Below are 113,415 nucleotides of genomic sequence, written 5' to 3'. Positions count from 1 at the left end.
TGTGTTTATTTGCCATTAGAAAAATTGGTCAACGAAAAACACTTTTCAGTCAACGAAAAATTTGGTTTGGTTTCTAGAAAAGTGTTTTTCTTTTATTTTGGACGAAAAACACTTTTTGAAAGTTGTGAAAAATTTAGAATGTCATATTAGTTGATGATTATATCAAATTTGGTCCTCAAACTTTTGATTGTTATATATATTTTGTTTTGAATATTTGTTTTTTAAATTTCATCCCTTACAATTTAATTTTTATATTAATTTTGGTCATCATTTTTATAATTGTTATTTGCTTTTCCCTTATCATTTTTTAATTGAAAAATTTTATCTATCAAATTTGGTCCTCATTCTTTTGATTGTTACTTATTGTATTTGAAATAATTTATGAAATGTTAATTATTATTATTTTAATTTCTTCATCTTTCAATTTTTTTATTTTTTAGATTTGATATATGTTATTTTGATTACTATTTATTTTATTTGAGATAATTTATGAAATTATATTGTTTTTTTCAATTTCATTTTCATTCAACTTTTTAATTTGTAAGATTTGTTCTTTATTATTTTAATAAACTTGAAAAAAATAAAACATTAATAAGTTATTTTCCAGGTCATTTTTCATGACATAACCAAACACTAGAAAATATTTTCTAACTTATTTTTCATTATACTACCAAGCATCGGAAAATAATTCACTTTTTCGAAATTCACTTTTCAAAAGGAAACTTAAGTTATTTTGTGTCTTTGGGATTTTAGGTTTTTATTTTTTTAAAAAAAATCAATTTAGCTCCTCTCTTTAATTTTTTATTCAATTTGATTCTTAATTTTTTTTTAGATTAATCTGATCTCTCTATATAATCAAAATCATTGATTTCTTGAAATAAACATAATTAAAAGTCCTCATATACTATTAGTGACAGATCCGAATGGAATGGTAGCGTTTAATATTGTCGTAACTATTGTTGTTAAAAGTACTTTTTACTTAAAAATATATTAGAATAATATTTTTTATTTTTTAAAATTTATTTCTAACACAAACACATCAAAAAAGATCTAAAAATATAAAAAAAAATCTGAAAAAAAAATCAAATATTTTGATAAACATGGCAATGCCGCAAAAACAACCAGCCCGAATGAAAAAATCAAAGCCTTTAGTGACCAAAATTGAAGTGAAGGGGCTAAAATGACTAATTTCAAAACTTAAAAGACCTTGAATTTATTTTACCTATTTTATTTTTCCTTTATAATGTTGTAATTTCCTCCGTTTCTCAGCAGTCAGAAAATAATCCCACTTCCCCGTATAAATAGCAAAGTGTAACCCATCACCCACACACACCAACAAACCGCCACAAGAGCACAAGTCCAAGCCCCTGTTCTAAATTTTTGACTGTCACATACTTGCGGGCCTTACCCTTTCTCTCTATCCGTACTTGCCACCGAGGGTTTGCCTTCCTTTCAATCTCCATGGAGACCTCTTCTTCTCATCCATCCGATTCCAGTCCAAAGGCTGCCGGTGCTTCCAAGTTCCTCGCCAATCTTCCCTCCCGCGGCTTCTTGTCCTCCACTGTCTCCTCTTCCTCCTCCAATCCGGTCATTCTCTTCCCTTGATATATTTCTTTTTTACTTTTTTATTCACAGAGTTGTTTAATTATTTATTTTAGTTAAGACAGTGTGTCTTTGTCTAAATTTTAAGTGAGGAATTTACTGACTACTGGTCCGTATTTATAGCATTATTCATATTTCTACAATGGGTAATTAACATTAGTGAGGTTTTAAAGATTGTGATTAGTGACAATGAGGAAAAAGGATGTTGATGTTTTCGACTGCTGTTATAAGATTTTAATGGAGAGAATGTTGTTTATGTAATTTAAAGTTATTAGGGCTGGCTTGTTTTCTTCTACTTTCTTATGTTTTGTCTTCGTTTGCGGTGTCTTGGTTTGATGCTTTATGTTAATGTTTGTCTTCTTTCCTAGTTTGCTGAGAACTTGCTCGAATGGTGGAAATTTTATGCAGGGTGGGATGCGGGTTTATATTTGCGAGCATGACACTTCACCCCCAGGTATATTTATGTTTTTAGCTTTCTAGGTTTTCTGAACTTTAGTGTTTGATGCAATTTCATTGCCCTGAATTTATGCTATATCCAATGTTTTACTTGGAAACAGCCAAGTTTTCGTTTAGGTTTTGTCTTCAGTAAATGTAGCATGACTGGGTTTTCGTTCTTCTGATTCTAGTTCTGAGATATCGGTGTCATAGTCTCACATAACTGGTTAAATTTCTTGTTTTAGAGAAGCTGCTCCCGTGGTCTCCTAGGAAAGAGCAAGAGTACATTTTACTGTAGAATTGGATACTCATGTTGTCCTCAGGCTTCCATGTGGATAATTTTTCTAACTTGGCAGTCTAATCCTGGAGAGTCATGGTATCTGCTAGTTTAGTTTTCATACATGGTAGATTTGTAGCATTGTGAGTTGGCCTTCCTAGCTGAAATTCTAGGCATCATGAAACTCTTTACGAAGACCAGCTTGTTACTCTGATGGTATATGTCAATGAAGAAAGAATAAGAAAACTTTTTTTTATAGCTTTTAAAGCATTGGATTGCAGTTCCAAAAATTTGAAAGCACTTGCTATAGAAATTTGTAACTGCATTCTCCTATGTTTGACTTCTCTCATTTTTTCTTTTATTTTCTGTTCATTTTTTGTTTTTGTCTTTTTGGGGAAAAGAGGGGGGCAGGATTTTGCCACATTTTACCTTTTGCATTGGCTTATGTTCTTGATAAGAGCTGTTTCTGGCCTGGGGTAGGTATTTGAATTTGGAAACAGTGTCTTGAAATAGAAAAGTTAATCATAAAGTGAAATGAACTAATATCTCGCTGCTTTGGATTGAAAGATTTCAAAACCTTTGATACTTTAATAAGTTTCTTCTTTTGGGCCCTATGTTGGGCTACACACACTGAGGATTATTGATCTTTATCCCAAAAACCCCATATTCCTGGTGGAGCTGGACTCATTCTCAAGTCCCTGGACTGAACTTTATTCGACTTTACAAGCTAAGTTAGCTAGCAATCTCAAGGTTTATTAGATCTCACCAGTTCTTTTTATTAAATTAAACTTCAAATACTGGATTTTTTAAATGTACTCTGAGTTGATTATGATTTGCCCTTTTGTGAAGTATAAATGCATAAACAATATTCAAGACGCTGATCCTCTCTATTTACTGTTGCTATGAACAGTGTAGGAATCATGTCCATATTATTTTGTTTCAGTGTGGCTTTTTCTATCATCTATATCATTTGATAAATTGAAGAAATGTGGGGGTTAATCTCATGCAATCAAACTCCTGGAATTTCTAAACAATGCAAGTGCATAATTGGATACTGGAAAAACTGACTTCCTCTCCCTTTATACTCAGAGGGCCAACAAATAAAGACCAACCAGACGAACATTCTGATAAGATCACTCCAGCTTAATAAACAGAAGGGTGATTCCAGTTCAAAGGATGTGAAGGGGGTAGCTGCAAATGAGGGTTCTAGAAAAAGGTATTGCTCCCATCATTACTGGAAAAGGATGCTTCACATTCCTTGAAAAGATCTGCCTGTTTGTGTTTCCTATAAGCATTATATTATTGTGTCGCAGCCATATTTTTTTGTTTCAATTTAGAGAGGCTTTCATGCTTCAGTTCCGTCTCTGCTGTTTAAAGTAATCAGCATGAGCATTTATTTTTATGCCTCTTCTTTGCTTGTTTTACGGCTATTTTTCATTCTGCTGTGACAATTCTATATTGGCAAACTTTTATGCATATTTAATTCAGTCTCCTTGATTCTTGCTGCCACCAATTTTCAGGGCCCCAGAAAAAGCTTTGAATTCCAGGGCTTCAGCAAAGAGAGGCAATAATCAGATTGGTTCCCGACAAGGTGAGGCTGTTGGTCTTTGTTTAGCAGTAGCATGTCTTAGATGTCAGCTATCTGTTATATTTATAGGACATGTTCGGTTCATATGCAAACTAATATTTAAGTGATGGTCTCTTCACTTGTATTGACTGAGCCTTGAAATGGTTTTTGAGCATGCAGATGAATCTGATAGCCGCACATCAGATAAGGACTATTACAGTTTGACAGTGGAGAGGCTCCGGGCTCTCCTGAAAGAGCGAGGTCTTTCACCCAAAGGAAGGAAGGCAAGTATATAGCTTATGTTTATCTGGTCTGGACGTCTTTGCTATCTAGTCATATGGGTGTTGGTGATTAATATACAGAAAAGAATGGATAATTAATAATTACAGTATATGTTTCCTCTCATTGGTAGTTCAAATGGATTGATGCTAATTTGTATTGCACCTTTAGTCCAAGCAGTACATCTCCTCCCCCTTCACAGGGTGGAGGCCTTTGGTACGAATCAAAGAAAAGTGAACCCTCTTCCTCTATATGGTGGGAGGGATTAAGGGAGGAGAAGGGTCGCCTTCTACAAAACCAGTCAATGAACTTTAAAGGAAGAACTACATGTATTTTATCAGTTAGCATGCTGATGTGGCCCTCAGACTGGCATTTTCATGGTGACTAGAAATGTTAGAATCATCCTTCTCATTTTGCATGTTCCTTCACTCATTCGTGGCATTGCTTGTGCAGGATGAGCTGGTTGCAAGGTTGAGAGGTGTGTAAAAAAGTAAATGGCTGATTGTTCGGGTGCAGAGATGAGGCTAATCTCTGGATGTGCGCCATCCAAGATCAGGATAGTAGATTATTTTCTTGTCTTTTATGTAACTTAGGAAATATCTAAAATATGCAAGTTGTAACATAGGAGAGAAATAATAACTTGAGCACAAGAATGAGCAATTTGTATGGTTTTGTCTTTTTAAGCGGGTTTGGTCTTTTGGTTCCAAGATACTTTCTATTGCGTGCTGCGACATGTGGTCGTATCATTAGAAAACTTAAAGAGCATCCGCACAATTTTGGGCTGTCTCATTTTCTCTAGTTTGAATCAAAACTTTCTTTCAGATCCTGCTTTCTAGTTTCAACACTGAGCACTAATCTCATAGCGAATCATTTGGATTTTCGATGTTAGCTTATTCATGTAAAGTTACATTTAAAACTCGAGCTTGTGATAAATATAGTGTAGAATACGGTTTTCCTAATGTCACCTTCAAGCTTGCATCCTATTATTATATGCAAATCTCAAGTTTGCAACTGATTCTTCATGTCCAAGGAACTGATACTAGCTTTGTAGTTTCTTAAGATTGGAAATGTTCTTATTTTTGTTTTCGGGTACCGCTTGAATGATCCTAGTTAGATTCATAAGATCAAAGCTGCGCACCATTTGACACTAGCATGCCGAAGTCTAACACTAGCTTTTTCTATACAATGCAAACTCTTGGGATTTGGCCTGGATGCAGGAAGTCTTGCGAACCTGAACCAATGCCTGACAGAACTCACGATATTTCTCAGCTGAAGATTTGGGTCTGCAATGCAACTTGTCTCCCTCTTAACACGTCCAATGCAATTCTCTTAAACGAAGAGGTGAGTCCTTGTTATGAGCTGAATAATGGCAACTCTCTACAAGCAATGGAGCTGAGCAAGAAACAAATAGTTGACGTGAATGAAGGTGGTGCTTATTTATTTATTTTTATTGCATTTTTTCCCCACTTGATTTATATAATAAACTAGTTGTCTTTCACAACTAGTATTCATTCCCCCTTCTTCCATTTCTCAAATTTAAAAAACAGAATACAGTAAACAATTTTGTCTCTCTAAACTCCCTGGATCATTTGCAAGGCATTCGATTGGCTACGGAAGGATTTGGAGTATTGAAGACAAACAGGCAATCAATTCGATGGTCCAAAGCCCATTTATTATTGCTTTTGGGATAGTGCAAATGGGGCCCTTCAAGGAAAGTTGCAATTAATTTCTACCTTGTCATATATGAGAGCGTGAACTCCTTTTTCAGTCGTTTGACATGACATATTATTGACGGAATTTTTCATCAAAACATGACATTTTAAAAATGTGGGGATTATGGAAGTTGGATCAGTTCCATCTCCGGGGGGCATGTTTTGCACGGTAAAAACATTGTTTTTTTTTTAAAAAAATTAAAATTATTTTTAATATTTTTTATAGTTTTGATATATTGATGTCAAAAATAAATTTAAAAAATAAAAATTTTAATTTTAATATATTTATAAACAAAAAATATTTTAAAACATAATTTTTATCACATTCTCAAATAAACATTAAAAATTCAAAGTTATTGTTTTATCTTCAGTTATTATCCGAGGTTTTTTACATATTGAATAACTTGTTGGTGACACTAATATTAAACCTAGTTTAACCTGGCAGATAAACCTAAAATCAAGTTGATATGCTTTATATCCTAGGCCGGGTGTAAAAAAAAAGTTAATCCAAAGTTAATTTAGTTGACCCATTAAGTCCAATCACAATCTAATCAATTCAATTAAAAATTATTAACTATTTTAAACAAATTTCAAAACCACATAAATTTGATTTTTTTTAAGAAAAAACCTTGGATGGATTGACCTGTAAAATATATTACACTAGCCTTTTCACTAAATTCATTCCCAGCTCAAAGTTTAAAATCTATTACCTGTGTATAAAACCATGATCAATTTTCGGGTTGGATTTTAAAGTTATAATAATTATTATTTTTATCATTTCATGTATTGATTGGATGATTTTAGAATTGAAAATTTTTTACAATGATATTTTAGAAATAAAATATAAAAAAATATTATATTTAAAAATATGTTCTTTCTATACCTCATATTTTAAAAATATAGAGATTAATTCTAAAATTATTCTATATATAAATTTATTTTTATATATTTATTTTTATCTCTTTAACAAAAACATATTTATGCTATTACTATCTTCATACTTTTTCTTTCATAACGATAATCAAACCCTACTAGACTACTTTATGCCTAAGTAGCGAATGAGATGGATGGAAATCGATGTTTCACTGAGTTTGGAATTAGAAATGGGGAATTACTCCAATCCATTCGAAGCCGCAATTGTATGGCTATAAAAAAATATCTCTTTCCCGAGTGTATGAATTGATTGACTGCGCTTTCTTTAGAGCGCATGATTATTATATATGCTACGAAAAGAAGTGATATTATTCATTAATTTCTAACATTAAAAGGAAAATATAACCATCTCATAGATAATTTAATGATAAAAATTTAAAATTAAAAGATTTATTTTTTTTATGATTTAACCCTGTAATTGTTAATACGATGACTACTAAAAATTTATATAATTATTAATTTCAAGATTCATAGATTTAGTCGAGATAAATAGTTATATTAAAAAAAGAAAAGGAACGAGCAGTGTCGGAAGAGGTCGGAAGAGGCAGAGCATCGGCATCATTTTCTTTCCTTTTTATATATCATCACAAGAGACGGAAAGAGAGAGAGGAAGATGGATTCGATGGAAGATCGCTCCATATTTTTCCAGCTTTAGGGTCGGTGCTGCTTTGTCGTGCCACCATCTGCTTGGCTCGTAGGAGGGCTTTGTCAAGCGATCATTTCTTCCACGTGAAAAAAACTAGCCTTTGACGGCGCCGTTTTCATGATTGACCGCCCGATGATAATAAACTGCTGCCATGCGCTGACAAGGACAGGTGGATAATTATGAATTGACTATTGAGATTATGTATATATTGGAAATGATAGAACCAGAATAATTTAATAATTTTTTCGTGTATTAATTTTTAATTTAGAGATTTAATGAAAAGAATAAACATCCTTAACCACCTAATCAATTCATTAGAATTCAGACAGTGTGCTAAATTTATGACACGCTATATTACTCTTGACGTAGATTAGAATATTTGCTTTAATGTCGTGGAGTAAGCAAAACGACACGGGGGCTGTACCCTTTCCAAGGTCAGATAGTGCTTGGACCACCCCAAGAAGAAAGAAGAAAGAAGAAAGAAGAATGCGTGTTAACTCAACCTTCGTCCATGGATCCCATTTTAAGTGATTATAATTTATGAAATGAAAATAGACTTTACTTGTCAAATATTTATGAAAAATAATAATAAAATATTTATAAAATGAAAACCCTCATTTAACTTAAACCGACCCTGTTATCTTTTAAGTTGAATTCAACTTAACTGAAAAGAACAGAGGAAGCCCGCCAAGGATCAAATGGGGCAACTACTAGCTAGCTACAAGCAATCTGCCTCTTAAATATCGGCGGAGGTGATAAGTTTTGCTAGCACCTAATAATTGAGGGTGTAGGATTGAATTGTGCCAGATTATAGGCCGCAAAAGGGCTGTGCTTGAAGCAATTGCATGGTGTCGAATTGAAGCAGTACTATCTCTTCTGGAAACAAAAACGTGCTTCAGAACCTTCACATGCCTATTAAATATCGGCGCAGGAGCACAAGGCCAGTTGGGTTAAGAGGGAGACAACCCACTGAAGTTTTCTCAACGTGAAATAATTTAATTACTCCTGACAACGACGATTGAAAAGTAAACTTTGCAATTTCTAGTTGTCTTCTCTCTCTCTCTCTCTCTCTCTATATATATATATATATATATATATATATATATATAAATGCTTGATGTATATGTGTGTGCCTACGACATAGATATATAAAACTAATGGAATATCTTTCCTTCAACTGTGAAACATGATTTAATAAATTGGAAGATGTATATGTTATATGTGTTCCATTTATTTATTCAAATAAGGAAACAATATGAATAATAACCTTAGCATATATAAATCAGAGGAAAAGAAATTAAACATTTTCAATATTATGTGTTATTTTTTGTAACTTTTTAATTAAATTAAATGTGTGTTTTATTTTAAAAAAGAAGTGGATACATATATACCAAACAGTGGATTAGGATGCAGTTTTTGGCTTGATTCTTCATCGTCCAACTTGTTAGACAAGGTTAGCGAGCTTGATTTTTCATATACAGGAACTGATCTCATTTGCAGTGCTGAAGGCATTTATTTCTAGATAAATACAAGCAGGAAACACGCAAGAAATACCAATGAAATACCAATTTTCTTTGTTATATATGTGTTTAAAGCACAGGAACACAAGTTCAAAACCCTACTATTTTTCTTAAAAAAAATGAAATACCAATGATTTTGAGATAATTCCTCCTAAAATCTTAATTGACAGATTCTCTTATTTTTAAAAATGAACATGCATGATGTTAAAAAATTATTTCAATTTAAAAATTTAAATTATTAAATAAAAACTCAAGATATAATTTATATTATTTTTTAATACATGATGCTTCTAACCATTGATTATTTTGAATTAGTTCAGTATTTCAGTGATCTAGTAACAATTATGTTAGAGGAAATATCTATTTATATATATGAGAAAATTTTCATTTTATTGAAGAATTTAGATTTAAAAATTGTCAAAGACGAGAAATAAATCTAGTTAGTTTCAATGTATATGCAAAGTGATCCTAGAAATGAAAACTTAGTAATTTAGCTATAGAATATGGTTTAGGCAATGAATTAAAACTTAGATTAAATCTCAATTTTTTTTGGTTGAAATCGGGGCTTCACGATCCAGAAAACCAAATTAAACAAGGAAAGTCTACCAATAAAATCGTCATACATAAACGAGTACGAACACATGGGAGGATCCCTGAAGATACAGTGATCTCTATGAAGATATGACTTTTAGTTAATTGAAAATTAGCTAACGAATACATTAAATTGGACTTTTCTTATGCTCATGATCAAATTGGATTTGAATGCATGATTTCTTTCCTTTTCTACCTTTTCTCTCTAAAGATATCAACGGCTCTCTCTCTCTCTCTCTCTGTCTTCGGTATCAAACACATGCCAATAAATTGTATCAACTCACAACACTGTGTTTGTGTGTATATATAGCCCTTCTTCCCCATGTCCTTGGATCAATCCTACTTTAAGCTACTCTAGTACAAAAACAAGCAAAACTCTCTCGATAATCCTCACCAAAAATCAAGGAGAAAAACTCTGTCCAAAAGAGCTAGCCATGTTCATCTTTCTCATTATCTTTTGCAATCTAGGGTTTTACCTTCTCTCTTTCTTCTTCTCAGTCCTTCAAGAATTCTACGCCTCTCAAACAAAACCACCCACCACTCATGGCCCTCCTTCTTATCCCATTATAGGCTGCCTAATCTCTTTCTACAAGAATCGCCGCTGCCTTTTAGACTGGTACACCAATCTTTTGTCGGTTTCACCAACACAAACCATTGTGGTGCAGCGGTTAGGTGCCCGCCGCATTATTGTCACGGCCAATCCGGAAAATGTTGAGTACGTCCTCAAGACCAACTTCATGAACTTCCCTAAAGGAAAACCCTTTACTGAAATCCTTGGGGACCTTCTAGGGTGCGGCATATTCAATGCTGATGGTGAATTATGGAGCACTCAACGTAAGTTGGCTAGCCATGAGTTCAGCACCAAGTCTTTGAGAGAATTCGTTGTTATGACACTACAAGAAGAGGTGGAAAATCGTCTAATACCGTTGTTAGAAGAGGCCGTGGAAGCTAAGAGTGTATTGGATTTGCAAGATTTGTTGAGGAGATTTTCATTTGATATTGTTTGTCGAGTTTCTCTGGGGACTGATCCTTCTTGCTTGGATCTTTCACGGCCCATCCCGCCGCTTGTTAAAGCATTTGATGCTGCTTCAGAAATAAGCGCTATGCGTGGAATGGCGCCAGTTTATGCTGTGTGGAAGGCCAAGAAACTCTTCAATTTAGGGGCTGAGAAAAAACTGAAAGAAGCAATCAAGCTTGTTCATGATTCAGTCTCAGAAATTGTTAAGACCAAGAAGAGGGTTCTTGAAAATGATAGAGAAGGAAAATTGGAAAGTGATCTTCTTTCAAGATTATTACTAGCAAGGCACGGCGAGGAAGTTGTTAGAGATATGGTGATAAGCTTCATCATGGCAGGGAGAGATACAACGTCAGCAGCAATGACTTGGCTATTTTGGTTGCTTTCAAAGCATCGAAACTCTGAGGAAATGATCGTGAAAGAAGTAAAATCATTGCTTGACGATGGTGAAAAGGCAATTGATTATGAAGTTTTAAAAGGCATGAATTTCTTGAAGGCAAGTTTATGTGAGTCCATGAGGCTGTACCCTCCAGTTCCATGGGACTCAAAGCATGCTATTATTGATGATGTCTTGCCGGACGGAACTTCTGTCAGAAAGGGAGATAGAGTGACCTATTTTCCCTACGGAATGGGCAGAATGGAAAAATTGTGGGGTAAGGACCGGTTTGAATTTAGACCAGACCGGTGGTTTCAAGAAATCGGTAATGATCAGACATTGAAATCGGTGAGTCCATATACGTTTCCTGTCTTTCAAGCCGGTCCAAGGGTGTGCCTGGGCAAGGAGATGGCTATGATACAGATGAAATATGTGATGGCTTCCGTATTGAGGCGGTTCGAGATCAAACCGGTTTTTGATAACGAACCGGTTTTTGCTCCTCTATTGACAGCTCATATGGTTGGTGGGTTGAAGGTTATGGTCAAGAGAAGGAATGGAAATGGTGATATATGAAATAAATTATAGGATATCATGTTGCATTTGTAATTAATATATGTGTGGCCATGTAATTTGCTTTTATATGTGGTAAGTCGCATTCTCGTTGAAACGATTTTATTATATGTGATATGCTTTTTATAAAGATACAAGCTAAGTTTTTTTTTTTTAGAAATCTTTTCTTTTTGTGGGAAATTCTAGAGTGCCTTGGTTTAAAACTTTAATGTGTATTTGGCTTTGAGGTGTGGTGGTTTTTTTTTAAATATACAACTTTTTAAAACACAAATAACATCTCCAAAAGCTAAAAATACATGTTTTTGTGTGGGCTCCGCCAAAAAAAATCAAAGCCGCCTCCAAACCAAACGTTCTCTATAATCTTAATTTGTTTTTGTTTTTTCACCTCTTCTCTATTGTGTATATTAGAGATACATAAATCATACTATATATCTTATTCAAAATTTCATCAAATTAATATTGAAGAATTTATCATAAGAACGCATAATGAATTATATATATATATAAAAAAAACAAGGTTTAAAAACTTGTGTAAAGTGTCCTAGCCCCTTCTCCCCAGATTATTGGTTTTTCTCCAATTTTTCTCCAGTTTATTGTCAATTCTGCGACAAGAAGGGATACTTGGCTAAACGCTGTTGGACATTTTTTAATCTTAAGAAAAAGCAGTTTGCCAACCTTGTTGAGGCTTTCGCTGCTTGTTCGACCCCGAACTCCAACGACTCTGCCTGGTATCTGAACTCTAGTGCCACCTCTCACATGACAAATGATCCTAAGGATGTAAATGTTCATGTTGTCTACTCTAGTAATGAAAGGGTGATGGTTGGTAATGGTCAGTCTCTTTTTATTTCTCACACTGGCTCCGTTTCCACTCTTGTACCCAATAACTCATTACTTTTATCTAATGTTTTAGTTGTTCCTGGTATTACAAAAAAGCTTATTTCCATTAGTCAACTTACAAAGGATAATAATTGTTGAGTCATCTTTCTTTATTCTAGTTTTACCATACAGGACCGGGTCATAGGAGTTGTGATGGGGGTCAACAGATGGGAGAATGACCTATACGTGCTCGAGCAACATCATCATGCTCTTGCTTCCATAGTTTCTTCCAATAGACTGTGTACCTCTACTCATTTGTGGCATGCTCGCCTAGGTCATCCTAGTTTTTGTACTGTTGACTCTCTCTCCAAGTCAGGTTTTATTTCCCGTAATGATAAATTGATGGGTTTGGATTCCGGTTTATGTGTTGGATGTAACCTTGGCAAAAGCCATCGTTTGTCTTTTTTCATTTAATAATACTCATTGTGATTTGCCTTTTAATCGCTTACATTGTGATTTATAGGGTCCTTCAACTGTCTGTTCCACAATTTGTTTTTGATATTATGCAGTGTTAATTGATGATTGTACCAGATTCAGTTGGTTCTTTCCATTAAAACACAAATTTGATTTTTTTATACCTTTGTCAACTTTTAACATTATATTAAGACTCAATTTTCTTCCAAAATTAAGTCCTTCCAATGTGATGGTGGAACTGAATTTATAAATAATAAATTTCGCTCTCACTTCACATCTTGTAGTATTGTGTTGCACATTGCTTGCCCTTATACACCGAGTCAAAATAAGATTGTTGAATGTAAACACCAACATCTCACTAAAACAGATTCACTATTATATTTCATGCATTTGTTCCGCTCTCTTTAGGTTGAGGCCTTCTCGACAACAGTTTATCTCATCAACTGACTCTCTTCACAAACTTTTGATGGCAAAACTCCTTACCAGCTCCTGTTTGGTAAATACCCAAACTACACTATGCTTTGCACTTTTGGATTTTTATGCTTTTTTTATTTGAGAGATTATGCTCTGATACCATAACAAGGTTTAAAAACATGTGTAAAGTATGGCTAAAATCCTTATTGGTAATGAGGTTATTGATTCTCATTTTATATATAATGTATATACAGTTGGAAGATCCTACATAATAGAAAACAAACAAACATAACAATTATTTATCCTATAAACTATGAAAGGCAGGAACAAATAATCTAAGATAAAGAGAAAGAATCGGATTCTTTATATATATATATATATATATATATATATATATATATATAATTTCATGTGAAATTTACTAAATAAGCTGTAATATATTATTTAAAAAAGTTATTATTGTCCTCTCAAAATGTTAAATGTTTTTTTACTTGGAATAATTTTGATGATTGTAAATTGGTTTCCTAGATAATAATAAGATAAATATATAAAATCCATTCACTTTACATAATGGTAAAGTATTTAAGTAATAAAAATATAATTTATTTACTCTCTAAAATAGTTTTTAACCAGTATCCTTAATTATTTTTTTTGCAATATTGCTTCCTTTTCTACGAGGTTGCATCTTTTTCACAACTAGTATAAATATTATATCATTTTTATTAAATTAAATATTTACATAAATATAGTAATTAGGAATAAATAAAATGATTAAAAGAAGGAAATTACCCCCCCCCCCTCTCTCTCCTAAAAAAAATTATTCTTTCTATATAAAAAAATCCCAAATAAAAATTAATTTTAACCAACAAGTGATTGATAGAGATGATAATGGTCTATTTCTCAGAAATGATGATAACACAAGTTCAATTCTCTAGAGAGCTTTACCTTCATGCTTCGACTCGAAAGGGAAATAGTCTTAGGTACAATAGGCTTGGAGATGCCCTCAGTTAAACCAATTTTTTTTTAATTTTAATGTGAAATGATAAATAAAAAAAGCTTATAATAAAGTATATTATAAATGTGTTGAAAGAGCTTGTGTTAAAAAGACTATAGGTGAGGGGGGAAAATGCAAATTAGACAATAAAAACAACTCAAATTTCTTTTCAAATAAATTATATTAGTCATTTTCATTCTTTATTAATTATATTATAAATTGAGATGTCTTAATTTTATAAATAAATAAATCAGATATTAATAAATTTTAATTCCCTGAGTAGACCTTATCCATATGATTTGCAATTTTATAAAAAAATAAGTATATTATAATATTATATGTTTTCCATGGCAATTAAGAATTATCTATAAAATTACCAAAAGAATAATTTTTTAATCATAGCTTACCCAATTAAACTTTATATCAAAAAAGAATTATCTTAATTCTAATATAAAAAATACTATAAATAAAAAATGTAAAATAAAATACTATAAATTATTACAAACTACATAAAAATATTATTACAATTTTGTGCTTTTGTTGTTCTGGCTAAACTATGAAAAACAAATATTATTTATATTGTTTTAATTATAATGACGAACATATTTCACATTTCTATTTCTTATTTAAATTTTACATTGTTTTATTGTAATGACTAGCTACCATAATTCATATGGATTGTTCACTATCAAAAACTTCTCCAATACAAATGGAATTACTGATGGAATAAAACTCGTTGGTAATTTACAATGACATTTACTGAAGAAATATTTTATCGCCATGTCCCTCTTGATATACACCAACAAAAAATTTTCATCGGTATATATTGAGAAAATTACAGTTGAAATGAAAAGAAAAGAAAAAATAAAAAAGATGTGTCATCATTATAAACGGTTTTACCGACAAAATAAACTCGTTGCTAATATCTGTTGGTGAACCCATCTATAATATTTAAGTTATAACCTGATAGATGACCTTCTCTCGCCCTCCCTCATTTCTTCTTCTTCTTCTTCCTTTTTATTATGCAGAAAATTAACAGCACGCATCACCTTCATATTTTGTCACAAATCAAACTTTCATCAGCATAAATCCAGTCACTCAAGCTCTCAATCTGTCAGTATCCTTGTTTTTTTTTTAAGATTGGTCACGTCAAATAAGAAAAACTACTCATTTATTGTTGTAATTCATTTTTAAAATGTTAATTTTTTAGTATTCTGATGTAGTATATGTAGTTTGTTTGTGTATTTATTTGTTTTATAGTTTTTTTCATAAAAATTTATTGTATGAATGTATGATTTGTACATGTTAGGATTTGTTTGAGATTTTATTATTAAGTTAAAAATTGTAGTAAATGTGAAAGAATTTGATTTTTTGTAGAAAATCTGCAATTGTATACAAATTGATAATTTTTAAATTTATAATAAATATTTGGTTTTTTATTTTTATTTTATTCTGTTTTATTTTATTTAAAAAAAATATTAAACAAATTACTGACAAAATTATCGATGGAATAAGTCTATCGGAAAGTTTCAAACAAAAAAATTACTTGAAATGTCATTGACTATTACAGATAAAATCACCCTCGGAATTAAATCCTCAAAGAGTTGGAAAAAATCACAAGAAATACCACTGACAATATATAAGCCACTGACGAGTCATGATTTCTTTAGTGATATTAATTAAATCATTGATGGAAGTACTAACCAAATAATGCTAGTAAATTATTTTTATTTGACGTGTTTTTTTTCTGTAACTCTATTATGATTGTATTACCAATAAACTAATCGATATAATAAAAATTATCAACAATAAATTCTCGACAAACAAGTATTGTTAATGATTTTATCGATAAATGTTTTCTCAACAAGTAGTGTAGTGTCTAAATATTGACAAAATAATATGTCAGTAGTATGCAAAATTTCCTAAGTGGTTTGATAGATACTCCAGGCGTGTTTTTTTAATCTTATTATATTGGATTTACTTTCATAAATGTTTTATAATTTTTTTACTATTTATTATATTTAATTTCAGTGGTCATTGAGTATATGAATTTTTATTTGATTTTCTTAAAATAAAATGATAGAGAAAATAAGGACCACGAGTGGTGTATTGTTTAAGAAAACAAGGAAAACATAAAAGACAAAGAAAACATGATTTAGAGATATTATGATTTTTTTTTAAGAATGTTTAATTCTAAGAAAATTAAAAATGTATTTTTCAACAAAAAAATGTATTCATAACAAAAAATAAGGACCACGTGTGGTGTATTGTCTTCTTCTTTTCAGCTCGCCGGAATTGGATAGTTTTGTTGGATTCCGACGAAATACCGCCACCAATCTCTCTCTCTCTCTCTCTCTCTCTCTCTCTCTCATTATTTATAAAATAAATAAATTATATATATAGTAAAATATTTATTTTTTAACCAAATAAATGACATCATGAGATTGCAAAATAAATGGATTTATTTTAAGCCATGTAATTGTTCTTTTTAACCAACCATAGAGATCTATTTTAGTTTAAATTTATTAATCCAAATATTAACTATTAATCATGTCGGGAAAAAAAAATTATTAAACAGGAGAAAAGAAAAGCCGTCTTCAGCCTCGTACGTGGTTGTGGCACGATAAAGCGTTGTGACCAAACAAGGCAAATAATTTGCCTTGAGAAACACATTAAAAAGAGGCAAAAGGAGAGGCTGGTCCTCCTGTAATAAAACTGAAGCTCGAAAACCCTAGCTAGCATGGAAGCTCCTTTCGAGCGAGCATGAAGCAATTGAAAAGAAAGCTCGCACGCCCATGTGGGATCTATGGATGAACAGGCAGGGCTCCAACATGCACGATGGGCAGCCATGGCTACATGAACTGTACCTTCACAGGGGCAATCTATAGAGCATGTGCATGTTAAATGATGATCCTGTAGTTTCAAGCTGCCTTGTCATCATGTAACATGGCAGTTCCCACGTACGAGAGAGATCCCCACGTGAGAATTTCATGGATCGCCGGCGGTCACAGACAGAGACAAGAGATATTCATGACCGGATGGACAAACAGAACGGGTCAATTAGTGTTTAGAATCCTACTATTTAAGATAAATGACAATGCATAATACAAATTAAGAGATAAAAGTTATGGTTGTCGACGGTTGTATATATAATTTCAGTTTTCATTTCAGGCTTTATATTATCTTTGTTTTAAAAAATTTAGGGATATTTTGTTTTACTTATTAAGTATGAAGTAATATTTTTATTTTTATTTATATATAATTTTTTTATATTTAGATTAAATTTATTATTTTAAATTATTATGATTATAATTTTGCAGTATTAATGAAACTCTAATTTTTTTTAATATATATTTCTCTCTATTTTTTTGAATTGTCAAACATCTTCCACCTAATAGAAAGTCAGCCACACAGGGATTGGTGCTGTGAAAGAGATGTTGAATTAAGGGCTAATATATAGGGATCATTTTCTTCATAAGCAATTGGAAGTGGCTAGACACGTGGCAAGACAAAGGGAGGCCTGAAAGGGAGATAATGGCTGGTGATAAGGGTACGTTTACTTTTAAGGTAGCTTTTTTATTATAATTTCAAAAAAATCAGTTTAGAAAAAAATATTTTTAATTATATTTAGTTAGATTTAAATAGTAAAAATTATAATTCAAGTTTATATACAGTAAAACAATATATATATATATAATATTTGGATTAAATATTTATCTTATTTGTTTTTGTGTTTAAAAAACTCTTTTGAAAAAAATTTAAATTTTTTATTTTTTTCTTTACTTCAGATTAATATTTTTTTGGTATTTTTATATCATTTTAATACGCTGATATCAAAAATAATTTTTAAAAAATAAAAAATATATTATTTTGATGCATTTCTGAGTAAAAATTACTTTGAAAAATAACCATACTTCTAACTAGAGAAATGTTGATGAAACTCAGTTAAAAAAAAAATATAAAAACTATTATATAAAACTTGTATTTCCAACTCAATTTTTTAATAAGTTTCATATAATAAAACGTAATTTTTTTTATTACCGAATATATTACCACGTTTGTTTTACCATTAATATAAAAACTAGCAGAAAATAAACGCACTGGTAGTCTAATCTCAAATCGAGTCCCAGGTTCATTGGAGCTGTGTCCTATAAATGGAAACTGCCGATTAGAAGATTGTCAGCAGCTGTTTTGGAGGGAATTTCAGTGTAAACAATAAAAGATGTAAGAAACGTATGATCCAAGTAAAGAAAATTAAATAATTCTGCACTAGCATCTTCTAATAGTTGTTTTTTAAAATAATTTTTATTTAAAAATATATTAAAATAAAAAAAATATTTTTAACACCAATACATTAAAATAATCTAAAAATATCTAAAAAAAATTAATCTAAAATAAAAAAAAATAATTTTTTTTAAATATTTTTAAAACACGAAAACAAAAATTATTCTATTTCTTGCTTTGTAAAGCTCCTGCCTTAACAAATTGGTTAATAAAACTATTTTTATGCCTACACTTATCTAAAGAGACAGGAATTTGTCGGGTTTCTAATAATATTATTTTTATATCTAGACCTTAATAGATTATTTAAAGTGTGTTTCTAATAATATTATTTTTATATCTAGACCTTAATATATTATTTTATTTAAAATGTGTTTGAGAGTATATTAGTCGTTATTTTTTAAAGTAATTTTTGTCTAGAAATATATTAAAATAATATTTTATATTATTTAAAAATTATTTTTAATATTAACATATAAAAACAATCTAAAAAAATAAATTTAAATCAAAAAATATTAAAATTTGATGGAACACAATTTATACCGAAGTTTCTAAACAGTGCCTTAATGGGGGTGGAAATTTAAAAACATTGATAATGGCATTTCATTAATTTATAAGACCCCTCAACTCCAGCTAATATTTAAATACATTTATTTCATTGTTGGCATAGTTTCGTTATAAATTGATGGACTGTGTCCATTTAACGGGCGTAAGGTTGCATCTCATTGCTGCCTGAAGACAGTGAGTACAAGAACAAAAAATAAATTTATATTTGGTAATGATATATTAAATAAAGTGATAGTTTTTTTTTTTTTTTTTTTTTTTTTGTTGGTGGTAGATAAAACATAACAAAAAATATATAAAAAAATATTTTATTTTTAATATGCAACGCTATAAAACTTATACATTTTAAAAAATAGATATTTTTTTTTATTTTTGTTTATATAACAATATAATAAAACTAATTATGAAAGTTGAACCGACCTAAAAGGTCGATCTAGAACCTATCTTACTCAAGGCTTAGACTAATCTAGGCTTGAAAAAAAATAAAAAATTAATTTAGCTTGACTCAATTAAAAATATATGACGACCCGTGACTGACAAGAGGTAAAACTAGGTCAAAAACATATTGATTTTTTTTTTATTAAAAAAATTTATCAAAACAGATCAGCCTAAACATCGATTTTAACGGGATAATCATATCTGTGCTGAAAAATTCTAAACAAATTAGCCAAAACATACAATTGACCTCTTAGTTCATAAGCACAAGAGACTTGAGCTTGATTTGGGTGCATTATTGCGAAATATTGATGTGATGTAATCAAGTCACAGGCTAAGCTATCATTAACCAACGACGAGGCTAAGAAGACCACACAAGTAGCCAAAATATAATTCAGCTACGCACAATAGCATCAAGAATTGAAACAGGCGTGTGGTTCAAATGAACTGTGCTCTGGGACAGGGGATAGGCCAAAACTCTGACCTTGAAGAGGAAAAGTTGGTGGAATTTTATTTATTTATTTTTATTTTATTTTGTAGACATGCCTAAAAGAGAAAATTAAAAACAGAGAGTTCAGGATAGTGAAATTGTATCTGGAAGGTTTCGTGATAAACAGCTAAATGAATTGACATATCTTGGTATTCATGATGAATGTGGTCAAGTGCTGTGAACAGTGCCTAATAACAGCAGAAGTCACCCATTCCAAGCTTTCAGCATTTATGAATACTATGTAACAAGATATCATATATTTCTTCATGAAGCTTAATAAATAGCCACCATGTGAACCTGACAATGAATTCCCATCATAAGGCCTCTAAGAAATAGGATCTAAGACTCCTCTACGTAACTGCAGAAACAAACTAAATCAATACAAGAGAACAAAAAGGAACTGGAGACCAAAATGGTATCACGATAATTGAACTCCAAACCACCTTTTTGACAATCTGAGGATCATTTATTCAAGAGCTTCCAGGAGCATCACTTCCTGTAGACTTGCGATTTAGGTAACGAATAACAGCATCTTCCACCCTACACCAAACGAGAAAAAAAGAAGCAAATTCCATTAAAACGAGTTCATTTCATCTTCTCTTCTTCAATTTGCAGGGCCAATCCAAAACCTTTTGGCAGGATTCAAAGAGTAAAAAGGTAAATCTGAAGACACGTGTTAATAATGAATGACAAGATAAAATAAGATTAAAACTGAAAAAATGCTTACCATGGCTGATTATAGAAACCAGATCGCTGCTCTTTTTCTGCATTGCGGCTAGCATCTCCAGCGACAAGCTTCAGATCTTTGCTCTGAGAAGCAATCAAAGCATTAATAAACTCTGCTGGAGACTGACTGAAACCAAGAAAGAAAGCCCGCCTCCGACGATGCTCATGTATCTTCAGTATAGAGTTACATATCAATTCATCACAAGCATCAATTTCTTTGTTACTCTCTGTGCTGGTCAAGTACGCAGCAAGGTCCTTTTGTAATGGTGAAGGAACATCGACTATGAAATCATAGCAAGTAGTTCCAGCTGGGAAATTCCCTGAGAGCTTGATCTTATGTTCCAAATGAATAGGCTGTGGAGGGGTTAAATGCAGACTTATCTTCTGTGAAACCAGAGAAAATTTCATCTTCTCTTCCCCAAATAGTTTCTGAAGAAGGGGGTCACATGTGAAGAAGGAGGGATCATTTGGGTTCTGCAACTTCCTAGACTTCACATAATGCCAAATTGCCGCCAAAATTCTGGGGCGAGTCTCTATCTCAATTCCAAGGACTTCTGAAAGAGCAGGTGAAAGCTTGAATTTCTCAGGCACATAATTCATTTCCAGCCTAATTCTTGCAGTAAATTCCTTGTTTCCTTTTCTCTTGACCTCAAAGCCCTCATGAAGAACAGGTGACCGTGTGCTCTCCCATAAAATTACATGGTTATCTGGATACAGGCTCTGGTCCAAGTATATTGTAATTTTCTTGAAATAAGATGAGAATTTTGGATATGATTTCTGGATCATTCCAGTCAGCACAGGGTCTTTCCCGTCTTCCAATATCCTCCCAATGATCTTTAATGACCAAGAAGGAGGCTCAGCATTCTTCCTCTCGTTAGCCCCTTGCACCTGATTTTCAAAAGTGTTAAATACATATACCCGAAGTGTTTTCCGAACACGTGGAGGGTTTTTAAGTGACTCTTGAATATCCATCTTCTTTCTTGCCATAGCAGCATCCGCTCTAGCCTCAAATTCAAGCAGCTGGGTATAAAGTGCAGACTCTGGCAAAAGAGCTGCCACTTTTTCAGGTATCTCCTTCTCATGAAGCTTCCTTTTCTTCCTATGAGCAGCTGGAGTCAACTCCATGGTCTTAAAAAGTGAAGCCATGTTGGCATTTGATGAACCACCTGAAGGCCTTGAAGGCGGTTTATGGCTGGACTTTTTAGCACTAGTAATGCTAGGCGTGGCTACAGGAGGTGATTGTACACCAACATTACCAGAATTGACATTTTGCAACTGAGCAATGGATTGGTTGGCCAATTGTATCTGAGATTGAAAGTGAGCATGAGCCGCCTGTGCATACTGAGCATGTCCCAGGACCTGAGCTTGCGGCTCGGACAGCTGAAAGTGGCCCGGATGCCCAACTTGTGTTTGAGGTTGTGACTGTGATAGTAACTGCGGTGCTTGGTGGTTCACGTGCATAGATTGTGCCTTTGCAACAGAATTCACAAACGAGGGCGGAACCCCAATACTTCTTCCAGGATTACTACTACTATTATTCATTAAAACCCCAATCTCATACAGCCACAATTTACCTCAAAACTAAACAATTCTACATCCAACAACAACAAAACCCCAGACAACCTCTTAAAATAACACAAAAATCAAATTCTGGGTTTTCAAAAATAACACCAAATTTCACAACTTTAAAGTGTAAAAACTAAAAACCAAGCTTAAACAATGAAAGTAGCTTACTCTGAACCAAAACTTCAAAACCCTAGTTCCACAATCAAACCCTGAACCAACCCACAAGCTTTAAACTAAAAATACATCAAGCAAATCTCTAACTGAAAAATGATTAAACAAAATCAAAGGCCATAACTTTTCTTCCTTGTGATTTTGATTTTCTTTTCAAAAACTAGCTAGGCAATGCGTAAATCTCAATAACAAGATTATAGATATGAAAATGTCGTGAAAGAAAATAAGAAGAGAAAAAAAAATAGAAGCTTACAAGGATGAAACAGAGAGGCTTTGCAGTTCGATGTTTCGCTTTCAGAATTTTTTTTTTTTTCTTTCAAATTCTCTGTTTCTTGAAGACGAGCCAAGCTCTGGTTTGTTTTTTTTTTTTTCCAGTTTCCTCTCCAGTTTTGTGCTTATTTATCTTGTGATAACGAAAAGACGTAAATACCCCTGTTTTAAATTGTAGAGTTGACTGGACAAAGTAAATAGCTTAGGCCCAGAAGAAATGGACCTGCTTCTTATTTGAAAGAGCCCAAAATAAGAGAAACCCTAGCCTAGCTCCCTTTTATTAGGGTTTTTACGTTTCAGCTAAAACTCTCATGTCTCATCTTAATACTGCGGGCATTTCTATTTTGGTGGCCACACAAGTGTAGACAGAAGCTGCAGCAATGGTGGGTTTGTTTAGCTCTGCGTTTTTTTAAAGTTTGGAAGTAGAAATGAAGAGTTCTTCTTTTAGAAGCAGTTAAAAAGCTTAGATCTTTGCGGGTTTGTTGTGTTTTGATTTTTTTGTGGGACAACACAAGGAAGATATTCTCTCTTAGAATTAGTGCAAAAAGTTTAGATCATAGTGGGTGTTTCTTTTCTTCTGGTTTCTTATGGGATCTGTTTTGTTAATCTTTTCAGGTGAAGTATTCAAGAGAACCAGATAACCCCACCAAGTGTAAGAACGTGAAATTTTCAATCTTTTCTTTTTATATAAATTATTCTTTTTGTTGAGAAAGTGAAATCTGATTTTAGTGTTACTGTTACTATTTCAGCCTGCAAAGCTAGGGGATCTGATCTCCGCGTTCACTTCAAGGTATGTTGAAAGTTCTACACTGCTTCAATGTTTTGTCTGTGGAATTTAATGTGGTTTTGTTGATTTTCTTGTGTCTAATTGATTGTAGTTTTGCTACCAATGCTTTGTTAATTTGATTGTGCATGCTGCCACTGTAAACACTTTACCTTATGTCTCTATGTTGAATATATTACGGAGTCATTTATTCTACATAGTATATTGGCATAATGGCTTCCCATTGCTGCTCCTTTCTGAACCTAAAATCATTCTGCTTGTGGGTTGTTAATCGTCAGTTTTTCATAAGCTTGCTACATCTCTACTATTTTTGTTGCCACCGTTTGAATTTGCTGTCTCCAGTTCATATATATGAATAGCCTTAAATGTATTGATTGAAGAGGATTCTAGCTATAATCTGAAATAGTCAGTGTGCAATTGGTTGAAATTTCACAATATGCCAAAACTGTTGTCCTTCCATCATCTAAACAGTTTGTTCTGTTTTCTATGGTAATTAATGAGAGCTTTCAGCTTCTTCAATGGAAATTTGTCTTTTATTTTTTGTTTAATGCTAAATATTTTAGTGTCGCTCAATTCAGTTTCCTGCATAGTGGATTAGGGCTTATTAAAATGTACATATGAGATTAAAATATTTTAACACAGAGAGGGTCTTGCTGTGCAATGTAAGCCAACTTTTTATTGCTTCTTCTAGGTTTCAGTTTCATTTCTTAGTCAGCATGGAGGAGGATGACTGGAGTAAGGGGTTATGTTATAGAAATCTATTGAGCTCTGTGAATGGACTTCTCATGAGCTTCGGTAGACTTGTATTCCCCATTATCCGATTTTGATTTTTTTACTGCTGAGGGTTCAGTAATTGCATTGTCTTTAGAGCTTAATTGGACTAGTCAAATGTGCATTAGAGTGATATGGTTAATGGGTTGAACTGATGCGAACAAGATGAGCCTCTCAATCTTTGAAACATGTCTACAAAATAAGTTCTTTATTTTTTAATTTTTCTTTTCTATTTCTGTGTGTTGCAAGTATGGTCCTCTGTGCACTTGTGCTCAGGGTTTCCTTTTCCTGTGAGACTAGATTAAGAGCTGTTATTGGCCCTGGTACGTATTATTTTGTGACAAATATAGGACAACTTGTTACATGAGTGATATTTAAGCTTTTTTGAAATTTGATTGTATGAGTTGGTTCGTGCGGTTGAAGTTGCTCTATGATTGCACATTCAGTTCTCCAACCTATATGAAGCAGCACCATTACTTTCACTCTGTTGAAATTACCAAAATGGCTGTGCTGACTACAATGTTTCCATTCTCTATCTCAGAATACAAGAGAGACTGCTTTTTCAATCCGGAAATTGCCTTTGGGCAAGGCTAAAGGGTACTTGGAGGATGTTTTGGCACACAAGCAAGCTATTCCATTCCGCCGCTTCTGTCGTGGTGTTGGGCGAACTGCTCAAGCTAAGAACCGCCATTCAAATGGACAAGGGCGGTGGCCTGCTAAATCTGCTAAATTCATCCTTGATTTGCTGAAGAATGCTGAAAGCAACGCTGAGGTAGCTACTTTTCCTGTTATGTGTCTCTGATTTTACTCTTATATTTCCTTCATGTCCTCATGGATTTCCTATACAATGTTGTGTAAATTTTGTCTACTCATTGATTAGGTAAAAGGTTTGGATGTCGATGCACTTTACATATCACATATCCAAGTCAATCAAGCCCAAAAACAGCGTCGTCGTACTTACCGTGCCCATGGAAGGATCAATCGTGAGTCCATACTTTTAGCCATCAAGTTTTTTTATCTGTTTGTCTTTTCTATTTGAGCACGAGCACTTAATAGTGATGAATGATTTCTTTGGCAGCTTACATGTCATCGCCTTGCCACATTGAGTTGACTTTGTCAGAGAAGGAAGAGCCTGTCAAGAAAGAGGTAATACTCTGAAATTTCTAGTAATGGTGCAAAGGGTAGAACTGTTGTGTTTTTGTTTATATGATGTTGTGGTTTTGCATCTTACATAGAATGCCCTTTTATTTTTTCCAGGCTGATACACAGATTGCTCCAAGGAAGCCCAAGGGTGCTCTTCGCAGTGGAGCTTCCTCCTGAAAAGCGTTGGGGTGATCCAGGATTATGGCTCCATTAGAAATTTTTTGTTTTTCTTTTGTTTCAGCTGCCTATCTTTCGATAAGATTTTGTTCTGGAGCTTATAAATGATTTTCTTACATTGTTACTCTTTAACTTTTTTTCCCAATTGGTGTTGGTTTGGGCAATCATGAATCTCATAGACATTCAATGAAATTCCATAGTGATGTCTCTCTCATTAAACAGTTAGTGCTTTCTACTTAGCTTTTTTGACGAACAACTTGATTTTGTTTCTCTATCTTGCTTGCTTATAACAAAAATCTAGGTCTAGCGAGAAGGATGATGTTTCTGCTGCTTCGTTACGAAGTGCCCGTTCCTGATTTGAGTGATTGTGGCTTTTCTATCATTATTGCACAGCTTCACCCTTTTCTTTATCCTTCATGTGAGAATAACTTCGTGTGGCAATAAATCTTGCTTCTCTGTTCACCAACCCTCCTAAACAACCATTGCTGATATTGTTCATTTTCTATCCATCTATAACCACGCCTAGCGTTTTGAAACTTTTTGTCATAGCATGGCTGCTCAGGGCGGTATGAGGCCATTTTGCCCGCCTAAAATTTGGAGACAGCAATACAGATCGCGGGCATGATTTCGTTCAAGCAATCTCTTGAGCAGGTAGGTACAGGATCAACTCAATTGAGAGTTGGCCAGGTATTTCAGTCAATGATACAATTACACACCAGATGATGAGCTCTATCTCCAGTATTCGAGTTCAAACTACAAATTTTACATTTGAATTGATCACAGATAAATTAATCCAGTACAAGCAAAAAAAACTGAAATAATTTAGAAAATGCAGTAGCTTCAGGGTTGTACAGCTTCTAGTAGTTTCTCATAAACCTGTCTAGCAGATAGATCCTCCACCTGGTAAAAGAATAAAAAGATAATTAAACTGCAGACAAACTTCTAGGAGCAGAATCATGGATACGTAAAAGTTCTCTGTAAATGCTCACTTGTTGACAATTTGGGGGAAAATTAAGGCAGGCGCCAAATATAATGCTTCTCTTGTTCACATTGGCAACTTTCCTAGAGACAATAGATTAATTTGGACTGGTTTGGATTGAAAGGTCATCTGAGGGGAACCAGCTTAGATGATTTACATGGAAATCAGCTAATTTGAAGAGAGGTTTTCCACGTTTTATCAATTATATCCTACTTAATATTACTAGTTCTATTCCATTTAAGCTGGAAATCTACAAAAACTCAGTATTCAATGAAGCTAATGAATTGTCTAAGCAGTATCAGAATTCAGAAGCATAATTTTCCATGTAACAAGTTGATCTCCAACATATGTGGCATTGTATGAAGTTCACTGGGTCTCAAACAAAACTTCCATCTAACAAAGATTTTACAGATTAACTGAAGATGCAAGCACACATTCAGCATGCACACCTAAGCTTATGAAAAAACAGAACTTTTCGATTTTACTTACAACAAGCAGCTTGGATTTGTTATTCCATCCTCTTTGAAGAGTCATCTGGCTCAACCTCAGACCCAAAACCTGTGAAGGCAAATCATGTTAACCTCGGCACATTAATTTGATGATAAACGATTCTGTGCCTAATTTTACTAGCCTACCAATTTAAAAAATAGGATTGTGATGGACGAGCATACCCTGCCCATGAATTCCAAAAGTTCATTGTTAGCTTCTCCGCGGGCAGCAGGTGCAGCTACAGTAACTCGAACATCATCAGCATTCACTCCTGGAAAGAAATATATCAGGCATAATGATCATAAATAAAAAATTAATACATTACCATGTCATGCAAAGTACTAGATAAGACAATTACATTGTTCTTTTCAATCACCTTTCTGAAATTTCCTTCATGCAACTATAAGTCAAACATCTTAATGCGCATTTCTATGAAATATTTGTGTGTTTGTATGCTACATTTTGTATGCATTCAAGCATATCACTGTTTGTGGGTATGAAACATAGGTGTTTTGTTCCTGTCCAGAATCTCTTCTGTTTTCATGGATATGAGGTCAAATTAAGGAGCACAAACAAGAGATGAGGGGTGTTGCATAGACACAGGATGACAACAGAGGAAACACTACATTAGTTAACTTGAGAAAAGTATAACAAAAGGCATCCCACTTATTCCATATCCGCTATAATTCATTTTTTACTCCATTTTTGGTGAGCGAAGAAGTGATTATAATTAAGGGATGCACTGTGCCAGGGAGATACTATCAATTCTGCTGTCAGCTCTGAACTCCATATAGATAACTCCAATTACTTCATCAGTAAAAGGAGAAGGGAATTAGGGTCACAAGATACCCTCAACGAGACCATCTAATTTCCAAGACACAAGCGCCAAGGCTACATAAGAAGGGAATTAGGGTCACAAGATACCCTCAACGAGACCATCTAATTTCCAAGACACAAGCGCCAAGGCTACATAAACAACCACATTACTACAATAACAGGGTCTTTTTTGCTCAATATTCCTAAATTTCCACTCAGCTCTCTCCATCCCTGCTCCTCTCTCTTCCACTTCATAAGAAGAGATACATCCATTTATATTATTTGTATATACATGTGCATAGTGTGCGCCACTTCATGCATGGACAAAACTCAACATCCATGGGATATATAGGTGCCGAATTTAATTCAACTGCATCTTGCATGCATGGCAGGCAGGCAGACACATGAGTCAACAGACTTACAGGCATATCAGTAACAAGTTTAATTGATTGACATCATTCATTCATAATTGTATAACCAGTCACAGAAAGGTCATGTCCGTTTAAATGAGAACAAGACAGAGAAGCAAGCCAAATAATATCAAAGATGTGCAGATCAAGCCAGTAAGTAAAGATGACATTACTTGTTATTGCTGATCTTTGTGCACGGTCTTCAACCTCTATGGCCACCTGCACAAGTCCTCCTAATTGTGATATGCAAGGGGGCACTGGAGCATCCTACAGCATATGCCGGAAAACCATAAGAGGAAATTTATAATATTTTATAATTTTTATGCACAAACATCACCCACTTACAAAAAAACAAGGCAAGAAATTATATGCTCAATGAACATTGGATAAAGTCTCCTAATTTATTATGTAAGAGATTTGGATGGTGGAACACTCCAAATCTTAACAATGATTATTTGAACCTGAGGGTTTGTTTCTGCAGCAACTGTGCTAAGTGCACCATCTATAACATATATAAAAGAAGCAAATTCCAGATCTTCTTCTGCTCGATAGCAAACAAACAACCCACAGCCCATGCAATTCATACGAAATTGCTTCTCCAATTTCCCTTCACCCCTGGACAGGAATGATGCAGAATCATAATGAGTTCTAATGCAACTATAATCTATCTATAACTGAAATCTCAAGAACATAATGTTTGCACTAAAAAAACACACCCTTGCAAATATATGTACTACTTTAGCAGTTCAACATACAGCAAGCAACAAATGCCGTCAGTATGTAGATGGCAATGAATGAATAGACAATTCAACATAATATTTAGCTTTAAAGATTCACTGCCATTTCTAATTTCATGCCTTTACCCCTCCCAGCATCCTACACTTGTAAAATAAAATTTAAAAAAAAAAAAAACAGAGAGAGAAAACACAGAACAATCTTAACCTTCCATTTAGGTTTCCAAATAGTAAGAATAAAAAAATAAAAAATAAAAAAGGCTAGCTACCTTTTCAAGACAACTTTTCCAGCCTCGTCAACGTTAAGCCTTGCAAGATGCTTCTTCTTGTCCAATGCATAAGCTTTGTCAGTCTTCCTTTTCGGCATTTTCTGCAGTTGCGTATCTTATAACAAACATATTTCAGTATTTTTAATTATTTTTTTAGTACAATTGTCTACGATTAAACAATTAATTAGAACACAAATAATCAACGAATTAAGTAATTGACTTCTCATATAATTTTTATGGAATAAAGTGATTGAAAGTTAAGAAGAAAGGGAAGAGAGAGGAACCAGTGATTAGGACGTGAGAGCCACAATGCTTGCAATAGTAGACGAAGAGATCCGAGTCTGGTCCGTCGGGAGCTGCGTCCTCGCTTGAGTACGTGTGCGTTGTCCTCTTCGGCATCTCCTTCTCTCTCACTTGAAATCTACGACTAGGATGAATCCTCCACTAATCAATCAAATTCAGAGCAAACAAGGAAGGTAGAGAGAGAGAGAACGTTGTAGAACCTTCAAGCTTTCAACACCCATCAAAAATCATAAACTGCAAAACGACGTCGTAACATACATCACGCAGTTTTATTTTTACCACAACAAAAGGACACTTCTTGCGCCGTCTGATGATTTTTTTTCTAGGAAAAAAGACATGGTTTGGCATTGCCAAACCATTTGTTATTCTTTCGGTAGCCTGGAATGATGACAATCAAATTTTAGGCAAACAATGGATTCCCTCAAGCGCAACGCTGCACGTTGAATTAAGAAAAAATTTAACATAAAAAAAAATTAGATTTTAAAATTTTTTTAGTATTGTTATTAAATTACACCAATTAAAATCAATCATTTGATTGAAGGATAGAATTTTTAAAAAAAATAAAACCAACAAAATATTCAATAAAATGATGAATTTGAATGGAAAAATAATAAGAAAAAAAAAAACAGTTCATGCACATGCAAAACCAATAATCAACCCAGTATCATAATATTTTATAAATTACAAACATTGTTTTCTAAACATTGTTTCCTAAAAAAAAATTGAATATGGCTCTAAAAAAAATTTTTAAATAAAACATTCAAACAAAGTCGTCTTGGAATTTAGTATAAGATTGAACAAAAAAATATTGATAAATAAGATAAAGTTATATAAAAATGTATTAAAATTCTTATAAACAAAACCTAACTTTTATGTTAATTAAATATTCATGTTTTGTTTGTTTTTTATACGAGGTACTTAGTAATTGAAAAAAAATGTTAAAATTCTAATAAAAACCTGTAATATTATTAAAAATATATGAAAACATCAAATAAATTTTTTTTATAGTACTTTTAAATTGAATCAAAATAAAAAAATAAATTAGCATTAATAGAATGTTGAGATATTTGTTTGAGATTATGATATTTTTATAAAAAATAAATCAAAATAAAATATAAAAACCAATTAAAAATAAACTAAATATTTAATAATAAAATTAAAAAAATTCAATAAAAAAACAACATTAAAAAATAAAATTATAAAAAATAAATAAATAACAAAACAATTTATATTTCCAGAACGGGTTTTAATGGCCCAGCACATTTAAAATATGTTTGGCATATTAATATTGATTATTTTTTTAATATTTTTTCATGCTGAAATACATAATAATAATATTTTTTATTTTTTAAAAATTATTTTTAAACATATCAAAAATTCAAAACATACAAATCATATTAAATTTTAATAAAAAAATTTAAACTTTTTTTAAAAACACACTTTACCAAACAGTTTCTTAAGTCTTAAATGGGCCATCATATCTAGGCCTTTGTTTTTAGTAATTATACTCTCATTGATGATCAAATTGTATAGTAACATAACATTTATTCCAACACACTGAAAAATTAAAACAATACAAATTTATAGCGAGTGAATGTATCGTTTATTTAATGAATTTGGAATTATAAGGAAACTTTTTGCACAACAATTTTAACTGTCATCCTCGGACCCTCTCTCTCAAATCTTCAAGTCTTAACAGGCATGGTACTACTGCAATGGAAGATCAATCCCCTGGTCCAAGAAAACACCGGGTTGGGTGGTGAACTGTATTTGCAAAATCCATCTTGACAGCAAACCAAACTGGAATAGAATTTCATTGCCAACAAGGCTATGGAGAAAATTGTTGCCATTTGAGTTTGACACCCATTTACTAGGACCACAAATAATTAACAAGACTGCAATAAATTCAAGTTCTGAGCAACAGAAGGAAAAGAAAATATATTATCATTGCAAAGCAATGGTAGATAAATAACTTTTCCACTGCTAGAAACCTCTCCTGTGATCCTCGGATTCTGCAAAACAAGAAAAAATCAACAGGTGAGCGTGAATCAGCAAAGTATCAGATTAACATATACTACCATTCAAGTCTCGTCTATACTTACAGATTTTGTTGAAGGCCACGATGTCACAGCTCTGGACATACTCGTTGATGGGTTCGACTGTCAGACGTTCCTCAATAAGAGTGTCCACGGAGACCAAGTCATCAACAATTGTAAGCATGATTGTCATTTTCTTAATGCCATATCCCACAGGTACAAGCTTGGCTGCCATAGGAAACAGCATGAAAGCATCAGAAATACAAGTCAAGATCAAAAGTTTCTCCTTTTACGTTGAATAGAAAACTGCATAGCACACATTTACTGCTTTACTGCCGATTAAACATTAATTTAAAGAAAACAAAGATACCATACCAGTACAAAACGTTCAATAAACAGATATAATGTTCCACACTAAACATACATAATAAAAAGAGAACAGCTTGTGCACATTTAACTTTCACGAAAATGCCTTGAGAAGCACAAACTATCCAGTGCCATCAATCAAGATTATTTCCTTGTAGTTGCAAGGGGAACAGTTTACACACATTAACTTTGAAGGAAATGCCTAGTAGAACACAGACCAAATGATGCAATCATTTAAAATCTGAGAAATGATAACACTTCAAGAGAAACAAGTACAAAAAATAGTTGTATTTGAATTTAGTAGCTCTTCAAAGAACTTACATGCTCCCCAAAAAAGACCTTCCATCTCAACACTTCTGACTGCTTCCTCGAGCTTCTTCATGTCAGTCTCATCATCCCATGGTTTTACATCCAACAAAACAGATGACTTGCCAGCTGAGAAGAGGAACAACCAAAAAGAAATTGTCATAAATTCAAGTTTGTCACTGTAAGATAACAGAACGATGGTTAAAACAATCAAGTGGGGGACCTAAATTAACATGAAATAAAAAGGCGCGACCTGGATAAAATTTTACTAAAAAAACTCCAAACATATCTTTCTTAAACAGAGAAACTTACACTCTTTCTTCTTTGAAGAAGCCTTAATAGTAGCTGCACGTTCTTCAGCAGCCTTCTTTTCCTCCTCGGTCTCTTCACCAAACAGATCCACATCATCATCATCATCATCCTCATCAGCAGCAGCCTAAGAACCACCATATAAATCCCAGGAATAAGTAACAACCCATGAAGTTTTTACAAAGCAAACTAAAATAAATTCATATCTAAAACAAAGTTTAAATATCCCACATTTACAAGAACAATAAATCACAAGAAAAATAAAAACTTGCCTTTGTGTCAGCAGATGGAGGAGTGGCAATTGCCTCCTTTGTGATGGGAGCAGATCCCTCAACAACAACTCCACACCCTTCAGCTTCAACACCACTGCAACAGAACCCAATAGCAAAACAATTTCACTACCATCTCCATACATATAATAACTCAAATATCCGAATCGCATCGATATTAAATTTACACAAACAAAAGAATAAAGTAAGAACTCACGAGATCCTCAAGAGCGCATCAATATGAGTATACCACCGAGACACATTCACGTATTCAGCTGCTGGTGCACTTGAAAATGCTGTAAAAACAGTGAGATCGTCCTTTGAGGCTTGGTATCTGAGAAACAAAAAATAAAAATTACGAAACCAGTTATTAAAGAGAAATCCTTTGTCCCAGCATGGATAGCCTGCTTTCGACAGGGCCGAAACCACGAAAAGATATAGAGAGAGAAAGAGAGAGGTCCCTGTTTAAAATAAAACGTACCCTGAGATGTAACTGCGGGAAAGGAGATAGTCATCGAGCTTCTTGAGGCCAGCGGCTGAGGTGAGATCGTAGAAAGCGACTGCCATTACTTAAAAGCTGAAATGAGAAATAGAAATAGATTACTAGTTAGCTTCGAATCTGGTAAGAGGAATCGCGTAGATATGAATATGAGAATCTGTTGGGTTCGTTCGTACTTTAGAAGAGAGAAGCGGCAACGGCAAGGAGGGAAAGAGGTAGGCGCAGCTTAAGGTCTAGGGTTTTTTCTGGGGAGTTAGAACGAGAATTTATATAAGGGAGAGGCGATCTGGTGTTTTGTGAGCACGGATCATTAGACCTTTATTCTGGTTATTCAACCCAAACCGGTCCGGCAGGTCCCCACCGTCTTGAAGGCAGGTCCACGCTCAGTTTTTTTTTTTAAATAGATTAAGATATAAATTTAGTTTAATTTAATAAAAAAAAGTGTAGATTGACTCGTAACCTAAGGTAACACCCGGTTCTTCACTTGTTGCTTTTTTTAAAAAAAAATTATGAAAATGATTTTTTTATTCTTTTTCAAAAAAAAATTGGAAGTCAGTCTAAGTTGACTTTTCCTATCTATGACTCAAGCTTTACTAAGTTAACTCTCAGTGATGTTCGTGACTACTGGATTGAGGTGCATATTATTGGGTTCTTACTCCTACCACTCCTGTGGAATTCAAAAGTAAACATAGAGAGAGATTTTTCTTATAAAGTAAATGGGATATTTTCAAGATGAAGTGGAGATAGAAGGAGGTTTTTAACTAGTGCTACAGTACATGTTGGTTCATTTTTATTCCATCCTTAAAAAAATATAAAGATATTAGAAAGTTAAAAAATTGATAATATTGGCCCAAAAAAGCATTTAAAGTATTTAAATAGTCACATGTTGAATGACTTATTTTAAAAAAAAATTATCGAGATAGTAGCGTGTTGGATTAGCCTGAGCCAATTATAATTTACCTAAAAAACTTGTGATCTGGAGTACGAAATTGTAATAAAACCATATAATTCATATTGAAATAGGATAGGAAGCCTAATTATAATAAACTAAATACTTAAGGTTGAAAGTGAAAATAAATAAATAAATAAATAAATAACTAAAAAAGTAACTTAAGCAAACATGTATTGATGGTCAGCACAACATCTCAGGTCTAGCCAAATATTTCCAAACATGAGAAAAAAATTAGTTTAAGCAACACTGGGATTTTTAAAAAAGTAAATAAAAAACAAATATTTATAGCACACTCGATTGTATCTCCTTATGGATCGAAAACTCATCCAGATCTCTAAAAAATCAAGATTAGACGTTGCTCTACTATGCATTATTAATAATTTTCCTGTAGGAAATACACTAGCTCTCTACAATAGGTCAATAACGAAAAAAATCAAATTTAAAAGGAAAGAAATCACAGGGAAATAAATTTGTTGTCGGTGTATTAGGTGTTGCTCTGTTATATGTTATTCATAGTGCTGCTATAAAAAATACTTTATTTGAAGATGATGATGGTGCAAGTACATTTTGTGCTTTCAACCTAACTCAAATATTTTTACATTTGACAAAAAAATTATTATTGATCATTTGCGAAGCACGGACCCATTCATTAATTATTATATATATTACGTAGTGATTATTTTTTAAAAATAAATTGAGATAAAAAAACTTTATTTTTTAAAATTGATTTTTTATATCATCATATCTAAATAATACAAAAACATCAAAACATATTAATTTGAATTAAAAAAATATATTAATTGATTTTTGTATTGACCCAATAACATTAGGTCTGGGTTTGGCTGTCCAGTAACCCAACAACAATTTTTGACTAGACATGGAAAAGACAATGCCTCTCACAAGCGCTACAGTGTCGTCCACGATGTAAACATTTTATGTCTACAGTATGGTCCATAATACAACAAGTCTATGTCCATAGTAAATATATAGTGTTTTTTCCATGCGTTTTAAAATATAATATACTTTCTTTTATCTTTTATAACTTATTTACTTTCGAGATGTTCTCTAATTGGTCATTTGGATTTAAATAAATCTCATTTTGGCATATACGGTTATACTAGCCCATGCTCCGCGGCATTAAATATAAAAAAATATTAAGATTATAGAAAATGCTTTAAGACCTCTGGGTCTGGTGGTCATATCATACTAAAAGACTTGGGCATGACGACTATGCTAGACCCTCACCTAGGTTTGGAAACTGTGGCAACCATGTCACACCCCTGTGCCTTGGTCTGGAAACTGTGGCAACCATGTCGCACCCCTATGCCTTGGTCTGACACCAAACATGATTATCAGATCTAAAGCTCTCGGGCCTAGTATTATTGACAGACTCAAGTACTTTAGATCTGATATAGTATCCAGACCCAAGTAGCTTGGGTTCGACAACCCTTGCGAGACTCAAACAAACAACAAACAGAGAACAATTATGCATTTTAATTGTCAAGAGAGAGAAAAGAAAAGAAAAATACAAACAATCGATCACCAGTGACAATCCAACCATGATATCTTTACACGCGCCGTATCATGTGGAAAATGACACGTTTGCGTATTTATCTAGACGATGTATGATTAGTTTGACCACTAGGAGGTGTCTCATACGCCTCTTTAATGGTGAGAGCACCGCCCACTCATTAAGGAATGTGGAACATGAGCCAATAGTTTTTCGAATAAAAGATAGAAAAGACAACATGAAAATATTAAAATGCTCTCATGATCCGCTGAATAATACACCATACCTAAGTCAATTTCATTAAAAATACTCTGTATGATCCTCTTAATTACACACCATATTCAAATAAATTTTACCGTCGCAAACCACAATAATTTATATTTAAAGATACAGTGAAAACCCATGACATTTAGCTTACTTTGTAACTGTGTTTTTTTAAACCCTATGACTTCAACAATTTGCAGGTTTTGTAGCGCACCTTTCCAGCTTGCCTCTGCGCCTCCAACTATCTCTTGCTGTTGAGCTTTACCTCCGGTGAATCTCCTCAGGTCTCGGCACATAGGTCAATTTGCATTCATGCCTATCCCTCCTTTTACTTGTTGCTCCTTATGAGTTTGCCTTTCATGATTTGATGTTGTAGCACCTCCAATTAAGAATTTTTACGGGCCTGCATACCATTTCCCCCTTTTCTAACATCTGTTTTTTAGTTATGGGCTTTGCTTTCCCTGTTCGCTTGCTAATTACAATCTCAAAGTTCAATGTTGATTTTGTTTCTGGTTTTTCCTTTTTTTATTTGCTAATTAACCTTTGTTTTCTAAAATTGCAAGTTATTTACTTTTATTTTTCACGTGCTTATCTTTTTTTTCCTTCAACAAAAATGAAAAAAAGGATCAAAACCTTTCTTTCATTGTTATAGAATCATGGGGTTTTATTGGGTTTTTTTTTCTACCTTGGAGTGATTGCGAGTTTTAGCGTGCTTTGAAATGTTAGAGAGGCAATTCTAAAAACTGTAGGAAGAGGATGAAATGACCTTATTAAGAAATAGTTGAAAGAGACATTGATTGGTACATTTGTGTTATTTTTTTGGTTTTTAGTTTCCAGGGTGAGCATGACAAGGTTTTTCAGCAGTGCCTTAATTGTGTTACTACTTTGCTTTGCTTTTGACTACTAATCTGATTGATCAACTGTTTGTGGATATATATTTTATTAACGTGAGTGTCGGGTTACACATCCTAATTAATTTTACGGGTCCTGAAGTTAATGATAATGTAAGCTTCCAATGGCTTTAAAATTTATGGCCTTCGAACTGGTGACCTCTAAAAAACAAATTTAGAATCTAACCAGTTAAGCTATACCCTTCAATATTTTTCTTTTTAATTTTTGAACTGATGCTCATGTATTTCTCAATCTTTTTTTTCCCAGCCTTGTTTTCTGGCCCATTGTTTATTGATGTATTGTGCTTAATCAGAAGCTAGCACTTAAGTGTTCAGTGTTGCAGGGTATGCCTCTTGATGAAGATTCAGATAATTATTCCGGTAATAAAGGTGGAAAAACTCCCCTGTTGTTGTCTCACTCTACCGGAATAAGCCAGGGTTCAGTTGAGTTGCAGAAGTGATCAACTACTCAAGAATTTCGTATTTGCCTCAAATTTGATAAGCCCTCGTGTGTCTCGCTTTCCTACTTGGCCCGCTGCGCCACGCGTGATGCTTAGTTCTAAATGAGAAAAGGAAGAGAATCTCAGCAACGTAACCTCAGCGAAATCATGTTACAAGTGAAGAGAAAACAAATCAATTAAATACAAAAAATTATGTTTTGATTTTTGTGAGATTCTATGTTTGTGGAGAGGAAAAAAAAATCGTGTCGAATCTATTCAGTTATTTCTTATTGTAAACCTTTATATATTTTTTTCTTAGATTTTATATTTTTAAATATTTCACATATAAATTAATATTGTTATGATTTTTAATTTAAAAAATATTTTTTCTTAGAAAAAGTCATGTTTACGTGAAAAGAAGAAAGAAGAACAGACGAATAAGAAAAGAGATACATTTTTTACTCCTCGTTTCAAATTAATAGAATCTTTACTAATTTTTTTTTTTACTGCATTCGTTTTTTTAATTTAACAAACTACACTGTTAATAAAAAGGATATTTTCTAAAAAAAAAAAACAAAAAAAGAGAATCTTGACTGAAAAAAATACATTTGTCTATAATTTAAAGCATGTTTGGGAATGCGGTGCAAACTATGTTCCCACAAAATTTAATTTTTTTTGTAATATATTAAATTTTTTTTATATGTTTTGGATCGTTTTGACGTGTTGATCTCAAAAATAATTTTTTAAAAATGAAAAAAAATATCATTTTAATATATTTCGACATTAAAAATTATTTGAAAAGCAACCACAAGTACACTACCAAAAAAACATAATTTTATATGAATGTATATTTTTTGTTTTGTTCTTTATCAAATGTTAACAATTTTTTTACGTCCATCTGTACATATATTTTTTCAATTTATTTTATAAAATACAAATACTATCTTCTCGGTTCTTAAAGAAAACTTTTCATGGTAATAAAATATATACCCATGATATCAAAGTTTTATTTTATTTACTTTATAAATTAACTTGAAATCCATAAAAAAAATCTAAACAATTAAAAAAAAATACATCCTCAACCAATAACATCAAGTTAGATATGCGTGTTATTGCCTCATATTTGTTTAAGAGTTTAGTTGCAATTATTTTTTAAAGTATTTTTATTTAAAAATATATTAAAATAATTTTTTTTTATTTTTTAAAAATTATTTTTAATATCAGTATATTAAAATAATATAAAAACACTAAAAAAATTAATTTAAAGTAAAAAAATTAAATAATCTAAAAATACTAAAAAAATTAAATTAAAATAAAAAACAGTTAAATTTTTTTTAAGATATAAAAACAAACGGTACCGAAACAACCAGCAGACAAGGAAAAGCTGTCCACCATCACGGTTGTAAACGGGTGGGCCACACTCCTTTTATCCAACCCTCTTGCCGTTCGTCCGATCGAAATCTGACGGTAAAGATTCCAACCCACCAAAAGTCTAATCTAAATCCTACCTTTCAAAGTATCAACGCCACCATGAGCCGTCAAAAACCAAGTCGCCGTCTCTGCCTTAACACGCGCACGTTAGCGCACTCATGCAGGAAACTCCCACCAAAAAGCTTAACCATAACGTTCATGTTAGTTACATGCAAAAAAGGTCACCCATCATAAATTTCATTCACACCGGTCAACAACTATTTAGACAACAAAATCGTAGTATAATTAAGAGTTGACCGTTACCGTGAATATATACAGCCCGTTTCGTTTCGAATTGCGTTTTGAAACTTTTTATTTTATTTTAGTTTTATATTAATTTTTTTCTGTATTTCTTATTCATCTTGACATACTATATCAAAAATAATTTTATAAAAAATAATTTTTTAATATATTTTAAAATAAAAACACTTTAAAAAATTAATACATTTCTAGACAAGATGGCTCATCACCACCTTTTTTTTTGAATTCTATAGCGTAATTAAAATTTTAAAAATCTTTACAAAAACTAAAAGTACTTGTCAGATCCCTTCTTATTCTATGGTAATAATTATGACATTCGTGCTTATTAAAAGAATATTTATAATTAAATCTGGTTCAACCTATAAGTTGAATTAGATTCTATAAAATATTTATAATTAAATCTGGTTCACCTGAGAAAACTCAAGAAATCTTATTTAAACTGTAATTCAACTTTATTTTAAAAACAATACATTTTCAATTATTTTTAATTAAAATGAGTCGTTTAACCCCCTCAAGTGAACAAAATTCTATTCATAATTTTAGTTTTAAATCCAGTCATGGATCGAGCATTAACTTTGTTGTGATGAGTGTACAATTCGGAGGAATTAAAGAATTTGTTATTAGATCACCCGCTATCAGAAGCAACAATCCGTGGAACACATCATGGTTGCAGCGTTTGGAAACATGGTTGTGACTATGTTTTTAAAAAATTTGAATTTTTTTTTTGTTAAAATTAAGTGTGGTCTGTACTTTTTGGATCGTTTTGATGTGTTGATGTTAAAAATAATTTTTTAAAAATAAAAAAACATCATTGACATTTATTTCGGCACAAAAAGCTATTTAAAATACACCTACAACCACACTGCCAAACACGCTCTAAATAAATTCTGATATGATTTTTTACTAGCTCGGAACAGGAGAAAACGACCACGAGAGTTCAATTTTCAATAAAGTTTTAGGAGAAAGAAAAATGAACCAGGAGTCGGAGAATAAAAGAACACAACATTCCAAAATCAGGCATGTCCCCTGCCTTGCCTTTAAACCACTACTTCCTCTCGAAGGACCAGACCATACCACCGTGTTAAGTTGCTGCTAACCTACACCGAAAACAAACACTTCAGTTGCTATTTTACGCTGAGAAACCACACACGCCGCTTTGGTGCACCCACCAAACACTAAAGAACAAAGAGGAGAGAAGTTAGTTCTTGGATTAAACTACAATCTAGTCCCTATAGATTAAAAAATGATCACTTTGGCTCCTCTAGTTTAAAAGTCCCCATTGTTAATTCATGCATGGTAGTGTTTGGCACCGCGGTTGGAAATTTTAATTTTTTTTTGTTTTAAATTAATATGTTTTTGATGTTTTCAGATCATTTTGATGTCCTGATATAAAAAATAATTTTTAAAAAATAAAAAAATATTATTTTAATATGTTTTAGAATGAAAAATACTTTGAAAAGTAATTTCTACTACACTTTCAAAAATCCTCTGAAATAAAAAGAAAGGTCCAATTAGAAGATAAAACTCAACAAGTATTGGATTTTCTTAAATCTAACCCCTAAAGTTTGGAAATTTTCAATCTAACCCCTGACGTTAAATAACAAATACAACACAAAGAAGTAGTCATTGTTTCATTTTCTATTTTTTCTCCCATCCTTCCCTTTTCAACTACTATTACATGCCGTAATATCACACGGAAATTAGCTTTCATTAATGATTTCATATAGTAAGTCCTTAAATATTTTTCAAGATACAAGCAGAAAAACATAAATTAAAGGACCAAAAGGAAATAAGTATAAATTACCAGGGATTGAAATAACGTCTAGACTCAAGACTTTATTATTAATAATTGTTTTTCCTTTTATTGTAGTAGCAAATAAAATAAAATAAAGAAAAAACTGAAATATATATATATACGAGCACAATAATTCAGCCCTCAAAGTCTCTCTCAATTAGCTCAAACAAAGTGAGAGAAAGAAAATCTAGAACCAAGAAAAAAAGAATGGTTTCAACGAGAAGGAGTGGATCTCTTTCTGCTAACAATAACAGCAAGAGATCTTCCTCCTCAGATGACAATAATAACAATAACAGCAAGAGATCTTCTTCCTCAGAGGATAATAATAAGCCACCATCACCTAAACGTCAAAAGGTAAATATATGTATAAAATCAAATCAAATCACTACGTGATTTTATGGTGTCGTTCTTGGAAAAAAGATTTTCATTTCTTTTTGTGGGTTTCAGGGAGAGAATGGTGGAGTTACGGAGAAACCGATGCCGACGACAGAAAATTCTAAGGAATCGAGTCCACCGGAGGAGGAGGATCCCGACGACGGTGGACCTGGAGATGCTCCGACTACTGGTGGTGGTGGTAGAGGCGCTTTGATTTCGGGGAAAGGTCAGGAAACGGCGACGCCGGCGGTGGCTGTTGTGACGCCGATCGCTGAAGGTCGGGCACTTTTTTTTTTTAATTTTCTTTTTTAAAACCTTGAACTAAATTTCGTATTTTTTTTTGAATTTTTGAGAATTGAATTTCAAGTGTTGTTTGGTTAAATCTCTATTTTGTTTTTTGGATTTGATTAAAAGGTTCTACTCCGGTTGTACTGGAGAAACCGCGGAGTTCGTTATCGACTTGGAGTTTATATCAAAAGCAGAATTCAAGTTTCGAAACGCCTTGGTGTAAGCTGCTGACACAGTCTGCTCAGGTAGTTCGATTTGCGATTATTGTTAAATAAGGAGTTTTTTTGTTTTAGTTGAAAAATTGAGAATTGATGTCCAAAGAGGAGAGATTTTGAGGTTTGACTAGAATGTTGATTGTGTTTGGATTGCAGAATCAGAATATAGTAATTTGCACGTCCAGTTATTCGATTGGTACGACTAAACAATGCGATTTTATATTGAAGGATCACGCAATGGGCGTGATTCAATGCAAGATTAGACACACACAGGTATTGGTTGTATGTTGAGCTTTTTTGTAGGATGTTTTGGCAAACACAGTGTCCGTGTTTGTTATCTGGAGGGCTGTGAATCGGGTATTATAGTGGAGTTTTGTTTGATTAATAGTTCTTGTGGAGGTGAACTCCTGAATATGTACATGCAGTTTGAGTACTCATTGTTTGTGGACATGATCAGCGCGAAGGAAGTGCTGTTGCTGAGCTAGAAAGCTCGGGGAGCAAGGGATCAGTGCAAGTAAATGGGACAGCTGTCAAAAAGGGTGCTATCTGTGTGCTTAATTCAGGAGATGAGGTGGTCTTTGGTGCTATGGGGAACCATGCCTATGTATCCTCTACATTGTTTAAGTTAATGGTTCAATCTTTCTTGTTTGTGGATTCTTCTAGCCACTTACCTTCTTTCCCCTTTCATTGTTTTGTTTGCAACTGTGTAGAAAATAGATTTTATTGTTTCATTGTCACATGATAGTTTCCTTCATTTCTGTCGAAAATAGATTTTTCAGCAACTCCTGACTGAGGTTGCCGTTAAGAGTGCTGAAGTTCATAGTAGCCTGGGGAAACTTTTGCAACTCGAAAGGAGGTCAGGGGATCCATCGGCTGTTGCTGGAGCGTCAATATTGGCGTCTCTTTCAAGCCTCAGGCCTGATTTATCACGCTGGAAGTCTCCAGGACAGACTGCCAGTAAAATACACCATGGGACTGAGGTGCCTGCTCAGTCGGTTGTTCATGGTGGTGCGGAGGTTGAGCTTGATGGCATGGAAGGCAATTCAACTCCAAATTTAGGGAGTGATAAAGCTGCAGAGGTTGGAGCAATCAACCAGAATCTTCCTCACGATTGCAGCCAGGACTCTGGCACAGAGGCAGGCAATGTAAAAATCTCTGGGATGAATGATTTGATAAGGCCTTTCTTCAGGATGTTAGCTCGATCATCTAGTTGTAAACAAAAATTGAGCAAAAGTATCTGTAAACAGGTATTGGAAGAAAGGAACGAGTGGCCGAAGGATTCGCAGCTGGCATTGACCTCGGGTATGTCATTGCGGTGTGCGGTATTCAAAGACGACCTTCACGCTGGAATTCTCAATGGAAAAAACATAGAAGTTTCATTCGATAATTTCCCATACTATTTAAGGTATGATTTTCTTCTTGCCATCTTTAGTTCTCAATTTCATGTTATCTAGGTGAATTTGTGTTCTCAAATGGCTTTTTTTTTTTTTTAAATTTTAAGTTTCTTAGATTTTTGGTATGACGTTGTGTCTCATACTTTCTACTGGCATATCACAACATATGAATGTGATTATTGTTGCTAGTTGTCAGAGAAAATGTTCGCGCGCCTGGCTGTTTTTGTGCATTTAAGCTGTCTATTCTCCAAATGCGAAATTGTGGTTCTGATTTGAATGTTGAAAAATGAAAAAAGCTGCAGTTTTAGCTCCACTGGGTGCTCTATTTGTTTAAGGCATGACTTTTAATGCTCCTATGCCAACAGCCTTCCCTGATATTGGCAGTTTTGCACTAGTCTACTGGTGGAATATTCCTTGTTAATGTCCCTCTGTTTGTTAATCTTATGTCACGCCACCAGTTACAATGATTGTTGATTAGGGAAACCCATGGTAGAACTGAAAGGGTGAAAGATAATTTCCTTGGTATAAGGTGGCTTAGAAACCCAAGGTCTCATGGATAATTTGCCTTGCAAAATGATGGATTGAGTTTATAGGAATTCAATATATGATACAACTAGGATTTAAGATCTGAAATGTCTCATTATGAAAGGAAGGGATGGTAGAAAAGGGAAGGAGAAGAATGAAGTAAATATGGGTAGACCCATGGACATTTTATGATTAGGATGTCTGGAGCTGAGAGAAGCTGAGTACATGTTAACCTGGGATGTTATGCCTTTATGAATGGGGACCCTACCTATGAGCTTGATAAACCTGTTGAAACAAAGTAATCAATGAAGACAGATGAGAAATTGACGAACAGATCGCACACCTGTACACAGCTTGAATATGCATCCATGTAAAACCTGGAAGCTGGATTTGGAAAAGCCAAGCTTTTGGATTTGCATCTTGTTCAGACACTGGTACCAAGGATACCTCACTCAAAAATATCCCGGGAGATGTGCCAAACAAATGGGATGGTCTGATCAGATATGTTATCCATCAGGATGTGGTGACAATGCATGGCAGTTTTGGAGGTGAATTACACTTGTTGTGTCACAACTTGGTCATCCATTGAGGCATGGAACATTTTTTCGACTTGCAATGTCTGATCTGTTCTTTGGGGAAATATTAACATAGCAACTTAATGGATGCATTACACAGATCTCCCTGCCTGTGGACATGGGACATGTGAAATGGATGGTTTGAACTGCACAAATTCAGTGTTATGCGAAATTTGTTGTATAAAAATTAAACTGCAACGCATGTGTGTGTGATTTTGATTCAGTGGCGATTTTACCTTATAGACATGTAATTTTCATTAAATGGTTCTTTTTACCTCAGAGATTTGGTACCTCCAATAAATTCTGTAATCTTAATCAAGTGGGAAGACACAAGGTTCATTTGAACACAATTTTATTAACCAGGGATTGCAAATGGCATGATTATTTATTTGCATGTCAATCTCAGATTTGTCATCTTTCTTCTGCAGTGAGAATACAAAAAATGTGCTGATTGCAGCTTCATTTATACACCTGATGCACAAAAAATATGCAAAATATACCTCAGAACTAACTACAGTCAATCCGCGTATTCTGCTTTCTGGCCCCGCAGGTTTGTGGGCTTTTTACTCCCATTGTTATATTTTAGAGTTTGTAAAGGTTGACTTTTATGAGAAAGCTTGACCTTTCCCCCCCTTTTGAATGCTGTTTGTAGGTTCTGAGATATACCAGGAGATGTTGGCAAAGGCACTTGCCAATTACTTTGGCGCTAAATTGCTTGTATTTGATAGTCATTCATTTTTGGGTGTAAGCTAAAACTAACGTGCTTGGCTATTATAGCTTTCCATCTGTAGTTTATGAAGATCAATAATCATCGATTGTTAATTTGCAGGGTTTGTCTTCCAAGGAAGCCGAGCTTTTGAAGGATGGAACTAATGCAGAAAAATCCTGCACTTGTTCTAAACAAGTTCCTGTGACAACAGACCCATCAAAGAGTGTGAATATATCAGCTGGTGAAACAGACACACCTAACTCTTCAAATGCACCTGCTAGCCAGGAATTGTTTGAGATGGAAGACACGCTGCCTTCTTCTTCCGGTCCGGGGGCACCGAGGAATCGCTTGTTTAAAATAGGTATTTAAGCTATTCCTAGAGAGGCCTTCTATTTGTTGTTCCACTTTTCTTTAACATTCTTGAACTTTTGATTTTTCTTGAGCTTTGCCATAGCAATATACTCCAAACATTAACATGCAGGTGACAGAGTGAAATTTACAAGCTCATCTTCTAGTGTCTTATATCAAACAGCATCACCATCAAGGTACAATCAGTGTGGACCAGTTTCTTCACCTTTTTCTTCTCCCTTTTTACTTCGACCAATTTTTTTATGGTATCTTGAATGTGAACTTTCCTGATGTTCAAACAGGTTCAGTACTTCTCTTGATCAATGTATAATTCTTCCTGAACCAAATATTTCTCTTATACCAAATTTGCAATAAATGGTCTGCACTAAACTGCTCATCTTCTTCTCATCCAAGTGCCATTGAAATGAACCTATTTGGTCAGATGATAGAAAATGTAGATAAAAAAAGGAGGGGTTGCAGATGAACATTTTGTTAAATGTGGTGTCATAGATATCTTCATGTTGGAAAAGAAAAATGTGGTGTCATGTACTTGATGTGGTTAGGGATGGAGAGAAATTCTAGAGTTATGCAGAAACTTTTTGTATTTAAGCAGCTAATATGGCATAGAGTAGTTTTATTGGTGTTTTGGCTTTTGATACTTTCTGATTTCTTAGCTGAAATTCTTCAGGGTTGGAAAACTCTTTGTTTTAATGTTCTCCATTTGTTGTAGGCATTATTCCTTTTCTTTTCTTTTCCTTCTTTTTTTTGTCTTCTGTCTTGCATTAGGCATTTTTCTTTTTTTTTGTGGCTTGTATTCTTTCATGATAAAAACTTTAGTCTTCCTAGAAAAAAAGATTATTTACTTTTGCTTAACTGAATAAACAACAAATCCCACATACTTGGATAATTGAAGTAGCCCTGGTGGTGGCTTAATTAGGAGCTGTATTTGATATAATTTGGATTTGCTAAGGAATTGTTGAGCAGGGTTTGCTTCTGCTGTTTGAAGTAAATAATTCACTTCGCATGTTATTCACTTATTCTTACTTTATGGATGGATGCCCAAAAAATAGCGCCTTGTCAAAATTGATGAGAAAATTGATCTTGAATTGATTTTACTTTTGATCGAGATTAGGGATAATGTTTGATTTGATTGCAGCATTAATGCAAATCATAATTAACTAGCACTTGAAGTGTTAGGAAATAAAAGAGTGCAGATTTGAAAGAACAACAGAAGCACTTATTTGAGAAAGCTTTAATGCTATTTCTGGAGCTGTAGCCTGTTAAGGTCTGGATTGTTGTAAATATTCACGATCAAGAATGACTATATCAACCTGTTATAAATGCTAATGTAAATACAAACATGGTTAAGTTGATCCAATTTTGGTAAAATTGAAGCTTAATGTATCCAGTGTTTCAGATCTGCATTCCCTTTGGCAATACAGAAGAACCAGCATGTACCAAAAAAAGACGAAAAAAAGAATGAAAGAAAAAATAAAGAAAAAGAAAACTCAAAGAAAAGAAAAGGAGAAGGAAAAGGGAGAAGCAACACTATGGTTTATGAGGAAGGAAGGGAAATAAAAAAATAAAAGGCATAGCCTGATTCTAACATGGTGGCAGCTTAATTCTCTCTTCCTCTCTGTGTGTTGTCTCCTTGATTGATTTCACTTAATTTTACTCAGACAAGCAACCCATCATATTCTTCTATAGTTATTCTCTTTCCAATTTGTAGTTTTTTGCTGTCTTCTTTATGTTCTTAATTTTGTTGTCGTTGATGCAGCTTGATGTTTAACCTTTGATCCCCTCTTAACTCTTAATGCAGGGGCCCACCTTATGGGATTCGTGGGAAGGTTGTTTTGCCTTTTGAGGACAATCCTTTGTCGAAAATTGGTGTGAGATTTGATAAACCAATACCTGATGGTGTTGATCTTGGAGATGTTTGTGAGAAAGGTCATGGATATTTCTGTAATGGTATGTTGAACTGGATCATAAACAATATCATGCACATATACTTGATAAATGGTTCTATCTTTTCTTTCTTTTTTTAATCTCAAGTTATCTAAGTGTCTTTTACTTTCTCTCTAGTTACTGATCTTCGTTTGGAGAACACAGCTGTAGAAGATTTGGACAAATTACTCATTAACACATTGTTTGAGGTAGAATAGTTTAGCTCTTAAGCAATTGTAACTCAATTTGTTCTGGCATGTTTTATTCCATTTTGTTGACTTGCAAAATCTTATCGAATCTTTCTTCAGGCTGTACACAGCGAGAGCAGAAATTCTCCTTTCATTTTGTATATGAAAGATGCAGAGAAATCTATTGTAGGCAATTCGGATTCATATTCTACATTCAAAAGCAGACTCGAAAAGCTTCCTGATAATGTGGTAGTAATTGGTTCTCACACACAAAATGACAATCGGAAAGAGAAGGTAATTTTGATGCAGTCATTTATTAGTTTGTTTTAGTTTTTGCACGCATGAAATTTCTTCTATTCAAAGATTAACAATCTAAAGTTATTTTTGACAATCAGAAAGAGAAGTTAATTTTAATGTAGTTATTTATTTGTTTGTTTTTATTTTTGCATGCATGAATTTTCTTCTATTCAAAGATTAATGGTGCTGATCTAAATTTATTTTTGAAATTCTGGCATGTTGTTTCGTTGAAGTTCAATGATGGAATTGAGGCTTCTCAGTCTTTTGTTTCCTCAGTTTTTAAATAAAGTCAATGAATTCAATCTCGCTGTAGAATTTAGAAAGTTCATTCCAGATTATTTTTTTAATTGCGTGTCTTCTGTTTTTGTATTATGTACAAGTCACACAAACATTTTTCTGCTGTCATAGCTTTTATGGTAGATAAGAAGAAAAGTGTATGAACATGTTGTACTTATTCATTTTAGAAGTCATGGATTCAAAAGGCAATGATAGTGTTTTGATGGGTGCCTTTTTTAAACAGAAATTGAGTCCTGATATAATTTTTTGGGTGATGAAAGTGCCTGTCATCATTAACTATGATGAGCCAACACTGGTTAATGAAGATTCACAGACTTGACGAGCATTGAGGGCATTGTGCATCACTGAATTATGTTTGGAAATCGTCTTAGTCGAGTTAATTCAACTCAACTAAGCCTTAGACCCGCTTAGGCACATGAATCCCTTTGCAAAACAGTTTGTCCAGTTTTAGGTGCTAACAAGGCAATGTGTAAATTCTATGAGCTTAGCTCCAAATCATCTCAAGTGGAGGAAGTGGCATGCTGCATTGAAAAATATAGATTATGGACCTATCTAGGAGCTATAGGCATCACACTTGACTCAGTTGAGATCCTTCACTTTTCTTTTAAAAGCAAACAATTAGTAGTTCATTATATGTTTATTCAATTTTGTGGTGCAAGTCTTGGACTTGAAAAGGGGGGGCAGGGGGGGGCTTTAAAAATTTGAGCCTATATGTTGCGTGGCAAAGAATTTTCTCTCAACCTTGCATTGTATTGTTTATGCTCTTGCTATACAAATCTTGTCATTTACTTACGCCATGGTGTTTTTCCCCTTGCAGTCACATCCTGGTGGTCTTCTTTTCACAAAGTTTGGCAGCAATCAAACTGCTCTTCTTGACTTGGCTTTTCCGGTGACTATCCCTCCCCACTACTTTTTTTTTTGTATTTTTGTTTAGAGTTGCAACAGATTTTTCTTTTTTTTTTCCTGACATTTTCATTCTTTTATTGTATACGCGAGTGTGTGTGGTTCTTTTATTTATGTGTGAAAAGGGAAGTTTTCCATCTCTATGCACTTCTTGAATGTAATATTGCTACTTTTCTATGCTTCTGAGTGCTATGTATCAAAACAAAGGAAATGTGTGCTTGCAGGTTTCTTCTTTTCTGTGGATGATTGGCGCTATCATAATTTCATTTATTTTTATTGTTTGGCTTTGTTCTAGTGTGTTCAAAATAGCAGTCTTAAGCATCATCAACATATTCTATTTATCTTGCAATAAATAAATAAATCCACGTCTTTTGTTATTGAGAGATGTTTTAAGAATAGTCTCATTGAATCAGTGCATCATGTGATTATTTTTTGTTACCTTTCACAATATTCTTAGCCAATATATTAAGTGAAAATAGTTGACATGTTTGCTAAAAAGCTAGATGCCTTGCATATGTAGCAAACTTTTTTACACTTGCATCAGCCTTCCTGAGACATTTTATACTGGGGGTATTGTGTCAGTTTGTAGGCCTTTTCATTTTAGTACTGTTTTTTAGATCTCTTGTTGAAAGGGAGAACCATTTGATTAATATTTTCTGGGAAGTAATGCATCGTCCGTACAGCACTTTCTTTATTAAGCTATCTCTTTTCCTCCTTTGTCTCTCTATCTCTCTCTCTCACACAGGCAAGCTTGTACTTGGCCAATTGATAACTTTGTATTACATTATGACTGGTTTTGATTTTCTAATGATTGGTTTTGGTGCCTTCTGATCTTTTCAGGATAGTTTTGGAAGACTTGGTGACAGGGGGAAGGAAGTGCCAAAGGCAACAAAGCTTCTGACTAAGCTCTTTCCAAATAAAGTAGCTATTCATATGCCACAGGTGTGTGTGATGGATTACTGATTTTTTTCCTCTTTGATTTGAACAAAAATTCATGTGCAGTGTATCATTGAAGGTTGTTAATTGATGCAGGATGAAACGCTTCTAGCATCTTGGAAGCATCAGTTGGATCAAGATGCTGAAACTCTTAAAATGAAGGGGAACCTAAATAACCTTCGCACTGTGAGATATTGATCCCATAATATAGTTTGCAGCTCCTTTTTGTTTTGTTTATTGATTAACATTTTTAGCTTCAGTTTCTGTGGCTGATTTTTTACTTGACTGAGCTTCATTTGACAAGATAATTTAGGTTTTTTTGTATAAATAGTTCAGTCACTGATTCCATGCATGTGATAATGTTATCCATCCATGTTCTTATATAATTTGCTGTTGCAAAAGGTGCTTGATTTTTCTGGTTGGTCGAACCTTGTGGTGCATCAGTCCCTAAAATAACCATCATCCTTCAGTAAATATGTCAAGCCTAGCCATTGGGGGAAAACTTTAGAGCAATAGTCTTGATGCGCTTTTCATGTTGCTTTTGGGCAAACAGTTGAACAGAGTGTCTTCAACTGTTCATTGCCTTTTCAAGTCCAAATGTCAGAACACATCTTAGCTTTTGGCTGTGAAGTATGTTTGAAAGGGTGGAAAGCCGGAGGAAAGAAATTAAGTTCTTTGTGAGAAGAAGATAATGTGAAGGTGAAGGGATGTTGGCCTGTAGCCCACTATAATCAAATTCTTGAAAGTGGAGACGCTGTGTGAGGGGAAAAGAATAGTTTTACTCATTGTCCCTCACAAAAAAATTTCTTTAAAACAAAAGGATGGATTTGGATTTTTTGTTTCTCTTCACTTCCTTTCCTTAAAATTTCATCCCTCAAAACTGAAATTGTTTCCTCTCCACAACTCCCTGCTCTTCAGTTCCTGTCTTGAAAAGATGGCGACGGATTACCTGTTTGGTGAGAGATGCCTATGTGGAGTGATTGCAAATTATTGATGCCATGGTAGTAGCAAATAAAGTTGTAGATACTCATACAAGTGAGTGGGCTGTGTGGTGAGGTTGACATGGAGAATACTTTGTTTTCATGTTGAAGCTTTCTTGTGTGTTTAAGAGAATGGCCTTCGATGATAGTTGGAGGAAATGGATATTATGTGTATTGCATACTACTCAAATGTTGTCAGGTTTTGTCTCAGCTTCTGGTGGTCTCAGACAAAGGGATCTGGTTAGTCCCTGTAGATGGATAATACCCTACTGGTGGCTACATGTACTTGGCAGAACGTTTTTCAAGGAAAATTAGTTGACAACTTTATGCTTTACTTGTTTCCCTGATTTCAGTTATGTTCCATCTCATGTATACTATTTAGTATTTCTCTGAGAGAGTTCTTATGCATCAATTGCTTTACTTGAAGTCTTCTAGATATTGTGTTGAAAACGTTGTGATAATGTGTGTGAGTCTGCTTTCTCATATATTCAGAAAGGTGGACATTGAGTGGCCTTCTTTTATTGTGATAAATGTTAACTCGTGTATGCCCTCTGCTTCCTTCTTTTTTTTTGTTTTGTTTTGTTTTGTTTCTGTTTTCTTATTTCTGTTTTATTGCACTCAATCTGGTTGGAGATTAAACAGTATTTGATGAAATCAAACAGTACCTTTTCTTTCCTAACCATCTAATTTCTGTGCATATAAAGCACTATGATGGATATTGTAAATGGCGGTGCAAGTTAAAAATGAAGGCATTTGGAGATGGGTCCTTTCTTATTGCATGCCATTTCATCTGTAGGTTTTGGGCCGGTGTGGGATGGAATGTGAAGGACTTGAGACATTATGCATCAAGGATCAAACACTCACAAATGAAAGTATGTTCTGTATTTAACACATTGCAATGTTAACTATTTTCAGTGATCTTTTCAAAAACTCATGTTTTGGTGTGCAATGCAGGTGCAGAGAAGGTAGTTGGTTGGGCACTGAGTCATCATCTAATGCAGAATTCAGCTAATGCTGATGCTGATGTGAAGCTTGTTTTGTCCAGCGAGAGGTAATTGATAGCTTTCTTGTATCATTTTCTTGACTCCTAGTATTGGTTACTGTGTTGATTACACGTTTGTAATGCTGCTTCGCAATACTCGCAGCATCCAATATGGGATTGGAATCTTGCAGGCCATCCAGAATGAATCTAAAAGCTTGAAGAAGTCACTCAAGGTGATTAATAGATTCTCACTTGAAGATACTACTAAAAGCTTATTCACATGCACAATTTTTTTGAAGCATGGAGCTTTAAAGAGCTACCTAATTTCCTATTTGGGAAAGTTTCATGTGCTGATCACCATAGTGATTTTTTTGGACACAATCAGGATGTCATGACAGAAAATGAATTTGAGAAAAGGCTTTTAGCTGATGTTATTCCACCTAATGACATTGGAGTTACATTTGATGATATTGGAGCTCTTGAGAATGTCAAGGACACCTTGAAAGAGTTGGTGATGCTTCCTTTACAAAGGCCGGAACTTTTCTGCAAGGGGCAATTAACCAAGGTCTCTGCATATCTCTATATTCAGTGAAACAAGTTATTTCATTTAAAGGAACTTCGACATTTGTTTTTAAGTAATAGGATTAGGCTGTGATGTGTATATGAAGAAAGGTATATACTCACGGTGATCGTTTGAGTGCAGCCTTGCAAGGGCATACTTTTATTTGGACCTCCTGGAACTGGAAAGACTATGCTAGCTAAGGCAGTGGCAACTGAAGCTGGTGCTAATTTCATCAACATTTCAATGTCCAGCATCACGTCTAAGGTTAAGATTATTGCATGCCTTCTTCAATTTATATATGGATTTTATTTTCTAATCTAAAACTTATTCTAATTTTGCATGCTACAGTGGTTTGGTGAGGGTGAAAAGTATGTCAAAGCTGTATTCTCGCTAGCCAGTAAAATTTCCCCTAGTGTTGTCTTCGTTGACGAGGCATGCTTCTTTTTACTCTTTCAGCATTTTGCACACCCACACCCACACCCACTCACATTGAATATAAACTCAATTATTTTTCTGTGGTTTGGCTGTGTTGCACAGGTTGACAGCATGTTGGGCAGGAGGGAAAATCCGGGGGAGCATGAGGCCATGCGGAAGATGAAAAATGAATTTATGGTGAATTGGGATGGTCTACGAACAAAAGATACAGAACGAGTTCTTGTACTTGCAGCTACTAATAGGCCTTTTGACCTTGATGAGGCTGTCATTAGAAGGCTGCCACGAAGGTACTATTTTATTTCACAACAGGCTTAGTACTCTGATTTTTTGGGCTCTTATATCTTATGCATGCGAGTCCTTTAGGAATATGTAAATTTTGTTTCTACAAACCTATGTTCTTTTAATGCCAGTTCATTTTCATTTACTTCTACAGATTGATGGTAAATCTGCCTGATGCTCCAAATAGAGCAAAGATACTCAAAGTCATTTTGGCAAAAGAAGATTTGTCTCCTGATATTGATTTTGATGCAATTGCCAGCATGACCGATGGATATTCTGGAAGTGACCTTAAGGTTTTAGCTCTCATTCTTCTCTTGATTGCTTTTTTTTTTTGATATCAAACTTGGTGATTGTCTTACATCTATACATGCTATATGGCAGAACCTATGTGTAGCTGCTGCTCACAGACCAATTAAAGAGATATTGGAAAAGGAAAAGAAGGTTTGTCTATGTTCTTTTTTCTTCACCGTTAAAGAGCTGTTAGGTTAAATTTGATGCATTTACACTTATGATCAGCATGTAATTATCTTACAATGCCCTTTCTCCTGTTCCATGTACCTTCTTTCAAGCATCTGTGGTGTACCGTGTTATTTATGAAAAAAAGAAGGAAAATGGTGTCCAGTGTATTGTACAACTATATTTGCTCATAAAATGCCCACACAAATACACTGCACTCCAATCAAGTTTTAATGAGACAAGTACAGTATGGATATCAGATAATATGATCCGTTGTCAGTTTAGCTTCATGAAAATCCTTTTGGCAGTTCCAAGTATTGGGTTTTACTGCTACTGGCTGGATGCCACTGAAATTAATTGAATAGTTTGTGCTTATCTAGCCAGGCCTTATTTTATTTTATTTTACGGGCAGAATTAGATTATCCTAGGATTACTTCTAATTTCACAATTTATTACAGGAACAGGCTGCAGCTCTAGCAGAAGGTAAGCCTGCCCCAGCTTTAAGTGGGAGTGCTGATATCCGGCCCCTAAACATGGTCGACTTTAAAGATGCTCATGAACAGGTAAAAATGATGACCAGATTTTATGGACTTGTATCATCTGCTCGATCTTATTATGATATTTTCCCTGTATTTAAATAGGTATGTGCAAGTGTTTCATCCGAGTCAGTAAACATGACTGAGCTCTTGCAATGGAATGAACTGTATGGAGAAGGTGGTTCTAGAAGAAAGAAGGCTCTTAGCTATTTTATGTAAATTTTCCCTTGTGCAACAGCTTCCTATTTTCTTACAAATCTCCCGTTCCTAAGTAATTTTGCCGGTCTCAATTAGGGCTTGTCGAGCAGCAGCCATTTTGTCTGTAAGGTGAAATATAGGCTTTTCTAAATCATGTTTATTTTCTTATCTCAACTGTGGGGATGGTTGGTATAAAGGGCGTGAAGCTTTTGTTTTGTTCTCAGTCCCCTTTGTATTGCATTAACATTTATTGTTGATTTTAAGCTTATTAACATCTGAAATAGAGAAGAGAGTAGAGAAACTGAAGACCTGTCAATATAGTGTATCTTTAACTATAGTGAATTATTTATCGTGTCTTGATTGAACAGTCAAGGTAAGAGGAGTATTTGCCTTTTCTTCTTTTTTGGGTCAATCATTATTAATTTTTTTTTTTTTTGGAGGTTTGCTTGATGATTTAGCAGCACTCTATGATTTGATCTGCCCATTGTCTGTTGAGATAGGGCAAGGTTTCTCCTGTATTTATGGTCAGAATTCTTATTTAACTAGTTAATTAGAGTCTTTATTGAATCAATATTTAGAGTATTTAAGTGTATTGAATATCATCAATAAATAAAAATTCAAGAGGTTAAATATTCGAGTGTTGAGTTTTTTCAGCAATTATTGTTTACAATTAAACCCTTCTTAAGTGCATGGATGCAAGGTGTATGCCTTTTTTTTTTTAATAAAAAATCCTGCTTCAAGCAGAATATCAAACAAACTTTGATACTCTACCAGGTAATGTTTAAGAAAGGAAAAAAAAAAAACACAGAATCACCAATATTCAGGCGATACACTCTCACCAACAAAATTTGTTACACGTAATTTTCTACTTGTATGAGCTACAACTACTATGAAGAGCTTCACCATTCATTAAATGGTCAAGATAAGTGGTTATACCAAAACCCTTAAAACCCATTTTTGCAACACATTGACACCCGGGAAAAACCCAAAACCCTAAATTGGCATAAATTGAATTGGCAAAGTAATTAAGAACAAATAGCCACGAGAAATGGGAAAAAAATCCAAGCCCATGCCCTCGGGATTTTAGACTCAAGATACCAAGTTTGAGCTCAATGAGTGTTCTTGTTGGGTCTATTTTGAAGGGATTAAGATTTTCAACTTTTTATGATGTAGTTATAAAATTCAGCCCGACTTAACAAGTTTATTCGCTGATTCAACATCCAACTTGAGTTTTACTTCAACCAGTTTTTCTTTCTCTCTGTTTTTTTTCAATGCAACAAATTTTTTGCTTTTTAAAAATTTATAGCTTGAGTTGATGAACTAATCCATCAAACAAACCATCTAACATACCACCTTGGCCATGGGCAGGTTCAACCTCAACCCCGAGTTAATTCTTATAGCTATAACTATGCTTTGTTGCAAAGTCTAGCCAACAATCAATTTAAAATGCAGAGCTACAATCAAATAAAAATTAAAATGAATTCTGAAATCATCAATGGCTGAATCCTTAAGCGATCTTGATATCTTAAACACACAATTTATAAGTCAAGACCTCTTCTCATACAATAATCGTATCTAAAAGGTAAGATATAGTTTTTGGTTTTCAAATAAAAAAAGTAAATGATATACTAAATTTCTCCAAATTATCAATTAATTTTTATAAGATTGCTCAACTAAAGTCTCCCAAACAATATTAATTTCTCAATTACATTCTAAACCTATATTATTAACATATTTCAATTTTCATTAAAGATGTACTGTTTTTTTCCTTTTGCAATAAAAAGACCTTTTAAAAACAAATCTTGTTGACAATTCTAGAGTGCATATCCAATAAATAGGAATTCAGTTTTTTTTTTAATTATTATTATTATATGAAAGAGGCCTCTTTCAGTAATCAAAGCCTTGAAGGCAATTTTCTCTAAGCAGATAAAAAAAACCAAGTTGGTGTGCACTCACCCAATTTACAAAACACTTTCCTTTCCTAGTTTTTTTGCAACTCAATCATCAGCAGTTGCATTAGAATTGTTGTAACCGACACGACAATTGGGAATTCCAAAATTAATGATAGAATTAAAAAAAGAGAGTTGGAAGCTAGCAATTAAAAGAAACCAATAATTCTAAAATAAATGTTGTTTTTAGAGATTTAGATAAACAATTAGTTATAGGAAAGATATACATTAACTTACCCATATCCTTTTAAATGACAAAATATATTTATTATATTTTTTTTCCTAAATTTATTATATGCGCGATATTAATTGTCTAAATTTATTTGTAAACTTATTTGCGATATATTTTAATTTATTTTAAAAAATAACATCAATCTCTAAAAATAGAAGACTCGTTTATAGTTTTGATGTTAATCCCTAAAAATAGAAGATTTCATCGATCTTGATTTTTAAATGAATAATTTTCATGATAATACATAAAAATAAGAGATTTTTACTTCGATAAAAATGTTCGATGTTAATCCTTAAAAATAGAAGATTTTATCGATTTATTTTTTTTAAAAAATTTGATATTAATTCCTAAAAGTAAAAGATTTAGTAAATTTCGTTTAACAAAATAAAAAAAAAGCTTCGTTGTTAATCCATAAAAATAATAGATTTTATTGAATATTTTGATTTTGATTTTTTTAATATTAATGTCTAAAAATAATAATTTTTATCGATTTATTTTTAACAACAACGAATTCAAATATTTAATTAAGTATGAGATTAGTATAGAGAAAAGAAAATTAAAAGCGAAAAAAAATACTTGCTTATTGTAGGTTTTAGATGCACGCATAAAATGAAGACAAAACATCTAATGCATGATCAAGTGAACATGATTTGCTGTTGCTCACTGTTGCTACGGTCTTAGCTGTTTTGTCTTTCCTCTCTGTTTCTCTCTTTCGAAACTCTAAGCACTTTCCTTTTCTTCTTGTTTCTCTTCTCCCTGCAGCCTCTCTCTCTCTCTCTCTCTCTCTCTCTCTCTCTCCCCTTCTCTTTTCTTCCCCTCTCGATTTACTACTCTCACTGTTTTTCTTTCCTCCTTTTCCCTCCAACTTCTTCCTTCTTCTTTTTTTGTGCTCCTCCCTCCTTCAACTAGAACCTCTATTTATAGTCCAAGAAGAAATCCCTAGAGCACTGCTGTCTTGCCCAAATCATGGCCTTTGATTTGAGTCAACTAATCTTGGCCATCCAACCGTACATAACTTGGCTGTTTCAGTCCTGTTTTTGCAGCTGTCATGGGGCTGCGATGACTGAGGTTTTTGAACTTTATGTGCAGCTAGTACAAGAGGATGAATGGAGGTATATTTGTCTTCATTTTGGAGAAACAAAATAGGAACAAAGGTCATGACAACATGTGCTGTATTGGCAGCGTTTGGAATGGTGGTATAATGCACCATCTTTTTGGTGTATTTGCAGCTTGAATGAAGGACAAGAGGGTGTGGTTTTTCGCCAGCAAGCATGAACTTGGAGGCCAAAGTGCTTTCTTTTCAGGAAGGTAATGTCGAAATTAACAAGCATTTCTTGATTTTCTGTGGGTACGAGGCAGGAAGATGCCTTTTGTTTGTTTGTCTCCACGGTTAAAAATCGTGAAATGGTTTGAAAACACAATTTTTTTTTAATTTTAAAACAAAATTATAAGAAAAGTGATCAAACAAGGGTTAAAGTCGAGTCTCGGTAAAAACATTTTGTTAGAAGGGTCAAAATCGCAACGTATTTTTTATTTTGTCGCCCTTTTTAGATTTTTTAAAAATATTTTGGAAACGGGTTAGGGTTCTGAATCCAAATTATTATGTTTAGGAAGCACATTGAAGAATATTAAAAAGTTGGAGGACTAACTAAAAAAATGTTTTTCCAAAATAAAATTGATCCCACCTCTGCTGCACTGTATAAATAGCCAAAACACACCGTATCCCACACAATTTCTCCCTCTTTCGGAATCCAAAATGGCAGTGGATCCGATCCAAACACTTCCACCTCCAAGATCCGCTACCGATTTCTTCTCGGACCCGCTCGATTTCCACCCGTTATGGTTTAAACCGGACCTTTTCCTCTCTCCGAACTTCGACTCCGACTCTTATATTTCGGAGCTCCGAACTTTTGTCCCCTTCGACACTCTCCGATCGGAACTCCAAGCACACTTAACTTCCCTGAATCACGAATTAATCGATTTAATCAACCGTGATTACGCAGATTTTGTTAATTTAAGTACCAAACTGGTCGATGTGGATTCTGCTGTCGTTCGGATGCGGGCTCCGTTATTGGAGCTCCGAGAGAAGATTGAAGGGTTTAGAGGGAGTGTGGAGTCCTCTCTTGTGGCTCTGAAGAATGGATTGGAGCAGAGATCGGAAGCGGCGGCGACTAGAGAGGTTTTGGAGTTGTTGCTGGACACGTTTCATGTCGTTTCTAAGGTATAAGGTCGTTTTGTTTGATTGGATTCTGTCGTTTTGGTGATGTAGTAAGATTTACTAGATCTAGCTACAATTTGTGTAGAATTGGAATGTCGTTTTATTGATTAGGAGATGCCATTTTTGGGATGAGTGTGTCTTGTAGAGTGAAAAGGGTGCTAGATCTTAGAAGCGTGTAGAATTGGATTTCATAATGAAAGGGATTGTTTCTCTAATTAGGTTTTCGAATATGCTGAATTCTTTTTTCATATTTTTTGTAGTAATTTTTATTTATATGTATTTTGATGAGTGCAGGTTGAGAAACTAATAAAGGAGCTACCGAGTGTGCCTGCTGATTGGTCGAATGGAGATGTGAATTCAACAGAGAAGAATGCTGCAAGCAACGGCAGCATTGAGAATGGGACAAATGTAAGAGAGACTCAAAGCATGCTGTTGGAGAGAATTGCCAGCGAGATGAATCGACTTAAGTTCTATATTGCTCATGCACAGGTCTGTGTTTGCTCATATCTACTATTTTTTTTATATATGCGTAGGAACAAGTTTTATAGAATTCTAGTTCAAGGGCTGTTGAAAATGCATAAGCATATAAAATGAAGTAAAGTCAATGATTTTTTCGTAGAAGGTCATACAATTTGTGCTCATGTCTATTCTCTCTTATGCCAGTACAGAACCTCCCTTTCATTCAGAACATGGAGAAGAGGATTCAAGGTGCGAGCTTGTTGTTGGATGCAAGTTTGGGACATTGTTTTGTAGATGGACTGGAGCACCGGGATGAAAATGCAATCTATAACTGCTTACGTGCTTATGCTGCTATTGATAATACCAGTAGTGCAGAAGAAATTTTTCGCACGACTATTGTGGCTCCTTTAATACAGAAAATTATTCCACATGGACCATCAGGAGGGGTTGTTGGGGCATCAGGAGATGGACTTGAAATTGACTACCAAGAAATCAAGAAATGCATTGAGAAGGACTGTAAATTCCTTTTGGAGATATCTTCTGCTGGTACTTTCATTTACTGATTTATCACTTTCACCTTACAACTCGGCAAAGCCTCTTCTCAATTATTTGGCTAATCGGCTTGTATGAAATAGATCAATGTTTGTAGCTTTGTTTTTGGCCTGGAGTTGATCTGTTGATTCTTGTCAACATCTTTCTCTTGAGGTGCCCCTGATCCAAGCTGCATTACTGCTTAACATATTTACTGATCTCAATTGCATGGGGGACCAATTTATCTGTCTTTATTTCATTTTTTTTGGTGTCACCCTTCTCTGCCACCCTGTTTAACTTGCATGTTTTGGGTAAATGTTGTTTTACATAAAGCATTGGAATTAAATTGTTGTGCCCTGTTGAACAATCTTCTATATTATACTTGTATACTTGCTAGTTATCCTGCTGTTATTTTAGTGTAAATACATTTTTCAGAACTTGTATCCCTTTTATCATGAAGGCATGCCATGAATATACCATCTCTGTTCCTGTGTCTTTGAATGCAACTTATTGTTTCCTTTTTGTTTTTGTTTTTTTTTCCCAGAAAATTCAGGGTTGCATGTATTTGATTTCCTGGCTAATTCAATTCTGAAAGAGGTTCTCTCTGCGATTAAAAAGGGAAAGCCAGGTGCCTTTTCCCCTGGAAGACCTACTGAATTCTTGATAAATTACAAATCAAGCCTAGATTTCTTGGGTCATCTTGAAGGTAGCATGTGGCACCTTTTTAACACTTGATTCTGTTTTACATTACTCCCTCAGGATTAAGAAAGTTTGCAGGCTGATATGATTACTCTGTAAGATTATATGAAAATGTATTGTGTTCATTGTAATTATAATGTCCAATTGTCATGCAAGGCTATTGTCCATCCAGATCTGCTGTCACTAAGTTTCGAGCTGAAGCCATTTACGTTGAGTTCATGAAGCAATGGAATGTTGGGGTTTATTTCTCTTTGAGGTATGCAGCACAGCTTCTTTTCTTTTCTCTTAAGTTTATTTTGAATTGACATATCTGTTGGTCTAATTTTATTTGGTGCATTGGTACATCCTGTCATGAGGCTGATTGTGCATCTGCTAAAGACAGGTTCCAGGAAATAGCTGGTGCTCTGGATTCTGCACTTGCGACAACCAGTCTTATACCAGTTCACAATTCACCTTCTGGTAATGGAAGTTCGCAAGATTTAACATTAAAACAAAGCGTCACTCTTTTGGAGAGCCTGAGATCTTGCTGGAGAGAAGATGTTCTCATCCACTCCTGCTCTGACAAGTTTCTTCGCTTAACATTGCAGCTTCTTTCAAGGTCAGTTTGCTTGAGAATGGACAAGTCCATTGAGAATCAATAATTGAGTACTATTATCTGCTTGTTTGGATACTTTTTTGGATATAATATCTAATAAATAATATCTAAAATCTTTGTGTTGATTAACAAACATTTGACAGATTTTCAAATTGGTTGTTATCTGGGCTGGCTGCTCGTAAGACGGGTAATACTGGCTCCAACTCCGGATATGAATGGGCAGCTTCAGCAGTTCCTAATGATTTCCTCTATGTATGTGTTGTGTCATGATTCTATTATTTGTCTTTTGTGTGACATGAATATAAACCTTGAAATCTTGATCAAAAGAATGCCTTAAGCTAAAGGTCTTGATATCTCATTGTGTTATACACCCCCCCACTCTGGACCATTTTGCAGTCTAGTGTGGCTAATGCAAACCATTCCTGGAACATGGACACCTACTATCCTTGGTCTTGCTCAAGTGAGACAGGTACTTTGCATCAAGTGAGACATGAACTCGGAACTTTCTCTATGTGAGCCATCATCCCACCACTTACACTTCATAGCCCTAACTTTTTTACATTACTTGAGTGATGATGCTAAAGATAGCGACTTCTTTACTTAATTTATTTTACCAGCTAATGAAGCAACTTACACCACATTATATGGTAACTATTTAATGTAATTGTAGCAAGTGTGCACGGAATGTGTGAATTATCTTGTTACTGTGATTTAAAACACCTAAATTTAGGTTCCACATTAATTTACTGTAAATAAGTATTAATCCCATATGCATGAGTAACAATGATTGTGCTTAACCAGCATTTTGATAGAGGTTCTTTGATTTGCAGATTATTCATGACATAAATTGTTTGGCCACTGAGGTTTGTGGAGATTACCTTGAGCATGTGCTTCAGCTTCTATCTTCATGTTCCGCTGATGTACTTGATCTAGTAAAACAAAGCATTTTACGAGGTGGGAAGTCATTAAATGACTTAACACCTTTAGCTATCAATGCAATCACAGATGCACTAGTTGATGAGGCTGTTAAGGTGAGCTGCATTTGGGATTGGCTTTGTTTAAGAATGCTTGGCTTCCTTCTGCCTTGGACCTTTTCTAGATGTAATACTTGCCATAAAAAGTTATTTATTAATGGATAGTTTGACATATTGAAACATTATCCCTGACTCTTTTAAATTAGTGTTTTGAACATTTAGTAACAAAGATTGTTGCACAGGGCTTGAAAGACGTGAAGGCAATTGCTACGACTTTCAGGATGACTAATAAGCCTATTCCTAGCAGACATTCACTCTATGTATCTGGGTTGTTAAGCCCCTTAAAGAAGGTACATATAGTCTTCTTTGCTTGTAACTTTTTTTTTTTGCTCTGGTTCCAGCCTTCCAGAGATGTAACTTGTCCTATATTGTAATGAGCTTTAAACATACGGATGCTGTCGTGAATTAGTTTTATTATGAACTTTGCATTGACCCCATGACTTTGCTTCTAGGATTTTCTGGATATGGAAAAACACAACCCTTATTTGACTAGGGAGACTGTTAAGGAGTTACGGCATGGTGCTGCAACTGAGATTACTGGTCGTTATTATGACATGGTTGTTGAAATCGTCAGTGTGGTTAGTGTCCAAATTATATATTTTTTTAATCTGACTGGATCTTTATTTTGAAATTCTCGACTTTAACATGTCCATTCATCATGCTCAGGCCAGGAAGACAGAGTCTTCACTCCAGAGATTAAAGAAGGGTGCCCAAAGACGAGCTGGAGTAAGCTCCGATGTGTCAGATCCCTCTGTATCTGATACCGACAAGCTATGTATGCAATATTTCCTTGATATTCAGGTGAGGATTGTCCTTCATCTCCCTCTATCTTTCACCCATTGTTGTGCGCACCCATAAGCACAAGCATGCATACAGCCATAGTCACCTCCACCTATATAGAGGAACAGTTGGTGTGTATGTTTGCAAATGCAATGGTCTTTGCTTTATTGGACTTACATGTATGCAATTTATCAGGAGTATGGACGTAACCTCTCTACCCTTGGGGTTGATGCAAAAGAAATTCCTGCATATCGATCCCTGTGGCAATGTGTCGCTCCCCCAGATAGACAAAACGTGTTTGATTTGTGAGAGATGGCATTGTTTGCCAACCAGTTACTAATCTACTTTCATTTGTCAATTCCCCACACATTTATTTGGTGTAAATTGAAGTCCGTGTGAAGTCCCTTTTTTCTCTTTTTTTATAAGAAAGAATTTTGTACTAGCTACTTTGATTTTTTTACATAATGTTTAATTCACGAGTAAATAAAGAAGTAACTTTTAATATTGAAACTAACTCTTTTTAATCTTGGATTGTTTTTGTGTTATAAAAATATTTTTGAAAAAATTTTTTATAACACAAACAAACCAAGATTAAAAAGAATTAATTTCAATATTAAAAGTTATTTATTTTTATATTTTAAATTATTTTTTTGAATATTTGTAATGATTTGAAATGTTGATATTAAAAATAAATTTTAAAAAATAAAAAATATTATTTTAATATATTTATACCTCAAAACCATGTTTCCATCCACAAATGCCATAAACAATGAGTCAGATGCCATAAAAAAATGAGTTAAATAAATACATGGGTAAGAACATGGGTTTTGTCCCTCAAATTCTATTCGCATAGTTTGTAGTTTAGCAGTGTTTTTCGATTTTTTTTAAATTATTATATTTTAGTATTTTTAGATGAGTTTAAATTTTTAAAATAAAACAATAAATTATTGTATTATATTTTTAAATAATAAATACGTACATGTTATACCCTCAAATTTCCCCGTCAGGCAAACTGGACTGAACCTAGAGGTGGTGGTATCTTTGACCTCTAGGAGGGGCTTGCCTTTTCTTCTCCTTGGGAGCCACGGATTGGGCTCCAACTTGGAAAGCAGCAGTAAGTAGCTCTGGCTGTATTTTCCCGCTTAAGATTGCCACTAACATATCTAGCTCCACTGCGTGGAGTAGTCACAGTTGAAGTTCCATCCCTAGGAGATAAATGCTTGGCTTCCACGTCTGCCCTCCGTTTGCCATCACCTTTAGTACTAGGAAAACGTGTTGCACGAGTGGATGCAATTTCTTGACTCCAGTGGCTATCCTGAAAGAACTCAACAAGTTTTGTCTCCTTCAAGACAGGTGTGCTGCTCTTGTGATCACTGGCGTGGTCACTCCACGATGGATCTTGTAAGAGCTCAGCAAGTCTCTTGTTTTCATCTATTGGAGAAGCTTCTTGTTTGGACTCTCTCTGTTCTCTCTCCTGAATGGCAGGTGGCATGCTATTACGATCATAGATGAGATCAACAAGCTTCTTCCCTCCCTTTGTTGGATATGGCTCCCGTTTGGAATCGCTTATTTCGTCAGGTTGGGGTGACCCCTTCATGCTGCTTTGCCGGCTCGAAGCATTGCTATACTCTGAATATTAAAAACAGCAAATCAAAGGATTGTCAAAACCCAGAAAATCGCTAAAAACATGCAATTCTTTTGGGTGATTGATGTGTTTTCTGACTGTAGCCTCTCTTGTGTCATAACAGAGAGAACCGCAAGGAACAGACAAGGCATAGGATCATAAAACCTCATCCTTATCGAGCTTGTGCAGTGTGCTGTTTAGGTCATTGAACTTGAAATTCTTGATGCATGCTTCAACTCATTTGCACAAGACAAGAAAGAAATGTGAAGAAATTAAGGCAGAGGAAATGTATCTTACCGTTTCTGACACTGAAGAAATCATCATCAGAGTCTGATCCTAGCCAGGCTTGACAATCATAGAAGTTCTCTTCGCTAACTGCATATAAAATGCAACGATGATTTACGTTTTACTTATATAAGCAGCTTGCAAAGCTAGAATTGTGAAATGGAACATGGAATTGTCAAGAACGTAGGAAACACAAGGTAGTCAACATCTATAGATTTCTGTTTCCAGTACCCGCAGGTCTATATTATACAGACCTTTTGCCTGGGACATTTTCACAAAATTATGATAAAATCTGAACATTTTACTTCATAATTCTGATTAAATGTCTTCGGAAACTGTGCGAGAATAATTGATGCAAGGAGCAGAAGAAATTAACCAATCATACCTGTATCCTGGGATTTTGTCACCGGTGGTGCAGTTAAAGACTGATCAGAATCCAAACTGTTTTTTCCAATTGGATTATCTGCAACGACAGGACTTTCCGTGGAATAAGATGGATTAGAAACCTTGTCAGTTTCATTACTTGATGAGTTTGATGTTTCACTGACTGAAATACCGATGTCTTGGGACTTCCTCTCGGGAAGCACCATGAAAAACTGATCAGAATCCAAGCTGTTTTCAACCAATCGATCATCTGCAGTGACCAGACTTTCCTCAGAAGATGGCATGGATAGTTTGGTTGTTCCATTACTCATAGCTGAATTTGGTGTTTCATTGACCGAAACACTGATGTCTTGGGAATTTGTTGAAGGTGGTGGTGCTAACAAAGACTGATCAGACTCTGAACTGTTCTCGGTGATAGGATTATCTGTATCGACAGGACCTCCTGAAGAAGATGGCATACAAACCTTTTCCTTTTCATTACTTGAAGCTGCACTCGGTGTTTCATTGATTGGAACACTGGTGACTTGAGAATTTGTCACTAGCGGCTCCGTAGACGTCTGATCAGAATCCAAGCTGTTTGCAACCAAACGATCATCTGCAATGACCAAACTTGCCTCAAAAGAAGACGGCATAGACACCTTGGCCATTCCATCACCCATGGCTGAATTCAGCGATTCATCAACTGAAAAAATGATGTATTGGGAATTTGTTGAAGGTGATGCTAACATAGACTGATCAGAACCTGAACTATTCTCGTAGATAGGATTATCTGTACTGACAGGACTTCCCGAAGAAGATGGCATACAAACCTTGTCCTTTTCATTACTTGAAGTTGAACCCCTAGTTTCTTTGATTGAAACACTGGTAACCTGAGAATTTGTCACTAGCGGCTCCATGGAAGACAGATCAGAATCCAAGCTCTTTTCAATCAATTGATCATCTGCAATGACCAGACTTTCATCATAAGAAGGCATAGATGCTCTGGCCGTTCCATCACTCATGGCTGAATTCCACGCTTCCTCGACTGAAAAAATGATGTATTGGGAATTTGCTGAAGGTGGTGCCAACAAAGACTGATCAGACTCCAAGCTGTTTTTGTCGATGGGATTATCTGTAATGACAGGACTTCCCCTCGACGAAGATGGCATACAAACCTTGTCCTTTTCATTACTCGAAGATGACTTCAGTGTTTCATTGATTGAATCGGTGTCTTGGGAATTGGTCACTAGCGGATCAATGGAAGACAGATCAGGATCCAAGCTGTTTATGGCAGGCTTATCTGATTTGGCAGTAGTTTCCTGAGAAAAAGATAGCATAGAAACCTTGTCTATTTCATTTGTTATACCTGAATTCAATGTTTCATTGACTGAAACACCAGTGCACTGTGAATTTGTCACAGGCATAGCTGTGGTAGACTGATCAGAATCCAAACTGCTTTTGGAAATTGTATTACCTGCAATGACAGGAGTTTCCTCAGAAAAAGATGGAAAAGAAATGTTGTTTGTTTCATTGCTCATAGTCATAGATGAATTTAGTGTTTCCTTGACTGAAACGCTGATGTCTTTCGAGTTTACCACTGGTGGCACCACGAAAGACTGGTTGGAATCCAACCAGCTATTGGTACGATTATCTGCATCCGCAGGACTTTCCTTAGAAGATGGCATGGAAAGTGGAAACCTTGTCTGTATCGATTTTCGTTGATGAGTTTGGTGATTTGCTGACTGAAACACCGCAATCCATTTCTATAGATAAGGCCCTTTCTTCACTATGTTTCAATTATTATTTTTTTATTCTAAAATTTCACAAGAGGAGGAGAAAAGGAAGAAGAGGAAATGCAAGTTGGCTTTTAGGTTGACTTGGAAGAAAGAATACACCTCGAAAAAACAAGAATAAGAAGTGAACAGAACAAAAGGTTGTCGAAGTAGCAAGTGCATTGATAATGCCGATTGCCAGACAACAGTTGGCATTCTGGCTTGCATTTCTTTTGTTATGTTGTCCAAAATCAAGATAGAGACATCATGAATACATCGAAACTACAGAAAGTTTAGGTAATGTTTTGAATTAAAAGAGTTAGGAAAAGGCAATAAAGCCCTTGGAGTCTTAAAGAGTGGGTATAAATGAATGAGGGGTAGTGTGGTAATTAGATAAACATAATAAATATAAATAGAAGAAAAAAAGAAGAGAAGAGGGATCTGAAAATTTAAGAGATAATCGGCAGGAGAGAAAGGGGAAAGAAGAAGAAGAAGAAAAAAGAGGGAAATTAGAAGGGAAATAGAAAGGAATTGAAGAAATAAGTTGAAAGGTAAGAATTAGGTTGTTAAATGTATAAATGTATGTTAATTGAACTTTAATTTCAGTTTTGATGAATGTTAGGGTTTTTAAAATTTGTGTTTTGGGTTTAATTGATGAATTAAATTGAATGTTATGGGGTTAATTGTTGTGGGTTATTGATTATTTAGTTGATTATGAAAGATTGTGATGATTTTGAGTTATGAATTGTGTAAATGATGAATTTTGAGTTAGAAAATCTGGAAAGAACAGTAGGTTTTTTGTTGAAATTCTGGGTTGGAGGTTGAAGATGACAAAATTTCGGTTTGGTCCCTTAATTTGTGAAACTTACAGTTTAGTCCCCAAACTTTGGAAAATTACAGATTGGTCCCTGGAGCATATTCCGAGATTCTGAACAGAATAAAAGATGAATTAAGGGTAGAATTACAGTATTGTTATGAGATTTTAACACTTTCAATTTGGTCCTCCAATTTAACAAAAAATACAATTTGACCCTAAAAAATTTAGTAAAATTCCAGAATGGTCCCTGAAGCATCATGAGATATTCTGGACAGAATTGAGGATTAAATATGGTTAGAATTTCAGTATGTTCATGGATTTATGACAATTTTAGTTTGGTCCTTTAATTTGACAAAGTTACATTTTGACCCTTAAAAATATGATAAAAATTCAGATTAGTCCCTAGCGGTAATATTAGCTTTTGCAGATTGGTTTGATGAATAATTGAGGGTTATTTAGTGAATTATTACCAATTTTATTATTTGTTTTATTATGGATTAGATTTCGAGAAAACCGTTAGATTTTAGGTTCTTAGAAAAAATAACTAGTTTAGTCTAAAAACATATAGGGTTAGGGAATACACCCTTAGATAAGTGTATTAAATAAGTTATATGTTCTTTTGAGTCATTCTTGAATATGTCTATTTTGTATTCAGATAATCCTGATATTCTACCGGCAGGACGCCATTAGGATTTCATTCGGTATCTGCTTTTGACTTATGTTTGCTTCGAGTCAGGTGAGTGGATAATTTTCCATATGCATGAGAAATATTATAAATATTTGATTTGGTAATATGAATTGGATCATGCTTCTTGATAATATATATGTTGATTATTATCATTGTTATGATAAAGCATGATCAATTGTTGAATCTGAATTCTTGATATGAACCAATATATATTTTGAATTGACTTCTAAATTTATAGCTCCTTATTTGATTGATATCATGAGTTGAGTCTTGAGATATTAATATGTCTGTTTGATTATGATTATGAACCTATGGTATGTTAGTTAGAATACTCATGCTAACAGGGTAGTGTTAGTCTTTGTGCACATCGTATCTGAACCCTAGTTGGTCGGGGGAGTCACCAACTGTCACGATGTAACGTTTTGAATTAATGAATTGGAAAATACAATAAAGCCCTTGAAGGCTTAAAAGTTGGAATAAATGAATGAAAGGTATTGTAGTAATTCAACAAACTTGATAAATATAAATAGAAAGAAAAAAAAAGAGATCTGAATATTTTGAGAGTAAACCGTGAGAGAGAAGGGAGAAGGGAGAAAGAAGAAGAAGAAGAGGAAAGAGAGAAATTAGAAGGGAAATAGAAAAGAGTTGGAGGAAATAAGTAAAAAGGGTAAGATTATGCTTAAATTTGTATAATATGTTTTCTTTAGCTTTAATTTCAGTTTTGATGAATGTTAGGGTTTTGAAAATTTGTGTTTTGGGTTTAATTGATGAATTAAATTGAATGTTATAAGGTTGATTGTTGTGGGTAATGGATTGTTAAGTTGAATTTGAGAGATTGTAGATAAAAATGATGATTTTGAGTTATGGTTTAGTTTGAATGGTGAATTTGTGTTAGAAATCAGGGGATAACAGTAGGTAATCTGTGAAAATTCTGGGTTTGAGGTTGAAGATGACGAAAATTCAATTTGATCTCTCAATTTTGGAAAATTACAGTTTAGTCCCCAAACTTTGGAAAATTACAAATTGGTCTCTGGAGCCTATTCCGAGATTCTGAAAAGAATAAAATATGAATTATGGGTAGAATTCCTGTAAATAAAATTTTAACACTTTCAATTTGGTCCTTCAATTTTTGTCAAATTGTAACTTTTGTCAAATTGAAAGACCAAACTAAAAATATCATAAATCTATTACTATACTGAAATTCTGACCATAATTAATCCTTATTTCTGTCCAGAATATCTCATTATACTCCAGGGACCATTCTGGAATTTTTCCAAAATTTTATGGTCAAATTGTATGTATTTTTTGTCAAATTGGAGGACCAAATTGAAAGTGTTAAAATTTCATAACTATACTGGAATTTTGTCCATAATTCATCTTTTATTCTGTCCAGAATCTCGGAATATACTCCAGGGACCAATCTGTAATTTTCCAAAGTTTGGGGACTAAGCTGTAATTTTCCAAAATTGAGGGACCAAACCGTAATTTTATCATCTTCAACCTCTAACCCAGAATTTCAATAGAAAACCTACTGTTCTTTCCAGATTTCTAACTCAAAATTCATCATTTACACAATTCATAGCTCAAAATCATCACAATCTTCCATAATCAACTAAATAATCAATTATCCACAACAATCAACCCATAACATTCAAATTAATTCATCAATCAAACCCAAAACACAATCTTCAAAACCCTAACATTCATCAAAACCAAAATTAAAAGTTCAAGAAAACATATTTATACATTTAACAACATAAATCTTACCTTTAAACTTATTTCCTCAAACTCTTTTCTATTTCCCTTATCTTTTCCTCTTTTCTCTTCTTCTTCTTCCCCTTTTCTTCTCTTCTCCCGTCAGTTTTTCACTCTTAAAACACATCTCTCTTCTTCTTTTTTTCTTTCTATTTATATTTATCAAGTTTGTTGAATTACTACAATACCCTTCATTCATTTATTCTTACATCTAAGCCTTCAAGGGCTCTGTAGCCTTTTCCTATCTCTTTATATTCAAAACATTACACCAACTTGTGTGAATTGATCATCCCACAGTACGGAGCCTCATGCCCATTGCATTTTGATTTTTTGACGAGTTTTACCATATGATCTTCTTGTTATGGCCAATTTGAGAAACCTTTCCATAAGAACCTAAAGCCATACTTGTATATATATTTCTCATTATTGTATTACCTCGTGTGTATATATTGAACGTTATCTACTCACTGAGTTGTTGAACTCACCATCTAATTATTTACCTTTTCAGGCTTGTAGCTTGATAGCAGGTCACTTTTGTTGGACCTTCAGAACCTGCTTTTTTGGTTGTAATTTGTACATTTTTCTTTATATCTAGTTAGTGCTCCAAAACTATAAAATTATATTAACTCTTGTATTAAGACAATTAAATTATATTATGAAGCTTATTTTGTTATTAGTACTGCGTTAAACTCTGATTGAGTTTTGAAGGATAAGTTTGTGTGTAAGTTTGGGTTCGCATATGTATGAAACCTTGGAGGGAAACCTTGCCTATGTGCCAGTCATGGATCCAGGATTCGGGTCGTGACAGTTTACATGTTCTTTTCCTACTTATACGTCCAAAGTTTACAACGAAACAGAGGAAATGACTCAGCATTTTAACTTCATGTGAAACAGCTCAAGCTTCTGTCTAGGATTTTATAGGTTGCAAGTTTTAAAAATTAATTCAATTTTAGAGGATTTATTCAGCTTTTATTTATTTTATTTTATATTTTTTAAAGCTAATATTTTTTTAGTTTTATCTTTCGGTGTTTATTTAATTGGAGATTGAACTCTGTTTATTTTAATTTTTTATGTATTTTGTTTTATCCTTTGTTTTTTATTTGATTGTGTTCTCTCAAGTCTTTTTATTTATTATGTTTTATTAAGTTTATTTTTATAGATAAATTTAATTCTTGAATTAATTGATTTGTTGATTATAGGAAGATAATCACTTTTTTTTTTTCCTGCGGTGTTGCTCTAGCAACCCATTTGATTTGTTTTAATGTCCTTATGCAATCTTTTGCAGTGAGGTTTGAATTGTCTCAGCAAAGTCTTTTAGTGGTGGACATTATCTATAGTGGAAAAACGATGAGTTTTTAATATTTTTTTTCTTTCTTCTCATTTCGAGTATAATATTAATAATTTATTTGTTTTAGTTAATTGTTATCAAATATTTTTTTGTATGGTTCTTCTGCCATATTATTATGATTTTATTAGATTTAATCAAGTTAATTACTTGAGCATTGATTTTTTTTTGTTTCTTCATAAATATTATCGTTGCCTAAACATTTATTTTATATATTTAAAAATAACTGATAGGCCGCAGTGTAGCACGGGTTAGAAGTCTGATCCAAGCTAAAAGCCTCTCTCAAATCATGCAACTTCTCTTCTCCTCCTCCCGCTTCCATTAGTCCAACAAGATCCTCCAATGCCAACAACCCATCTCCGTCCGAGTCCAATGACTCCTCAGCAAGTTTTGCCTCTCTCAAGATCAACTCTCCTCCTATCAAACCCAGACGACAACCTAGCTCAGATGGTGAAACCTACCTGCCACCATTTTCGTCAAGGTGGAGAAAAACAACTTCAAACTCTCCAGCCTTAACCGTGTTAGAGTATTTAAGATGAACATGAGTACCAAAAGGAGAGATTAACTTGTGTTGCAAGAAAATGACAGATAAGCGATAACTTCTTGAATTATGATACAAAATGTAGGATTAAACAGCATTCCTGTTCATAAATTTGAAGGCTTTGTTTGGCTTACAAGGTCTTCGGAATGACCATTTCCATCAGCAGAGGAAGAAGCTTGTGGAATACATAAGTGCAACTCTTGCAAAAGAGAAAAGAAATGTACAAATAGACTGACGTGAATTCAAGTATTGAAGAAGAGAGAAAATCTAATTTCTGAGTCTATGACAAAGATTTTCCCTACCCTGGACTTCATTTTATTCTCTCTCCTCCTACAACTCGAAACCCTCTGTAGAATTCCTACTTCGTATTTCAATCGTCTTCTTATAACCTCCTCAAGCTAGTACTTTTCATGTCAAGTCCAGAAAGCTTGGACGAGGGATTATATAGATTTCTGGTTAACTAGCTTAGAAGAAGAAGTAGCCAGCGACAGCGGCAGCTCCAACAATGGCAGAGAACTTGAGGGTAGCGGCACCATCTTTTTCAGAAGCAGGACCCCCAGCCACTGTAGTACTACCCATTGGTCCTGGAACAACAGTGCTACCATCAGCAGAAGGTGCAGCAGCCGCATCACCGTCATTAGTACCGATAAAATCATGGCTTAAAGGCGCCTCAGCTGGAGGCAGGTAAGTTGTGGAAGGAGCAGGTCCTGCGGCTGCAGCCAACCCAAAAATGGCAACAAAGACAAGAGCAAGAACAATGAGTTTGCGTGCCATTTTCGCTTCGACAGAGAATCTTTGCAGATGTTCCCTCTAGGACAGATGGATAGAGAAACACTGCAGGACAAAACAAAGATGAAGAGGTAGATGGATTTGGAAGGATGCTTGTTATATAGACCTGAAATGTGGTAGGGTTTTGAGGAGAGGGAGGAAACCACGGAAGTTGTAAGCTATTTCAGGGACTAATAATTTCCATGGAAAGGTTACTTGCAACTCGGCATACTAATTGATGGTTTATAATCATGCTTCTTATTTGTTCCTTGCCTAATGAATTAATACTGCTCACCCAAAACATTTTCTATATCTACATTTGCATAGTCAAAAATTAACCATCCATCCTCGTTGAGGGATTTGGAATTTTTTTTCCCCAAACATTTTGGCATGGAAACAGACATCACTCAGTTTTCAACCTATTAGGTTAGCCATTAGTTTGTGCATCAATATATTATTGCTTAACTTTCGGATGGGAAAAATTCAAGAAGAAAGAAAAGAAGTAGACGAAGCTAAATCCTTTCGATTGAATGCAAAGCAACTGACAAAAAGACAGCAAACTAATTTTGTATATAGTCTGAATATTAAAAACAACAAATCAAAGGATTTTCAAAACCCAGAAAATCGCTAAAAACCTGCAATTCTTTTTGGGTGATTGATGTGTTTTCTCTGGCTGTAGCGTCTCTTGTGTCATAAGAGAGAGAACCGCAAGGAACAGACAAGGCATAGGATCATAAAACCTCATCCTTAACGAGCTTCTGCAGTGTGCTGTATAGGTCATTGAACTTGAAATTCTTTATGCATGCTTCAACTCATTTGCACAAGACAAGAAAGAAATGTGAAGAAATTAAGGCAGAGGAAATGTATCTTACTGTTTCTGACACTAAAGAAATCATCATCAGAGTCTGATCCTAGCCAGGCTTGACAATCATAGAAGTTCTCTTCGCTAACTGCATATAAAATGCAACGATGATTTACATTTTACGTATATAAGAAGCTTGCAAAGCTAGAATTGTGAAATGCAACATGGAATTGTCAAGAACGTAGGAAACACAAGGTAGTCAACATCTATAGATTTCTGTTTCCAGTACCCGCAGGTCTATATTATACAGACCTTTTGCCTGGGACATTTTCACAAAATTATGATAAAATCTGAACATTTTACTTCATAATTCTGATTAAATGTCTTCGGAAACTGTGCGAGAATAATTGATGCAAGGAGCAGAAGAAATTAACCAATCATACCTGTATCCTGGGATTTTGCCACTGGTGGTGCAGTTAAAGACTGATCAGAATCCGAACTGTTTTTTTCAATTGGATTATCTGCAATGACAGGACATTACGTGGAATAAGGTGGATTGGAAACCTTGTCTGTTTCATTACTTGATGAGTTCGATGTTTCACTGACTGAAATACCGATGTCTTGGGACTTCCTCTCGGGAAGCACCATGAAAAACTGATCAGCATCCAAGCTTTAATTTTTCAACTAATCGATCATCTGCAGTGACCAGACTTTCCTCAGAAGAAGATGGCATTGATAGTTTGGCTGTTCCATTACTCATGGCTGAATTTAGTGTTTCATTGACCGAAACACTGATGTCTTGGGAATTTGTTGAAGGTGGTGGTGCTAACAAAGACTGATCAGACTCTGAACTGTTCTTGGTGATAGGATTATCAGTATCGACAGGACCACCTGAAGAAGATAGCATACAAACCTTGTCCTTTTCATTACTCGAAGATGAATACAGTGTTTCATTGATTGAATCGGTGTCTTGGGAATTGGTCACTAGCGGATCCATGGAAGACAGATCAGGATCCAAGCTGTTTATGGCAGGCTTATCTGATTTGGCAGGAGTTTCCTGAGAAAAAGATAGCATAGAAACGTTGTCTATTTCATTTGTCATAGCTGAATTCAAAATTTTATTGACTGAAACACCAGTGGACTGTGAATTTGTCACAGGCATAGCTGTGGTAGACTGATCAGAATCCAAGCTGCTATTGGAAATTGTATTACCTGCAATGACAGGAATTTCCTCAGAAAAAGATGGAAAAGAAATGTTGTTTGTTTCATTGCTAATAGTCATAGATGAATTTAGTGTTTCCTTGACTGAAATGCTGATGTCTTTCGAGTTTACCACTGGTGGCACCACGAAAGATTGGTTGGAATCCAACCAGCTATTGGTACGATTATCTGCATCCGCAGGACTTTCCTTAGAAGATGGCATGGAAAGTGGAAACCTTGTCTGTATTGATTTTCGTTGATGAGTTTGGTGATTTGCTAACTGAAACACTGCAATCCATTTCTATAGATAAGGCCCTTTCTTCACCATGTTTCAATTATTATTTTTTTTATTCTAAAATTTCACAAGAGGAGGAGAAAAGGAAGAAGAGGAAATGCAAGTTGGCTTTTAGGTTGATTTGGAAGAAAGAAGAGTACACCTCGAAAAAACAAGAACAAGAAGTTAAGAACAGAACAAAAGGTCGTAGAAGTAGCAAGTGCATTGGTAATGCCGATTGCCAGACAACAGTTTGCATTCTGGCTTGCATTCCAAAATCAAGATAGAGACATCATGAATACATCGAAACTACAGAAAGTTTACATGTTCTTTTCCTACTTATACGCCCAAAGTTTACATCGAAACAGAGGAAAGGACCCAGCCCAGAGGATTTAGTTTGTTTGGATTTTAGCTTGTTAGTTAAAGTTATTGTCTAGGATTATACAGGTTCTAGGTTTTAAAATTAACCTAGTTTTAAAGAGTCACTCTGGGTTTATTTATTTTATTTAATATTTTTTGAAGTTATTGTTTTTTTTAATTTTATTTTCAGTGTTTATTTAATTGAAGATTGGGTTCTGTTTTTTTTTTTAAATTTTTTATGTACTTTGTTTTATTTTTTGTTTTTTATTTGACTGGTTTTTTCAGGTCTTTTTATTTATTTTATTTATTATGTTTATTTTTATAAATAAATTTAATTCTTGAGTTAATTGATTTGTTAATTATAGAAAGATAATCACTTTTTTTGTTTTTTTTTTTTAAGCAGTGTTGCTCTAGCGACCTACACAGGTTTTTGTAATCTCGTCATGCATTTATTTATAGTGGGATTTGAATTGTTTCAACAAAGTTTTTAGATGGTGAATATTATTCCCAATAGAAAGAGAAAATCAATGAGTTTTTAATATATATATTTTTTATTTATTTCAAATATGATATTGACAACTTGTTTATTTTAGTTAATTGTTATCAAATATTTTTTATATGATTCTTCTACTATCATTTTCTATCAAATTATTACATTATTAATTTTACGGGATTCAATCAAGTTAATTACTTGAGCATCGATTTTTTCGTGCTTCTTTATTAGTACTATCATCACCTAAACATTCATATTATATATTTAAAAAAACTAATAGCCTGCAGTGTACCACAGGTCCCAAGTCTGGTCTAAGCTAAAAGCCTCTCTCAAATCATGCAACTTCTCTTCTCCTCCTCCCGCTTCCATTAGTCCAACAAGATCCTCCAATGCCAACAACCCATCTCCGTCCGAGTCCAATGACTCCTCAGCAAGTTTTGCCTCCCTCAAGATCAACTCTCCTCCTATCAAACCCAGACGACAACCTAGCTCAGATGGTGAAACCTACCTGCCACCATTTTCGTCGAGGTGGCGAAAAACAACTTCAAACTCTCCAGCCTTAACCGTGTTAGAGTATTTAAGATGAACATGAGTACCAAAAGGAGAGATTAACTTGTGTTGCAAGAAAATGACAGATATGTGATTACTTCTTGAATTATGATACAAAATGTAGGATTAAACAGCATTCCTGTTCATAAATTTGAAGGCTGTGTTTGGCTTGCAATCAACTTTCTTCTTATCTTTGATTAATCATAAAAAAAACCTTCCTTACGAAATATCACATACGCCTACACCTTTAAAGATTTAACAAAAACCTTCCATGTTAAAGATAATATGAAAAAAATTTAATTTCGTCTTTCTTCCCTTCTTGTTTACTAGCAATTAATATATGATATTGAAGCACTAGCAATATTATGTTCTAATCAAAACAAGAAATGGATCACACACATATAATGGATCTGGATTTTGATTCGACGTTAATCATTTGTGGTTGTTAATAATGAAATGTCTATCTCAGATCATCGTGTTGGAGAAACTAGAGGAAAACAAGTATGGCTTCAAAGGGCAACCCGCGATTTCAAGTATTGAAGTAGAGAAAGAAAATCTAATTTCTGATTTTCTGACAAAGATTTTCCCTACCCTGGACTTCATTTTATTCTCTCTCCTCTTACAACTCGAAACCCTCTGTAAAATTCCTACTTCGCATTTTAATCGTCTTCTTATAACCTCCTCAAGCTAATACTTTTCATGTCAAGTCCAGAAAGCTTGGACGAGGGATTATATAGATTTATGGTTAACTAGCTTAGAAGAAGAAGTAGCCAGCGACAGCGGCAGCTCCAACAATGGCAGAGAACTTGAGGGTAGCGGCACCATCTTTTTCAGAAGCAGGACCCCCAGCCACTGTAGTACTACCCATTGGTCCTGGAACAACAGTGCTACCATCAGCAGAAGGTGCAGCAGCCGCATCACCGTCATTAGTACCGATAAAATCATGGCTTAAAGGCGCCTCAGCTGGAGGCAGGTAAGTTGTGGAAGGAGCAGGTCCTGCGGCTGCAGCCAACCCAAAAATGGCAACAAAGACAAGAGCAAGAACAATGAGTTTGCGTGCCATTTTGGCTTATACAGAGAATCTTTGCAGATGTTCCCTCTAGGACAGATGGATAGAGAAACACTGCAGCACAAAACAAAGATGAAGAGGTAGGTAGATTTGGAAGGATGCTTGTTATATAGACCTGAAATGTGGTAGGGTTTTGAGGAGAGGGAGGAAACCACGGAAGTTGTAAGCTATTTCAGGGACTAATAATTTCCATGGAAAGGTTACTTGCAACTCGGCATACTAATTGATGGTTTATAATCATGCTTCTTATTTGTCCCTTGCCTAATAAATTAATCCTGTTCATCCAAAAAAATTTCTATATCTAAATTTGCATAGTCAAAAATTAACCATCCATCCTCGTTGAGGGATTTGGATTATTTTTTCCCCCGAACATTTTGGCATGGAAACAGACATCACTCAGTTTTCAACCTATTAGGTTAGCCATTAATTTGCGCATCAATATATTATTGCTCAACTTTCGGAAGGGAAAAATTCAAGAAGAAAGAAAAGAAGTAGACGAAGCTAAATCCTTTCGATTGAATGCAAAGCAACTGACAAAAAGACAGCAAACTAACAGTTGAGTTACAGCAACGCTTACAAATGCTAAACGTACTCCAAGCCAGATATATCACAATCCCTATCTCTAGTATATATGCTGACCAATTTTGGAGGAGCTTGTGGCTACAAAACCATTTCATTTCTTGTTTGTCGTCGCAGGTCTCTGAGATCAAATAGTTCGCACATCGATCATGTGTCTTCAAAAAAGTCTGATTTCCTGTTTGTAATTTAACTGCAAGTCCCTGACAGTGATTATTCTAGTAGACCACTGCAGCTTCAATTAAACATGAGGCTTGGGACAGGTCTTCCAAAAAACTCAAAGCACTGTTCCCCCCTTCTTCCTATCATTTTGTTGCCATTGTCTCGGAATCAGATAAAATATTATCCATGTCTTCAAAATAGGGCCAAGCTTTTTTCCCTTTCTTCCCGTTCTTGCTTTCCTGTTCATTTTAGCAATGGTTGTTACTATGCAACACTATATAGATAGGATGGGATGGCAACAGATGACCTCACTAAAAACTCAGATGGCACCCCTACAGTGATCTGGATTTCGATAATTATTTGCCACTGGAGTAAGAATTGTACAAAAGAATGTCCAGGAAAACATTTGACTTGTGGCAAAAACAGTAGCAGCACACACTAGTATTCACATGCAATTATACGAGCTTCTTCATAATAAGAAACAGAAATCAAAATGCAATACCAAAATTTAATTGTGAGAAGTGGAGGAACAAACCTCATATTTCTGAACCAGAGATGTCCATAAAGATTTGCACTGTCCTGGACTGCGATTGATCCCATCAGCCATTAAGTTAGTAGATATCTCTTCCCACAGAGCCATTCTACCTCTTACAACTTGAAATCTACTATGTAATTCCCCACGCATTTTTATAAGACTCTTAACCTCCTCAGGTTTCCATTTGTTCCGTTTAACAGATTTGGAACGCTTCAGTCTAGAATTTTCATTTTCCAACGAGTCATCATCACTACTGTCCACAACATCTTCCTTGAACTTATTCATCTGTTCCCCTGGTGGAACCAAACTTTCATCACTTTTTACTAATTCATTGACTGGAGAGGATGAAGGAACAGATGATTTCTGGAAATCATCTTGATCTTCAGAGTCAGAGGAATGTCCTTCAGCTAAGTTTGACCTTGAAGTGGTGCCCTCTTCCTCAGGTAGCTCTCTTTCAAATTCAATACCATCAACTGCATGATTAAATGGTGGGAAAAAAAGAATACTGAGTATACTGATTTAAAAATCCCAAGCTTTAGAAAGGTACTACTGCTTTCAAGAATGTCGACATTAAGCAAAGGTCAAAAAAGCAATTTCTATGCATGCTGAGTTGCTAGCACAAGGCCTTTCCAATGGAAACTCTCCTTCATTATTGTTAATTTTTTAATATATCAGTCATTTACTGATGATTGGCATAAGACAAAGCAAAAATCAGCTAACCTAAAGATGTGAGTTTAGTGGTGGCATATGTTTTTTCACATGTCTCATCCACAGGCAGTCAGAAAATGGCTACCACCCACCAACTTAACCACATACAAGCACACGCACACGCACACAAAAACACACTCAATTAAAACACAGAGATGCGGAGATTTGTGGACCTTTCAGATTTTGAGGTGATGTTTTCTCTAAATGTGCATAACCATTTCCATCAGGTTGCTTCCTGTCCACCTGATTTCCTTTTGGATGCCCATCGACAATTTTTCTCAATGCCGATATCCCAAAGCCAACATGAGAATTGCCAGATAACCTTGCATTGAGTTCATCAGAAAGAACTGATGCTGGGTTTTCCACAGCAATGGCAATGACTTCAGGTCTTTTACCACTATACTTCCTTACCATCTTCCTCAACATCTCAGACACTGTTCTTTCCATGTGAGTTAAAGGACAGTTCACCGGACAGCTTGAAAGTGCAGCATGAGCAGCTTTGTGGAGTGCATCTAAAAGCTTCCCTTTGTCAAGCCACAGACAGCGTGTTGTGATTTTTATTTTTCCTTTTAAGCTTTTTTCAACTTCACCATCTAGATTTTGAGGGCGTAAAATTTCCATGCTGTACCGCAGAAATGTTAAGAAATCATTACAGTAACAAGTGTCACAAAGAAAATTCAACATGTTATTTCAGAATCTGCTAGAGCTACCTGACCACTACAATACCATCTGTTGCAATTTTTAGTCTCTCATCAATGCAAAGCTCAGTTGATGTGCCAAAGGCTTTATCCCCATCGTTATACATCAACTGCAATATCAGACCAGATTTTACGAAAATGTACCTCAATTAAATTCCCATAATAAAACAATCAGTATTACCAACCTGCAAATTTTCCTTCCCAAGGGAGACAAAACCATTGGATAGAACTCTTCTGTTCCTCAAGTGAGAAACCCCAAGCATCTCTCCGTTCTTTATAACCTGACAGATTTGTAGACCACTTGTAACTTTTACCATGCCATAACATTATATGCAACTCAAAGAATTTGAAAGAAAAACAACATAACAAGAATGCATCTAATGTCATGTATACAATAAATCCATCATATGCACATCATTAACCAATGCAATTCGACATATGAGTCTTTTTTCAAGATTAACCATGCAACACTGCACCTGAAAAAAACACTTTTTTTTCAGTGGGCTTGGGCATTATGGACAGTACATCCCAAGAATTGACCATTCTCATTTACATGGAAATCAGCTGAATTCATATAATTAATAAAGTAAATGAGAAAGAAGAAATGAAATGAGAATCAGTTGTCCATATACATAGAGAGGCCGGAGAGCCTTATTGTTCTATTCTGAAAGATTCTATGCTCTCACTAAATGCATCAAATTTTGGCAAACATAACAAACTTTAAGATCACCTTATGCATACTAATTACCATAAGAGTGTAAAGACTAACTCACAGTAGTGTGTTGAATGCCAGTTGATTTCCCAAGCAATTCATGTTCTTTCAAAAACAGAAGTTCTCCGTGTATGGGAAGAAAATGTTGCGGCTTCACAATTTTAAGCACTTCCTCCTGAAGAAATGGAATCAACGTTAGATGATTTTTCCTAAAAGTTGAAAAAATAACAACAATTATAGTATTGATAATAACAAGCAATTAATATTCAAGGCATCCAGTTCTACATGTTTCTCCGTCTAACAATGACACAATAAAAAGGTCAACGGAATAACAAGGAATAACCTTCATACAATGAGTCAGTATGTGAAGATGCTTCTCTTTCCACTATTGACACAAAAAGCATAACATGGAGGAGTACAAGATATATAAACATTATAACTAAGTAATATAACTTAGTGAGATCCAGAGTAGTGGCATATGAGATCTCACCAGTTCTCCGCGATACCCATGGCCAGACGTGTGAAGTAGCTCATTTTTACCCATTACAATAGTTGACCCAATCTCTGATATGCGGTTCATCATTTTCATTACCCTAGATTCGTTACCAGGGATCACCTGAAAAATGAAATATAAACTGAGAACATATCTACTAATTGGAAGTCCTTTCAGCAAGAAAATACAAAATTGATTAGCATTATGACCACATGTCTAAGCATCAGACATTAATAAACCTGTGGCAGTAATATTATAAGATAGAGGACTATCATAAATAGTTGAGCACAAAATCAAAAGTCTGCCTAATATAATAGTTCAAATTCACTATACACATGTGACCAATCAAATGCAATCATCATTTCTTGAAAAAAAGAAAGAAGAGGAGAGAAATGAGAACAAGATGGAGCACCATTGCTGGCCATCTTCTATCATATAACAATTCTCTTACAAAATCTCCATCAGGTTATGAAGCATTTTTGGTACTCCCTAACATATAAATAACATGCACAATAATAGATATCAAGAAAACCTTAAATTAAATACAGAGGGAGTGGGTAAAGGAAATCCTGGGCTTGCTGGTGCAGGAGGATTGTTATGAGATTGGATGGGAAGATAGTTAGCCCCATTCACATACAAGGTGGGTTTTTGCAATTTTGTAACAGCAGAACTTCGGGGAGTTAAGGTTGGCCTTAACATAGCTTGGATGGGATTGAATGTTATCCTGGAAGTTGATTCAACAGTGGTTCAACATGTAATTCTTCAATATCAGTCCAGAGATGATCCTAGCTCCATTCTCTTGGCACAAATAGAAGAAATTTTGAATAGAAATTGGAATGTGATAATAAAAATACATATATAGAGAGTAATATATGGGCTGATTGGTTAGCAAATGTAGGAGCTAGTGGGGAACTAGGGCTCGGCTTTTTCAGTGTTTCTCCTCCAGGGCTAGTAGATTTGCTTTGGGCGGACTATTGTGGTTCAGCCACTCTTAGAATGTGTCCTAGTTAGTCCTTTAGTCTTGTTCTTGGGCTCTTAAGCCTCTTTTTGTACCAAAAAGAAAGAAAGAAAGGAAACTGAGTTCTATAAGATGGACTCGCTAACAACAAGTCTGAGTTCTACAAGATTGACTCATTAACAAAACATCTTGGTTTATTCTACACCTTGTAGAAAAACATAAATTGCATCCAACTACATGATCTTAGCATACTGAGATTACTGAAGGGGAGTTTGAAATAAGAAAAAAAAAAGATTAAAAAGAATGAATGCTTGAATCATTAACCAAAAGTCAGAAATCGACTTGTGAGTTCATTTTAAGAAGAATCCAAGCATATTATATCATAATACCTTAGCTGAATAAAGAATAACATCTTCCTTGTTCAGTTTGAAGGCATGACTACTTCCATATGATGCAAGATTGAGAGCTGCACGCGGCTCTGCCTGACACAACAGCATGCACAGTCACATACCAGCTAATTGATGCAACAGAAATGGAATCAGGCAGCTGGATCAACTTACTTGTGATCCAGTTGTGACAATTAGCAGATCCTTAGGGGCATAAGAATCAATATCTTCCACTTTAACCTATATAATTTTGGAATTGTTAAGAGGAAGTTGTCAAGAGGTCTACAAGAGCAAGATGGAAGATGGAAGATATCACTGGAAATCTAAAACTCTCAGAAAAACATCAGATGAATAACTTATGCAAAAACATTACTAGAGAGGACGGATCAATTGGTGCCTTTCCATCCTTCCATGCTGCATCCAAATATGTCCTCAATGACATGCCAACAAAGACCTGATACAATGATTAAAAAATCAAAACTGTGAGTCAAATTCCTTTGGAAGACCAAGGTGATAGTTCTAAGAGGAAATGAGAAATTAGAAAATCATACCAACTTTCTACCAGTCAAATCAGCGGCAGCTTTCACACTTCCTAGGCGGTGTATATTTGATGCAAATTGAGTAGTGATAATCCTTCCTTTAGCAGCTGAAATACGTCTCAATAATGCATCAGCTACCACACTTTCACTAATTGTCCTTCCAGGTGACAGTACATTTGTTGAGTCACTCATCATCTGAACAGAGGTTTGCATCATTAAAACCTCAAGTTGCTCTGCCCTTTAAGGGCAGCTTTAGCAAAGAAATTAATTCACAACACATTAATGAAGGAATCAAAGGTGTAAAATCATCATCATAGACATGCAAATCAAAATTTATAAAAAAAAGAGAAAATAACACAATAAACTCAAATGAATACCAAAAGAATAAATATCAGATACAAATGGTCAACCTCAGAACTGTAGTTACAAAAATAATTTGTACAAAACAAATCATAGTGTCTGAGCTTAAATATAATGGCTAAAGCAACTGGTAATATAATGGCTAAAGCAACTGGTCCACTAACATGTCACAGTGATTTTGCTCCTTCAATTTTTTTTCCAGCATAAAATTTGTGCTCACCATCAAGATGTTGCAAGTGATAACTTTTTCCACATTAACCTATTTTCCTCAATTCTACCTAACAAACTCCTTTATCCACATCTCAAGGAGCGCATATTAGGATGTAAAATGTCGAACATGCAATTGTAATTCATATCATCTCCATTAAGTCTTAAACATTGACCTTTTCTGAAGAAGCCACTCTTCAAGAGAAGCATATTTCTAAAGCATTCCAAAACAAAGGCCAAAACTGTCATAGCATTATATCATGAAAGACATGACACAATTTACAACACAGCTTCTCTTCATTCCCAGTCACATACACTCAGAAGGCATATTTTCATATGTAGGTCCCACAAAAACCACTACCTCTTCCACAAACTGAAACTGATTAAGTTCCCATGTAAAAACTATGTCAATATGGCAACAAATTACATAATCTTGGAGACTTACCAATGTAACTCCTTCTTTGGAGAGTTCCTCTAAAGTTTCACGATCAAAAACTTTTCCATCCAATGGTGATTCATCAATCTGTACAATATAAACCTCTTCTGAAGCTTACAAAATCATAGAGAGGGAAAAAAAACATATATAGACAAGCTTACCTTCCAGTCCCCGGTGTGAAGGATTGTACCATCAGCACAGCGAAGGACCAATCCACAACAATCAGGAATAGAATGGGTCACCCTGATAGGCTCTATTTCAAAAGGTCCAGCTGTGAATTTCCTCTTTGTTTTAAACACCTTAAGTCTAGATGGAACAAAGATCCCATTCTCCTTCAAACGTTTCTTGATGAGCTGTCATAAAATCAGTTTAGAAGAACTCAGAGAATCAAAACTAGAAAACGCGACTTGTCATCACATAAAACACAAACAGATGGTCTAGAGAGCTGCCATGCAAGTGTGCAAAATCTTACAAGGTCACTTGAAATTGAAAAAATTTGACCCTGTGGTTAATATCAATCTACTGAAAAATAAAGGGCAGCATTTATATATTATGAGCTATTTTATTAGTCCCCATAAGCAATAGTAGGATACGTCAGTTCTGGAAACATGCGTTCTAGTACATGTTTGTGCACATAATTATTTATGAAAGTATGCTTAAGTAAACCAAATTTAGTTTTATTGTCAGCACATATAGATGGATAAGTAAGACCCAGAACAAAGTACCTCCATCGTGAAGGATGATGCATAAATTGGAGTGTTATGATCCAAAGCTGGAACAACCTGCTTAGATAGTAGGAGAATTATTAAGAGTGAAAAAGACACAAAGCAAAATGCTTAAATCAAAACATGATTAATTATTTGCAGCAATTAAGCATTGAACCAAATGATACAGCTTGGATAGCTGCACCTTCGCAATAAATATTAAATCAACAAACACCCCTTACTGTTAAAGCCTTAAACTAAGTTTAGATTCATGTTTCCTACACACATCCCTTATGCTTTTAATAGATCATCCAATTCAGGTTTCCAAAGTTGCAAAGGCTCAGTTTTTTAACCAAGCTCGTTTAGCTAAAAATAACACACTTTTGTTTTTAGGCTCAGTTTTTTAACCAAGCTCGTTTAGCTAAAAATAACAAACTTTTGTTTTTTATCTTGCTAACGAGAAACTTTAAGCACACATGCCAAATACTATTCTAAAAGAAACAAAATGTTGCTTCTTTCCTTCTAAATATGTAGTCGTAGACACCATCTATCTACACTATCTAGGTCATATTGTAACTTCTTTCCATGTCCCTTAAATGATTTTAATGTTTATTTTTTCTTGATTCATGTTAGTATCAGATTGGTTCCTTTTTTTTTAACCTCCTTTAATTAAAATCCAATCAAATTGTGGATCGAAACAATTCATTGCCACCACCTCCACCATCACAATTCATGGCATCATCATCAACAACCCATGATTGATCGAGGGAGTGCAGACAAAAATTGATCAGTGAACATCAACTATCCATGATCCAGGTGCTAGCTCTAGTCTTTGGGTTGCTGATGTGCCATAGCCATGTAGATATTCCTTGCATGGCAACCTTTAAATATAGACGAGATCTTTTAATAGTTCATTAACTCAGATGTAACATCAACCATTCCTATTTAAGTGAAGTTCCTTGCATTAAAACATTTGAAAGAACATTTTGAGAACATCTTCTACTGCAGAATTATTGGAAGAGCCAGATCACCATTAGATTGATGATTGCTACTAATTATTGAGTAATTGGAAAGCATGAGTTTATGCCCAATAAAAAGAGGCTTCACCTTAGACATTAACATGATGTAAGAAACAAGAGCTATGAAGCTGAAAAACTTCTAAATAATCAAGCATAGACACTTTTGACAAGGGAGATGCAGAAGGCAGTGGAAAAGATATCTTATTGTCTTTTCTTAACTGCAAGGAAAAAAAGTGAAAATGTGGGATATTATGTAAACAAATCCCATGGCACATCTGATACCAACGTATCAACATGTCATGCTCGAATATACAACGCAGAGGTCATAGGGAATGTACTCAACTGATAAACACATTCATCTAATTGCACAGTAATGTCATCATATACTATAGATTTACTTCAACTAGCATTGGAACAGTACAAAGACAACCTTAGTCAGGCTACAACCAGGGTTCATTGTGTAAATATTGCATCAAATGCTAAGTATCAAAGATCCTCGGCACAGCCTATCTGAAGGCTTAACCAAGATCATCGGAAAGGATGAAGCATAATGGACAGCCCCCTTCCCTTGGAAAAAAATGATGGAAATTCATGTTATTCCCCATTTCAAAATAAGAATAATTGTCAAGAGGTACCATTCATGTATCAACAACCCTCCCATCTCATGTCGTTTTCCATCTAACTATCTTGGCAATCACACAAACAAGCTTTGCATCCTTTAGCAAGTCGCCACATCAACTAAGCTGTAATTAGTGTCTCAGCCCACCCTTAATTTATCTACAGAAAAATGTAACTATCTATGCAACTAAAACCCTATCAAGAACTACAACACAAATGTCAACAGCAGAAAATTTGATACAGTTAAAAAGGCCACATAAACAGTAATTTAATCTGGAAGTGCAAGGTCAGCATGATGCTTTCAAGAAGTCGAAGGAAACTTTACCCAAGGCAACGCACCAATGTGATCTTCATGACCATGTGTTATAATAACTGCTTCAATTTTGTGTTTCCATCTTCTGATAAATGTGGTATCAGGTATAATCTTTTGAACTCCAAGCTCGTCATAACTGGAGCATGTTGTCACACACACAAAACAAAGTCAACACATCAGAAAGCAGAATTTTCAGCCACGTGTTTAACCTAATGCACTCAAAAGGAAAAAAGAACGCAACTTTCACTTCCTCTCACAGTAACATTTCCTTACTAACAATGTGATTTATTCTAACTCCTATGTAACTAAGATTTTTTCATATTCAATCCCCAAATCAATTAAACATTTAAGAAATCAGCATATTCTTTGAACAAAAAAAGCACAAATGAAAGCACTTATCCTCCCAAATTCGGCTGAATACTTACTCAGGAAACATAACACCGGCATCAATTAAAATATATCGATCATAATTCCCAACAAGCATACAATTCATCCCAATCTCACCCAAACCACCAATTGGAACTATACGCAGCGGCGGACCACCAGGCCCTTCATAAAACTGCTTCATCTTTCTTTTAACCGAATCTTCCATACTTTTCCCTGTCCCTTCCTTTCTTCCCGTCCTTTTACGCGGCGGAGCTTTCGTTCCTCTACTGCCTAAATGAATTTTAACAGAAAAATAATAAAGAATTAAACGAAGTGAGTATTTACACATTTAATTTCAAAAAATAAAATAAGAAAGGAAATGGAATTAAAGAAAGAAGACCTGTAGTAGTTGTAGTAGGGGAGCCAGCAGAGCAGGAAACGCAAAGCTTGGTAGAGCTAGGGCGGCAGAAGAAAGTGTACGGACAGGAGGAGAGAGCACTGAAAGCGGCAGCCATGTTTGGTGATGTTGTTTTGAGAGGTTTACGAGAAGACGTGCAGTAGAGAGAAAAACCTCCCAAAAGCCCTAACTGCATTTGCTTCAGGAAATTATGGAATTGAAACCCAAGATTTTGTAGAGACAGCGGTTGAGTTGAGGCTCTTCAGGGAGCGGGAAATAGAGCTACTGATGAGAGGGAGGGAGCAGAGCAGCAGATAGTTTTTTTTGTTGTAAGGTTGAGAGATAATAAATATCCTCTTTTCCTTATCATTTTAATTTATTTTTTTGAAATTGGATTGCTAGAAAAACACTCGCACGTGCCTTCCTCAACATCCACACGCTTCTATAAATTTATCGAATCATGCTGATTTAGTCCCTCCTTTTTTAGCACAGTTACAGCTTGGTTTCTCATGCTTGAAAACCTATATGTCGGTCCCTTCAACATCTGTTGTTGTTGTTGGCTTCTGTTGTCTTTTTGAATAATCAACTCTTACTATGTATGTTGGTTTTTCTCTAAGAATTTAACTTCTTGACATAACGATCAACAAGAGACTAATTTGTAGATTTTTTATTTTGAAGGACTAAGCTGATCATGTTGAACAAATACAAGTACTAAAGAATAATTCACTCCTTGTCTTACAACCAATGTAGAACTCAATCATTTTGTCAGTTTGAACGTGAGAGTCCTTTTGATATGAAAAGGATAAATATTTCCTAAATGGTATGGTCTTTTTTCTTAAGTTGGTCTTAATCTTCCTAAAAACATCTGAAAATGATTAAGAAAAAAAGGAAAAAAAAAACATATATATACCACTTGAGGAACTTTACTTCATTCACATCAAAAGATCTTACGTTCAAGAGGAATAGTCTTCATGTTCAAGCTTGGTGATCGATCATCATTCATCAAGAAGACAAAGTTGTGGATTGTCAGTCAGCAGACCCCTCCTGGTTTGGACCTTTGCTCCTAGCTGATGCTAGTACAGTTATGCCTGTTCGGCCTTGGTTTTGTTTTCCATTTTGAGAGAGAAGACCATTTCGAGTCTTTGACAACAATATTTCACAAAGGAGAAAGCTTTCTTCACGTAGCAATAGTTCTCAAGTAGCTGAGACCTCTACGAGAACTATAATGGTTATCAGAAATTGATTTTATGTCAATTCTTCTGCCCTCGCCACAGATCTACAAGCTCAGCGGCACTGCAAAATATTTCCGAGGACTGCACTGTCTGTCTCTGGCACATCAAAATATTTTATGTCAATTCTTCTGGTATCAGCTTCTGAGGACTGCACTGTCTGTCTCTGGTATGTTATTAATCAGCTGATCATACGAAGATTTAACAATCAAAAAGGTGAGCATAACCCTTGTTGTTTTCTCAAATTCGATAACTCATTGTCCTTTTTGTTACTGTCCTGTTCTGTTACCAATTTAAGGAGGATCTAAAAAGAATGAAAAGCTTTTCATCTTGCACGGATTTCTCATCAAGTGGTTTGGATTAGAGGTTTCTGTTTTTTTCTTGACATTTGACTGCAAAATATATTTTTTCCATTTTGTTTAGCGGTTACTTGAACTGGAATTACAGAAAGTGTTGCGATTTTGAAATTTTTCGATCCTGTGCTTTCTCATATCAATCGTTTTAATCTGTAAGCAGGGACAGTAACCATTCTTATAGTGATTCCACGGTCGATGCTGCATTTTGCATCAAGCCATTGAAGAGTTTCGAATCACTTCGGTGTTTCTTTGCTCGGTAAGTGTCCTCGGCCAGCCAACTCATCCAATGGAACTGTCACTCTCCTTCAAGCATGTTCTCCCCCGAGGATCATCAGACTTCTGTAGATTTCAGAAGAACCAATTCATTGGATCAGCAAATATTTGAAATGGAGGTCTGTTTTCTCTCCAATCTAGTATGTTCATGCTGCATGTTGCTTGCATATATAATGAAAGAAGATGCATTGGCATACAGAGATCATACACTATATTAATTGATAGAGATTGCAGTGATAGACAAAAATATCTGCTATCTTATGCGATATTATAAAGAGTGGTGATATAATTTATTTATTTATTTTGTTATTTCTTAAATGTTCGTCGATATGTACAAGTAGCATAAGATGCGTTCTTATTTCTCTGCTATGGAATGTAACCAGCAAGAACAGACACCTGCAGCCTCGCAAATGAGGGTAGAAACAAGCATGGACCATCGGAGATGGGCGAGAAGAATGAAAAATCATGTCGTGGAAATGAACAGGCATTAGCAATCTCATTTGCTCGACTTGATGCAGATTCTACTGAAAACGATTTTACCTCCTACCAGAAATAGCAAGAAGCTCAAGATCGAAAGTCCACCACCACAAGAGAAGATATCACAATCCCCTGGTTAATCTTCAATGATTTCCAAGTATAAATTACTAGGAAACGATCCTCATTGATGCAACAATTTTCAGTCTAAAACCCACCGCCATTTCTCTCCCACTGAAAATCTAAAGCCTCCATAGCTCCGCGACATTTTCCTCCGCCATGATCACGCTGAGCCGCTATCTCTTCACCGACAAAGCAGCAGCGCCGCCTCTTTACCATCTGTTTAACATCACTCTGAGCAGATTTTTCACCACTGCAGGCAAAGCTGGACCCCGAGGACTACTCCTATAACGAGCTGCCCCGACACACAATCGGCTTGGCACCATGGCTGACACAGCGTATTTCAATGGTGAAACTGTTCTGGATGGAATTCCTCGCAAGCAGTTCCAAGTTGTAAGTCCTCATTTTCATAAAATGGATTCTTTTGATTGATTCATGAAAATTAGGATATTATGGGACTTGAAAAAGGAGAACAATCAATTTTTAGAGGAGCCAAATTTTTTTGGGGGAGAGGTTGGGCGGAGCCCCTCATGTCTGCGTGGCATGCTGGCCCTGTCCTTGTATTGCAAGATAAGTCACTAGACATTGTTTGTCATTTGGATGCTAAAAACACCTTCTTTTTCTTGGAGGTTTTTTATTTAGCATAGAGGAAAGATTGTTCATGTTGTTGACTTTAGTATTCTGGTGTTTTGCACTTGCTGGGATTCTGTTCTTAGTTGGATCGCTGCTATTAAGTACAAATTTGCTAGACTCAACAGTCAACAGACTCAACACTTACTTGGCACTGATTTATCTCATCTATTATCATTTTCTTTTAAATTTGCACCGGAGATTCTTGATCAACTTGTGGAGATTGATTTGGCTGTGGGTTTTAGATGCACTGATGATTACTTGGTGAAACACCAACAAGGTAGTTTCTTTACTCAAATCTTGTGAAGTGACCATCTCCTCGCATGGTCTAAATATTACCTCATAGAACACTCTTCCACTGTCATTGCAGCAGGTGCCTGGAAACAGAAGCTCCAAGCTTATGCTGAACAGGTGATATTTGTGCTTTTTTCTTCTTCCTTATCATTTTGTTGATTTATTCCTATGACATGGTATTCCTTTGGTGTGGATTATTTTTGTTGATGTCATTCTGCTAAAAAAGATGTGATGCGATTCTTGATCTATTGCTCTGATGTCATTCTGCTAAAAAATTGTATTAGACAGTTCTTGCAGATAGGATCAGTACAGTTGCTGCATGGTTTCTACATAAGCAGAAGGTGGGAATTTTTCATCACTAATTTTCGTTTTTTCTCCTCAGAGCAGGCCACTAGAAGATTGTTACCAGAAACGGAAAAGGCTTCTTGACTTTCAAGTACGCAGTGCACCTGCAGAGAAAATTGGCGAGGGCTGTTAGCTGCACTACATCTACAACACACAAATACTGTATATTCTTCAAAGAAACTGGCTGTAAGATCTAGCTTGCTCTAAAACTCTTATCACCCATTATTAGTTTAGGTATCGACTTTACTGTAAGCACAAGTGCTGTGAATAGCGTAACTAGGAGGATTTTCCATAGCGAATGATATGGGAAGTGCAAGTTTGCACGTACTCTTTTGCTTTCTAATTGAGCGTACTGAAGCAGTTTGATGATTCAAATCTGTAAATATGTAGTCTTTCACTGTTTAATATGAGAAGATCAATATTCTTGTTGAATCACGGATACGTGCAGTACATTACTGGTTTGGTTTTCAACTTTCCATGGAGCTCCAAACTCCAGAGTGTATGACAGAAAAGGCCTTTCCCGCCTCGACAATAGAATGAAACCCCTGGGGAAATTTGTCCACGTTAAACTCACCATCGGTAAATTTAGCAGGGTCAAAACTCAAATGCTGTAAAGCCATTATATTAAATTGTAAGCATCATGGGATTGTCTTGCCTGTTTTAATATGGGATTGTTTTGCTGTGTTCACAGCATTGTAGTCATTTTGAATTAATTCATCGAGACTCTTGGCACCGTAATATCTAGCTCTGGTAACAACTATTTTCGTTGCCGTTTTCTCTTTGTTAAAATTGGTTGTGTTTTGCAAATCATTTTTCCTCTCGCAGATATCGTTTTCGGCATTCGGACTCCAATCTGGTTTTGTTTGCCAAATGGCACATCAAAGCAGTATACTCTGAGTGAAATAGGGTAGTAGTAGTTACTCCTCGAGTAATATAAAACTTCCCAAAACATTGATATATGTTGCAGCTTATACCAACAATGGTAAGATACCAAAAATGAATAATAATCGCCATCTGAAAGGCAAATTTCTTCCTTACTTATTGATCTTCGGTTAGTCTCTACAATGTACATAAACTATAGATGATCTAATTGAGATAAGCTGCTTCAAACTTGTGCTATAACAGTTACCACCTCAGTGAAAAACAAACTTTTCAAGGATGCTAAAGACGGGGAGGCAATTTCTTGGAGCAACTGATATACAACTCATCGAAACTGTTCACCGTCTGCTGTTGCCTGGACCTGAACTGCATACTGCAAGTTCCAAAGAATGTCTTCAAATGATGGTCGACTCCATGATTCAGAATAAATGCATTTGTTGGTTATCGTAATCACAACTGATAAAGATTCTTGTGAGCTTGTGGCCAAAACAATAGGGTTTAATGATTTTTGACGTCCCTCTTGGCTGTTACAAGATGCCTGAAAAATGAAATATTGATGTCAATGTCTAATACGTTGTCATCAACTCCAAACCATCAAGCATGTATTAAAAGTATGGGAAATAGCTCAGCGGACATAAGCACAGCTATAACTAGTCCTCAATCAATAAACATTGCATACATGATCTGCTTTAATTCAGAGTTTCTGCACCTACCAATTCATCTAGTGCAAGCTTGTCTCTTCTGGAAGATACTGAAGGTCCAACGAGTGATTCAAGTAATATGAATCCAAAGCTACAAACATCGTCCTCTAATCTTGCCATTTGCCTGAAAAAATGGATTACATGTAGGTAATTATCTATGCATGGGTATGTGTAACTACATCAAGGTGAATGGACATTCATAAAATTGCTCATTGTGGGGTTTTTCTCACATCAGCTACCTTGAATGAATTTGTAATTTGTTTATGGTCAAGTTAGTTCAAACCACTTCATGACTTCTGAAACATGACAAATTGAAACAGGATCGTAGGGGTTCATATCACGGTGATATTGTGATAAAAGAAAATTCTTACCATGATTTAGGCTCTTCCCCATTTTCCTGCAGACATAAGAACCCCAAGTCACACACTTATAAACCACTCAATCAAGAATTTATTGCAAGACTAGCCATTTGATATATAATTAAGGAGCTTACCCCACAATTTCCAGCTGCTTCAGAGATGATGGAAAGCCCATAGTCACTCAACTTTGCTATCCCATGTTCATTGAGCAGTATATTATTTGCTTTCAATCGATTGTTAAAGAAACCAGGAATAACTCCAGTATGCAAAAAGTGAATAGCCTTTGCGACACTAATTAGCACTGCCAATCTCTCTGGCCAGTTTAGAACCTTTCCAGGACTGTCCTCTACACATATAACAGGGCCACCTTAGAATGTACAAGTTTTTACTAATCGCAACATATAAAATGCAAAAAGCCTGGCTCTTGCGAATGTCAATGATTTTCGAGTTATATATAAGAGTAACTTCGGAGGATGGTACGCAATGAAGGTCAAAATGGGATACCAAGAAAGTCAAGCTTCCTCTATGTTTGCGTGATGTGCATGGATATCATGCTTTTGAATCGTTGGCAATTAGTTTCAATCACTTCTAAGAAGATTGCTTCAAAATTTTATCCAGAAATTACCAGAGAGGTAAGCTCTGAAGTTGCCGTTAGAAACATATTCGTATACGAGGAAGACTTTGTTCACTCTGTAATCATCTTGTCCCCCACCATCAATGCAGTGCCCTAAAAGGCAAACCAGGTGCGGGTGGCGAAGCTTTGCAAGCAAATCCATCCTGAGTTTAAGATTTCGCATTGAATATTTCTTTGATGAAGGTACGCACCTTACAGCAACCTGGGTTCCATTCTCTAATATTCCTTTGTAAAGCTGATAAAACAAAGAGGAGGAATGATAAAAAAAAATGATCTGGAACGATTAAAAGTTTCGGTGATCAAGAGATAAGACCTTGGATTGATTTCGTTACCAAAATATACCCGAATATACATGATAAATAAATTTATATACTGTATATGCATATCTACTATGGAATTTTTGCCTTTAGTTTCACAGCTCGAGTGCCACAAGTAGCATGCATAGCATTAGCAGCTGCACATATGTCAAAACCAATGAAACTGGCGAGCAGCCACGAGCTCACAGAAATGAGGTTTGTGTAATGAAAAAACACTTATTTCGTGTGATTATCAGAAATTGAAGCTTCTCGCTTAGAGCATGTCTTGCATGGGACTAATACACTCAACTGCTAGATTGAACAACAAAAATATTAAAACAAGAACCTGAGGTCATTATGAGAATTCAGCTAAGCATTTGTCTTAAATTGGATCATGAACGGTAGCTATTGGTTCTCTACTTCATTTTTCCTATACTTCCTTTATTAATTCTAGTAAGCCTGTGATAATCACACCATTAATGTTACAAGATAATGATCGATAGCTTCATAATACCTAAGGGAATCACCATTGTGATTTTTGCTGAAAACATTTATAAAAAATGTACTTTTTGGAAGTTTTAGACATTATACCTTCCCGTAAGAACCATCGCCCAAAATGGAAGAGTTATTAAAGTTGTTTGTTGCTTCCTTTAACTCTTCTAGTGTAAATGACCGGCATGCTGGGAGACCTTGTATACTCAATTTTGCAGCTTCGGAAACAAACCCTGAAGAGCAAATTAAGAAGTTCTTTAGAAATCAATCAACAAACTCTGAAGATCATGTTAGACTAAATTATGCAAACTAAAGCCAAATTTCTGCAATGTCTGGTCAGAATATTTTTAGAAGATAACCTACTTGCACTAGAGAGGAACTCAGAGGAGAATCCTGTCACTGATTTATCCTGCTCTGCTTTGTGCAACAAATGCTGCTCCGGTATCCCTCGAGAGAAATATCTTTTGCGCACCATGACAAGGCCAAAAGCCATGAGAACTATGAAGAAAAATATGCCAGCAAGCACACCAACTAGTACTCCCATGTTTTTGCCTCCAGAATGTTTCCTTTTCACAGGAACATCTATACAAGATGATTTTGCATGCTGATGATGTAAATCAACAGATAAGCAATTTCCACCAAACTTTACCACTCTATATCCTGATTCAGTAAAACAATAAGGCAATCCACCAGTTAACCTGTTATTAGATACATCAACAAACTGAAGTTTGCTGCCACAGGTCAGACGGTCTGGGAGTGAACCGCTCAACATATTTGATGCCAAATTCAAGTAGCTAATGCTGGGCAATGAGAAAAGGGAAGCAGTAATTTTTCCACTTAGTTCATTGAATGACATATCAAAATGCTGAAGCTGACTTAGCTGGCTATATTGCCTTGGGATCTCACCTGACAAGGAGTTGTTGCTAAGGAAAGCCATGACCAACCCTTTGGGCATTGAAGGTAGATCAGAATCTAAACTGTTTTCGCTCAAATCTAGCTTATTCAGTTTACTTAACATGTCAAGATTTGGTAACTTCCCGGATATATCATTGCCAGACAAAATAAGATCAGTGAGAGTGGTTACTCGCTGTATTGAAGATGGAAATGGACCTTTCAACTGGTTGTTCCTTAAGCTTAGAATTGTCAGATTAGACAACGAATCAAACCAAGCAGGGACTGTATCATTGAAGAAATTGTCATCCAGTTTAAGAGTTTGAAGTTTCACCATTGTAGAAATCTTTGGAGGAACGGAACCGAAGAGATAATTTGAACTCAAATCCAAATATTCAAGCGAAGACAACCTATGAATTTTGTCTGGAAGCGGACCCCAAATGCCCAAAGAAACAAGACTAAGAACTCTCAAGCTGGTCAACCTTGCAAGAGTGATCACAAAAGAGTCCATAGAGAAGTTCCCTGATAAAGTTTTATTAGTAATTGCAAATCCCACAAAGCTATTGACCTTGACCGGCTTGTCTCCCGTCATTCTCAGCTCAGTGACAACATTGTCCTGGCATGTCATATTTAATTGTGTGGATGGAGATAAATAGCATAAATCCATTCCATGATTATTCCAAAATTCTAGTTGAGCTGGGTACTCTAAATGCTTCCTTAGCTGAAGAAGCACTTGTGTTTGTGAGGATTGTAATTGATGAGTACCAGTAATGAGAAAACTCCACGGGAAACATAACAGAAGAAACAAGCTACGGTACCCCATGGAAGAACTCTCTTGTTACTATGCACACTTTATTAAGCTTTTAAGCATCTGAAAGCAGCTAATAAGAGATACTGATTACCAAGAGAACTTGCCATCGAATGTTATCTAGTCAGTACTAGTAAGGTGAAACAGATTTGAAGCTGAGAGTGGCCTGTGAAGTATCAGAATAGGTTCGCACAAGTTCAGCATGAAATAATGGATTCTTTTTATGGTTTTTCTTAAAGAATTATACATGAAACAGTTACAATGACTGAAAACTTTACCTCAAAAGTTGTAAATACGGGTCTGGAAATGCTGAGCTTTGGAACAGGTTCAAAACCACCCGTTAGGCAGAAACAGGGAAAACACAGGGTTGAGTAATAAACTGATCTTTAGAGATAAGAAGAAAGGTTAAAACGATTTTTGCTTAACCCTTTTAGAAGAAGAAATATAGGACTTGAAAAGTCTATTGAAGAAGCTATTGAAAAGTTTGCTATGGAAGTTTCCCCTTTCCAATGAAACACCAACTACAACTTTTACTTTTTTGCTGAAAAGCTTAGGATTTGGTATGGTGGGGTACCTGGAATTGATGCAGTTACTGCTTCCGCATGGTGTTCTTCCTCGAAGATTGTGAGCTTTGGTTTAACATTAATGGAAAGAGATTTTGGTCATAGCACAGTTGGAAGTTGACACACTATTATCTCTAGTAATGGACACAGTTAGCTTTGAAAATGCTTTAACAGAGAAGCTAACAGGAAAAGGAAAAAAACTCTCTCTCCAGGGAAGGTCTATCTTTCTTGTTTATTTAACTGTAAGATACAAGTGGATCACTGGCCTTGAACTTAGAGATACGGTTTTATTAGGAAAATCTTACACCGACAGAATCTAAGAACAAAATTGGTGTCAATAGCACAAGTTGACAAGGAAAGCTTTGGGAAAAAAAACACTATGGCTAATGGAGCTGTCACCCACTAGGAAGGTTTTTTTTGTTTTTTTAGCACAGAAAAAAAAAATACAACATGGATGAAAAAATAATTATGAATTTAACATGCTTTCACGCATCTGCGATTTCATTCAAATTCTAACTCCAAGGACCCTTTTTCTTTTCCTTTCTCCTCCTCCTCTCTCTCTCTCTCTCCACAGCCACTTCCCCTCTCACCACTGCCGGGAACCTTGCTCTTTCTCTCTCTCCAGCCATCAAAAATACTTAAAGCAGTTGAATAAGTAAAAAATTTAATAAACTGATTAAACTAAAAAAAACTAAAAAAAACTAAAAAAATTAAATCATATAAAAAAAATTAATTACACTAATTAGAATATTAAAAAAAATTAAGTTCGGTTCGTTTCGGTTTTATAAGTCTAAAATTAAAAAACCAAACCGGTTTACTTAAGCAATAAACCAAACTAAACCGAACCAAACCAGAAAAAAACTGAACCGAACTGAAAATAACTCATTAAAGAGTCCAAAAAAAGCCCAAAAAAATATAAATTTTAGTTTTTAATATAAAATAACCAAACCAAACCGAAATCAAAACCGAACCGAATAAAACCGAACTGAAATCGATTGGTTGGAATCAGTTTAGTTTTTTTATATATTTTAAAAATTTTTGTTTTGATTGTTTTTATAGATAAAAACATAACCGAATCAAAAATAATCACCACCACACAACAGCACTATATGACCCATCTCTCTCTCTAGCTCTAGATCGGCAGCCATCTCTCTCTACTTGTGATGGATCTTTATTTTTCCACCAAAAAAACCACCACTAGTCACCCTCACCCCCCCCCCCCCCCAATTCCATATTTAAAGGTATATTAAACACTTTCCCTCAATTAATTTGATGTAATTTATGTTTAATGTGTGTTAATTTGATTTTATTGAATGTTAAGGTTTTGAATTAGGAATTAGGTTAATTAGATGTAATTTAAGTTGTTAATTGGATATTATTAGGTTGTTTTATTAAATAATTAATGATTTTAGGTTGTTGTTGATTGTGAGTTAATAAAATTATGTTTTTGAATAGTTGGTGTTGAATTAAATTAAATTATAAATTAGGTTAATTAGATATATTATAAGTTGATAATTAGGTTATTTTCATAAATAATCAATGTTTTTTTGTTGTTGTTGATTGTGAATTAACAAAATTATGTAATGAAAGAGCTAGTGTTGATTTAGATTAAATTATGAATTAAACTGAATTACATATAAAATAATAATATTAGCTATGAAATACATGAATTTGATTGATAATTTTGTTATGATAACGGAATTTGATGAATGTAGATGTTTGCCGATTAATTTGATGAATCTAGGTTTTAACCGATTAAATTAATATTATGGTTTTGTTGATAAATAATGCACTTTAATTAACCCCAATATATTAATAAATTAGAATTGTGTTTTTTTGTGTTGTTCGACAAGATGTATGATAATCTAGAAATATTATGCTTTCATGATGGTATCATTTTCAATATCGATAATGGTATCATTTATAATAGAGGAAGATATGAATTCCTAACTGTTATATCAAATATGTTCCTTAACAAGTTATCGAGAAAGTTATGTGATCGACTTGGCTAAATGTGTTTGAAATAGAAGTTGAAATTACTTTGAGGATGTTATAAATTGGGGTTAGTCAAGCTCATTATGACGATTTACCAATCTATATTGATGAGAGTGTAAATTCAATATTTAGGTTTGCGAGGATTAATGGGATTAATATGTTGATTGGAGGTTTACTTGAATAGTAGACCTGAATGAGGAAACTCTTCTCACATGTAGTTAACCTGGTTTTCAAGTAACTCCCAAAGAATCGTATAGGCATCGCGAGCAGCCGGTCTATCCAGGTTAGGTGGTAATGCTAGTTGACAAATATCGGTGCAAGAAATTATTAATATAAAACCTCAGTTGGGTATGAAATATGCTTCATATTGCTATGAACAATCTAAACCATGTGATGACGAAAATGAGTGTCACATTGATAGAGTTATGATTAAAGAAGAAGATGAGGAAGATAAGGAATGTTAAGTTAGTTGAGCCTGTTAATTAATACATGACACCTTTTGCTTCTAAATTTGAGGTTGTTAGTGAGAATTACCAATATGGATACAATGATTGGGCAAATAGTCATAAGCATTCGAGATTATCAATTGATGAATTAGAGGTTGGAAAAATATTCAAAGACAAGTTTGAATGTGTTCATGTAGTAGTATAAGGTCCATCGTTCAACAAAAACCTATACTCAATTGTTGTGTGCTCAAAAACTAGTTTGTAGATGATATTTATGTAAGAGGTATCACCAAATGCCTAATTCATGGGAAATTTCAAAATTGAAAGATGTCCACACACTAATTTTCTCGAGCCTATTGGATAACATCGATATTATTCACGATACTTTGTGAGTAACTTCAGCGTAAAATTCAAAAATATGTCTTTGAAAATATATCGCATAGGATGTCTACAACTCTTTCTAAATAGGATTTTGACATTTTATATGAGTTGATGGGAATTGATAATGCAATCAGAGCTTAGCTAGATGCTGAACCTAAAGAAAAATAGGCAATGTCTTGAAGTAACATTAACAAAAGATGAGATTGCTTATCGTGAGAGTGTTGGGGATACTAATTCGTCCATGTGTGTCCCAAGCCTATCCATAAATGACCCGGGTCGATCCATAAGCTAGGATAATATTGGTCCTCCTCACACTTACATGGATATTACAGACTCATCCTCGAGTTAAACGAGTTAGGGTGATGCTTCAGACCTGTACATAAGTGCTTTAGGCTCTTTTACGAGCTAAGGTGATTATTAGATATAGTTACATGTTATTGTATGTTATGGAAATTATGAATAGAAGTATAGTAAGTTTGATTTTAATAAAATATTATATTATGTTAGTCGTTGGTCTAGATTTGTTACTTATGATTGAATATGTTATGTGCTACTTATGTAAATTATGTTTTGATGCTAGAAAATTGGTTATTTGGATTGTTTTAATTTTTGTTTTTCTGGGCAGGGAGTTGATGACATAAAATATTTTCCTAGGATGAGTCTATTACAAGAGTTACATATCTTATCTGCAACACACGAGTCACAATTGACATTTATGACATGTAAGTCGCAGATGGTATTTGCGATAATGGAGTCATAGATGGTATTGTGACTCATGCGTCATAAATATCAATTACAACTCTCTCAATTGTGCTAGATCCCTAAATATTTTTTCACTTGTGTTATTTTACTAAAAAAAAATTAACCATGCTAAGTTACCAAAACACTTCCTAATTTGAGGATAAATTGGGCAATTAGCATTTAAAATGCAAATAAATGGTAAAATAACACTAAAGTAAAAAGTTTTGTCAAAATAACACACTTTTGGATGTCGCGGTTGGGAATAACGACATCTATTTAAGTTTAGAAGTAACTAGTCGACCGGTTTGTTAAACTAGGCCCAGGGGTAAGATTTTTAAAATCTAACGATCCAATAGTTGAATCAAAAGTTATGGTCCTTTTGAGCAATCATTCTGTTCTGGCGCGACCAAACCTCCTCCTAAGCCTAGACATGTCTCATTGATCCATAAATATATCTTTTAGATCATCCATGTAATTTGTCTAAGACAGATCCTCATCTAGTTATATCAGACCCACACTTAAATGCTTAGAATCACCTATGAAAACTACTATATGAATAATAATTTTTAAAGATTTTAATTGAAGTCTGTTTTTTAGTATACAAGTTGGACAAATATGTATATTTTTACTCATAAAACATATTTGAAAGAAAAAATTCATAAATTATGGTTTTTTAACGAAATGATCAACCGGTTATACAACTATATCCAATTGGCCACCCAGTTAGCAGTTGGCACGCTTCAAAAGCACGACATGTTTAAATGTCGTTATTTTAAAGCGTAAAAATTATCTTATTACGCTTAGAAATAACAATATTTAGTAAACATCATGTTTCATAAACACAAAAATATGAAAATATACTATTTAAGAATTTTTTTTTTCAAAAACTGTTATTCTACCAACACTTTTAATTTAATTTAATTAAAAAAAAAAAGAAATCCTCCATTTGAGGGCTGAAGAGTAATACCGTTGCAAGTCCCTGGAACTTGTGATCAGAGACACAGGATGTAGCTGCCTGCCTGAAATATAAAATGGCCCATGCAATTCTGTTATGGATCTAGCTAGTAAGCTGCAATGGTGTCGGTGTAGAGTCGGCATCTTCTCTGGGAATCTTTCCCATGATTGGCAGACTTTTTAAGGTTAGGGGATAAGAAAACCTGTCTTCTTGTAAAATGTCAAGGTTGCTTCAAATTAAAGACAGCTTTTCCTTGCATTATCTGTGTTCATAGGAAGCAAATTAACAAGCAGCCTGGAACGGCCTCCGTTTCAAACAAACTTAATTCTCCTACAAATACTAGTTTTCAAAGAGCATTCATATTTTGAATCTCGTCTGATACGTCACTTCGAGCTTGTTTGATATTATAATACTGATTATTTTAAAAAAATATTTTTTACTTAAAAATATATTAAAATAATATATTTTTATTTTTTAAATTTATTTTTAATATCAATATATATAAAAATATCAAAATACCAAAATAAAATTATTATTATTTTGAAAACATTTTTGTACTGAAAAATCTAACAGTGCCTTGATAGCAAGCAATGCTGCTTCAATAATTGATTCAGCAACAACCTTGCATTGATTTATCCTTTTTGTCGCACATGGTGAATGAGCAACTAATCATATATCATCATGTCATTCAAGATCATAACCTTTTGTTATTGTAATTTAACAGTGTTTTAAAATTTTTATTTATTTATTTATTTATTTTAAATTAATTTATTTTTTATTATTTGGATATACAAATATCAAAAATAAATTTAAAAAAAAAAAAACTTGAAAACAAGATTCTAGCTCGAAGAAGAAAGATGGTTTGAAAACCATACCCCACATGTATAAAATCAGGAGGCCATGCCATGCCATGATAGCTTAATAAAAGCAGCAATGACTGGACTGGGGACTTGCCCCGTCACATCTGTAATAAATTGTCGATCACTGACCCCACTCTTCCTATTCTCTAACCCTAACCTCGAGGGCATTGTTAACCACCGGCACCGGAACAGACAACAAGTTAGCTTCATACGGTACATAGCATGTGAGGTTACTGTAGTTATGATTATTTTTTAAAATAATTTTTATATTAAAAATATTTTTTTATTTTTAAAAAATTATTTTTGATATTAGTATATTAAAACAATTCAAAACGTATAAATCATATTAAATTTTAGCAAAAAATATTTAAATTTTTTAAAAACACGGTTTGCACCACATTCCCAAATACTTCCTAAATCTTTAAGAGATATAATTTAATTAGTTAGATTTTAAATTTGTTTTCCAGAGATCACTAGTTTGAATTTTATAAATTTAAAGGTTATTAGACTTATATAATTATAAATTTTAAGGTATATGAAATTAATCGAATTACATGTAAATTAATCAAATATCTATCTTAAAAAAAGAAAACGTAGCATATATGATGTAATAAATGAAAAATCAAAGCCTTGTCAGATTTTATCTCCTGCTGTGCTTATCAAGGTTTTGTCTCATTTGAAAAAAACAAAGATTGATACTCTCTGATAATCATGGGAGGATCGTTAGTGGAGTCCATTCCTTCAGTGATTAATAATCACTTCAGATTTTTTTTTCACGTACGTAAAACTGCAACGACAATCTTCTCTCGTTATTGCTGGCTGTCTCCTTTTTTCTTTTTAAGTTGTCATTTTCATATTTATTGGGTTTTGAAAATAGAGACTTGCACTGTGATATTTTATGTTTTATTACTATATTACATGGTAAAAAAGAGAATAATTTGGTCTTTATTTTCATGATAAAGTATTCTTTGGTCACTAATAGTCGCGGATGAGCAAAAAAATATTTAAAAAATCAAAAAAACTGAAAAAAAAATAACCAAAAAAATTGAACAGTGAAAAAAATTAGATTAAAATTTTGAAAAAACTGACCAGTTCGGTTCGGTTTTGGTTTTATAAGCCTAAAACCAAAAAAACAAAACCGAATCCAAACCGGAAAAAAAACCGAGCCAAACTGAAAAAATCAAGCCATACTAGTTTGAATCAATTTTTGTCCTAAAAAACCGAACCGAACCGAAATCGATCGGTTTGAACCGGTTTCGATTTTAAAAAAAATTCAGTTTGGTTACTTTTAAAAAAAAAACTGAACTGAACCAAAAATAATCACCCCTACTAATTATAGATTGGAGTTATACTTATCTAAAAGAAATTTAGGAATTTTAAAATATATAAAAATAATATTTATTTTAATTTTTTAAATTTATCTTGAAAATCAGAACATTAAAACAATTTAAAAATATTTTTAAAAAATAATTAAAAACAAAATTCGTTTAAAACAAAAAAAACAGGTCAATATCAAGACAAGACCATTTATTCTGGCATAAAAGAAGGGCCTACCATTTCATGTTTCACTTATCAGTATCATGATGTGTCTTTATGGAATAATACAGGCAACTGAATCATATAATGCTGCTATGAGTAAAGATCAATTGCCCCAGCTTTTGATATTTTAGCCCAAAAAAAACCCAGCAATCAGATCAGAGGTTGAAAAATTGTAAATTGGGGGACCAGTCTACCCCCTTTCCATGATTAACACTAGTTAGGACAATGATTTATATCAGTATAGTAATTTAAACTCTAAAAAAATAGTACAGAAATTCATGCATTAAAGAAGAAGAAGAAAACTTTTGCACGTAGACATGAACAGTCATAGACTACATAAAGATGCTCATCTTTTTCCATAGCACTAACTCGGCAATTGCATCCATGGGCTTAGAATCTGTGTAAAAAGAACCAAAAGCGTAGGAACGATAAGGTTATCAACAAGACACTGAGTCATCAAAAGAATCAAAATATGAAGGGAAAAAACCAGCAATTGACATCTATATATTTGAGAGAGAGAAAACTAGGATTCCCTGATCCATTCCATGCTATTTTCAAACTCTTTCTTAGCCTAGGCTTCCCCTCATTTTGCTATAATTCTCTATGCTATATTACGCCCTAGGAAGTTTTTCATGGTGGAGCCAAAGTATGCCCAAGGAGGGAAGAGCAATCTAAGACGAAAACTGAACCTGATTGTGTTCATAAGGTCCCTCGTATTAGTCAAATACAAGAGTAGCAGCACTACATTCATGAAGCGGAATACAAATCAATAATAACAAATTCAACAGGTCATTTGATATGATCAATGTGTGTGGAAATCAGTATTCAATTTTGTCTATTTATTAATGTTTCTGGTAGAGAACAGCAGATATACAGGACTGAAGAACAACAGGTCATTTGATATGATTAATGTTCCTCCGGTGAGCTTGCCATGCACCAAAAGATTTTTCTATCCCAAGATTTTACACCGTTAGTGCAAAAGGCCAGTGTTAAGCATGGATGGTTGTGGCTGTAAATTAGAGTTAATTTAACACCACCAATGCTCCTCTGTTCTATACTATAAATGTTGCTAATCATCATCTGGAAACATGGTTTAATATGGGTTGAATTGCAGCTTTTAAATCTTCATAAAATCTTTGCTCAGAAAATCTGCCTGCACGTTTCCTCGCAGCTGCAGCGATCTTGAGTCTCTCAGTTTCTGGCATCCTTAAAACTTTGAGGATGGCTTCTGCATACTCATCTACATTCTGGGCAAGAAATCCCGTTTGCTGCCCATCTTCTTCTAGAACAATGTCCATTTTTGGCCCAGCAGAATTATGAGCTGAGGAGAGGAAAGTTAGAACATCACTGTAAACCAACACTTTTTCACATCAAAATAAATGGATGTAGTCACTCGTTGAAAAATCATTTGAACATTCATTTCCTCTCGGAAAAAGAAAGGCATTCTCTAATGGAAAAGATAAGTATCAACATTTAAACAAAAAAATAATTGAAATGCCCACCAATTGGCACGGCGCCTGCAGCCATATACTCCACAACACTAATGCCGAAGTGTTCATCTACCATAGAATGCATTCCTGCTACTGCACCTCCCAAAAGTCTCACCAAGTCCCTGTAAATTGCCAGGGTTAAAGTGCTGATATAAATCCAGACAGTAGGGTTTTCTTCCCTTTCTATTTCTTCAGGTAAAAACTGAAACGCAATAAAAGAATCTAAATATATGACAAATTCGTGAGAAAAATGCCCCAAAAACACCCAAAGACAGAGGATATACACAACACCGAAGGGGAAAGAAATAGTGAATACCTTTATCAGGAGAAACCTAAAATGAAACCAACCTGAAATCTTAGGTGGGCAACCAACTACAAATTACTAACTACAAAGAAAAAAATTCTTAAACTTAACAATTCATTATATCAATTAGCACAGCTTCCTCCTTTTTCTTTTGTCCTCCATCACCTTCTAAGACTCTCATCAAGTTTTCTTGACCAAAGCATCACTATCTCCATAAAAAATGATGAGTTGGATAATAATAAGGCAGTGGCAAGACTTGCAATTCCACAGCCAAATCAAATTTCCTATCAAGTTGGTGATAGTACACAAGAATACTGGCATGGTCAGAATCAAGGAATGAATAGTAAAAAGTAAAGAAAACCCTACAAAAGGCATTCTTTTACCAGTGAGCCAATAAAATAAATATCAAATTGATCAACAAGCTGAACCAGAACAGATTAATCATCTTCTTCCACATATGGAATGTATGCTCCACATCACATCCTTCCAGCTGTTTTTCTTTTTAAAGAAAAAATTTACAAAAATACAATATAGACACGGTCAGATGGTGAGTGTGTGTGTGTGAGCGCGCTTGCCAACATATACATGCACACACACGTGCACACAAATATCAAGCTCTTCAGCTTTCAATAAGAGAAAATGAGAGCAATATGGATCCAGATTATAAAATGCTTGCACCAACCTATACATCACATTCTTGTAGAATTGTACATCCCCATCTACATTCAGTTCAACTGCTTTGTCCTGCAACTTCTGCAGCCTAGCCTCATCAAATTTGTTTCTGCAACTACCAACAAACTGGAGTATAGGTCTCGGCATGTCTGCATCTAACCTCCTGATGGCCAATGAAAAGGCCTCGAGTTGAAGAGGGTGGGCCTGAGACATCAAACACAAGCTGTGAAAGACTAACAATGAATGCCCATAAAGGCCCAAGGAACGAGCCACCAAAACTGCATAACCTTGTGCTCACTAGGTTTATGTAAGTATGCCCACCTTCTCAGGACGAAACTGAGCCACAGAAATAAATATCGGAGTTGTGGTCGGTCTTTCCAAAGGAAGCACCTGTTTGGACTTCAACTTTTTAGAACCCCAAGTAAAGAGATATTGACATGAGGAGCAATGACACGATATCACAAACCTGAAGCCCTAATGTGTCACAAGGAGGATACACTCGCTTAATACAACTTGGAATTCTCCAAAGCTTTTCAATATGAGACTGGGTCCATGAAGAGTTCACCATTGCAAGGTGTGCACAAGAGCCTACAAATCCATACATCCAACTAAACAGTGTATAGTAGATGATCTTGCACCATGATAGCCAACCACTGCCAAAAGAGAAAAATTTGTGACTTTAAGGACACATGCATATGAAGTTGCATGGACATAAATCTGAAAGACCAACAGAGCCAATAAGTTTTCTATTTTGTTTCAATAAAAAATAATTTTTTGTGAGAAAAGCTTTCCTTATTTGCCTTTTTTCCTACTCTGGGAATTCAGCTAACAGATTCATTGAGGAAAAAAAACTTCCAGCAGATACAAGAGTGCAGTCATGTCCTCCAACAGAACATTGTGAATACATAAAGAACTAGAATCAGAAATGCCGTCAAATGCCCACAAGCTAGCTTCCCTAGCCAAAAAATAAGCAGCCTTCATAAAAGCTAGCATCCCTGTTACAAGTTCTGTGAATATATCGAAAGAAAGCCCACTTGAACTTCCTGGGAAACTGTAAATCATCATGCAAAATAACCTCAATATCCAAAGCCAGAGGTCCTCCCTTGAGAATGTCTAAATTCGCTCCTAACAATCCGTTTCTATCACAAATTCAGCTAACTCTAACACCTTGAACCACTGAAAGCTTCCTTGATGACCATAGCTTCCAAGACTTTCACAAGTAGCATATAACGTCAGATTTATTTATTTTTTTGCAAGAAAGTGATCTTCAAAATCTCGAAAGATAATACCTAAACCACCAAACTTGTACAACCATTCTAGGATGCACCCACTTTGCACTTCAACTTGCCATATGCTCGAGGTATCCAACTAGAATCCTGATGACTAAAATATTATTTGATACTTTGGGACAGAACAGCCAGTGCTAGGAGAAGATTCTGCAACAAGCTTGTATTCCAGAACATGAATTCATGCCAGATGGACAGCCACTTGAGGATTTGGTTGAAATCATTGGAAACAACATTGTGGGTATGCTTCTACAATTACCAAATCAAAACAGCAGCTACACAAAGAAGGTGGGCCTTGTCTTCTGCATTGTTAAGCTTCAAACAAACTTCCAATCATTATACAAAAGAGCTGCCACTGGTAGCAGCCACATCTAACTGAAGAGATTTTTTTTCATAAGATTATTAAGTTAAATAAACATGTAAGTTACCCCAAAATTAGTTTCCTTTCTTTCCCAATCACACACAGTGTAACTTCCAGCGTGTCAATCAAGAATAGAGAAATATTAGGTGAGCTAAAATTAACTTGGAGGTACAGGGGAAGCCTTTAAACAAGCATTTAACAATAAATGTAGATAAATAGTGGTTCGATCTACACCCTAAGCCATCACACCAAAGCTAAATTTTGACAGATCTCAAAGCAATATCCAAACACAGATCACTATTTAATTTGCACAAATCTAAGTCACAAAAAGCAGACCTCATTGCCAATCTCTACATCCTGTCTCTTTCATTAACCTCTTAGTCCACATTGATTCCCTTATTCTCTCACATTCATTCCATTAATAAAAATTGGACTCATCACATAGTTCACAAGACTATCACTGTCTAATCTAAAAAAAAAAATCACCTAATTCTCTCCCTAATTCCAAGTCCCCATGTACTCTACAAGTGCTTAGCAATGTCTTCCATATCCCTGTATTCGGCTTCAAAGTGTGATTCAATGACATTCTTATTTAAGCACCTGGCTTGGCCACCATGCACCCATAATGCAGTCCTACATTGATCCTATGGTCACAAAATAACCTTGAGAAGTATTCTTGACTTTTTCAACTAATCCTGAAAGGCTACATGCTAAAAACACAGCCAAGTAAACAGCAAGCTTGGTGCTATCTAAAGCAATTCGTCAAAGAGATGAATTGCCTCATTACCTAGACCATGCTTTCCACAGCCAGTGATCATAAGGGTTCATGAAGTCACACTTGGCATGGGCATTTCACTGAAAAGTCTTTCTGCCTCCCTATCACTGAAACAATATTTCTAACAAGCACTTCAGCAAACAAGTCACTAGAAACATCCACTCTTGCACTTATTCCATACATAGCCATAAGATCGTTACTTGACATCTAATCATACCCAAATGTGGTTTCTACTAAACGTCCATGTACTTGCATTCCTTGATCGAGCAACGAGGATTTTGAAAAAAGAAATGCAGAATGTTAGCAAATCTCTGCCTCTTACTTACACCAAAAACTATATCTTCACTGATCATTCAAAAAAATAAAATAAATAAAGGTGCAGGGAAAGCCTTCAAAACAAGCATTTGATTACTTGGATAAACAGTGCTTTAAACTAACGTTGGTAGAATTATCTAAACAAGCATACAAATAAATTAATCAAAATTTTAATTTGCAAAAGAACCTCACCTCCTGGCAATTGAAGTATCGTTATTGTACATGGAGCTCCGATCACGAACACGAGAAATCATATCCAAACTGATCGTAGGGTAATGCGTGTAACAAATAACCTTGCAACCAAACAATCTAGCAACTGGGTATGTGAAAGCATATCCGCTAGTATCAAAATAATACAAAGGAGTAAACTTGCACAAAGCCTCCCAACTTAAGTAAACTGATCCAAAGCTTTGACCAATCATAGTAAACCGAGGATAACTAGTTTCTTCAATCCACTTCCTTTTATACAAATGCACCACCTACAGCATCCCATGACACAAAATAACAAAAATTAAAACCAGCCCACGTTAAGTTATCATCTTACAAACAAAGAGTAACATCAAACAGACAGAAATTGCAAAAATTAAAATCAACCCACATTAAGTTTTCATCTAGTGAATAGAGGGTCCTTGAGAGATTTGATGTTGGTACCTTTGGAGGGGTAAGTAATTGGACACCAAATCGATCAAGGGCACGAGACATCAAGCTTTCTGAAGAGGAATCATGGTCTCCTGTGTAAATAACACAGTCAAGATCAGGACTTTCTTCTTGAATTGCTTTCACGGCACACCATAACACTCTTTCTCCACCGCCACCATCGTTTGTGTATGGATGGAAGAAACCGACAGCCCTCTGTCGGGTCCTTCTGCCACTGATTATCTCGCGGGACGTGATTGTTAAGATAAAGGTTAATAGAGAAGTAAGTAGGGAGAAAAATACAAGGAGAAGTGTATTTTCCATTATCAATTAATGAATTGATGAATAGAAGATCAATGAAGGTTTTCTTTTACTTTTGTTGCGTATTCTTTCGTTCGGTCGGGTGCGCGCGCCCTCCTAGCCTGCCTGCCTGCTGTTTAACCTATCCCCTTGAAATTCTTGATTTTAGCAAGATCAAATATTTTATGCCATCTTTTGACTGATGAGTCTCTTATTGGTAACCGAGTTTGGGATTGTTTGGGATATTTTAAAGTTTAGGAGTAATTATTTTTTAAAATATTTTTTAATTTGAAATATATTAAAAATATATTTTTAATATCAACAAAATAATTTAAAGATATAAAAAAATTATTAATTTAAAGTAAAAAAAAATTAATTTTTTAAAAAATATTTTTAAAACGAAAAAATAAACAAGTTATTTGTCAAACTAGCTTGGTATTGTTTGTTTTATTGTTGTTTTTTAAATATTTTTTATTTTAAAATATATTAAAATAATTTTTTTATTTTTTAAAATTTATTATTTATATCATTACATTAAAACAATTAAAAAAAATAATTTAAAAAAATATAACGTATAAACAACCATGAAGGAGAGGGTATATATTAAAAATATTATCATTCAAGATATAAAAATTATACTTAGAAATTTTATTAGAAAAATGCAAATTCAAGTTAAAACCAGCCATGGAGAGAGCTGGACATATATGACCAATAACTAAAAATACAAGGCCTTTTATGCTCAAAATTGAACTAGAAAAGCAAATATAACTAATTTTAAAAACTTGAAGGACAATAAATCTATTTTACCCATATAAAAATGGATTAACCTATTTCTCAGGAGTTATACTAATGTTTTAGTCTTTTTTTTATTTGGGAATATATAGAGTTGTATTTACATATTATTATTACATATATTTTGTATTTAGATATGCATACAAAATTCTTTATTAGGAGTAGAAGTATTTTTATTTTTGACATGTATAATTATCTAGAGGTAAGATATTATATTTAATATTTACCATTAAGAATACATGATGGTGGTTAAAATTCAAGGACTCTTTTTTTCTAGCTAAATGTTTCAACATAGAATTTGTATTCTTGTATATAGTTATGGATATAAAATACAAGCAAGAAATGGTGGAAAGAAAACATAAACTACTTTTTTTAATAATTTTTTTTATTTAATTATATTATAAAAAAATTAAAAAACAATAGGTTTGGGCGAGCCTGGACGGCACAAAAAGTCTGAACCTTTTAAAAAACTACTTGCAGTCTAGGTTTTGTTTGTTTTTGCGTTTGAAAAATAATTTTGAAAAAATTTAAAATTTTTTTATTTGCTTATTTGCTTCAAATTAATATTTTTTTGGTGTTTTTAAATCATTTTGATGTGCTAATATCAAAAATTATTTTTAAAAAATAAAAAATATATATATTATTTTGATATTTTTTTGAGTGAAAAGTACTTTGAAAAACAACCATAACCACAACCACGCTCTAAAGCCCATGCAACCTGAATTATTTTTTTTAGGGAAAAACAACTATTTTTGCTGGAAAAATGACAAATAATGCATCTCCTATTACCTAAATTTTGACCACCACTACATAAATCGGGAAATCAGGGTGGTGGTTTTTTTGGAATAAAATTATATATTTTAATTTATTTTTACCAAAAAAATCTAATAAATATCGTTATAATATTAACAAACCAATTCACCAATTAAAAAACAATCCAAAAATACAAAATCAAATTGGTTAGAATTTTTCCCTCTCTAACCCAAAACAATATTCATAAAATTTTTATTATCGAATCAGACTCATTAACATCAAAATTGATATTTTTTATTGTTTAAATGTAGTCAAACTATGATGCTCTCTATCTTTCATCTAACTCGACCATTATCTCTTATTTCTCCTTTTCAATTACTGAAATGTAAAAAAAAAAAAATTAACTTTTGAAACCAAATCTAAAATTATAAAATTGTAGGGATTGTGGAGGTAGGAAAATAAAATTTGAAGGACAAAAAAGAACTTTCTCCCGGTTTTATACTAGACATGAGGTTTCTTTTATTTCACACTCTGGTCTTTTTTAATGTGATTTTTTTTCTTTAATAATTTTTAACAAAATGAGCTTTAAATTGGGTATAAAAGCATGCAATTAAAAAAAAAGTTAGAAAACTAAATTGAAAAAAAATTTGGACCTTTTACCATTTCAATTTAGCTTTGAAAAAAATTGTATTTTTTTTTAGTAATTAGATTGTTGTTATTGATACAACTTTGGATTTAAAAATCTTTGTTTTATTAAAATTTCTTTTTGACAATAAAAACCATTTTCAAAACATATCTTGTCACTTTTGAAATTATAAAAAACGACATCGTAAAGAAATTTATATTTTTAATTTGTTTCCATTTATCAAAAATATAAAAAATTTAAAAACAAATAATATCCTGCAAAAAAATCCACACCACCTGTTAACCTATTTTTCATCAGGCCCGACCCATCACCACCATCAACCCTAATTCGCCTAATAAAACCTCTCCCTCTCCTCCTCTCCTCTCCTCTCTAACACTTGTATGTATCCAACTAAGCTATGCCTCGCCATAAACCCTAAAACATATAAAACCCTGCACTAGCCACAAAGTCACCTCCACCTCGACCACACATTACTTTCCACAATGGCTTTGTTTTTGTTGTACGAGACATCATCGGGATACAGTCTTTTCCTCGCTAATGGTCTTGATGAGATTGGACAAAACACTGAGGCTGTTAGGAACTCGGTTTCGGATCTTAACCGGTTTGGTAAGGTAGTGCAGCTCACTGCTTTTCACCCGTTCGAGTCTGCTTTAGATGCTCTCAATCAGTGTAACTCTGTTTCTGAAGGTATAGTTTTTTTTTTTCAAAGACTCCTTTGTTCATAATTTTTTGTCTGCGTCAATTGGTTTCTTGAAGTGATTGGTATTTGCAGTTTGTCTGATTTTTCGTTGACGGGTTTTGTTGTTTAAAAATAACTTGAAAACAATGAGAAAGGTTTAATGCATTTGATTCTTTGAAGTGTAGTAATTAACTTCGCCATGCATGCCCCTGCTTTTTGATGGACTTTATTATTCTTGTGTCAGCTGTTTTTCCGGTTGCTTTAGTGGTCAATTAACGCTTTATGAGCTGAGGAACAGAGATGCTTTCTGCTAGTTGTGCTTGCTTTGCTTTTTTAAAAAAGGTTGCCTTTTAGTTCTTTATGGCTTT

At 34.4% G+C, this 113,415-nt stretch overlaps 12 protein-coding genes and 1 long non-coding RNA gene across 21 annotated transcripts in view; 7 read left to right on the top strand and 6 right to left on the bottom strand.

The window, feature by feature from the left end:
• The first annotated feature begins 1,302 nt into the window (after positions 1-1,302).
• LOC133678113 (uncharacterized) lies at positions 1,303-4,981 on the top strand. The gene is made up of 6 exons (XM_062100313.1): positions 1,303-1,587; positions 2,011-2,056; positions 3,404-3,530; positions 3,835-3,905; positions 4,062-4,165; positions 4,614-4,981. Exons 1-6 carry the CDS (start codon positions 1,462-1,464, stop codon positions 4,644-4,646), a joined length of 507 nt encoding a protein of 168 aa, XP_061956297.1. The 5' UTR covers positions 1,303-1,461; the 3' UTR covers positions 4,647-4,981.
• Positions 4,982-9,788: 4,807 nt separating this feature from the next.
• Positions 9,789-11,592, top strand: LOC133678112 (cytochrome P450 94B3-like). The gene has a single exon (XM_062100312.1). The coding sequence runs from the start codon at positions 9,997-9,999 to the stop codon at positions 11,524-11,526; it is 1,530 nt and encodes a 509-aa protein (XP_061956296.1). The 5' UTR covers positions 9,789-9,996; the 3' UTR covers positions 11,527-11,592.
• Positions 11,593-20,183: 8,591 nt separating this feature from the next.
• On the bottom strand, positions 20,184-22,828 carry LOC133678715 (SWI/SNF complex component SNF12 homolog). Of its 2 annotated transcripts, XM_062101179.1 has the most exons (3): positions 20,719-22,828; positions 20,435-20,531; positions 20,184-20,349 (listed from the first exon to the last, which is right to left on the bottom strand). In XM_062101179.1, the coding sequence occupies exons 1-2, from the start codon at positions 22,257-22,259 to the stop codon at positions 20,462-20,464; spliced, it is 1,611 nt and encodes a 536-aa protein (XP_061957163.1). In that variant the 5' UTR covers positions 22,260-22,828; the 3' UTR covers positions 20,184-20,349; positions 20,435-20,461. The 2 variants fall into 2 exon arrangements, with proteins under 2 accessions (XP_061957163.1, XP_061957161.1); XM_062101177.1 differs by having other exon boundaries at positions 20,184-20,531.
• A 140-nt stretch (positions 22,829-22,968) lies between these two features.
• Positions 22,969-25,818, top strand: LOC133678953 (large ribosomal subunit protein uL22y-like). The gene is made up of 7 exons (XM_062101487.1): positions 22,969-23,107; positions 23,340-23,376; positions 23,474-23,514; positions 24,821-25,051; positions 25,160-25,262; positions 25,358-25,425; positions 25,537-25,818. The coding sequence occupies exons 1-7, from the start codon at positions 23,105-23,107 to the stop codon at positions 25,597-25,599; spliced, it is 546 nt and encodes a 181-aa protein (XP_061957471.1). The 5' UTR covers positions 22,969-23,104; the 3' UTR covers positions 25,600-25,818.
• Positions 25,819-26,224: 406 nt separating this feature from the next.
• LOC133678952 (UPF0235 protein At5g63440) lies at positions 26,225-30,003 on the bottom strand. 3 transcript variants are annotated; one of them, XM_062101486.1, is made up of 7 exons: positions 29,581-30,003; positions 29,297-29,397; positions 28,755-28,908; positions 28,467-28,560; positions 27,214-27,338; positions 27,068-27,136; positions 26,225-26,499 (listed from the first exon to the last, which is right to left on the bottom strand). In XM_062101486.1, the coding sequence occupies exons 2-7, from the start codon at positions 29,392-29,394 to the stop codon at positions 26,440-26,442; spliced, it is 600 nt and encodes a 199-aa protein (XP_061957470.1). In that variant the 5' UTR covers positions 29,395-29,397; positions 29,581-30,003; the 3' UTR covers positions 26,225-26,439. The 3 variants fall into 3 exon arrangements, with proteins under 3 accessions (XP_061957470.1, XP_061957468.1, XP_061957469.1); XM_062101484.1 differs by having other exon boundaries at positions 29,297-29,411; positions 29,581-29,993; XM_062101485.1 differs by having other exon boundaries at positions 27,250-27,338; positions 29,297-29,411; positions 29,581-29,984.
• A 1,380-nt stretch (positions 30,004-31,383) lies between these two features.
• LOC133678954 (elongation factor 1-delta 2-like) lies at positions 31,384-33,718 on the bottom strand. 2 transcript variants are annotated; one of them, XM_062101488.1, is made up of 8 exons: positions 33,561-33,718; positions 33,367-33,462; positions 33,103-33,219; positions 32,889-32,982; positions 32,620-32,743; positions 32,323-32,436; positions 31,702-31,863; positions 31,384-31,611 (listed from the first exon to the last, which is right to left on the bottom strand). In XM_062101488.1, coding segments are annotated over exons 2-8 (699 nt in total). In that variant the 5' UTR covers positions 33,453-33,462; positions 33,561-33,718; the 3' UTR covers positions 31,384-31,609. The 2 variants fall into 2 exon arrangements, with proteins under 2 accessions (XP_061957472.1, XP_061957473.1); XM_062101489.1 differs by having other exon boundaries at positions 33,367-33,678.
• Positions 33,719-41,102: 7,384 nt separating this feature from the next.
• On the top strand, positions 41,103-54,760 carry LOC133678941 (uncharacterized). 3 transcript variants are annotated; one of them, XM_062101464.1, is made up of 28 exons: positions 41,104-41,320; positions 41,414-41,618; positions 41,756-41,874; positions 42,001-42,117; positions 42,302-42,448; positions 42,615-42,989; positions 43,092-43,249; positions 44,767-44,888; positions 44,991-45,082; positions 45,168-45,408; positions 45,529-45,592; positions 47,215-47,363; positions 47,478-47,548; positions 47,648-47,821; positions 48,939-49,010; positions 49,865-49,966; positions 50,057-50,146; positions 51,737-51,812; positions 51,895-51,991; positions 52,086-52,155; positions 52,308-52,487; positions 52,626-52,748; positions 52,833-52,916; positions 53,022-53,206; positions 53,353-53,491; positions 53,580-53,639; positions 54,113-54,217; positions 54,296-54,760. In XM_062101464.1, the coding sequence occupies exons 1-28, from the start codon at positions 41,174-41,176 to the stop codon at positions 54,407-54,409; spliced, it is 3,678 nt and encodes a 1,225-aa protein (XP_061957448.1). In that variant the 5' UTR covers positions 41,104-41,173; the 3' UTR covers positions 54,410-54,760. The 3 variants fall into 3 exon arrangements, with proteins under 3 accessions (XP_061957447.1, XP_061957446.1, XP_061957448.1); XM_062101463.1 differs by having other exon boundaries at positions 41,103-41,320; positions 42,615-43,249; positions 54,119-54,217; XM_062101462.1 differs by having other exon boundaries at positions 41,103-41,320; positions 42,615-43,249.
• Positions 54,761-58,271: 3,511 nt separating this feature from the next.
• LOC133678913 (conserved oligomeric Golgi complex subunit 2-like) lies at positions 58,272-63,327 on the top strand. Its single transcript, XM_062101429.1, has 12 exons — positions 58,272-58,790; positions 59,082-59,276; positions 59,456-59,792; positions 60,322-60,483; positions 60,633-60,732; positions 60,859-61,074; positions 61,215-61,323; positions 61,902-62,102; positions 62,288-62,395; positions 62,558-62,683; positions 62,772-62,906; positions 63,081-63,327. Exons 1-12 carry the CDS (start codon positions 58,326-58,328, stop codon positions 63,192-63,194), a joined length of 2,268 nt encoding a protein of 755 aa, XP_061957413.1. The 5' UTR covers positions 58,272-58,325; the 3' UTR covers positions 63,195-63,327.
• Positions 63,328-67,372: 4,045 nt separating this feature from the next.
• On the top strand, positions 67,373-70,865 carry LOC133678410 (uncharacterized). Its single transcript, XR_009835956.1, has 3 exons — positions 67,373-67,480; positions 68,402-68,482; positions 70,698-70,865. It is a non-coding gene; the product is annotated as an uncharacterized LOC133678410 (long non-coding RNA).
• Positions 70,866-78,082: 7,217 nt separating this feature from the next.
• LOC133678786 (ribonuclease J-like) lies at positions 78,083-88,117 on the bottom strand. 2 transcript variants are annotated; one of them, XM_062101277.1, is made up of 17 exons: positions 87,781-88,117; positions 87,440-87,671; positions 87,027-87,150; positions 85,086-85,142; positions 84,522-84,713; positions 84,370-84,447; positions 83,370-83,552; positions 83,192-83,272; positions 82,993-83,058; positions 82,822-82,914; positions 81,472-81,597; positions 81,043-81,156; positions 80,455-80,550; positions 80,282-80,379; positions 79,745-80,193; positions 78,864-79,336; positions 78,083-78,567 (listed from the first exon to the last, which is right to left on the bottom strand). In XM_062101277.1, the coding sequence occupies exons 1-17, from the start codon at positions 87,971-87,973 to the stop codon at positions 78,472-78,474; spliced, it is 2,751 nt and encodes a 916-aa protein (XP_061957261.1). In that variant the 5' UTR covers positions 87,974-88,117; the 3' UTR covers positions 78,083-78,471. The 2 variants fall into 2 exon arrangements, with proteins under 2 accessions (XP_061957261.1, XP_061957262.1); XM_062101278.1 differs by lacking the exon at positions 87,781-88,117 and having other exon boundaries at positions 87,041-87,150; positions 87,440-87,582.
• A 4,378-nt stretch (positions 88,118-92,495) lies between these two features.
• On the bottom strand, positions 92,496-97,382 carry LOC133678688 (probable inactive leucine-rich repeat receptor-like protein kinase At3g03770). 2 transcript variants are annotated; one of them, XM_062101132.1, is made up of 9 exons: positions 96,837-97,382; positions 95,766-96,724; positions 95,223-95,519; positions 94,959-95,092; positions 94,063-94,306; positions 93,572-93,783; positions 93,450-93,475; positions 93,091-93,202; positions 92,496-92,915 (listed from the first exon to the last, which is right to left on the bottom strand). In XM_062101132.1, the coding sequence occupies exons 2-9, from the start codon at positions 96,571-96,573 to the stop codon at positions 92,703-92,705; spliced, it is 2,046 nt and encodes a 681-aa protein (XP_061957116.1). In that variant the 5' UTR covers positions 96,574-96,724; positions 96,837-97,382; the 3' UTR covers positions 92,496-92,702. The 2 variants fall into 2 exon arrangements, with proteins under 2 accessions (XP_061957116.1, XP_061957115.1); XM_062101131.1 differs by having other exon boundaries at positions 95,223-96,724.
• A 7,426-nt stretch (positions 97,383-104,808) lies between these two features.
• LOC133677951 (GDP-Man:Man(3)GlcNAc(2)-PP-Dol alpha-1,2-mannosyltransferase) lies at positions 104,809-110,349 on the bottom strand. The gene is made up of 7 exons (XM_062100098.1): positions 109,893-110,349; positions 109,434-109,720; positions 106,971-107,157; positions 106,826-106,894; positions 106,515-106,708; positions 105,541-105,650; positions 104,809-105,359 (listed from the first exon to the last, which is right to left on the bottom strand). Exons 1-7 carry the CDS (start codon positions 110,199-110,201, stop codon positions 105,115-105,117), a joined length of 1,401 nt encoding a protein of 466 aa, XP_061956082.1. The 5' UTR covers positions 110,202-110,349; the 3' UTR covers positions 104,809-105,114.
• A 2,325-nt stretch (positions 110,350-112,674) lies between these two features.
• LOC133678683 (nucleolar protein 56-like) overlaps positions 112,675-113,415 on the top strand; it is a 3,714-nt gene continuing 2,973 nt past the window's right edge. The window contains exon 1 of the mRNA XM_062101122.1: positions 112,675-113,055. Within this exon, the coding sequence (XP_061957106.1) occupies positions 112,851-113,055 (205 nt within the window). The 5' untranslated portion in view covers positions 112,675-112,850. The remainder of the gene's footprint in view (positions 113,056-113,415) is intronic.

This window comes from Populus nigra, chromosome 18 (assembly GCF_951802175.1).
Source record: "Populus nigra chromosome 18, ddPopNigr1.1, whole genome shotgun sequence".
Lineage (NCBI taxonomy): Eukaryota > Viridiplantae > Streptophyta > Magnoliopsida > Malpighiales > Salicaceae > Populus > Populus nigra.
Note: the sequence above shows the minus strand (reverse complement) of the source record. Positions and strands in the feature narration are given on the sequence as shown.

Coding starts and splice junctions, on each gene's coding strand:
- LOC133678113 (XM_062100313.1), top strand. CDS start 1,462: ATGGAGACCTCTTCTTCTCATCCATCCGATTCCAGTCCAAAGGCTGCC. Junction 3,531..3,834: donor AATGAGGGTTCTAGAAAAAG/GTATTGCTCCCA, acceptor ACCAATTTTCAG/GGCCCCAGAAAAAGCTTTGA. Junction 4,166..4,613: donor TTTCACCCAAAGGAAGGAAG/GCAAGTATATAG, acceptor TTGCTTGTGCAG/GATGAGCTGGTTGCAAGGTT.
- LOC133678112 (XM_062100312.1), top strand. CDS start 9,997: ATGTTCATCTTTCTCATTATCTTTTGCAATCTAGGGTTTTACCTTCTC.
- LOC133678715 (XM_062101177.1), bottom strand. CDS start 22,259: ATGAATAATAGTAGTAGTAATCCTGGAAGAAGTATTGGGGTTCCGCCC. Junction 20,532..20,718: donor GGTTTCTATAATCAGCCATG/GTAAGCATTTTT, acceptor CGTTTGGTGTAG/GGTGGAAGATGCTGTTATTC.
- LOC133678953 (XM_062101487.1), top strand. Junction 23,377..23,473: donor ACCAGATAACCCCACCAAGT/GTAAGAACGTGA, acceptor TTACTATTTCAG/CCTGCAAAGCTAGGGGATCT. Junction 25,426..25,536: donor AAGAGCCTGTCAAGAAAGAG/GTAATACTCTGA, acceptor TATTTTTTCCAG/GCTGATACACAGATTGCTCC.
- LOC133678952 (XM_062101484.1), bottom strand. CDS start 29,695: ATGCCGAAGAGGACAACGCACACGTACTCAAGCGAGGACGCAGCTCCC. Junction 28,561..28,754: donor CTGCAGAAACAAACCCTCAG/GTTCAAATAATC, acceptor CATATGCTGTAG/GATGCTCCAGTGCCCCCTTG. Junction 27,137..27,213: donor CAATCCTATTTTTTAAATTG/GTAGGCTAGTAA, acceptor TTGCCTTCACAG/GTTTTGGGTCTGAGGTTGAG.
- LOC133678954 (XM_062101488.1), bottom strand. CDS start 33,452: ATGGCAGTCGCTTTCTACGATCTCACCTCAGCCGCTGGCCTCAAGAAG. Junction 32,983..33,102: donor GATGCGCTCTTGAGGATCTC/GTGAGTTCTTAC, acceptor GTTCTGTTGCAG/TGGTGTTGAAGCTGAAGGGT. Junction 32,744..32,888: donor CTCCATCTGCTGACACAAAG/GCAAGTTTTTAT, acceptor GGTGGTTCTTAG/GCTGCTGCTGATGAGGATGA.
- LOC133678941 (XM_062101462.1), top strand. CDS start 41,174: ATGGTTTCAACGAGAAGGAGTGGATCTCTTTCTGCTAACAATAACAGC. Junction 44,889..44,990: donor TCTGCTTTCTGGCCCCGCAG/GTTTGTGGGCTT, acceptor TGCTGTTTGTAG/GTTCTGAGATATACCAGGAG. Junction 51,992..52,085: donor CTTGTTTTGTCCAGCGAGAG/GTAATTGATAGC, acceptor CAATACTCGCAG/CATCCAATATGGGATTGGAA.
- LOC133678913 (XM_062101429.1), top strand. CDS start 58,326: ATGGCAGTGGATCCGATCCAAACACTTCCACCTCCAAGATCCGCTACC. Junction 59,793..60,321: donor TTTGGAGATATCTTCTGCTG/GTACTTTCATTT, acceptor TTTTTTTCCCAG/AAAATTCAGGGTTGCATGTA. Junction 62,396..62,557: donor TGTTAAGCCCCTTAAAGAAG/GTACATATAGTC, acceptor CTTTGCTTCTAG/GATTTTCTGGATATGGAAAA.
- LOC133678786 (XM_062101277.1), bottom strand. CDS start 87,973: ATGCAGTTAGGGCTTTTGGGAGGTTTTTCTCTCTACTGCACGTCTTCT. Junction 83,553..84,369: donor CCAAAGAAGGAGTTACATTG/GTAAGTCTCCAA, acceptor ACCTCTGTTCAG/ATGATGAGTGACTCAACAAA. Junction 81,598..82,821: donor TTATTCTTTATTCAGCTAAG/GTATTATGATAT, acceptor TTCATTTTTCAG/GTGATCCCTGGTAACGAATC.
- LOC133678688 (XM_062101131.1), bottom strand. CDS start 96,573: ATGGGGTACCGTAGCTTGTTTCTTCTGTTATGTTTCCCGTGGAGTTTT. Junction 93,476..93,571: donor AAGCAGCTGGAAATTGTGGG/GTAAGCTCCTTA, acceptor TTATGTCTGCAG/GAAAATGGGGAAGAGCCTAA. Junction 92,916..93,090: donor AGCTTGCACTAGATGAATTG/GTAGGTGCAGAA, acceptor TTCATTTTTCAG/GCATCTTGTAACAGCCAAGA.
- LOC133677951 (XM_062100098.1), bottom strand. CDS start 110,201: ATGGAAAATACACTTCTCCTTGTATTTTTCTCCCTACTTACTTCTCTA. Junction 109,721..109,892: donor AATTACTTACCCCTCCAAAG/GTACCAACATCA, acceptor GGGATGCTGTAG/GTGGTGCATTTGTATAAAAG. Junction 105,651..106,514: donor TACAAGAATGTGATGTATAG/GTTGGTGCAAGC, acceptor GGCAATTTACAG/GGACTTGGTGAGACTTTTGG.